The sequence below is a fragment of the Lacerta agilis genome, chromosome 5 (assembly GCF_009819535.1).
Source record: "Lacerta agilis isolate rLacAgi1 chromosome 5, rLacAgi1.pri, whole genome shotgun sequence".
NCBI classification, from domain to species: Eukaryota; Metazoa; Chordata; class Lepidosauria; order Squamata; family Lacertidae; genus Lacerta; species Lacerta agilis.
Window position 1 is genome coordinate 43,997,523 of NC_046316.1, and position 101,665 is coordinate 44,099,187.

The following is a 101,665-nucleotide window of genomic DNA, read 5'->3' on the forward strand; positions in this document are numbered from 1 at the left end:
TGCATTTCAATGTTTTAATTTTTTAATATGTTTTAATTTTTAATTATATTGCTTTAACAAGTTGGTGTCCGCTGCAATACAAATTTAAGAAACAAATAATGGTTCTGATGAAACCTAAGATGCTGTCAAGGAAGCATGCACAACATGAAACTAAGCTTTAATCTCCTCCTGCAACTCGCATTGCGGCGTTTTATTACAAGGTGGCTGCTGTGAGCAATGTTTTCCTGGAACACACTCGACTACTAGGTTGAACTCATTTTTCTTCTTCTTAGAAGATGCTGATACCATAATGGTCCTCAGTCCAAAGCTGTTGTTTGTTTTTCTTTTATAATGGCCACCCAGCATTTATGGCTTGTAAGTAGACTGAAATAAGATAAACCGCATAGGTAGCTGTGAAAGACTTAGCATGTCTAAACACTAGAAAAGCACCTTTTCAATTTGCACATAACGTTTTCCTGCTTTGCTAAGTGTTCTGGAATAGAATGCAACTGGTATCCATTCTAAACCATGCAGTTGTAGTAGCACTCCTCATAATCCACAGCTGCCAATTACTGTGCGCTGCCTTGCTGCCATCATAAAACTGTAATATGGGAAATTAAAAAAAACTAAGTTTGGTCTCTAAGGTGCTACTGGAAGGATTTTTTTTATTTTTTATTTTATTTTGACTATGGCAGACCAACACTGCTACCTACCTGTAACTGTAATATGGGAGTAACGGAGATCATGTATTTTATCTTTGTAAAGGCTGCTTGTCCCCAAACCCAGGACATGAATTTCACACTAGGAGATTTAATGGTTGTGCATCTGTCGGGACCTCTTGCAATCAATGCCATTTTTGATCACTTCCATCCCTGTGCTTCTCTTCCAGGACAAACCCCTCTAACATTACGAACCTTTCCATATCTTGTAAAGGCTGTCTGAAAGGACAGGGCTCTTTGCTAGAGAGATCTTTAAAAATGGCTGAATTGCTACTTCTGAGTGCTCTTTGTGCTGCATTTGCAGATAACTGAAGAGTAAGTTCAAGTATTTTTATCCTACTCTTCAGCTGTCATTTTTCTAAAACTAAAAAACTCATTGAATGCCTTACAAAGATCAGTCCCTGCTCTCAGGCTTTCAGATCTAAGATTCGCTACAAAAGGAAGTGAGATTGGAATTGGGAGAGAGCAACCAAAATTGCCCCTTTTAAATGGCTGCAGCAGCTGCTTTTATTGCTTTGTGGAGTACAGGTTACCTGCTTCCAGTCACTCCCAGTTTGGTTTCGCTCCCTCACCTGAGTCTTGATCAACTTAGATTGCCTTGCCGTCTCCATGAAGGGTTAACTCTTCCATGAGTTGTATTCTCTCAGAAAGCTCCTTGTCTAGAATTCCAAGTACTAATCTTTGAAGTGTTCATCTTTTTTTATTATCAGTGAACTCAACAGTATTCAGCCTGTTAATTCAAGGCCTTAAGAAATGACTGAACCATTTCCCCAGACTTCTAAGCTCATAAAAAAGTTCTTCCTATAAACTGCATTCCTCATGGGGATAATTCGGCCAGAACACCATCAGTCATACTCGTGGCCACTTTGGCAAAGGTAAAGGATTTATAAACACTGGGGGCATATATAGCACATTGGACTGAACTTCCCTGCACTATTCCTACCTCTTTGCGGAACTTTGCAGCTAGGAAAAAGCAACCTTCCCCCCCCCCCAATTCAGGCCATGCTGCAGGTTTATTAATGTCAAAGGCTTATGGCGCAGGGAACTCTGCCATTGCCTTCATAACTTGAGGATTCCATTGGTGGCTTGCACCATTATGGAAAGATTAGGGGACTCAATAGGTTTATTGTCTCTAACCAGAACAGATATAGAACCCATGGGTCCACCCAGATACAAGCCCAAGTCAAATTTAGTGAAAAACGTTTAACACTATCCACACAGTGGCAATACAATGCTGGCATGGCATGACTTTAAAAAACAAACAAACTACAAAACTGATAAATGGGAATGGCATGACATATCCAACATATATTCTTTAAACCCATTCAAACTGAATTTGCATCAAATTCTTTTGTCAAGAACTCTCCCTCTCCATGTGTGTCAAGAATTAGTGACCAAGTTACTGGATTTGTATCTGAAATAATGGCAGTGACTCAATTACTGAAATCAATTATGCTACTGTTAAAAAAAACATACGTTTGCTGTGATGCTATTATTTAGGTAATATGCTCCTTCCTTGTTGTTCTTGACAACTGAAAACCTTATTCTAAGCTTTTGTGAGCTTTTAGTGAAAGAGCTGTGCTGTTTTTATTGCAATTATCTGTATGTTTTTAATACATCGTATAGCTTCAATTATTTTAATGTTTTTCATTATTGTTCCCCTCCTCCATGTTTTTAGTTGCCTTGAGTCAGTCAGGAAAAATGGTGGGGTATAAATAAATGTATAAAACAAAACAAGAACAACTTCCTATAAAAAGGTCTTGAGTTTAGCACTTTGTTCTGCTTTTGTGATTTTGCAGGCCTTTTAGATTATTAAATTTTGTTTATATTTAAATTTTAACTATTTTGTTCTCATTGGTTCATGTAACTGCCTTGGGAATATGCTTGAAGGACAGTATAGAAATATCTACAATCAATCAATCTCATCACGGCAGACTAAATTTTTAACAATAACCTTATTGATTTCAAGAATGGAGTCATTCTTGCAGATACAAAACTTTAAAAAAGAAAGAAAGAAAAAGAATGATTGCTTGAAGACACACGCAAGTTGTATTGACTGTAGCAAAGGGTCTCAGATTGCCATCTTGGCTAACTCAGAATAAATTCTTCCAGCATGAGTTTATAAAAGTGTGTCTGTATGCATGCGTAAGGGAGAAAGCAAGAGAGTTCCTGTTTATATCTTGCACATGGGAAGTCAGTGTGGTTGACTCCCCTAATTTAATAAGTATTCTTGTTGCCTGATGTCAGCTGTGTGTCTGCAGCCAAAATTGAATCTGCAGGAGTATGCGGCTGGTGAGCTCATATAAAAGCTATGTAGGGACATTTATATTGGAGTGATGGCCATATTGCCAATAAAAGGGTAGTGTTCCGACTATAACCTTGTTGATTCTCAAAGTGAAACTAAAATGACAGGTCTATGGATGGACAAATGCACCAGCCATAAAGGGTGACTATATTTGTAACAGGTTGCTGTTGCGTTGCAATTCAAGGAACACTGCAAACCTCATCCAGTGGCCCATGCCATCTTTTTCAGCCACCACCAAGCTGACAGGTTGCAAATTACAGTGGTGCCTCGCAAGATGAAATTAATTCGTTCTGCAGAGTGCTGTCGTATAGCGAATTTTTCGTCTTGCGAAGCACCAACGGGGGAATAGCAGTTTGACGGGGGGGGGGGGGATCGGAATTTTTTTCGTCTTGCAAGGCAAGCCCATAGGAAAATTCGTCTTGCGAGACAGCCTTTCGCTAGCGAATGCCTTTCGTCTAGCGAGTTTTTCGTCTAGCGAGGCATTCGTCTAGCGAGGTACCACTGTACACCATAAACTTGTCTCCATCTACAGGTGCCCAAGATATAGAATATTACACCATCTAATTTTGCTCCAGGTTTTCATACATATGCTCCAAATACAGAGCTACATACCTTTGACTACTCGTCATTTCCCTGACAAAGGCCAATGTATGCTGAAGTAAGGTAGCTTTTAAGTGTGATGGGAGTACCCTTACAAGAGAAAATTGTACAGGTGCTCAACTGTTGCTGCACTGCTACTTCCATGCAAAGGACCTCCATTGTTATTTTCCACCAGCCTGAGCTTATTTTGAAACTGAGCTGTGTAAAAAAAGTGGTAAAAAATAGGTCATGGGGGATGTGATCAGGAAAGTATTAACTAGTAGGTAAAAGGACTTAATGTACACATGTGCACACCAGTTACTATGATATTCAAAAGACCTGTCCCTTCCCTCTTTATGTGTTTTAATGTAAACTCTTGGTCAAATAAAGAAATTAAGAGCAGGCATAGGCAAACTTGGCCCTCCAGATGTTTTGGGACTACAACTCCCATCATCCCTGACCACTGGTCCTGTTAGCTAGGGATGATGGGAGTTGTAGTCCCAAAACATCTGGAGGGCCGAGTTTGCCAGTGCCTGAATTAGAGGGTGGAAAGAATGTAAAGAGCTGTCTTGTGATGATTTGTAAGGCTTTCCTTGTGTCAGGAAAGCCTTACAAATGGATGCTTGCGGAACCAGTCACTACCTTTTATCTCATGGTTTGCCCATTTTGCAACCAAAATTTTAAATAACATTGCAGTTGGATTGTGACAGTTTCAAGTCATTTTGCACTTAAAACACTTTTCTCCTCACTTGCACCAGCTTTGTAGTTTAACTTAGATATGGTGCAGCTGAGATGATTGTTTGCAACTCTACCCTGAAGTGAACAGCAGCACTGCTTGCTTACATTGTGTTCTCTCTGCATTTTTTGTGTGAGTCGTCATCTGACTCTGCAGCTCTGAATACTTAGGGGGGGGGCCCTTCAGGCAATTCAGCTAGGTCTGGACGGAATGCATGTAAACTTGACAACTCACAGACTAATTCGAAAGCATGTGTAAGTTGGCATTTCCAAAGCTGGGATAAGGTATTGGATGAAATCTATTTTTAGAAATACGTAACAAAATGGTTTGTAAATACAGTCAGCATTTCCCATTTATAAAGCACACAGGTTCATCAGGTTTCTACATTATTATTTATTTCTTTTTTCCAATTAAAATATAGCACTGAAGTTCTTAACACATATAAATATCCCTACAATTTATTACCATGCTATTCAGGCATCATTACTTAAAGTGCCTAATATTGAAAACATTTCCTCCTCCCCACACCGAGTGCCTTTTAAATAGTCTCACTTGCTGATATTGACCCTACTTCCCCTACCACAGAGTGGTGCGAAAACAACTCTTTTACAAGATATTCTTCAGACGCATCCTCTGAGCAATATACAGAAAATAGATTAAATGGTTTATTTTTTCCTTATTGCCCCCACATCTCCCCCACCTGAGTGTTTACAGTGTCCCAAGCTGCTATGTTTATTAAAAAAAACCAATTGGTGCAAAGCTCCTGAAATGCATGCAAGTTAAATTTCACTTAACACACACTTTAACTTAAAACAGTCCGAGGACTTTAATTCCACCCCCCTTGTGGCTATGGTTCAGTCACATTTTCAGGTCTATTTGTTTCTTTGGCAAGGCCGGTGGCTACTTCCTCCTTAGATCCAGGTTGATTCACTTCTACTTTGATTTGCTCCTTGGCATTCTCACTACTTGCCTCCTTGGGAAGGTTCTCCATCGTAGGATCAGCACCCATTTTCCCCTGTGACAGTTGATTATTCTCAGGCAAAGGTGGCTGATGTCCGTCCCCTTCAACGGGCTCTGGGACATCATCTGCTTTCTGTTCTAGCCTTTCCAATATATTCTGAACTTTTCTTACACCGTCTCTCCTGGCCTGCCGGACGTCCACACGCCCCTCAGGGTCCACAGAGTCCAAAGCTAGCAGCAGTTTGGTCAAATCTTCTTCTATTATTAGGTATTTTTTGTCATTCTGCTTGCCTTGAAAGGAATCGACAGCCTGCTCCAGGGTCTGTGCTCTGTGCAGAATGGCTTCAACTTTCAAGACTCCAGGATGCTTCTGAAGCTCTTCTGAAGTCTTCTGTGGTTCAGGCTCTTGTGGGATAGGTTTTTCTTCGACGGGAGCAGCTTTAGGGGGGCAAGGAATTTTTTTATCCACATTTTCTGCTGCAGGAGGAGGTTTTTGTGAAGTTGGCTTAGCATCTGTATCTGTATGACTAACTTGAATGGGGATGAATGCAGCAGGGATTTCCGTTCCAGAGGAGCCAGTCTTCTTTTCAAATTTGTTATCAGGTGGTAGAGTTGGTGGCGATGCTTGTGTTGGCACTTGGGGCTGCGAGGCCTGAAGAATGAGAACAACATTGGTGGTGAACGGGAACCAAGAAAACAAGTAATGGGATCTCAGCTTTAAATACAATGACAGCACCGAGTCCAGCATTTCCAGATGTATGACGTTTAAATGTTCAGTCATACGTTGTATGTGTCTATATAGATGAGTCTACACTCAAGGTGCACCAATTTTTTTTAATACTGACAAATCCTCCCCAAAACAGACTACAGCCTGAGAAGAGACTTCTATGGATACAAAAGCTATGAAGAAAAATAGCAGAACATGAATAGACAGGAATGGGGGAGAAAATTGTGGATTTTTTTGTTTTGTTTTTTAAGGTGTGAAGGACAAATGTATGTATGCATGTGACAATCTAATAGTGAGGAACAAAATATGCCTTATTCAAAGCAATATTTTGAAACTCCCCACTTGAATTCAAGCTGTGGCTGTAACCGCAAGTTATTAATTAGGTGCTTTTTGAATTTGGAGGCTGCTTCTTTTGCCACACAATGACACAAAAAGTGCCAAGTTCTACCAATGGCTGGAAAAAGAAGAATCAGGAGTATGCTTAAGGGTTTGCAACTGCAGCATAACCTGTCCAGTGCCTGATGTCCTATAGCATATGGTGGTGGGTGTGGTTTGGGCCAAACAGGCCCATGACCTGGAGGCTCCTCAGCACTGCCCTACAGGGTAAAAAGTTCAAAGGCTAGTTACTGAGCTAGCTTAACTGAATTGCAGATAAAACCAACGAACGCTCAGTAATATGTCATTAACAGTAAGACTCTAGGAGGTTCCCTTCAACTGAGTGGAAATGGTTGCACAGTACAGTGTATACTATAATTTATGGACCCCTTCTCCCACAACCAACAGGATCTGGATAAGGTAACTATGTTAAACAGACAAAAGTTAAGATTATGGTTATAGCAGAGCCCGAATACAGTTTTACTTTTTAAAAAAATAAATAAATTGGGAGCTATAATTTTTCATCTGCTAGGAATTCATTAGCTGATTAGTTGTGTCAATGAATGGATATGGGCTTTTAGATTACCTTGCAAATTTCTAGCATGAGTAATGCAATCCAAACATAATCAGCAGTATAATTGCTAATTAAAATCAAAGAGGGACGAGTATAAGCTCACCACACCTACCTGAGGTCTAACTGACTGTATTCTTATGGAAGTCGGAGACTGGATTCTGCCTGGTGAACTTTCACGACTGGCTGAACCTCTCTGTGACACCCTGATTGGTGACTGAGCCCGTTGTGGCCTCTGATCCAGATCATCAACCTGAATTTTGCCATAAACCGGCTGGTGAGCTTGGTAATCACTCTGCTGAGCTGGATAATGTGTCTTCTGTGTTTGATGATGGACTTGTAATGGTTGCCTTGGAAAATTCCCCTCATGAATAACAGGGATAGGAATATATCCACGAGGAAGCTGGTGGCTTCCTGAACTGGGCCTGCCTGGTGATTGAGGGGAAAGGGTTGGTGACTCAGAACGTGCAGGTGATGGTGACTGCTGGAGAAAAAACAAACCAAAATTGTTATTCATATTATATTATCATATTAGCCATAAGTTTATTTTCCAAAAAAAGAGGTTAATGGATCTATGATACTGCAGTGGTAGTAGCCATATGTCATAGAGACTAGGCAGATTTACACACTACACTAGGCACTCCACAATGCCTGGAACAACAGGTTGAAGCATGCTTGGCAGCATGTTTTAATCTGAAGAAAGCTCCCTCTGGACTTTTCCCCTTGCCCCAGTCTGGATGCTGGAGAAATATGAAAACCAAATTAATTCCTTCTGTTAATTATAAATGGGAATTTATGAAAATTGAAATCTTGGAGCTGTAAAACTCATGAGTCACAGTTAGCAAAACAAATCCGACTCAGCAGACTTCACTGCTTCAAGGAAATGCAGAGTGAGCTTCTGTTGCTTTGAAGCATGCGCCAAACAGAGTGGCTGAGGGGGCCTATCAAGAGTGGTCACATATACAAGGCTACACGGCTCTGGATATACTGCACAAGCCTAAACCAGCACCTCTAATTTATGGTTATGTTATTGTGGTCAACTAAATGCTGGCTGGGTGAAGGCACCTTCAATGTTATCGCTGGCTTGTGCTGTAGCCAGAGTCAGATGGAGTGTTGGCATAGCATTGTCTATACCTTTCGAACAGTATGCTGCATTATGACTCCCTGCTGCATTTTACAAAACACCACTTTTTGGTTTTAAATTTAGTCAGACGTAACGAAAAGGAGATTAAAGCTTTGTAGTGATGGGCAGCTGTGCAGCTGTTATTTCTTTATAGTTTTAAATATAAATCATGAGTAAACATTCACAATTGAAAATCCCTTATAGTCTTATTTCAGGTTTATGTTCTCCTTTCCTGCAAGAGAAGCTTTAAACTTAATGCAACAGGTACAATCTCACATTTATTCTCACAGGTTTCCACTGCTTAGTGAATGCAAGCATGTCTATAGCTTCACTTTATGGAGCTCAAAGTGGTTCAGAGCTTACATACCAAGCAATTTAATTATATGTGAAATTCAGCTTGCAAATAATCTTCCTTTTCAATAGTATCTAGTTCTCTCTGGAAACAATCAAATGAATAGGTATTGCAATGGAATGCATCTCCTTCTAAACTGATCAGTATGCAAGAAAATAATGATGCCTTGAATGTTTATATATATGAAATTTATTTTATATACATGATGTTGGGGGGGGGGGGACAATATCTGTTGACTACCACAGCATATATGTGAAGTACACATACAAAATTAGTAATATTTGGGAGTAAAGGAAGAAAAGCCAATTATGTGTCGGCTATAACTCAACTCCACACTATAATTGAAATCCTAAACCGTGCAAATATTCTAATGCAAAACATACCACAGCAATTCTGTCAACTTACCTCAGATCTATGTGAGAGGGGTACTTGGACTGGTGCAGCTGTTGTTGTCTGTCCACAAGGTTTATCTGTTTGGGCAGCTTCTGCAAATCCCCTAGCTGGGGACTGTGAACGGACAAAGTTTCTTCTTAGAGGTGACGGGGCCCGCGCTGTGGGAGGAATGGTTTCTGCCTTGGCTCGCATGCTAGGCTGATAGCCAGGATAGTGCTGCTGTCTGTTCTCTGCACCTTCATGTATGACTGGAATGGGGATGTAACCAGCACGAAGCTTTGGGTATCCCATGTTTCCGTCTCTGACTTGGGACTGGTTTGGACTATTTTGAGATGGACCATTTGCTGATGACTGGTTTTCCTAGGCAAACAAACAGATCACACGGTACAGATTTAGGAGTTGGGATTTATACAGTTCATAACAACCTGTTAATAAGCAGTGTTGATCTACACACCAGAACGTTTCTTGTATGCCCACGGGAACTCCTTTGCCAAGTTGCATTCTAACTTGAAAAGGCATCTATAACTGCTAATACGTTTATAAGAACTCTAGGGAATCAAGTTCGTACTAAGACAAAATATATTTCAGTCTCTCGAAAAGATATCCTGACAGTTCAGGGTAAGTATTTTCAAACATACATCGCAATTAACACAGGTACTATCAACAGCGTGTTGTAAAGTTTTTTGTTGTTGTTAACTACGTTTTTATTCTATTGCCTTGTTTAGTTGATTAAGACATTACATTAACTACTGAAATATCTTCATGCATGTTTTTTTGGGTGGGGTGGGGTGGGAGAGATATTTTAAAAGATACCAGATTTACAGCCTAATCCTATACCTTCCAGTGGCTGATGCAGAGCATGGAAAGAGTTGTGTTGGGAAACTACCACAACATGCTGCATGAGACATGCGGTGGAGACCTTGACAGATTCACTCCATGTACCTTTTTGCTAGCTGGTGAAAGGCAGCACTAGTATTAGAACCTGTGGGTCCATAGTAAAGGCTGCAGCTCAGCGACAAGGCATGTGCTTTGCATGCAACAGGTTCCAGATTCAATCCCTGGCATCTCTGGGAAGAGCAGGGAAAGACTCTTACAAGAAACAAAGGAAAGCTGCTACCAGTCAGGTCACATACAGTACTGAGTTAGATGGACCAATACTGTAATTTGATTTAGCATAAAAGTTCCTAGAATAAATGCCGGGGTTCTCCCTGATCTCTCTGCCACATTCCCACCATCTCTTTTGTACACAGCATGTGCACAACATTAGCAACTCTTCCCTATTCTGAAACCGCAGTTCTTGAGCCTACTGCTGATTAAACACAAGAGACCAGAGCATGCTGGCATAATATGAAGGGGTCAACAACTCCACTCTGCAGGGTGAGGGTTCACATTCTCTTGGGCAAGTGAGACAAGAAAAGCCCAGCATTCCTTTCCAGTTTCAAGCTAGGGAGGCTCAGAAGCACAGCGCAACTACAAGGAAGACCTGTCACACCCAGCACCAAAACATGTCTCAGCCTTTCCCTCTGGCTCTGGAAAGGAAGCCTAGAGACTGTTGCAGCAGCAAAATGGTACACCACTCATCTCCAAGTTCAGAGCTGATGAAGGCTGCGGGAATCATCTCTGCAGTTACTCTGTGCTTTGGAAGGGGATAATCTCTGCCCCAGATTTCATGCAGAGGCACAGTGCAAGGTCAGGGATAAGGAGAGGGCCAAGGTCTTGGCAACCATAATTTTAGGCTTGGCAACAAATGCCAGCCAAAACTAGATCCCTTGGAACAGCTTTCCTGCTCTGTCAGGGCTGGAGTCTCTAAGTCCAATCCCATGATCCACACAGCATGTAGAATGGATTGTACAGAACAGAAGAGGTAGGGTTACCATTTATTAGGCCAACTTCTATAGTGATTTTCATGAATGCAAGATTCAGTTACATAAACACTCTTCAGGCATTTCACCAAGGGTTTTGTAGAAGGGAACATAAGCTTTAGTTTCAAAGCAATTGGCCCTAGACAAGAAGGCAATTGTCCGCATTGGCTGATGTGCTGTGATTTCATGGACTGTTCACAAATGTTCTGTTGGCAAAAACTCAGCCAGCGGAGCACAGCAGGGCAGCATAGCTCACAGTGGCTTCCTAATGCACATGTCACTGCTGGTAACCAAGAGGGGGAGGGGGAGGTGTCAGGGACTTCAGTGCAGTGTGGGCACAGCAGCAATTCTGATGCTACCGCAACTGTGCCCACACCATGCTAACCTGCCCACCACCTCTGTTATTGGCAGCAACCTCCACAATGGGAAGCCAGGTGAGCAATTCCACCCCTCTAGCCACTAGGAGTGAATCAGACCACACCTGGCGTACTGTGTCCAGTTCTAGGCACCACAATTTAAGGAGGATACTGGCAAGCTGGAACGTGTGCAATATGATAAAATGGTCTGGAAACCAAACCTTGTGGGGAACAGTTGAGGGAGTTGGGTATGTTTAGCCTGCCACGGATACTTCAGTTGAGATTCAGTTGACCCCTCAGGGTCACTTCCAACTCTACAATTCTGGGATTCCCAGAAACTGTGTGCTGAGATATAAGCCAGAAACAAGGATTGTAGAAATACTAAACACTATGAAGCTAAGTCAGGAGGAGGCTGGAAAGCAGCCCCTGATCATATGACCCCTGTGGATGCTATTACAGCTGCTGTCCAGGTTTTCTTAAAGTGAAAATACTTAGAATTTGCAAATGCTTGGTGTGTGCGCGCGCACATGTATGTGTATGTATTAATTTGCAAATACTCATTTCGGTAAATTGAAGCCATAGCTGTAACAATCATTTGTATTTAAGGGTCGGCTTTTAATTCTTGTAAACCAGGCTTCCTCAACCTCTGCCCTCCATTTGTTTTTGGCTTACAACTCCCATGATCCCTAGCTAGCAGGACCAGTGGTCAGGGATGATGGGAATTGTAGTCTCAAAACATCTGGCGGGCTGAGGTTGAGGAAGCCTGTTGTAAACTGAGGGGCAAGTTTGCATCAAATGCTTAATCTTCTGGACATCTGAAAAATGGCTGACAATAGCATTCCTTCTCCACAACAAAATTGGTAGCAGCACAGAAATATTCAAAACGCGTAAGTTGACAGGTAACAATGCAGAGACGTTGCCGGTATTGTTCTTTTCATTGCTATTTAAAGAATGTTAAAGAATGTTATTGATGGTGGATACAGATGGATATACTGAATATCAAGCAAGGGTTTATCAGCCGCAATAATGTGAGAGCGAAAGTGTGGGGGAAAGGAGAAAGGAAGTACAAGTAGGAAGATCAAAAGAAAAACCATTCAGAGAGAATGGAAGATACTTGTAATGCGATACTAAGACACTACACAGGATGGAAATGGAATTTTGTAGAAGAAATCCCCCCCCCCCCGGAACTCTAATGAAGCTCTTCCTGCAGTGGTCTTTCTATTTTGGGCTCACATTCTAGATGAATCTCCAAGTGTGAGATCAGATAACAAGTACTGCTGTTGCTCACAGGGTAGGTATCATTAAATAAGGGACAAACTACACGTGTCTCACAGGGTCTCCCCACCACTCACCCCACCTGGGTCTGGCTCTTATACCAGAAATATACCGGAAGGAAAGCAACCAGATGGCAAGTAGCTGTGACGATAACGTGGAGGAAGGTTCACAGCCCTTCAGCTATATATTTGTGCTTTAAATTGCATTTTTACTTCATTTTATGCATAACTGGAGCAGGCCTGAATTTAAAGAGATAAGTGCATCACAAGCACACAGGGTGTGATCCTATCTGAAGGCTTTTAGAAAATGAGACTGATAAACTTCTGATATTAATTCCAGAAAATGAGAATAAATTAGGAAAAGAGACATATGAGTGGATAGTTACTACACACAAAAGTTATCCCTCTTCCTGCTCACACAGACCTATATTCATCAGTGCACTGAAAGCTTAACAAGTGGAATAATCAGCTCTCTTTCAGCCAATAAGACTTTCTGTGCTTATCATATCTGGAAGCAATTCTTATTTGCCATCAGTTATCAGGCAAGAGCTATTCACCTATTTCACCTTCAAGGGCTAATTGTTTTGCAATCAAAAAGGAAAAAAAATGTGTTACAAAAGTATTTATAATATTGAAATGTTTTACGATATTTAATCTTACAATGTAGATGTTCCCCACTCTTCCCTACACACAGGGAGAATGAGGTTGAGAAACAATGACTTTCCCCAATCTCCTTCAGCAAACCTGAATAACTCAGGTTGCAATCCTATTTCGCAGGGTTTCTCAAACTTACGAGGTCCATGACCCCTTGATGAGCTTATAAAGTTGTCATCAACCCCCAACCCAAATTCATAGGAATGTATCTGAAACAATGTAAATAAATATCAATATATAATCCACATTAACCGCCATTCACCACTGCTAGGAATCATGAGATGTAAAAATAAACATGTTATTAAATACAGAGGTTCCTCAGTGGCAGGAGAAACGCACTCTGTACATGCCCATGCCCTTTATTTCTGAGGCTCATAGTTCCTAATGAAGCTTCTTGCACTATACCTCATGAAGTTCCTTTTTCGGGCCAGGTCCTTTTCAGTCCCCTTTTGGTGTCAGCTCCATGGGACTTATTTTTAAGTTTACATTTGTAGGATTGCACTATCCCCCCCATTCAAACTCATCATTGTCCTCAATAGATTCAAATTTAAGACTAGTTAATTTAACCACTACAGTATGATTTATTTAAAAATATCCTCACTTTTCACCACTTTGGGACTACCATAAATTGTCTAAATAATCAAAACTTTTTTTATTTATCCAGAAACAAAGTTGTTATTGGAATGTCTTCTTTGGCTCCAATGAATTCTTTAAAATTCTCTCTCCTGCGTTACCACTGGAACAAGTCAATGCCAGCTGCTTTTGGAGACCCACATATGTATACAGTGCTGTCAATCTTAGAAAAACTTGAATATGTAACGCAACTGGACCAACAAGTAAGGAGGACGGAAGTTAATTTGCTTGTACTATGTTTCTGCCTGGAGTTCAGGTTTATTGTGCAATTAAATACAGAGCAGCATAAACTTATACACCACTTAATATATTAATTCTTACAGCTGCTTACAAGACTTACAAGAGCACTGCACAGAGAATCTGGGATTCAAACTTAGTGCTATATTTCTGTATTTCACTCAACTCCTAAAAAAAACAGACGAACTATATTAATATATAAATATTTTTATTATGTTATTACCAAAAACGGTTATTTATATACCATTTCTTCCTCAACGTGTCTCAAAATATCAATAATTTTGATGGAATGTTTTGATTTGGGTATGTAAAAGCTGAAAGAAAGTCCTTATCCTGTTCCCTTTCTGAAATGGAATCAAATAGGTTAAGCTTTGTCATGTATAATATCCAATATTCTTTAGAACCAGTCATTTCATTTTCTTTGCTGTTTTAACTCTTACTATATAATTTAATTATAACTGCAATTTTTGTGGTTTGCATTTACTGTACCATCCACATGTTCCATTTCTGAAACAAAAGGTAGTACAGAGAAATAGAAGCAACATACAGTTATTTCTCCATAGCTTTTGCTACGATCTTCTAATAGGCTTGGAAATGTTTTCTTAAGATCTCAGAGGCGTGTACAAACTAGGAAAAATAGAATGTTCCATATTCTTATTTGCTTATTGGTCTTGTATTTTATTATTGTTGTTTCTGCATTGCATTGAATTTTATTTTTGTTTCTTACCTATGCTGCTAGTCTAAGTGAGTAAAAGAGCAGAAAACTAATGTTTATTTCATAAAATCTATATACTGCTTGATTGTAGAAAACCCTCAAAGCAGTTTAATATTAACAACAAAGTGGACATGAACGTGAAATAGGTATGTCTAGTTCCAGAGTTAGTAAAGGGGAGGGAATACAACTTGTTCTGCAAAGGAGAGACCCTCAGTTCCTTGCAAGTGGAATGGGTCTGAGAGTCACAATCTGCAATTTGGAGAGGAGAGTTCTTTCACTTGGAGAGAAGCTTCCTAATTCTGAGCTGCTTGCAGCAGACTTTACGGCCAAATCTGGCCTTGGTAATTAATTAGAATAAAGAAAGGCAAGTCTTCTCAATAGTGATTGAGTGTCAAAAAGTTTTAAAATTGTGCTAGCCAGAAAGGTTTTGTTTGAAATCTTTAATCGTTTCTAAAAATGCACCTTCATTCTGCTGTCCATGTTGCGGGAGGAGGAATTAAAAAATATTTTGGGATTTTCTGGTGCAAGTCTCAGTCTACTGAAACATTATTGTGGGGAATATTGTGGGGAAGAGAAGGAAGAAGAGACATTTTAAGTTGCGTATCGAGGACCTCAATCCACCCCCCATTGACTTGACACAGGAGACAGATTTTTGGTTTGGGTTTTTGGCAAATAATTTAGGGCCACAACTTTATTTAAATACAAATTCGGTGAGTGGTTGCGTAGGCATTGGTTCAGACTACTGTCACACCGGGACAGAGGCTGGCCTAAAACCAGCGATTGGGAGAATGCCGCTGAGGAGAGTTAAGGACGGGGGGACAGCAACGCGTCCCTCTTCCTCAATGGTCCCGGGGACTCGGCTTATGGCCCTAACCCCTACCGGGGGCATCGGACAAAGCATAAGAGTCGCCGGATTCCTTTAGCGGAATTCCCAGCATCACATGATTCTGGATGGGCAGCGCCCAATCCAGCAATCCACACAGGAACCAATGCCTAACCGCCAACCTTACAAGTTGTGACAAGTTGCTACTGCAGTAGGCAAAACCAAAAGGCACAGCCAATCGGCCAGATGGACAAATTCCTACTGGGCCCCTGCTACAAAGCAGACGACCCCATGACAGGCAGAGCAAAGTCAACGCAGAGGCCTAAGAAAAAAGGGGGGGCGGGACGGGTGATCAGCAGCCGAAGCCAAGAGAAGGAACGCCCTACGTGCTGAGGCTTAAATAGGACGCTAAGCTGTCCATCACAAGTTGCAACATTAACTTTTGCCCAGCAACTCCTAACTGACCATTTAGCTACTAAGGCCGGCTACCGGCCCCACCCCCACAGGAAGGGAATGTGTCTTGCCAGGTCCCGATCGCAACACGTGCTCTTACTCATGGTAGAACCCGATTTATCGTACCTTGGGCTTTTCACAAAAACTGGATTTTTGTGTTCTTTCAGTGTCAGGCAAAGATCCCCCCCCTCCGGACTTTCAGACACAGCTGTAGCCTCCAGTGATTGTTTTCATCTGGGTTTTCAGTTCTTGATACCATTTATGTACTGTATATTTATAATTACTGCATCTGCAAATCTAATTCTAATTATTATGCAAATCTCACTGGGAATTTTTACCTAAGAGTAAGATAAAACTATCTTAAATAAATCAAATGCAAAAATATCAAAAGGGTCTAAAATTAGATCTGCTAAAGCCAAGTGATCTAGAATGAATACGAACGGCCCAAGCATCTTATCTCTGCTTTGCTTCACCAGTGCTGTGAAGGGAGCGAGATTCTTAAATTACTAGGCACATGAGTGAGGAATGCAGACACACCTTAAACAATTCCCTAAGTACTGAGGTTAAGTACCAGCTACACTTACAATACATTAAGAAGTATTATATGATATCCAATCAACGGCTTTACACAAATCTCTCTGTAGGGCATTACATGACCGGGCATGCTTTAACCAGAAAGACAACTGCTACAGCAACATAAAAGAAGATATAAACCCAGTTCAAGGCTTTGCCTCCAACCCATGGAAGAACGGGGCTGTGCATGCTTGCTCTGCCTCCACAGCCCCTGCCAGCTTCATCCCCAACCTTCACATTTTTGGGCAGAATTCAGTTTCATTCACTTAGAATACAGTCATACCTCTGGTTGCGAACGGGATCCGTTCCGGAGCCCCATTCGCAACACGAGCAGCACGCAACCTGAAGCGCCGCGTCTGCGCATGTGCGCGGTGCGATTCGGCGCATGTGCAAACCGCCGGACCAGGAAGTAACCCGTTCCGGTACTTCCAGGTTCGGCACATTCGTATCCGGTGACGAACACAACCTGCAGCGATCGTATCTAGAGGTATGACTGTACTCAATGAGAATGGAAGCCTTGGCCACATAAGGTTTCCATTCCCATGCACAATTCTAAGCATGTTCAGCTGAACCAGTGAAGGCTTCCCCTTCCAACCTTCCTGCTTGAAGAATGAAGAAGAATGAAGGCCAGGGATGGAGCCAACAGGGCAGGGACACTGGAAGGTAGGGTTAATGCGTACAGCCTGCTTCTCCCTCTGAAAGTGTGCATAGGCTACACAGTAAGGTCTGGGAAATGACAGGCCTGCAGGCTCAACCCAGCCCCTCCTCCTTGTTCGGAGGTGTGGGACAGAGGCGAAGGGGTGTGCGAAGATAATTTTGTTCCTTGCATACTTTTCTTCCCCTCTTGACTTTCAAAACCACCGTGGGCTTTATTAGCCTTGCACTCTTCTGTCTGTCTCCCATTTGCTTTTCCTAAACTGAAACAGGCGGCAGGGGGGGCGGGGGCGGGGGACAGTAGAAAAATAGAACAGAGCACATGGAAGATATCTCTCTCTCTTTCTCTCATGCCCTTTTGATAGCTACCCGCAAACACACACATACCCCTTTTGCTTTTCCAGGGAGAGGGGCTATATACAAAGGCAAGGAGACAGAAGAGTGCATTTCAAGGAGGTCTCTACACCACCTTCTCTTGTGTGTGTGTGTGACTCTTACCCACTGCCCTTCCTCGCTGTTACACATAGGGAGGAGGGGTCAGAGGTCATTGTTACCAGTAGGCTGCTTATGGGAAGAGCTTGCTCCCACTCAGCAGAGAGGCCTGCTGGAAATATTAATTATAAACCAGGGAAGAGACAGACAAATCGTGCTAGGGGAATTACAAGAACTGTTTTGTCTAAAGCAGGGGTCAGCAAACTTTTTCAGCAGCAGGCCCTCAGACCATGTGGTGGGCCGGACTATATTTTTTTTGGGGGGGGGGGAATGAATGAATTCCTATGCCCCACAAATAACCCAGAGATGCATTTTAAATAAAAGAACACATTCTACTCATGTAAAAACACCAGGCAGACCCCATCCTATGTCCCACAAATAACCCAGAAATGCATTTTAAATAAAAGAACACATTCTACTCATGTAAAAAGACGCTGATTCCTGGACCGTCCGCGGACCGGATTTAGAAGGTGATTGGGCCGGTTCCAGCCCCCGGGCCTTAGTTTGCCTACCCATGGTCTAGGATATGGCTACTATTGAGAGGTTACCAAAAGGATAAATGAAGGAGGAGCAGTCAGCACAAAATTTTGCAACTGGGAAAGAAATATGCTGTTGCTACATCCTTCATATTACTTCCCAGGAAGAAGGCACAGTGTGCTTTAAAAATATAGTGTGGGTGTTACCTAAGCCAGACCCTTCAACAACAACATAATAGCTAAAGACGACAATCTTTACATACCTGCAGTTTGTTCAGGTTAGAGAATGAGTGCCTTTATTTCCTCAAGAGGATTTGGCAAGCATTTCTCCACAGCAGAGTGGAAGTTAGTTCCACTGGTGAGACAAATCTTGCTCAGTTTCCATGTATTCCTTATGTAGGCTAATGCTCCTATGATCTAGCTGTATTTTGAAATTCACAGGAAAGCTGCAACAGATGCAATGGTATTAGATTGTCATGATTTTTCATTTGAGAGCATGTGCAAGAGGAAGAAGAGCTATGTTTACTCCAGAATATGTAACACAATCTTAACTTGAGGGTACCTATAGTAGCCTGTCTCTTTTACAGGTCTTTATGATCTGTTTTGTCCAAGTTAGCTGGTGCTCTCTTAGTGCATTTTCCATTTACACTAGAACTATGAGATGCATTTAACACAGCACAACCCTGTGCACATTTAAAAATATGCAAGTTCCCCTTTGTCCAATGGAACTTATTCCTAGGTGTAGCCCAAGTCAATTAACAGTGTATGACAGGTGGTGGGGCAATTGCCAGCAAGAGTACTGTAGAATTATGGTAAATTTTATAATGCAGGTGCAGCACTCTCAAGAACAGAATGAGTGCACGCTATTCAGTACAAGCTATTCAGATGAAATTTGACCTGAAAACATACAGCTAGTGCAAACATACCTCTAAAGTTGAAAGATTTCTGATCCACCTCTTCCCAACACCCTACCAGCCTCTGGACCCATTTTGATTCTACCCCAACGCCTCATGTGCTAAACATGTGCATTTTTCCGGCTAGTATTTTGTCTACATAAACAAATAGGTCAGAGCAAAAGAACAGGTGGAAGAGGATAAGCACATGGAACTATCAGCTGATCCAGAAGCAGGAATGAAGATGGAATCACCACCTGCTTCCTTCTACATCCTCTCACAAAGACAGTAGCTAATCGCCTCAATTAAACTTGGTTTCGGTGGGTTTTGGGGTTTTTTTTTGCTTTTGGTCTCTTCCATCCTTGCCAAGTTACTATGTTCTCATTTATCAAAGTTATATAGAAGTGCTTTACACCGATAGAACTTTAAACTAACAGACTATTATTTCCCTTTCACTTACCTAATATGATCAAGACACTTCTGGTCTCCTGAGTCCTAGTACAATATAACCACCTATTTGGCAAGCAGATATGTGCTTGATTTCTATTGTCTCAATCATCACGTTTTAGTGCTGGCATATACAAGATCCAGGGTTCATTAGTGTTTGCCAAGTATACTTCCAAAAAGCAAAGCTGACTCATTTTTCAATTTAGTTCATATTTATTATCTCTGTTGGTTCATCATGCAGTGTATTTATGCACCTGTCTACTTTTGCTCTATCTTAATTTTATATCATGCTTTATACTTAACACTAATTAAGTGGGCTATGTAGTTGTTTGCAGTGTTTGGTACAACATGCTGGCAAGGAAAGAAAGTACCCAAGGCAATTCGGAAACTGCACGAATCTAGTGATACAGTTTTCTTTCTTGGTTTTTAATAACAGAAAATAAACTATTTGCCTGTGTATCAAGATGGGCCTTCGTTGGCAACAATGCCCTAGCTTGCTTAGAGTATACAAAGCCATTCACCCTACATGCCTATAAATGGATACTAGACTCAGGCTCCATCAGAAGGTGATGAAATAAATGCTGCATAAATTGAACTTGCATCATCGCTTCATCTCACCAGACCAGGGGTCTGCAACCTTTAAGACACAAAGAGCCACTTGGACCCGTTTCCAAAGGAAAAAAAAAACCTGGGAGCCGCAAAACCATTGCGACATTTAAAACAAATATAACGCTGCATATATTGTTTCTTACCTTAATGCAATAATAATAAATAACGTATAGGAGCCAATGCAAAGTATAATTAGTAAAAACAACAAGAATAAGTTCTTACTTTTTTGCATTGACCCAGGGGCGTACCCAGGATCAAAACTGGGGGGGGGGGGGGCAAGCCATGGTCCTTCAGGTTGTGACATTTCAGCACGGAAAGGCGAATGAAACCAAAATTTTAGGGAAATTATATATAATTATAGCAGTGCTTTATTACAGTAGTTATTACAATTATTTGCTTGGTTTTTTAAAATTTTTATTCTAGTTACATGTCTTATACCAGGGGTGGCCAATTCCCAAGAAACTGTGATCTACTTTCAGCAGTGATCTACCCCTGTTTTCTGGGGTTCAGCTCAAAGTTGTTTTGGGGGGGTGTGGTGGGTGGGAGAGAGGGCTTCCCCCTCTAAGATAGGTTGGCAAGCGAACTAAGAAAGAAAGAAAAAGGGGGGTGGGAATGGAAAAGTGGGGTGGAAAAATATAAATTGGGGGTGTGGTGGGTGGGAGAGAGGGCTTCCCCCTCTAAGATAGGTTGGCAAGCGAATTAATAAAGAAAGAAAAAGGGGGGTGGGAATGGAAAAGTGGGGTGGAAAAATATAAATTGGGGGTGTGGTGGGTGGGAGAGAGGGCTTCCCCCTCTAAGATAGGTTGGCAAGCGAACTAAGAAAGAAAGAAAAAGGGGGGTGGGAATGGAAAAGTGGGGTGGAAAAATATAAATTGGGGGTGGGGTGGGTGGGAGAGAGGGCTTCCCCCTCTAAGATAGGTTGGCAAGCGAATTAATAAAGAAAGAAAAAGGGGGGTGGGAATGGAAAAGTGGGGTGGAAAAATATAAATTGGGGGTGGGGTGGGGTGGGGAGAATATCTATTAAAAATATGTAGTAGTTTAAAAAATAAAAATAAAGGGGGGAAATCTTTTTCTTCTTTTTCCTTTTTTTGAAAACAAAAACAAAAGGGGAAGAGAAAAGAAAAAGGGGGGATAGAGGGAGAAAAGGGTAATAATAAAAATTCAAATAGAGTGGCTGCAGCAGCTGTGGGGGGTGTTTGTTTATTTTTCGTTTGTTTGTTTGTTTTAAAAATGGGATTTCTCCCCTTGGATTAAAAAAGGAGGGGAGGAAAAAAAAAGAGGGGGGGTGGGAGAGCAAGGCAAAAAGCCAAAAAGCAAAAAACAGTTTTTTGGGGGGGGGAATCGCGCCAGGCTCTGCAGCGCGCCGGCCTCGGGGCTCCGGGCCCCCGAGCCGCCCTTGGGGCCATCGTTGAGCATGTACACCGCCCGCAGCGAGCGCTGGCGAAGCACCGGTTGGCGGAGGTTTCAGAAGCAGCCCAGACGTTTTCGCCGCCGCCGCCCGGCCTTCCTGTTGCACAGCGGCGCAGGAAGGCTCCGAGTCCCGGCCGGGCCCCCGGGCGCCCCCCGGATCCCGCTGCCAAAGAGGCGCCGGACGGCGAGGCGGAGCAGCAAAGCCAGGCGGAGGCGGCAGCAGCACCATCCGGCGACCGACGCCGGGAAGGTCCCCCGCCCGCCCGCCTCTCCGGGGAGCAGGGAAGGCGCAACGGAGCCAAGCCCCACAAGGACACCCCAGCCGCCCGCCGGGCCCGACACTCCAAGGAGGGAAGCGGGCAGGCGCGGCGGGTCAGGAGGATGGCGCGGCGGGCGCAGCCCAGGCGGGCCAGGAGCACAGCGCAGTGCCCCCACCACTCCGCGCCACCTCCGCGCCCCAGGCAGCCGCCCCGGAGCCGAAGGAGGAGCGCCTGTTGCGCGCTCACAGTGGCGGGCCACGGCGGGGACTGCCCCGCTCCGCTCCGCCAACTGCGCTGCCGCCGTCGCACCAGGCCCCGCCCCCCGCGCCTCCCCCCGGCTGCCCCCTCCCTCCCTCTCTCTCTCTCCCCCCTGCAAACCGCCCCTCCATCGCTGGCAGGGCTGGCGCGTCTTCCCTCCGGCCGAGGAGTTCTCAGGCGCAGTGCCCCCACCACTCCGCGCCACCTCCGCACCCCAGGCAGCCGCCCCGGAGCCGCGGCAGGGCCGCGAAAGAGCCGCATGCGGCTCCAGAGCCGCAGGTTCCCTACCCCCGCACCAGACTAAAAGCAAGCAGTACAAAGAGCTTTTCCTTGCAGAAGATGAAGACAGAGTTTCTAGCAAGTTATTTGTTGCAGCACGAATGTGCCTCAGAGGCAGAGCAGTGAACCTGTACATGATTTCAATGCTCAGTGGGCCAAAATAAGGATACTGTAATGCCACAATGCAAAATAAACAAACAGAAATGTAGGCAAACTTATGTAGATTTCCAAGTGTAAATCATAGGTCCACAAGAGTTGCTAAATGGAATCAAGAGTCCTTCACCGCTGGCTTAAGTTGGAGACAGAATTATTAAGGAAGAGGGGTAGAAGTATGAAAGGTAGCTTAGAAGCTGGGCTGGAGCACTATTTCATAAGTGGAAGGAAATGTGATAGAAAATCTTTTGCCAAAAATCAGGAGGCTCTTCTTATAATATTTATATAATTAAAAGGTAAAGGGACCCCTGACCGCTAAGTCCAGTCGCGGATGATTCTGGGGTTGTAGCTCTCATCTAGCTTTACTGGCCGAGGGAGCCGGCGTTTGTCCGCAGACAGCTTCCGGGTCATGTGGCCAGCATGACAAAGCCGCTTCTGGTGAACCAGAACAGCACACAGAAACGCCGTTTACCTTCCTGCCGGAGCGGTATCTATTTATCTACTTGCACTTTGATGTGCTTTCAAACTGCTAGGTTGGCAGGAGCAGGGAGGGACCAAGCAACAGGAGCTTCAAACTGCGGGGATTCAAACCGCCGACCTTCTGATCGGCAAGCCCTAGGCTCAGTGGTTTAGACCACAGTGCCACCCACGTCCCTTATTTATATAATTAGACAGTATTATATACCAAGAAACATTCTTGTTTACCAATTGGTTTTACCAACCCTCTTCAGCCTACAAACAGACAGTTTAAGCTCTCCATAATGATGACCTAAAAATAACATTGACAGGTACAGTGGTACCTCGGGTTACAGACACTTCAGGTGCAGACTCCGCTAACCCAGAAATAGTACCTCGGGTTAAGAACTTTGCTTCAGGATGAGAACAGAAATCATGCAGCAGGAGGCCCCATTAGCTAAAGTGGTACCTTAGGTTAAGAACAGTTTCAGGTTAATAATGGACCTCCAGAACGATTTAAGTTCTTAACCCCAGGTACCACTGTATAGGTAACACTCATATTTGTCCCAAGCATGAAGCTGGTATACAAACAGAAATGGGGACAAGTGTGGCATGCTTTAAGGCTCAAAAGGCAGGACCTCAAGGGAGAAAACAGTCAAATAATGATTTGGAAGATGTGCCATTTGCTCCCTAGGAGTGTTCACCAAGACGGCCAGCTGGGAGCCACTTCCTTGCTCATTCAAATATGCATACATGTGTACGTGCGTGCATACACGCAAACACCCACCCACACACCTGTCAGTTTAAGAAGACCATGTTTGTGGCTTAGAAATGAAATTTAAAAATGCTTCCCATAGGCACCTGGTTGGCAACTATGTGAACTGGAAGCTGGACGAGATGGGCATTTGGTCAGATCCATCAGTAAAAAATTATTATTCTACTGGGTTAGTACCGGTAAATTTGACCCAAAAGAAAAATGGCTCAACAAAATCTCTTTCCTATCTTGTTTCAGACTCAAGATGGCAAGTGAGGAGGTTATATACTTCAAAATTAGTCATGAAGCAATCTAGAATGAACTAGCACCCATCTGCCCATCTTATTATGTACATAGTCTGTCTAACTTTGGCCCTAACGGCAGCCATGTTTGGAAGATCTGAGGCCACTTTACTGGCATGTGAAATTACTCCTAGCTCTGCTATTTTAAAGCATGAAATCACAATGCCAATCAAGGTTACCAGTTGCAAACAACATAATTTGAATGTTGGCAAATTCCAAAAACTATATTAGGCCATAGTCATATCTATGGCTTATAGTAATGCCTTCTCTGTTGACAAATTAACAGCACACCTTTAAATCAACACATTTAAACAATAATAATCAAGCTTAGGGAGAAAACCCTTATTTTTATTTTAGTTGGCATATTTACCAACTTTCCTCTCCTATGAAACATTATTTCCCAGTCATTGCTTCAAATGCTGCAATCATTTTTGCTACTTCTAAAAAATGTATAAATATTTATTCTAACCTCGCAAGAAGAAAAATACTTTTAACACTAACACTACAAATGCTACTTTTATTTATAGCTCACGTACAGTAACATTTCCCATTATTGCAACAGAGTAAAAAGCATCTTATAACTACTGAAGCATTTTTTAAAATAAAAATTTCACTCGACGTTTCCTAACATTTTGGTCTATAACTGAAACACTGTTTTTAGAGAAACAGCAAAACCACTTAAAAAACCACCAACTGTTTCTGTTCACAAGCCTTTGTTTTTTCAGTGCGAAAACATCCAAGTTGGCCTAATACACTGCCAGTCTAATTAAAGTGCTGATATGGCTATGCACTTTTAATATCATCTGCGATCTAGCATCTTGGCTATGGGAATGTAAGTTTCTCATTGCTGCTTTCCAATTGTGTACCGGTACCCCTGGAAAAGCAAGGGAACCTTTCCATGTATAGTATTAAATGCATATAGCACATCCAAGGAGTGCTGAGAATCTCAACACAGGAAAGATCTACTGTGTTCACACATTTTATAAAGCTATAGAAAGGCTGCTCAAATGGCCATCATACGGCAATGGGTGGCTGCACGAAGCTTCTGGAACATGTGGAAGGAGCTTATGAGGTGGATCACCCCATTATTATTAAGAGTCTCCATGCCAGCACTAACTGCTGCCAGGAATGTGCAGTGCTGCCATGGAGATTCTTCACACGCTAGGGTCAACCCAGGTGGTTAGCTGTTCCTACACATTACAGACTCCACCTGGGGGGGGGGGCGGCTGCGCAGCAACATTTTCAACCAGCTTTTACATAGCAGCAGTTCATTGGCCCCCAGTAAATGATACTTCAGTAGGCGAGAAATGCTGTACACCATGTCTCTACTTGTTACACAATTTAATTTCACATAAGTATGTTTAATCCCCATCATGGAAAGGGGAATATTTTGTTTCCTTTAAAGAAATATATTTTGAGTTCTCAGCTGCAACCCATTAACAGTGAATGATTACAATATTAATCAATCTGAAATTCACAAAATAAAAAAGAGGCATTAGACATTCACCCAAATTGCGCCTAGGGCATGGCCATCCAGGTTTTTACGGTTTTTGGGTGGAACCTGGCTATGGTATGTTGATTCAGCGTACCCAATTCCTGCATGACATACTGCAGGATGAGAGAAGTCTTATTGGCTGCACAAAGACCTAAACCACTTTCTTTTGGAAGGTACCGATTACCCAAATCTTTTAGGTTCAAAATTCCTAGGTGGACATGGCTTTTTTTTGTTTCCAGCTTCAAAGTAACCTGTATTTAGCGTCATGTAGTATGTTGAATGAGAAAATCCATAATTACTTTTCTTCTATGTGCTAAAATATTGGCTTGTTTTTAAGAACTTCAAATTCCATCATTACGTATACTGTATTAAGTTCAACATATGCAGTCTGTCTCCATGTTAAATCAGTTTGTTTCAACAAGCTGTGCCTCACTGACTGATTCATGCATGGTGAATCTAAATTGTAGGGTATTTTCTAATGAGGCAGAGCCCTGAAATTGGATCCAAATGTAGTCCAAGACATTCTGCTGCCTTGGCTGGGGGTGGGGGGAGAGAACAGTTGTACATCATTCTTCCCAATTTGTATGCCCTTATGTATAAGATACTTCCAGTCAATTATGAGATTATTTTTGGGGGGGGGGGGAGAATGATGTATATCATTTTCTTACGTCCATAATAAATCAGGATTGATTTATCTTGTACAGATTATGTATAATTCTCATTTATTCTTCTATTTACAATGCATTTGTAGAAATGGAGAAATTTTTGAAGAAAAATACAGTAGTGGAAATATATCTGCTTCTCATCACTGCTTTCAGACCACTAGAAGGCTGAAATTTGACACATACCGGTACATAGTACTTGTCTCTTCCTAGAAAAAAGGAAAACTGTACCCCAGCATGATCCAGATCATTTCTGGCCATTTAGAAAGCTGGAATTTGGTGTGCACGATATAGCCCATTACTAGGAAAAATTGTATAGGCAATATTTTTATATCTCTCCATCAAAACAGGATACAATCAACAACTAGGCCAGGATACAAGCACAGAGCAAGCTGCTGGCCTATGATTTGGGGGAGGAGGTCCTTTCAACAAGAACTGGAATTGTGCATCTATGAATGCAAAATATAAACTTCAAATGCTAGTATGAGATAATCTTAAAAAGTGACAAGGCAGGTTTTTGCAGTTAGCACTAGTTTCCTTTAAAAAAATAACCATGTAGGGTTAAGGAAATTGTACCAAATATATATTCAGTATTCATTTATAAGGAGTGTGTCTACTACAACCATTCCTCTGTGCCATGAGGAATTCTAACTCTCCTCCCTAACTTGTAGATTTAAACATACAGTATTTGTAAACCACACAAAGAAATTAGTTATATGGATGGTATACAAATGTAATAAATGAATACGTTGAAAACTTACCTGAAGCTGAATATAAGTTAACTAAGGAAGGTTTTCCTTCACTGTAGCATCATTTGGTTATGTATATAGACCTCCCCTTGCCCAGGGCATTTACAAAGTGGAGTTATCAGCTGTAGCCCTATCTGGAGAGGTTCGACCTGACCACAAGAATCCATGCCCTGGTCCAGGATTGAGAACCAGTACTTTAACATGGAGCTGCTTTTAAAGATTGCTGCTGCTAAAATCCTGACGGATGCTTGACAGTGAGCTTCCGGCCCCAATTTAAGGTGCTGGTTTTAATCATTAATATCCTAAACAGTTTGGGTCCAAGCTATTTGAGGGACCAGATGCACACATATTGTCCCTCCTTCTTTGCCTGCCACCTAAACTGGTGAGGTTGTCATGTACAATAGGGCTTTTTGTGGTGGTCCCATGTGCAGAGCTCATCTGAGGCCCGGGGCGGGAGTCCCCAGTTGGCTAGGAGGCCCAGGGCATTTTTGGCACAACAGCGTAAGTCTGGCAGGTTCCTAGCAGGAGCCCTGCGAAGGCTTAGCCCTTCAAGGCCCAGGGCAAGTGCCCCCCCCCGCATGCGCCTGGTTCCATGTCTCTGGAACTTCATACATGTTGACATTTGGAAGTCTAGCACACTCCACTCTTTTTGAAAAGCTGTGAAGACCTCTGTTTCATGTGACTTTTAGTTAGGCAATGTTATTCAGCTATGGGGATCTTTTACAAATTTTTAAATGAACTAATTATATAATTTGTTATTTGAATTGTTCTTCAAAGAGAGCTATTTTACTCTGGTTTAGCCTTCAAGGATATAATATTTTTAATCAAAAAGGCTGTTATAAATGTTTGCTTTAAAAAACCCCAATTAATTTAAAAGAAACTAACAGTAAAATAGTTTGAGTGTTAGTTTTCACTTTAGTGTGGCTGTTAGTTTTAAGCCCTCACATCACTTGCACTGCACCACTTTTTAATAGTAAAGCTGGAAGCTGCTTCCAGAACATCAAGAACTCTCTCTGACAGCTGAAGCAATGAAGTTTTCAGGACAAAAGCCAAGTACACTGTTCAGTAAAGACCACTCAAATCTATTTGACTGGCACTTTGGAGCTTTGCTCCGGCATGCTCAACAAGATCCCCAAAACTAAGCAAGTTGTACTTCTGACTAATGTGAATATGACTTCTCCAAGAGGTATGAAACTTATACCAATGTATGCCAATCACTGTTTTACTCTCTAAAAACATATGTGCAAAAATCCCTGCAAGTGCTAAGGAGGAAAACCCAGCAATTGTTTCCACTATGGTATTAACTTTCTAGTTCAGACAAGTCATTTGGTCATTGCATAACCAACAGATTAATGGCAATGGAACAAAAACATTGTTTTTTTACATAATCTTACACATCACAGGATGAATAGGACAGAGCCACAGAGGGGAAATTTTTGGTTTTTCTAAAGTGCATCCTTCTGCGGCTGTCAGGACATGTCTACTGCCAGATTTGGGAACCTTTCCATGATCAAGACTTTTTAAAATAACTAATAATAAAGGAAAAGAAATGGGGGAGAAAAAGAAATGGAAATCCCCTATACAAGGAATTTTAAAAGAACTGCTGTTCAGTGATTGAGGCGCACACCCCGATGAAGTAAATCAAAAGTTTTTACAGGCCGAGTTAGCCAACTTTAAATAAACACTGCGAGGACCGAGGTATCAAATGATATAACGCGCAAAAAAAAAGGACTGCAGTGCGTCAGAGACAAAAGCCAGCTCCTGGCCTCACTGCATTGCCATCTACTGGGGTGGGGGGGGGGAGAGGACAGGCTTTTCCTGGCACTGCCCCCACCCGCATTGCATTGCTCACGGAGCCTCGGGTAAGCGCGCCGCCGCTGTCCTTCAAGCGGTGCCATCCGGAGCTGCAGCTGAGCAAGGCTCCCCGGCGCCCTTCAGTGCCTGCGGCTCCCCAGCCGGTCTCACCCCCCTCCCGCCCCACCAACTCCCAATTCCACCGCCAAGAAAGAGCCGAGGGCCCCGAACAACATTCTTCCTGAGTCACCACAACAGAACGAGACACAGTCACGCACACAACGCAGGCCGCCATGCGCCACGTTCCGTGGAGAGGAAGGACTCTCCCCCTACAATAAACGCCCCATTCTGAGACCAAGAAGCGCCCCGTCTCCCGGTGCCTGAGAGAGACGTTTCCACACCCCCACAGAAGACACCTATACACCAACCATGACGGTTCTGCCATGTCCCGAGGAGTGTCCCCCACCCTCTCCAACAAAAAAAACTCGAGGCGCCAAAGGTCTCGCGCGCATCCACCTTCTCCACGCGCGCGCCCTTCGCCCCTCAGGTTTAACTCCGATAAAGTCGGGAGGGAGGGAGCCCCCTGCCCTGAATGGGGGGGGGGTCGCCACTCCCTCTCTGCCCGCCCCCCTCGCGAAAATTCTTCCCAAGTTCCCGCGCGCAAAAAAGAAGAAAAGAGAAACCAGCGGCACCTTGGGCAGCTGATCCCCCTGAGTCTCGGGTCGTTCCAAGTGGTGGTGCGGCTGTTGTGTATCCACGAAGAAAGGCCAGCCGGTCTGCGGATCCACCTTCACCTCCCAGCCCGGAGGCAGGGGCTCCCGCTCGCCCGCGCCGGGCTCCAGGTGGACCATGGCGGGGGGCTGAGCGGCCGTGCTCATGCTGCTGCTGCGCGCCGGACGGAGAGCGAGCGCGAGGGAGACGGGAAGCGCCGAAGAGAGAGCGAGGAGCAGCGCAGGCGCCCGCTGGGCCACGAGCTGGGAGAGTCAAGCGAGGCGGCCCCGGCCGGCTGGGCACCTTTATCGCTCGATGGCGAGGAGGGAGGGGACACCGAAGGGGGTGGAAGTGTCTGGAAATAGCCGCTCCGAGCCAAACAGGAGGAGGAGGAGTAGGAGGAGAGACGCAGGGCAGCTGCCCCGCTGGAAACTTCTGGGCGCCTCTCGCGCCTTCGGGTAGCCGGGCCAAGAGCTCCTCCTGGAGTCGCTCTCCCTCGCTGCTGCTGTCATTGCTCTATTCCTCGCGAAGGCGAGCGGCTGGCTTCGCTCCGCCTGCTGGGCGGCGGTTTCGGGCGACGCTCGCTTGAGCATGCTGATTCATTTACTGTAATTGGGCTCCTTCCGAGGTTGGAAAGCGGGTCGTCGCAGCCGCCAGGGGGATCGACCAACGCATTGCGCGCGCGAGCACCCGTCGTAGGGTTGAACTCCCGAGTTGGTTCAGTGATTCGGAGTAACTAACCAACGCGTTTTTTTTCCTTAACAGACACGGAAAGCCTGCCCCCTTGCTGTGCTTTATGAACACAGCCTGTAAGGTATGGCATGGTGGCCGAAAGATCCTAACGTGCAACAAGTGATCTTGTCTATGCGCTCGTAGTTTTATGCTGCATGCCAAGAACATTTCTTAAGGTCTCCGCTTCAAGCGCCAAACCTTTCAGTTCTTATTCTGTGGCGCTTTCAAAGGCGCAATTTGTTTACAGTCGTTGTCTCTCGATCATCCTTGGGGCAGCCTGGGAGGTAGGTCGCTGAGCACGGGTCTTACCCAGCAAGGCAATGTTTATGTTCCTGCATTGCGAAAAGTTCATAAATCCCTGTCACGCAGCACACTCCATATTGCCTGGCCCAGATTTGGGCAAGGAGCCATGATGGCTCTGACTCAGGAAAACAGCTGCAGCTCTTTAGTGAAGACCATGCCTTTCCTGTCTGCTTTAGTGAGAAAGCACGCTTGATTCCATCTCTAGAACAAACAAGCTACTTTCCCTCCCACACCCCAAGACTAGCTAGCAATATGAGAATGCTGACATCATAAATCCAATTAACTAATAGCTGTGGTTTCCCATTAGAACCTCAGGATGTTCGTTTCCAGGCAACCTTGCCCTACATTCTAGACCACAGATAAATAGAACAATTAGTTTCCATAACATTTTACATAATCACACATACTGATAATGAACTGCAGAAAGTCTGCAAGGGACCGCCATACAATAATTGCCTCTGATTGTTTACCTGGCCAGATACATTGAAGAGATGTAAAAACCCTGCAGTCTCTGGCTGTACAACAAAGGAATTTGGGAGGTGGAGAAATATCACATCTGAAAGTGAAAAATAATGATGAGCTTCACAACTTGGCATGGTCAGCTGGAAACTCAAGAAAACAAATACAGGTAAATGTTGACTAACTGTATAGCAGAGGCGGGGAATGTTTTTTCAGCCCAAGAACTCAAGGGCCCTCATTCGACCTAGTTAAGATCAGCACTGGACTCAGAAACAAACTGGCAATCAGTGCAGCTGGAGGAATAGAGGTTATATGTTTGGCATGCCTCCAGACAACAGTCCGAATCAACTGATGCTTCCAAATAGTGCTTTACAGCAACCCATGAGAAACATGCTACAGTAATCTATATGGGTGGCAATTAAGGCATGATCACTAATCATTCAAGCTGATACTTCTAAAACAAGCATGATGTTTAATACATATTGAAGCCAAGAAGTTGTAAAATGGGTTAGGGAAAACGAAGCAGGTTGCTGGGCAGATGCTGGCCGAAGCTAAGAGAAAAAGGGATTGTTGGTCTGTGGGGAAAAGGTGATATTAGGAGAAAGTAAAGTGGAGGTTGTCAGAGGAAGAAGGCTGAGGTGGTGATTTTGTGGAGCTTTGGAAACTGTTTAGGGCAAGAATTACAACTGGGAAGACTGAGGCGTGGCCAGAGAATGACCTGAGAGTACTTTTCTGCAAAGGAAGTAGTAGTTGGTGGCACTGGGTCGCAAGGAAGGGGGGAATCTAAGATTTGAGATGTCACAGCCAATAAAAAAAGAAGAGGGGGTAAAGGGACCAGGTCAGGCTTGAAACCAGAAGAAAGGTAAGGAAGAGAGAAGAGAAAGTAAGGCTTCTGTCAATTGAGGAGGGGTTAATACCTACCTGTCCCTTATCATGTGATGCTGGGAAGGAGAAACTGGGGCTTAAAAATTAAATACAAAGACTAATACAGGTCTGATTGGGGGTGTTATAAGCAGTGCTTTTTCTGGGGGTACTCGTGTACGCAGTACCAGCAGCTTCCCCCCCCCCCGCAAATGTTAAAAGTGTGGCACTTACTGTACAACTTCATGGTGAGTACTGACATACTTTTTCTTAAAAAGAAGCAGCATCACTGATTATAAGTGACACGGGTAGCGCTGTGGTTAAACCACAGAGCCTAGGGCTTGCTGATCAGAAGGTCGGCAGTTTGAATCCCCACGACGGGGTGAGCTCCCATCGCTCGGTCCCAGCTCCTGCCCACCTAGCAGTTCGAAAGCACGTCAAAGTGCAAGTAGATAAATAGGCACCGCTCCAGCGGGAAGGTAAAACAGCGTTTCCGTGAGCTGCTCTGGTTCACCAGAAGCGGCTTAGTCATGCTGGCCACATAACCCGGAAGCTGTACGCCGGCTCCCTCGGCCAGTAACGCGAGATGAACGCCGCAATCCCAGAGTCGGACACGACTGGACCTAATGGTCAGGGGTCCCTTTACCTTTACCTTTACTGCTGGTCAGGAGGATTTTTTCCTGAATGTCTGATAAAAGGCTTTGCAAAATATATTTTCATTCTGCCAGCCAGGGTTTGTTTGTTTGGGTGGTGGATAGTGGGAGGTTTTTATTTACCAGTATTTGTTGCTTTTTCTGGCAGGTGCCTCAGGCCACTGAAACTTCTTGATTAGGTATTGTGGGAAAATGGGGAAGTGAAGGAGTGAAAATTTAGGTGACCATACCCTGGCTTAATACCTCCAGAATGAGTTTTATGTGGTTTTGTTTACATTTATATTTGCAGACGAGAGGATGGCAAAGATACACAGTGAAAGGAGACAGAATTTTATGCTATGGATTTATTGCACCTCAGCTTGCTGCACTATTGCCATAGTTATACATGATAGTATTGAAAATTTAGTGGCTGATACCCATTCATAAGTAGATAACTCCTCAGAAGAGATTACCGGTATGTGGCTATCACTAATCAAAATTGTATTGTTTATACCAGAGCTTTCCAAACTTTTCATGTTGATGACACACTTTTTTACATGCATCATTTTGCAACATGCTAATTCAGTTTTTACTAGCAAACCAGAGGTTAAACTACCCCTTTCCAGCATCAAGAGGAGCAGGGAGTGTTCACACGACACACCTACACACTGCAGCCGACACACTAATGTGTCACGACACAGTTTGGAAAGCTCTGGTTTATAGAGTCTTCTGCTGGCAGGTTTGAAAGTCTCCTAATGGTTGTATGGGATTTTTAGTTTATTTCTTATGGTATAATGATGTCATGGGGGAATAACCCTGGTCTTAAGAATTGGTGGAACTTGAGCCAGACTCCTACTGAACTTTCCAAAAAGAACAAGAGTAATTTGGTGTTATGTAGGAGACCTTGTGGCTGAAACAAAATATTTTTAGTCTTTTCCTGAAATGTTTTTGTTACAGTCCATCTTTTTAAACTATGGTAGCATGCAGCCACATGCCAATCTTTTGCTCAGAAGTCTACAAGTCATTCCTCTACAAGTTTTGTTTTACAGAGAGGTAGATAAGGCATGCAATCCTATACTCAAGTTCCTCAAGGATTTGGCAGTTTTGCTGTGCCAGTGGGGTGCAAGATATGCTATTGCAATGAAGCATTATTCACTACATGTGCTATATCCAAACTAGAGTTCTAGGACTAAACTGGAGACTATAATAAATAACTCCATGATAATCATATGTGCTGTATTGTATGTAAATTGTGCCTTTGTTTGTATTGAGAAATTTGTAAATAACAAGGGATACTATGTGTATTTTAAAAAAAATCTCTGCAGCATTTGGTGAATTTCTTAGGGCTTTCTCTCCCTTGCAGTTCTACTGAGAATTTAATTTAAAAAATGCTTGTATAATCTCAGCCATGGAAGTGGTGTTATTAAGCACATAATGGACCAGAGAAAACTGAGCATTCAGCTGTGAATTCCATCTCCATTGATTTTTTTTTAGTGCTTAATGTGCTGTTACTACAGCTGTCTTTTGATGTAAACAAGGCAATATAGTGTGGCAGTGTCTCCCTCCCCCATCATACTGTCAGTGCTTGTTTTTTTCCTCTCTCAACCTTAATCATCAAAAGAACTGACTATGTTTCCAGTTTTGTTTTGTTTTTTAGATGCAAGGCATACAGACGAGGAAAATGAAGATAGAGAAGGAAAAATAAAATGTAAAAATACCTGGTATAGTCACTTTGCACAGCAAGTAGATTAGGCTTACATTAGCCAGTTACTTGGTCACTTGCCATGAGTAGAAATTACCTTTGTGAGATCAGGCAGCAAAACCTTTCAAAAGCTGGCTCATTTTAGCTACACATTACATGTAGGTACCTGTGGAGAGGTTGGCTAGTAACAATTCATTTTTTTATTAAAATTTTTGAAATTTTCCAATTAAAAGCACAAATGGTTAAACTTTTCATACTCTCCCCTCTCCCACTGAGGGGAGCAAAATATCCAACCCCCCCCTCTCACAGGAGTACATAAAATCATTTCGCGTTTAACCCCATACTTTACAAAAGTCATTGCTTAATCCCAACCCCCTTCCTGGGCCAGGTATTCATACATCTTACAATTTCATCTTTTAAATTGACTTCCTCGGGTCCTCCCCCCCCCCCCGGCTGACTTCAAGGCTAGTAACAATTCAAACACAATGAAGAGGCAAAGGCAATGAGGTTATTTGATTACCGGTAAATATTGTCAAAAACCTTTATTAAATATATACATGATCAAATTTGTAATTAAAGTTGTGGGGTATAAAGGGGGGAGAGCGCCATTCCCTACAGTTCCCTTATCTGAGGAATGTGACCTGGCTGGCTGTGCTGTGTGTGAGTGCGGGTTTTTGTGTCTGTCTGTTTTTCCTTCAAGTGCTGTGCCTATTAGATGACCTTGTGAAGGATGATTATTTTTTATAGGATCAAAATATGGTTTGAGAAGTAGGAATGCAGAACATGCCTACAAGCAACAGGAGAAGCGTGTTAATTTTCAGTAAAGCTGCATAAGAAATGCACATTTGTTTTGGCAAAAATTGTTATGGTAAAGGTCCTTAGAATCTTATTCACTATACAATTTTGAATTTGGCCCAAACTCAGTTTGCTGAAAAAAGTCAGCAGTGGTGCTAAAAACTGGACAGGTGTCTGCTTAGGTCATTCTGCAGGGGAATCATGTTCCACTAGTTTAACTAAACAAGACAGAGGATTATAATTCGTCGGTTATCATGTTTAACTGTTTGTAGAGAAACCTGAGACCCTTTTAGCAAACAAAACAAGTGTTTGCAAGATCCAGGAGTTTCCTCCCCCCCTTCTTTGTTTGCACGAAGGCAGCAAATTTTCTTGTCTATTAATAAACTTTACTGACTGTTTTTTGGCAGATCACATGTTGGTTAACTCCGTGGGACTGTGTCCAAAGAGTGTCTTGATTTATACCGTGATTAAGTAGGTACACCAGCATAGATCCAAGGTTTATGTTTGCATTTTAGGTGGTTTGGAACTGAAGTATTGTCAGGATGACATTTCTTTAAGCTGGCAAGAACACTGTGTTTATTTATGTTCCAGTAACTATCTTATGTGCAAAGGTCCTAGATAGTTCCTGATTAAGTTGTACTGCTAATCAAAGAGTTAGTTTAATGATGGGGTAGGGAGGGAAAGGTGCTGAAATAACAGACTTTTCTATAATACTTTTTGGGAGTGGGGAGGATGGAGAGATTAAATAAGAAAACATCCATCATTTTATCTTTGAATGTTCATAATTCTTTTGTTATGACCTGATGGATTAAAAGAAACCAAATGATGGCAAAGAGTTTGCCTGAGATTTTCATCAGCAAAGAATAAAAAATTGTTTTCAAGTTGCCAGAAAAGTAAACATTCTACATTTGTCACATGTCAATGTACATATTTGCAGGTTATGCAATGCTTGTATGCATGCACTCCACACATTTAAAATATTCAGGTGCCAATCCTTTTATTTTGGAGTTGGACCATTGGTGTGAGTGTCGGTCTCCATGACAAAATACACATTTGCTGCCAATACCACTGTTGGGGGAATAAAGCTGCTCCAGAGATAGCATGGTTGAGCATCTGAAGATGAACAATCCACTATGGATAAGGTAAAGTAGAGCATGACAGTTCTACATATGGCTGGGTGTCTGCTCAGTCTACTCATGAGGTTCTTCCTGCAGTGATGGATGGGGCAAAGATGTTAACAAAGGCTAGGCAAAATGCTCTGTTGAGGTGAGGACCCTTTTCAGCCTGAGGGCCACATTCCCTCATGGGCAACTTTCCAGGGGCTTCATACCATGGTGACTGTGACCAAAGGCAAAAGTCGGAAGTGTAACAGATGTGATTCTTGCTTTTGTACAGTAGACTACATTCAAGCCATGCAAAATGCAGAGGTTTCCACACAGATAATTCTCTCTCCAGGCAAGAAATATGCATTATCACAGTTCAGGGACACATTTCAGCCAGGCAAAAGTACTCGAGGAGGGAGTGCAGGTATGCCATATCCCTCACTGGCTTTGATTAGAAGAGGCCTGGCAGGCTACACTTGGTCCCCCCAGGTCTAAGGTTCCCCTGCCTCCACATGTTAGATACTAGATAGAAACCATCTGTGTTGTAAAAAGCATTAAAAATGTACAGAGATCTGCAGATAATTTTGCATTACATTAATTCTGTATTGCATTTGCATTCCATTACACTCATGATTATATTACACAGGCATCCAAGTTTTTTGTGTGTGTGCATAATATAGTCTCATAATCATGAGTCTCAAAGCAAGAGTGAAGTATCCCTGGGAGAAATTATCTGAGCCAGGATAATATTGCCCACTAGCATAACACAGTTCAGAATCTGAGTAGTTTATTCAGGTAAATGTGCTTTCAACCAGACATCTGCAGAAAAAGCAAAGCCTCCTTTTTATCCAAAACTACAGCTGCATAGCGATGCAGCACAAACAGTAGTGTGGTGGAGGCAGTTGACCACACATTTTTTACCCTAAAAACCAATGTCTTGCAATGCAATTTGTTTAAGCCACTTATTAGGACTTCTATATTCACCTTAAATCACATCCATGTTAAAAACTCAACGCAGAGCGAAAGAGATCCCACATAAATCATGGTTCAAGTTGCAGAAAAGCTCACTCTAGTGCTGCTGCAATATAAGATCCAGTAGGTGGTTGCAAAAGGGGAGGCTTTATCAGCAATGGCCTATTGATTATGGAATGGCCTCCCTGGAAAGGTTTGCCTTGAACCCACTTTAATTGTTAAAATTATTTTGATTATGACCTGAGAGACCCAGGTTCAGATGGGGTGAATTTAGGCCAACCACTATCTCTTAGGTTGCATACACATTGCTGGCTTAAAACGTACCAAGGTAATTTGCCCTCCCAACAGATGCATTCCAATTTACACTTCAGTTTTGCTGGGTGTGTTCTGTCACTGCTGTCTGTCCATGCCAGTGGCTGGGCGTAAATGGCTTCCTATGGCTTACATGTTCAAATCAGATTGAAGCTGGCTTCAGGGGAAATGCATCAAAACACAGTATTTCTCAAAAAACTACAGGATCAATGTGGATTGTGGCTATATCCATGTGTACACAGCTCCACAAACCAGCACTAGTAGCGTATGCAGCCTGAGTATACAACCTCAGTGTGAGGATGAAATGGGGAGAATCGTGTTCACCACCTTGAGTTCCTTAGCAGAGGCGGGATATATAACTTAACAACAAAATAATTCTAATGCCACGCAAATACCCTTTTATTTTCACAGCTTTGTATTTGCAGGCTTTTGAGATTATGCTGTGATTTGTACCTGGCTATTAATTTTTAAAGCTTTGTATTGTTTGATAGCAATATGTGCTGAGATGTTGCTCCGTGTTATTACAATATATTATATAGTTATAATATCTGTCGTTTTATATATTGTTTTACACAGTCGCCCAGAGAACCGAAGTTATTGGGCGACTGATAAATACAATTTTTTTTAAAATACAGTAATAACAATCTACAATTGACTATTTTTTAAAGCCCTCAAGACTCCAGAACTGTACAGTACTGTATCCAGTTCAGTGCAGAGCCCTCCTCTGCTTCATTCACTAGCACGCAAAAAGCGTCCTAATCGTACATCCCTCTTACGTGTAAAATAGAGACGCCGCCCCCTCCAGAAGCCCCGCCCGCCCTACCCAAACGGAACTCGGGGCGCGCGCGCTGGCCGCTCTAGCCGGTCTTTCTCTATGGTCGTGAGAGGAAAAAGCTAATCCGGAGAGGTGTTTTTGCTGCGCCTGCGTGTTACGCGGCTTCCTGAGTGGTTGGCGGCCGCGGCCATTTTGTGGATCTCTGGTTCCTCCTCTTCCCCCACCCCCACCCGCCTTCTCTCGGTCCTAGTTTTTTGCTTCTGCCGGGGGCCTGGACGTGAACGAGGGACCGCGGAGCTCTCGCGTTTCTTTACAAAAAAAAAAAACCCACCCTACTCCCTCCTTCTCGGTTGTCGGAGCCTACCGGTAGTCCCCTCCCTCCTCCGCGCGGTGTCCTGGGTCCGTCTGCGAGCGGCCCTCCTTCGCCGCGATGGAAGACGACGGGCAGCCCAAGACACTGTGAGTGGGGTTGGGGGGTGGATTGAGCACCTGGGCGCAGGTGGGCAGACCGGGGGCGGGCGGGCAGTGGGTGGTGGTGGAGGGCTCTGACAGGCGGGAACGTGCGCGGGTTGGCGCCTCTCTGGAGGGGCCGAAGAGGGTCGAGGGGGAGGGGAGTCGTGGCAACGAGCGGGTGGGGGGGGAATGGTAGGCAATTATGAGGTGATCGAGTAGGTCTCTTTAATGGGGAAGGAGTTGGTATGCTGAGGTCAAAGGGGGATTTGGGGGTCTTTGGGGAGTGGGGGGGGGGAAGATAAGCATGTTATTGAGGGGGAAGACAGTTAATTGGAGCCAGAGCTACAACACAAAATGGTTTTCTTTGCGACATTGCCGGAATTGTGGGGCTGGGGATTGCCCGGTGGAACCCCTTTCCCCACCTCGGGAAGGTTTTGGGAAACGTTTTCCGTTCTGTAGCTCCATAACTCATAGCCCTTGGTCCCTTGTCAGGGTAACGTCAGTCCTACGTGGATGTGGGTCCTGGGCCCTCCTGCCAAGGGTTCACGAATTCTCTTCTCGCCAAAAGGGAATTGGGAGAAGATGTAATTCGGAACAGAGCAAAACCCCTCACGCTCCACGAGGCGCGGGTCTCTTCTGTGCGATCCTGAACACTAGGGCTGTTGTAATCTTTTCAACAGGCTGGGTTTAACATATGTTGAGTTTGGAGTTCTGTGAGGCATGGGGGGGGGGGAGCCTTGGGTCAGTGAGGCTTCCGTGTCGGAAATCGTGGCCAGTAAAACATGAAGGGGAGAAAGGTCAGTAGGTAGAGAGGTGTGGATGCAGATATGGGTAATCAGATCCTCCCGAGACCTGTTGGGTGATGCATATTGGATAAAATATTGTGGGGGCAGCATTCTGAATTCAAGAGAATAAAGCTGAATAGTCAAGTGAAAGGGATGTCTTTATGATTCAAAAACCCTGAGTGAGGGATAAAATTTACGTTCCATGCAATATAAGGTTCTTTTTGTATTCATAAAACAGAGATAATGTGTCTTATGAACCGTATGCTCACTGTACTAGAAGGCATATTGCAAGCCAAACCCTCTTTTCCTCCTTTTTTGCAGAATAATTGTTCTAAACAAAATGTTTGCTGTACTGTATTTTGATTATGATCAAGTACTGTAAATGATTTTCGTTTTGGCTCTCATATCCCACCTCTGAAGTGTGAGAGGAGAGAGAAATGTGATAACCAGGCAACATTGGTAGTGGGGTTTCTTGAGCAATCAGTGTATAAATGAGGTCACCGCTTCTTTGTCTAATGCATGTAAACATGCTTAAAGCATTTTAATAATAATAATAATTTATTATTTGTACCCCGCCCATCTGGCTGGGTCTCCCCAGCCACATTTTAAGTAAGCTACTGATGAAGCAGAAGCCGTTTGTTCTGTGCTACTTAAATTTTGAGGTAGTAAGCTCCGGAGCTAGCAAGTTTAGTGCTGTTAGCTATGTTGGAAGCATCATGTTGTAGGGGAAGGAAGCAAGTAAATACAAATGAGCAGACTTACAGTATACCGGTACATAATTTGTATCTGACTGTTGAACATACTTGTGGAAATAGAGAACGTTGTTACCCTCTAATGTAAAAAATCTAGTTGCTCTTGAAAAAATGTTGGATGCTCTATGCAGTAATAATGGAAGGTAATGGACAACCTTCTATTTATTTTTTAAAATATCACAAGATCTCAGGGCAGTTCACAAGATAAAATACAAGATAAAATAAAAACCTAATTTGCAATCTTTCTCCAATCATTTAGCATTTTTTCTTTTAATATTTTAAAATAACTTTCTACCATGGTCACTGGGACAGTATATATTTTTTAAAGTTTGGAGTTCCTCAGGATTGTGATTATATCTTACATTGTACAAGTGTTTTTACAAGAAAATGGGCACATGTTCATCACTTCTATCCTGGACTATATCCTTGAAAGTGGAAGACTGCTCTAGTACTGATTTTGAGGCTAGCTTCAAAATGTTCTTTGTAATTAAACAGATTGTAGTTTTAATTTAAGTCACTGATGAGTTGGGTGTATAATCATTCTGTACGGAAATCATGACTCAGCTGCTGTGGTTCACTCAGAACAGTTTTTGCATGTCTGTCTTCCCATCCTTTTCCCAGTCCACAAAAGTTAAGAAGTCAATCAAACATTATTTACTTGGCCACTTTGTCTCCACTCTCATTGCATGCTTGAAACCAACTCTGGTTACTCTGAATCTTTAGAGAACAATCTTAACTTTAATTGAGAGCCTGAGTTCAGAATGTCACTTTTGTGGTATAGTGGAAGAGAGAAAGGACAGGATGTGCCAGGGTAGTGGGATACTAAATATAACTAGCATGCAGCTGACAAATGTCCACTGAGTTATCTTAAAAAAAGTTGAATAAATGTTTGAAGTGTCAGTATTAAGAGGGATTGTGTGCACACATGCTTGAGACTAGAGCATAACCAGATGCTTGGTATTTTTCTCTTCTTGGCAACAAGTTAATCAAGTTTTTATCAATGGGAACAAGCAAGAAGTTTGGCAAAACTAAATTTATGTAAAATTTTACCAAATTTACTTTGCAGGACTCCCAGTGATATAATTGATTTCGCCCCCGTACAGGAGTATTTCTGATAGATTGAAAAGCTGGAAATCAGAGCTGGAAAAGTACCCAGAACCCAACTGCAGTTGGTGTTATCGTCATCCTTTGAAAGCTTATTTGAAGTTAAGTTTCACTGAATTCAGTGGAATTTACTTGCGAGTAAAGCATGTTTAAACTGCACATTGTTAGAAAGCATACAGAGGTGCTTATTCACTCTCCCCTCTTGTAGCTGCCATACTTCTTGAAAGCCTGGATCAGCACTATAAGCTCTTACCAGTTTACTCTGTTTTCTGTGCCAAAAGAGTATGTGCACAGCTGCCAAAGTTTTGCACTTTTTCCTTTCTTAAGAAACTGGAGTACAACACTATGTTAGCTGTCTGCCTTTGGCTCACATTCTGTCTTCTGGCCTTAAGGAGAGAGAAAACGTGCAGCCATCCTTGTACTGTTTCACTGAACACTATAATGGCTATCAGTCCCAATTGAACAGCCTTGCAGAATAGTGATATATATAGCTGGTGTATGCACTGTGTTCAAATTCCATTCTGCTAGAAAGTTAGGATTTCCGTATGTGATGTAAGAGGAATAAAAAAAAGCAATGTGAATGAGTTCTTTTGTATTTAAAAATTGGCATGGTTTTTGTCAACTGCTCTGAAAGAATTCATGAACTATAATAGTTATGCTCTGAGCTATACTTTTGCAAGCCATGAATTTACTTTGCAATGCTTGTAGACAAATCATTGATCTTTTTTTGCCCTGTAAGGGAGAATTTCCGATGGATCCAAATTTCTGAGAAACAGGGCTGGAAAAATAGCAAGCATCTGGTTCTGTGGGTGAATAAAATTTGTGCCTGTGAATGATGTATTGAAATGTCTTGTCATCTTTTATAAAAGTTATTTAAAATAGAAAATTGCCATTTAATATTTGGTTGTCTTAGAGACAACCTTGGGCTTAGGACACTTCTGTGTAATGAATGTCCTAGGGTCAGGTAATCCAGAGTTCTTCAACCTCTGGTCTCCAGATGTTGTTGGATTACAAGTCCTATTCTCCCCACCCAGCTTTGCTGATGGTCAGGAATATTAGGAGCTGTAGTTGAGCAACATCTGGGGACACAAGTTTAAAGAAGGCTGCAATTCCTAGTGATCCTTCATGACTTACATACAAGTCATGGAGTCAGTTCCTAACAATACTGGACCAAAAAGTTAATGAACACTTTAAATGTATTGGCTCATATAGTAATCTAGGCAGGGATTTCTTGCCACAACAAGGGGCACACAAGGGTCCAAGATGCATAATGTCAAAGGTGACAGTGGAGAACAAGAAATTGTTCAGTAAATCAAATAAAAGTAAGATCTTTAAGAGCTGTCCATTACACGACAGCAGGAGGCATGAAAGAGGTTCTAGGGCTGGGGTAGATAACCTGTGAGCCCTCGGATGTTGGTGGCCCGATCAGCTCCAGCCATCATGACAAATTCAACAACATCTGGAGAACCATGGGCTAATCACCCCACTTCTTGGAGCTGGGATAATATCAGCATGACATTGAGATGAGAGCAGGTGAATAAATTCTTTTTTCTGTTTCCTAATTTAGTTTTAAAATTTATTTTCAATTTGTGTAATTTCCCATTGGTAAGATAGTACTGACCAGGGTAGGCAGGAGGTGGAGCTACATTTGCTGGTAGATCTCTGGCCGATTTGTAGTGGATTGGCAAGGATTTCTAGCTTTTCCGGTTTTTTTAATAATAGCAACAACAAAATGACCCCTCTTCTCTGTTGAAATGAAAAAGGTTTTGGATAACCAGAAGTGGATTTTTGTTTGGAAGGATTGTGAATTGTGTCCCATTCTAGTACTCAAAAGAAATTACTGTACTCTGAATTCTTTAATTCTAAGTTAATGAATTTGATCCAGACTAAATTCCAGACCAAATTGGTTGACTTTAAGCTCCCATTGCAATAATGTGATTCTACTTATTCGTGATTAACTTGTCCCATTGATTTCCATGGAATTTACTTTCAACTAATTTACAGAGCTGCTGGCCTGGAGGGAGTTTGAATTAGGCAGAGATGTCTCTCACCTGACTAAGCTGGTCCTCCATTGAATGAGTGGCTGGCTAGGAGGCCCACTGTCAGTACCTCCCACTGGCATGATGTTCTGAGGATGGAGGTGGAGCTGAACTGACTCAGCATACTGATCCAGTTTCATTGTCATTTCATAACCACATTGGACCACATAACTACACTAGACTGGAGCAGGTGGAGCAATCAATTTTAGATCATTCTGCCCACTTCCTTCCGTTGCAGCTGCCATGAGTGACAGGGCTTCAGGTGCAGCAGTGGCCCCACTGCTCTGTAAAGCCCTGTCAGCAGGGGGTGGGAGTTTGGATTGTGCCCCAGTCTGGATCCTGGCATATGTTTTTTGAACCAGGTTCTGGTTGGTGTACCTCGGGGTTCTAGTAAAAAAGAAGCCTGGAATCTGTCCACAGTGCAGACTTTCACTTTTAAGATTTATTAGCTGCTGTATACATGGTAAACTTGTTCTTCAAATGAAACATTTCCTAAACATCTTAGTAATTTTCACATTGTTTGCCAACAAATTCTGTTTGTTTTCTGCTGTAGAGGACAGTGTATTAAATGAATAATCTAGGATTCATTTTGCTGGTTATAAATTGTATACTTGTATAACAAGTAACATGTACCACTAGTACACAAAATTTATTATGCCAGTTACATAGAGTTATTTAGGTACAGTGTCTGAGCCTAACAATGTTCACTTCCAAGTGAGGTAACTGTGCATAGAATTGTAGCCTTAGTTAGTTATGTAGTTTGAATTATTTTTCCCTTCTACTAGATGGAGGATGTATAAATGTTTTATTTTACATGCAGCAACAGTACCTAGTATTGGAACCTATATATGTCAGAATATAAACTACTCCTGTTATCTATCTAGGTTTCTATACTATGCCTGTCAATGCAGCATAAGTGATGTCTCATGAATTAGGGAGACAGCCTATAGAGGTATAGTATTTGCCTTTATTTCATTATTTATGGTTTTGCCAAGTTAATTATGTATTCTTATAGGAGATGGCTTGAAAAATATTTTGTGCTTCAAATATTCTATTACAGCGTTCCTTAAGATTACAATATTCATTCAGAATAGACATTTCACCAGTTGTCAAATGTATTCTTTAAATTGTTTAAAAAAAAATCAAAACTGATATTGAGCTTCTATAGGCTGGCTTCATGTTACAAACTGTTTTTCTCAGTTGAAAGGGATTCATTCAAAAGCCAGTATGTGATTCATGGGTAAGGCTTGCAAATTAGTCTGCATTGAATAGCCTCCTTACATTTTCTGTTCGTTTTCCACATGCCTTCCATTTTCTTGTGTGCGTGTTTTTTGATTTTTTAAAAAAGTATTTAAAAGTATCAGGGAAGATATGTAAATACTTCATATATATTGCTTTCCCTCCTAAATGATCAAAATGTTTCTGCTATTTCTCAGGGTACTTCATAAGAACAATGGGAGCTGATATTATTGACCCTGTGTTACAAATAGTGCCCAATCGGGGGGGGGGGGGGCTCAGCTGATTGTAATTTGCTCAAGGCTGGTCACTGAAATCATACTGTAATTAGATTTAAGTCAGTGGCATTTATTTTACAGAACAGTTATGGGAAACATTTGGCCCTCCAGATACAACTCCCTGGCCACCGGTCATGCTTCCTGGGGCTGATGGGAGTTGTAGTTCAACAACATCTGAAGAGTCAAATATTTCTCACATCTGTTATAGAACTTCCTGTGGTGTTGCAAAGGATCTCCTCTTGGGCACCCATTCAAAGTATCTACCTGAAACACATCCCCCCCATAAGCTTTTTATTGGACATTGAGGCTAAAAGTTATATACAGATTGAAAGTTTGCATTGTATATATTAGCTGGACTACATAAGGGTAGTATTTTGAGTTAGGGCCCCTGACACCTTCAGAAGCTAGCCTTGCCTCTTGCAAGATTCCTGGGAGCGCTTGAGCTGATTTAGGATCACTCAGTTGTATGCAATCCCCACTACTGTCACAGGGCAGAATTGGGTCTGATCTGAGTCTGATTGCTTCACCTATTTGAGGCTGGTGTAAGCATGGAGTAGGGCTTCTGCCTGTTGCCTGCTTTCCACCCCAGCTGGCATGGGCTGCGGAACTGAGGATTACTAAAGACTGATGGTATGTGCACATAAAATACTGATGCTTCATGGATCATGAGAAAAACTCTTGTACTAGTTAGCAGAAGCAGTCACATTATAGTTGAGCTACATCAGCCTTGCTTGATACACATAATATAGTATTTGTACTACAACATTTTGACAACTGACAATAAGGCCAATAGTTTCTGGTTGTCATATTAAAGGCAGACTAGTTTTATGGAAAGGTTGTTTAATTTGGACCCAGAGAAATCTCAAATATTCAGCTATTATGACCTGCTGTAGACCTAATTCAGGGGATCTCTGAACTGTAGCTCAGTGCTTGAGAGTGGACTTCCTTACCCAATGTAGAGCACATTTTCTATTCCTGCTTTAATTGAGGTTAAGAGATATTTGAAACCAGTGTTAACCACCTCAGTAGCATTACCCACAGTTTTGCCAGGATCCATAACCTTCTTTCAACTTCTATTTGTGGTTAGCACTAACAATGACTAGTGCTGATGTATGTTTTAATGGCAATTAAGTTGGATGTGAGTGGAAAGTTGCTCTAGAGAAGGGGTGGAAGCCAACTCCTGATCACCTAACCTTGGCTAAGAGATCTCCAGTGACATACCTGCAGTAATATTCCGCACTGCATATTATGATGCTGCTGTTTTAGAAATAGATTCAAAGTGGTATTAAGAAAACTGTTTGACTTATTACTATGGATTTTTATTAGGAGCAATAGTAGCATACAGGTAGTAGAATAAGCTTATTTAGTGCTGCGTTAATGGCCAGTGGTTATGGAGAAAACCTTTTTTACCCTTGGGAAATGGCATGGGGCTTTTCAGCCCTTGGCAGCATTTCATTTATTATTTCTTTACATCATGCCTTTCCTCAAAGGAGGTCAAGGCAGCATACATAGTTCCCACTCCCTGAATTCTTTAGGTTGATATACGGTGACTTACCCATTGTCACCCATTGAGCTTCATGGCTGCGTGGGGATTTGAATCTCTCTTTGATCCTATGTCAGTACTTAACCCAGCCTTCCCAAACCTTGGACCATGGCGCTGTTGGACTGCAAGTGCCATCATCCCTGTCCTTCGGCCATGCTGGCTAGGGATGATGGGGGTTGTCATCTAACTCATCCCAGATTGGGAAAGGCTGCTTCAACCACTGTATTACACCACATTGCCTCTCAAATGAAGTTGAAATTTATTTTTAGAAACCTGTTTTATTTTAGTATATGAATCGCTTGATTGTAAATTGTCAGCACTTTTCTGCTCTAAAAGTATAGTTATTTCTAACAGAAGTGAAGGATTGTATCCACCTAAGACCTACTCAGAGGAGATCTTAGTCATAACTAACTATGTTCATTATTTTCAATGGGACTACATCCAAATTTTTCTGAGTAATGTTTTCCCCTTGGAAGGCACCCATACAGAACCAGCACACTATTTAAATTTCCTTGGGTTAAATAAAAAAAACTCTGATGCATGCAAGTACTTTTTGAAATGAAAATGGCACTCCTGTGCATGCACTAATTTCCATTTAAAAATTATTGTGCCAAATATTTTGAATTTGGGCCTTTAGAGGTCCATTTGTTGGATTCTGTGGAGGTATCTTTTGAAAAAGAAACTCAGGAAAGTATTGGTAGCTTCCATGATTCCTGCATATGCCCATCTCTGAAACTGTAGCCTAGTTTTCCTGTGCTCCACAAGAATTAAGGCAGGCATGGGAAACATGTATCTGGCCAGATGTTACTCAGCCCCAGCTCACATTATCTCTGACCATTGGCCATACTGGCTATGGTTGATTGGAATTGGAGTCCATCATCATCTGGAGGGCCACAGGTTCCTCAACTCTGTGTTAGGGTTTATGTAACAAAAAGCAACATAACTGATCAGCATACTTGTGATACTTCACTGACAACAATGTTAGTACTTACCAGTAATCGATGGACTACTTAATGGTGTGTTCATAAAGTTTATTAACAGGTGCTATATTTTCTGCTTATAAAATTGATAGCTGATATTTCAATAAATTGCACAGATTATTTTTTGAGATGAATGATGGGATTAACATTACCTTTTTTGTCTGTCTAGCTATGTAGGAAATCTTTCCAGAGATGTGACTGAAGTACTTATACTTCAGTTATTCAGCCAAATTGGACCCTGCAAAAGCTGTAAAATGATAACAGAGGTAAGACTCTTTCAGTCTAGTCTATGTCAGTATTGTTTCATTTTAAAATTCAAGTAATTATTGATCCTGCTACCTAAAACATTTCTATTAGGGCTGCAGCAGTTAGTGATGATTGATTAATTGAATCAAAAAATCTTTTGGAAATGTGCCTTTTAAACATGCACTACATCTTTAAAATATTATTTTTAAAATTTTTAGCACATAAAAGTGCAGAGGGAGGCACAATCTTCCCCTTTCTCCTGCTCAGGAGGAAATGCCTCTTTTAAGATGGTGTCCATTATCTATAAATTATATAGATTATCTATATAGGATGTTCTTTCCTGTGAAACAATTGTTGTATGCAAATGAATTCATTTTTAATCAATTAAAACATGCAATTAATAACTAAGATTTCTTTAATTGCATAATATTGCTCTGACAGAAGGAATTTAAAAGATTTAGGTAAATGATTTTCAGGTCTGGAAACAACGGATGTAAGTTATTGTATGCAATAATAGTTGCATCTGAAGTATGTATGCTAAACATTTTTATTTGAAATACTTGAGATACATGATATCTCTTGTACCATATTGATAAACACTACTATCCTTGTTTCATCAGGGTAATCAAAGTATGTTCCATCAGTTACAGTCATAACTTCACAAACAAAGCCAATATATTAAGCTTTGCCTGTTCTGGGATTCATTGTGTGACTCTGAGCAAGTTCAGGATCTGAGTGATGCTGTAAAAAGAAGAATAAGTCCAGGATTTTAAAGCATTATCATGCAAACACCTTTATAAATCAGATATACAGTACAGTGGAATTTTTTCGTCTGGCGGTTTTTTCGTCTAGCGAAGCGGCAATGACAGCCGCGCTCCGCTAAACGGAAAAAAAGACGAAAATTTTTCGTCTTGCGAAGCAGCCCCATTGACTTTTTCGTCTTGCGGGGCAGCTTCCGCTAGACGAATGCTGTTCGTCTAGCGAGGTTTTCGTCTAGCGAGGCATTTGTCTAGCGGGGCACCACTGTACAATATCCATTGTTGGTCCTAGATACTCTGCTGACCTTTCTTGCTGCCTGCTGTGCCCCCACCCCAATGCTTTTCACCACTGCTGAATATTTATCTTGTTTCACTAAAAGGCCACTTGAAAATAAAGAGGAATCAAAGTCAGGCTCTTTTTGGACCTAGAAAAGATAGGTGCTGCATGCCATTCCTATTTTACACCCTCATTTCTGGCTTTCATAGCTTCAGGAAAAGACTGTGCTTTTGACATGGCAACATACCTTACATTTTGATGAACCTTTTTATTGTTTCCCCCAAATAACCATTGCTAGATTGTTTGCTTTTAATAAGTACCTTGAAACTACGCTGGACATAATCCAGTAAAAAATACTGAAATCTCATTGAAAATAATAAAGAAATTAGTCTTGATCAACTTTTGCTAGTCCTATTGTGTGTCTGGGTATTCAGTGTCAGTGAGCTTACTGTTCCCCAGAGTGGACATTATTTTGAGTCCTACATTTGTTGGAGTTGCCCCAAGCAGAATTTTGGAATTACTTCCTGCTGTCTGTACTCTAGTTGTCAATTCCAGGGGCTGAGGTATTGCACATTTCCTATTGTTGGGGACATCTCCATTGACAAATCTCTCTGCAGGCATGACAGGGAGTCTGCAGTGGTGCAAGGGCCATCCTGCTGGCAGGTGTCTCTCTTTTCTACAATTTTAGGCCTTCTGGTGGTGGCAGATATGTGTGTGTGTGAGAGAGAGAGAGTCCATTTGACATTCAAAAACCAAATTACGGCTTCTGATTGGCTGCAGGAATCAGAAGCCGTGGAAGCCCCATCGGACGTTCAGGTTCCAAAAGAACGTTTGCAAACCGGAACAATCACTTCCGGTTTGCGGTGTTCAGGAGCCAAAACGTCCGAGTTCCAGGGCGTTCAGGATCCAAGGTACAACTGTATTTTACTGTGTTTTATATATACTGTAAGCTGCCCAGAGTAGCTGGGTATTATTATTATTATTCCCCTATCTGCAGATTGCTAGATTGCTAGGTTGGTATATTTTGCTGTAAGACCCCAAAGTTCAAACTTCTAGTCTGTATCTTGGTTCTGTTACCTTGTAAAAGTTGCAAATATTTGTTCGTCCACCCCCAAAAATCTGGACCCTGGGAATTATGGGTGCTTGAGGTGCTACATGTGCATAACCAACTCTGTCTCTTTAGCTGCAGGAAATTGACCCCAGATATCAGGCAGAATTTTTCCTTCCATAAATATCATGTCTGAGAATTCAGTTTTTAAAGATTATGTGAATGAATGATCAAAGGCTGCATAGCCCAATCTAATAAAGGCAATCTTTATGCCAAAACAGACATTTGTGCACAGGTTTTTTTCTGGATCTAGTCGTAAGTGTGCAAAAGTGTGATAAACACTGTGTGCATTAAGTGTCCTTCTGTTGGATAAGTGCTGCATTTATACCCACCACATAGGCTGTGCCAATTTTGACAGCACTACTGACCTGTGACTGCTATGCCTCCCTCCCCCTCAGCAGGTGATCAAGAATATTTCTGCTATCAGTACTATCTATTGGGAAGAGCAGCATTGTTATGTGCTGCTGTCTAGTTCAGGTTCACAGGGAAATGTTATATCTTAAACAGATAGTGTGAAACAAATGGACAACCATTCTTAAGGTTATTTTATAAGCGTGTGTAGTAATACTTCCTTTTCTAGCTTTAAGTAATATATTTTCCTGGATTTTCTTCTCAGCAACCCGATAGCAGAAGGGTCAACTCTTCTGTTGGATTTTCTGTTTTGCAGCATACAAGCAATGACCCTTATTGCTTTGTGGAATTTTATGAACACAGGGACGCAGCTGCTGCATTAGCTGCTATGAATGGGAGAAAAATTTTGGGAAAGGTACGTTGCAAAAAAAGAAAAAGAAAACAAAGAATGACACATAGCAAATGAAATGAATAGGTTAATTTATGATCCATGGCAAGCATTTTTGACCATGTTCTTACTTAGAAGTACCTTGAAAATTAACGTTGGTTGCTGTTATTATTGGAATAAGTCTATATCTTGATTGAATTTATGCATGTATTCTAAAATTATGTTTGTACTGATACTTTTCTTTTTTTCAGGAAGTAAAGGTTAACTGGGCAACAACACCAAGTAGCCAGAAAAAAGATACATCAAGTAAGTAATGCTTGTAACAATTCTACCAAAATCATCTATTAAAGTACAGTGGTACCTCTAGTTGGGGACACGATCCATTCCAGGGTGCCATTTGCACCCCGAAAAGTCCGCAACTAGAGCAGCGCTTCTGCACAAGCGCGGAGGGTGATAGAGTGCTTCTGTGCATGTGCAAAGCACGCAGAATGCTTCTGCGCACGCACGGCAAAACCTGGAAGTATACACTTTCGGGTTTGCCGTGTTTGCAAGCTGAAAAGACACAACATGAACCTAACGCAACACGAGGTATGACTGTAATAATAATAATAATAATATTTATTATTTGTACCCCGCCCATCTGGCTGGATTTCCCCAGCCACTCTGGGCGGCTTCCAACAGAAATCAAATACAAAAATATCAAACATTAAAAACTTCCCTAAAAAGGGCTGCCTTCAGGTTTTTTCTGAATGTCAGGTAGTTGTTTATTTCCCTGACCTGTGATGGGAGGGCGTTCCACAGGGCGGGCGCCACTACCGAGAAGGCCCTCTGCCTGGTTCCCTGTAGTTTTGCTTCTCGCAGTGAGGGAACCGACAGAAGGCCCTCGGCGCTGGATCTCAGTGTCCGGGCTGAATGATGGGGGTGGAGACGCTCCTTCAGGTATACAGGACCGAGGCCGTTTAGGGCTTTAAAGGTCAGCACCAACACTTTGAATTGTGCTCGGAAACGTACTGGGAGCCAATGCAGATCTCTCAGGACCGGTGTTATGTGGTCCCGGCGGCCACTCCCAGTCACCAGTCTAGCTGCCGCATTTTGGATTAATTGCAGTTTCCGGGTCACCTTCAAAGGTAGCCCCACATAGAGCGCATTGCAGTAGTCCAAGCGGGAGATAACCAGAGCATGCACCACCTTGGTGAGACAGTCCGCGGGCAGGTAGGGTCTCAGCCTGCGTACCAGGTGGAGCTGGTAGACAGCTGCCCTGGATACAGAATTAACCTGCGCTTCCATGGACAGCTGTGAGTCCAAAATGACTCCCAGGCTGCGCACCTGGTCCTTCAGGGGCACAGTTACCCCATTCAGGACCAGGGAATCCTCCACACCTGCCCTCCTCCTGTCCCCCCAAAACAGTACTTCTGTCTTGTCAGGATTCAACCTCAATCTGTTAGCCGCCATCCATCCTCCAACCGCCTCCAGGCACTCACACAGGACCTTCACGGCCTTCACTGGTTCTGATTTGAAAGAGAGGTAGCTGGGTATCATCTGCATACTGATGAACACCCAGCCCAAACCCCCTGATGATCTCTCCCAGCGGCTTCATATAGATATTAAAAAGCATGGGGAGAGGACAGAACCCTGAGGCACCCCACAAGTGAGAGCCCAGGGGTCTGAACACTCATCCCCCACCACCACTTTCTGAACACGGCCCAGGAGGAAGGAGCGGAACCACTGTATAACAGTGCCTCCAGCTCCCAACCCCTCTAGCCGGTCTAGAAGGATGTTATGGTCGATGGTGTCAAAGGCCACTGAGAGATCCAGCAGAACTAGGAAACAGCTCTCACCTTTGTCCCTAGCCCGCCGGAGATCATCGACCAGCGCGACCAAGGCGGTTTCAGTCCCATGGTGAGGCCTGAATCCCGATTGGAAGGGATCCAAATGGTCCGCTTCTTCCAGGCGTGCCTGGAGTTGTTCAGCAACCACCCGCTCAATCACCTTGCCCAAGAATGGTAGATTTGAGACTGGGCGATAGTTGGCCATATTGGCCGGGTCTAAAGATGTTTTTTTAAGAAGCGGTTTAATGACCGCCTCTTTCAGCGGGGCTGGGAAGGCTCCCTCACAGAGGGAAGCATTCACCACCCCACGCAGCCCATCGCCCAGCCCCTCCCGGCTAGCTTTTATAAGCCAGGATGGGCAAGGATCAAGGAGACAGGTGGTTGGTTTCACTCGTCCAAGCAGCCTGTCCACATCCTCGGAGGTAACAGACTGAAATTGATCCCACGCAACTGGACTAGACAGGACTCTGGCACTCTCCCGCCCTGGCCCTGCTCCCACGGTGGAGTCTATCTCTTTCCGAATCTGAGCGATTTTATCCGCAAAAAACTTTGCAAACGCATTGCAGGAGATCTTGGGGTCCCTACCAGGCCCCGATGACAAAGGTGGCTCCGATAGATTCCGAACCACCTGAAAGAGTCTCCTGCTGCTATTTTCCGCAGATGCAATAGAGGCGGTGAAGAAAGTCTTCTTTGCCGTCGCTATCGCCACTTGGTAGGCTCGACGTTGAGCTCTAACCTGTGTTCGGTCGGATTCAGAATGGGTTTTCTGCCACCGGCGCTCTAGCCGTCTCAACGATTGTTTCATCGCCCTCAGCTCCGGGGAAAACCACGGGGCTGTCCGGGCTCCATGCAACCGGAGAGGGCGCTTCGGAGCCAAACAGTCAATAGCCCTGGTTAGCTCCACATTCCAGCGGGCCACCAGGGAATCGGCTGAAAGGCCATCAACATGGGATAAAGTATCCCCTACCACTCTCTGGAAACCATTTGGATCCATTAAGTGGCGGGGGCGGACCATCCGAATTGGAGAGCTGAGCTTATGCACTTACTGCAGTTTGATTTTATATAGTAGCTGAATTACTTCGGTTTTATAATCTCCATAGATACTCTTTGGCTGAATAAGTTTAATTACAGGTTAAATGCAGATGTGACTTGTAAATTTAAACACAAGATTGTTTGAATTGCACCCCTGTTTACACTGAGAACTAAAGTGCTGGTTAAGAGAAATATATTTAATTGGTTTTTGCTTTCCCCCCAGATCACTTCCATGTGTTTGTGGGAGATTTAAGTCCAGAAATAACAACAGAAGACATCAAGTCAGCATTTGCTCCTTTTGGTAAAATATCGTAAGTATCCTAGTTTGTATCTTAATTCACTAATACAGAGCAAGTCATAATACATGATTGTATTTTCTTCTTCAAGTTAAATGTCTTTCACTTTGTTTCTTTAAAGTCTTCTTGATAATGGGCAGTGGGTGGGGTACAGTGATCTTGTGTGTTTCTTTGCATTCAATTATCCCCCCACAAAAATTAACAAGGTCTCTGCATCAAATCAATTGAAAGCTGCATGCTTTTAACACCTGGTATGTTTGGTGGTGAATGGGTTACATTGCTGGCAAGAAAACTGTGTTTTGGTTCTTGGAGTTTACATAAAGTTGTGTGTTAGATACATCAAAGTTTCTTACTCATCTGATAATTTTGTAGATAGTGTTGAACTGCAGGCAAGTTATATAAGGTAGTGTAGAAAGCAATAAAATCTAGTAGTGTACATTTATCATTTTGACAAGTAGTGGTGCTATATTTAGAATTCATGCATTTGGAAATTAAACCAAACGTTTTGGTAAGTTTAGCAGCTTTCGTTTGTAGTGGTGCACAAGTGTGCCCTTCTAAAACAACCTTTTATTTTTAGTCAGTAGAAATTGGGAATAGATTTCCAAATAACTATAGCTTTTTATTTGAAGATTTTAAACATTGCAAGCGTTCCTGTTAAGTGCTATAGCATGTCTGTCTCTTTTGTTGCATAATCTAGTTTCTTCAGAGGTTTTCTTCTATTGTTTTCTTTGTCCTTTTAACAACACCAAAACAAAACTTGAACATCTTGTGTTACTTTACAGGAATATATTTCTGCTTAAAAAAACAATCTTTTCTATATACACTCTGTACATATTTCCAATTGAAACGTAAATCTTATTTTGTCTATTTTGTTTACTTTGCTTTTTATCTCAATGTGGTAAGTAGTACTGTTTGCGAGCAAATATAAAAAAGGTTGAATACAGGTTGCTATTTCTCAATCTTTATTTATACCTGAGACCTGCAGTTTTTCTTAAGTCCAAGTCACAATTAAAAGTAATAGCATTCTGATTATTTTGCAGAATTGCTCATAAGAATGGACAGGATCTTGAAGCTAACTGCAAGGAACTGTGCACACTGGAACTCAGTTGTAGATTTTTCTCATTTCTATTTATTCTTATTATACATTATTTATATATACATATCTTAGTATTTACATTTTAACATTCTATATTCAGTGCAGTTCTATATTTCCAATCATTTTAACTTACTCACTAAAATTTATGTGTAAAATTTGTTTTTCGTACTGGTGTGCTTAGCATTGTTGTTAGTTTTATTCTCCTTTCTTAAATTTCTGAAAATGTCAATTTTTCAAAATTTACAGCTGCCCAAACTCCAAAATGATGGTAGAGAATTGACCAAGAAAAATAAAGAAATCTGTTAACAGGCCATGTATGCCTTTTAATTCCTATTTTTTTCCTCTTTTTCAATTTTTTAATATTTCATATTTTATATCACTAGGCAGAGGGCATTTATTTAGAAAATGCATGGTAAAAATAGTTAGAAATGTTAGAGTAATTTATAGAACAGTGAAGAGGACCCTAGCAGATAGAGTATTAGAAAAGGAAACTTTGTTCCTTTTTTAAAATTTCAAATCTGAACGTAGTTGTAGAAAGTGCAGGTTATATGGATAGGTTGCATGTTTATTACATGTTTTTTTTGTCCTACTGCTTTTTTTCTAACAGGCAAAGAAGCAATAGGGAGAGTTTAGGAATGGTTATAGTTATAGGGGTTATTGAGTTTATAATAGGGAAAATTATGCTCACAATACAGTGTGTGTGGTTCCTTTTAGTTTTTATTTTGAAAATATTTAATGTTTTCCTCATATAACTGTGCTTCTCTTCCCAGGGATGCACGGGTAGTTAAAGATATGGCAACAGGAAAATCTAAAGGATATGGCTTTGTATCGTTTTATAATAAATTGGTAAGCAATCAAAAACTTTGCCACTTGTTGACACTGTATGTGTTTGAGGTATTAATATAAAAAGGGCAACTTTCCAAATCCTTTAATTCTAGTACAGTAGTACCTCCGGTTGCGGATGGGATCCATTCCGGAGCTCCCAAGGTTTCCACAACCGGAGGTGCCTGTTCTGCACACACACACACGCATGATAGAGCACTACTGAGCATGCGTGCGCAGAGAAACCTGGAAATACACTTACGGGTTTGCCGCGTGCGTATCCCAATGGATACATAACAAGAGGGGCACATAAGTAGAGGTACCAGTGTAAAGAGACATGGCCCAACTTTCTTCTGCTATAAGGAATACTGTTCTGTGGAGGCAGAAATGCTCCATTCCATGAGTGGAATTTATATTTGCTTGGACCTGTGTGCACAAAATTTGAGTGCTCTGTCTATTAAGGAAGCAATTTAGCAATTCTGATACCCTTATCAGTGAATGATACCGAAGCATCTCCATTGGTATCTAGTGATTTTTAAAAAGTGTGTTAAGTAGCAACAGAGCACCCCTGTACAATACTTTTTCAGTAATCAGAGCTTCTTGGACTATGTATGTACAAAGTTTCAGATTTGCAGGTGTTTTGGTTCTGAAAACCGAATCTGTTTTGCTTCGTCAGGATGCAGAAAATGCAATTGTGCATATGGGTGGCCAGTGGTTAGGAGGTCGACAAATCAGAACTAACTGGGCAACACGGAAACCGCCTGCCCCTAAAAGTACACAAGAAGTAAGTGAATAAAGGAGGTCAGCTGGGGTGCATTGGTAAATGTGAATCATTTCATTGTTATGAAATGGAAAAATAACTGAAAAGCAGTTATTTAAAGTGTCATTTGTCTTTCAGATAACACAAAACAACTGAGATTTGAAGATGTAGTAAATCAGTCAAGCCCTAAAAACTGTACAGTCTACTGCGGAGGAATTGCCTCTGGATTAACAGGTAGGGATCGCAATTCTCTTTGTAACAAATTTATTGAAGCCATTGATCATAAATATTACTAACAGAAAATGTTTCTACCTTTAGATCAGTTGATGAGACAGACATTTTCACCTTTTGGACAGATTATGGAAACAAGAGCTTTTCCAGGAAAAGGCTACTCATTTGTGAGGTAGGACAATTATTACTATTTATTTGTGTCTTAAAGTAGTAAGGTATTTACAGGATAAAACATGAAAATGTTATCCAAAATCTACTGTCCTTAAAGAGAAAGGAAGAATTGAACCTTTAAAAGAAGATGTGGAGTTGCATTTAGAAGTAACTTGTTTTTGTCAAAAGAAGTGATAACATGTTGAATGGTGTGGGTGGTGCCCTTCATGTATTTTTTTAGAGTTTAGGACATCTATGTTGGAGGTTCTTGAACAGTTAAATCACTAAATCCCTGAATGCTGAGGATTCAGGTTCTACCTTATCTGCCATTGGACTTTTATTTTCTGTTGAAATTTAAGTTTGTAAGTTCATCTGGAAAGGGGCATGCCTGTTTTAATTGTGTTTGTTAAAGCACAATGTATATTAATAGCTATCATTTTTGCAAGCAAAGAAGTTTATTATTCTCACATCATTCTCTGTACTTTCATGCCGCAAAATACAGAGCAGCTTTTGCCGGCCTGGTGTCCATATAGTTTGGGCCACAGCACAGCTGGAATTTATGGGTTGGGAGCTGTTGTCTGAAACATCTGGTGGGCACCATGTTGGGGAATGCTTCTGTAGACAATAGTGTATGTTAACTGCACCGTTTCTGTGCATATGTTGGTAAAATCTGACTTCATGTTTTGTTTCATAGGTTTTCAACTCATGAAAGTGCAGCACATGCCATTGTTTCAGTAAACGGAACTACAATTGAAGGCCATGTTGTTAAATGCTATTGGGGTAAAGAATCGCCAGATATAAGTAAAAGCTTCCAACAGGTAATTGGATTGTTCGTATAGTGTTTCCTATAGCCTCTGCATGTATCTCTCTAAGTGATTGAAGTTAGTGCATGAAATCTAGATGTGACTGCACCATTTGCAAACTGTCCTATCGAAGTAGAAGGATGCAGTCCACTTGCCCCACAGTGTGTGTACTTTGCCCAGTTTGCTGAATGTGTATATAGGTCTTAAATTACTTGCCAATAAATTGCTAATTTTAGTTGATGGAGTCTGTGTCTATTTATATACTCAGTGTGCACTCTGTTGCTTCAAGTTTATTTAAATCTTAATCCTTTTTATAATCCCTAGGTGGATTACAGTCAGTGGGGGCATTGGAGTCAAGTGTATGGGAATCCACAGCAGTATGGACAGTATGTGGCCAATGGGTGGCAAGTGCCATCTTATGGAATGTATGGACAAGCATGGAATCAACAGGGATTTAGTGTGGAGTAAGTAATTCGTTTCACTAAAATTACTGTTGGCAGACACTTTTCTCAGACAGTTTAAACTCTGATCTGGAATATTTGCCTGTGCCTTACTTGGCATCACTGTTGTTCTTGGTTAAGGAAATTTACTGTCTCTAAACACCTCTCATACTTTATATTAGTGCTAATTTTCAACCTTGATGAAATGGGGGACATGAGGGTGATGTGTTTGTCTTCAGTACTAACTACTGTTGTTCTATGTCAGGGGTGGCCAACTCCCAAGAGACTGCGATCTACTCAGAGTTAAAAACTGGCAGTGATCTACCCCCCTTTTTAGGGTTCAGGTCAAAGTTTTTGAGTTTTTTCAGGGAGGAGGTAAAATGTTGAGCTTTTTTTTTTAGGGGAGTCACAGTTGTTCAGCTTCTTTGGGAGGAGCCAATGATACCTACCTGTTGGACGTGCCTGTTCTATGTAAATCAGCAGTTGTGAGGCTTGGGTTCACACACCCTGCAATTTTCATTTAAAAAATGAACTTTGGTTTGTTCAAACTATAGTTTGTCTATGAACCAGGAGGTAGGAAGAGAGCACAACAAACCTGACACTCACTGTTTTTTATTTGTTGTCATTAGATCTGAATGTATGCATAGTACTAAAGTCAGTATTTTTAAATTTAATTCTTTACAAAGAAAAACTATATTGATATAACCAAAATACCCTTTGAATTCCCAATTCACGTTACAACTTTTTAGCATCTCTCAGTTCTGGAATTTGAAAGTTGCAAAATAACAACACGTCTGATTTCCCCCAGTAAATAATTCATTCCTTTTTCTTTTCTTTTCTTATTTTAAAATCAAGTCAAACACCATCTGCAGCCTGGATGAGTGGATTTGGTGCCCAGCCTGCCCAGGGACAAGCAGCTCCTGTAATACCCAATCAGGCTGGATATGGTATGGCAAGTTACCAAACACAGTGAGCTGGGACTCTGTTTAGAAGTGTGATTTCAAGATAGGTTTCAATTTCCAGTGATTATTCTGAAGCCTGGAATATAGACATTGGCGGGGAGGGAGGAGAGAGAATATTTATTTTGAAAATTGAAAATGTTTGGAACCTTCTAGCACAGCATTTGCTTTGGTGAAGGACACAAATGTCTTCTAGTTATGCCTTTTTAAGTTTTGTGTTCATGATGGATATGAACATGTTTTCTTTATGTACAAAATTTAAAATAAAGTCAATAAAGACAGTTCTGACTACAAATGTTGGTATGTTAGGAAGAAATATTTAACAACCTGATTCTTAGATTACCATTCCATTTTTTTTTGTCTTCAGTGTTTTACATCACAGATTTTAAGAAAAATGACATTAAAGATGCTTTTAGTTGAACAGTAAATCCTGACGTTTTGGCTGTGGACCAAACATTACATCAAAGAAGACAGTGTTTTCTTCATTAACCACAAAACCATCATTAAGAAGACATACTCATGGAAATAGCTTTTTTTCCACAAATTATTTTTTCCCCATATGTTTGAAGAAACCGAAGTCTGGTATAAATATTTCAGTCTTTGCTGAAAAACAGTGCTATCTGCAATACTTGAGCAAACACTTGTTAACCACATTCAGGAGCATATTAAATCTTTTCAGATCTTGTTTGCTTGAAGTGAAAAAAAAAATTGCATTTCATTTTGGGGAAGCAGTTTTTCCCCAAAGTATGGTGCTTAAGCAGTCATACTTGTACTTTTACATAAAAGTTTGTACCTAACTGCAATGTTGCAAAAGCATGCTCAGAGATAGAAGTAGCAATGTAATTATTCAAAATAATACTTAATATGCTCTGCTGCTATATTTGCAGTGGATTGACAAGAATGTGAAAGACTGACACTTCCAAAGTTGGCTACTATGTAAAGTGACACAACTATACAAAGAGCCTTAATTCTTCAATACCTTTTGTCATTAGAAACCTGAATTATTTTGCTTTCTGTTACTCAGTATGTAAATATTTGGTTGAAAACCTTGTATACCTACTTGACGGTTCCTATAAGTTGTATAGTAACTGAGTGTTAAAAAAAATTGGGGATGTTTTTTAAATCTAGAAATATTTAGCCCAAGAATTTTTTTAACCAGATTGTTAAAATACCTTATTTTAGAAATTCCTCAATGTGCCATTTGGTTAACAGAAATGCAGTTGAAACAAGTATACTGAGCTGTGGCTTATTCTTAGTTAAAATGTTTTGGGTTTTTTTTATTTTGGGGTGGCTTGCATGTGACAAACCTGTACAGAGGCTGGGTTGTTTGTGCACCGAGTATTACTGGGATAAATCATGAAGTTGTTCAAATGGTATACTTGGGTTATTTCTCACTTATTTTGTGGATACACTGACACAACTGCCTCAATAAATTTTGAGTTGAAAACGAATGTAAGTTAGATACAATAACTGTGTGTGCTACCTACTACAGCTAGGGGGTGCAGATGTTTCATCTCTAAATGCGCTGAATGCACTGAAGCCCTCCACTTGGATAAATAGTCTGCTCCAGTGAATAAACAAAATAGACTTGCCTTTCAGTGGACACCAATTCTAGAAAAATACTAATCCTGAATAAGAAATGGATGTGACAAAAATCCCACATTACAGATTTAGAACAATTTGAAAATGCTTCATGTGTTCTCTGAGACTGTTAAGTGTTTTTTTTCTTCTGGGCAAACCAATCATCTTGTTACTTGGATAACAGTGAATAGGAGACTTTTTGCAGCTCAAGCAGTGGCTCGTCTAAATTGGTTTCAAGGGGTTTGTCAGCATTAGCACAGGGAAATCCCTAAACCCTGTGCTTTATCTGAAATATTCTTCAGGTGTTCTGAATTTCTGAATTGTGTTAAACCTGGGAAATAGGGCACAACTCTGTTGTTACAGACATACAAAGTCTAAGAAGATAGAATTACTTTTTTAGAAAAATGCTACTCCTGCTAAATAACATTTTGTTCAGCATTGAATCCATGCTGTAGCCGTGGCCGACAGTTGCTCCCCAAAGAGAATTATTATCCTCTGGTTTCTGTTTTACAACATGAATGTAACAGTAATCAGAAAAGTAATGAAATATAATGTCTTTCAGGAGTGATGGCATGTAGCTATAAATGTGTTTCCCAAGTCTGTATTTGTTTGCAATAGTATACTTCACTTGGTCTTATCTTAAGGGCCTTACCGTGGCAGTTTTAGCAAGGACCCGTACATGAATTGAAGATGCAGAAACCACTAAAAGTAAAAGTTCTAATTAACATACCAAGGTAGAACAGTTTTTTTATAGGGGAAACTTTTTTTTCCCTTACAAAATACTAATCGGTTTCCAATTTTAACTCCAGCCACAAGATACTTCATGGGGGGTTTTAGGCCAGAGAGATGTAATTTGTGAGTTTATTCTTTACCACTAATGGTTGTATTCTTAAATATTTCATCAGGGCACAGCTGAGGGGGGTTTTTTCTGGCACCCAAAAGTTTTGATACTAGCATTATACTATATTGGGAATCTAACCTACAGAGATCAACCACTGCCCACCTCACACCACTGGATGTGGAATCCTGATGAAGCACGATGCTAACCCACATGCATGCAAGTGACCTGAGCCAAGGGTTTTAATTGACGAATCCTTCAACAATTTTTCAATAAAGCAAAATCTGATTTATGCTGGCATTCTTAACGTTGCCCTATAACAAGGTAGCCTTTACAGAACCGCTTTCCAGTGGTTTTTGGGAGTCTACATATATTTTAGTAGCATTCTTAGTGTTTCACCTAATATGAAATGTAATTAATCTAGTATGTCTGCTGGAGTATTAGTTAGACAGAGATGGAAGCGTTTTGTTTTTTCTTGTGTGCATAGAACAATTATTTTCATCCTGTCCCTCTTCTGATTTTTAGACTACAGTTACCATCATCCTTGGCCCATTGGGCATGCTGGCTAGAGCTGATGTAAGTTGTAGTCCAACCACATTGTGTAAGGGCAACACAGGATCTCTACCCCTGCTTTAGCCTAAGATAAGAACCTTGCTCAAGAGATAGAATCTAAGCTGCACGTTTAACCTGATTCTTGAGGTAGGGCTTGCATGCATACCATGGGAGGAATTCAAGGTCATACCATGTCAAAATCGCTCAGCAAAAGGCTGTCTGAAAGAAGGTAGGTTTATGTTTGTAGGCCTTAGCACAGAATGGAAAAAAAAAAATCATTCTTGAATGTATCTTCATAGATACAGGAGAACAGATAAAACTTCTGAATTGTACTTAACACAACTTAGCTGATAAGTCTGTTCAAGTATTCTAGTACATTAATATTTGTGCCTACATTAAATGTTCACAGTTCCATGAACTTCTAGAGAGTCTATATCTATGCAGATTGATTGAAATTCTTTTTATACTGCTATTTTCTCACTTAAACTTTGGTACTTGGTATCCAGCATAGCTTTTGAAACATGGAAAATACTGAAGGAAATTCTGTCTAATCTGTAAACAACTGTCCAAAAAGCATATATACAAAAAAGCACAACCCTAAGTGATGTGTAATGAGCGATCTGGAATGAAAAAGGCATTGTTTATTTTTGGAAATAACAACAGCAACTAAACTCTTGCTTATCCCATACTGAACTACTTCCTCAATTTATGAAGAACTAATTCCTTGCTAGAACTAAAAAGGCTGCCATCTGATCCCATGCGCTTAAAGCAAAATTATGGCAGCTGACATAGTATTAATGTCGCCATGGGTCCTCCTACAGAGAACCTGTTTATTCAGCATTCATCCTGATTTGCTTGCACGAAGTTTATGCGGTGGTTGGTTTATGCCTGGTCTTTATGGATATTCATTCTAATTGATTCACACAAGGCAATCATGTGATCATCCATCCTGATTTGCTTATGGGGTATTTACACACCTTCCTGTCAGGGCATTTAGTAGAATTGTAGAGTTCATACCATACTTCTCATTGCATTTCCTGTCACGTTCAAAACTGCAAAAATTCCAGTGGGGATGGTTGTGCTAGGACACTTTAATCCACTTTAAGCATGCAAACTCAGTTCTGATTGCTTAAAGTTGCAGAACACTGCAATCAGCCTTGCAGAATACTGACAGCCTGGAGGCACCCTTGGATAAGTATTGGTAAGTTCTATAACTTTGTACTAAGACCCAAAGACCATGGCTTCTATTGAACTTGAGGTGAGAGAGCAGCTATGTTACATTACTTCAATTTCACTGGATAACTACAGTAAACAAAGGGGCATAATTTGTGCCTTGTAGCTGGTAGGGATAGAATTAGGAAGCATTTCTTTGCACCACAATCTGTGGAACGCATTACTACAATATTGTTGGAGCCACTATTTAAAGATACTTTGGGGGTGGGGATAGCATGGTAAATTGTTGGATATTACCCCATGTTAAATGTTATGGGACATACTTGTGAGCAGCAGGAGCTGAGGGAACAAATATTTCCGTCACACACACTGAGCTTTATAGAGGGATTAAGCAGGGCCACTTTGCTTTCAGGGCCCAAAACATGATCTAGTGTATTTGTCATTGCAAGGATGCCCAACTGAACTAATCTGGCAAAATTGGTATTTGGATGCAGGTTAAAGATTATGATCCAGGATTTAAGAACTGTGAACTTTGCTACATGGCACAGAAGGCACTTTAGATTTATGTCTATTGAATAACACTCCCTATTTTGTACCACATCACAAGTGTTTTTGAAATGGTGTGTTTACCAAAAAAAGAAGGGGGGAGTTTTTGACATGGCATTGAGGTCAGATGTTATGTTTGGTCCACTGGGGCTCATACCTGCTGAGCAGTGTTTGAATCCTGATCTAAATGTATTTAACCAATTTGCTGTTAATGCCCTTTATCAAGTAGTTACCGAATTCGGGACTATATGCATAGGATACTAGGTGCTCTATCTCCATATTTAAATATGTATGTGTTTTCCGCAGAACTATTCTGTGCCTCAAATAAAAAATGACCAAAGTGAAATACACTGAATTAATAAAACAATGAAAGATGCTGGAGTGCTTCACCAGGTTTATCCTAAGAGCGAACAATTAAACTCTCAAGGGAAGATCTGTGTTTTTAGATCTTCCAGATGTAGCAGCATGCTTTACCTCATTCTCCATACTCTTACCTCTTCTACCCTTGGGTATTGGCAGCAGGCTGTAAACTAGAAATAACTGCTAGTCAAATACTTCATGGTACTTCCTATAAGAAAGAAGGCGTAACCTGCTCCGTAAAATGATTATACATAACTATGGATTAGAATTTTTCTTCTACCATGCATATGGTAGTTTCAACAGTCTATACGGCTACTGCAAACTCCTGTGGAAGCCCTGTATGTATAGTGTCAATTAATTCCTGCACCTGAGAGTTAATTTACCTGTTGGCTTCAACCTTTATAGTGCAGATATTTAGAAGGGGTCTGTTAAACTGTCATATATTTAATGACTGAAAGCTTTGCAAAGAAGAGCCCAAGTTTGGCATGCTGGTTTTCAGTCATTCCCTTGTCCGTGCCTTTTCCAGGGGATAAGATCAAAATTAGACATTTCTGTGAAAATGCATTCTGCATACAGTACTTGCTTTTGCTGGGAGGGTTAAGCATAGGAGTGGGCAGCACTTTTCAGTGCCATCAGCTTTACTTAAAACCAAAACGGAGAAGAGGTACTAGTTCCTATATTTGCTGAGATAATGTTTGAAATGTAGCTACAAAGATACTGAAGAACAGAGAGCAAATGGAAACCGTTCTTGTGCCCGCTCCCAGCCACCCCATTCCTAAGGGCTGCTGCACCCAAACTTGCCATCACCAGGAGGCTGCTGTCTATGGGTCCCCGCAGCCACTGCTTCCGTCCAGTTTGTGTGCAGGGTATTCACAGCTCCTCCACGAAGGTAACCACTAAGGTGAACAAAGCCCGTGCTTAGGTGCTTCATTTCTCTTGGTGTATCGTAATTTGAAATTGTAACATGCCTCAGCTACAATTTGGTGACTTCTGTTTCCAAGGAAATAATATGCAGGTGTCCTATGCAACCAGTTGGTAAATTAGCTATGACCTTTCACATCATGTTGTGCATGCACTAATTGCGGAATAAGATGTCTGTCCTGTTCGCTCCAGAATTTTCTGCACTAGGGTCAGGGCCGTCTTTACCAAGGGGTGCGGGGCACCCAGGTGCCGAATTCTGGGGGGTGCCAGGCACCCGCTGCTGAAGCCGCCTAAGCGTATTGTATTGAGCTGCTATGCGGCAGCGGGGTCAGCGGCACCTTTGACACGGCTGGATCCCACGCCACCTGCTGCCGGAGGGGGAGTGACAGGAAAAGAGGGAGAGAGAGACAGAAAGAGAACGTGCCTATCTACCGGTAGTGATGGGAGCACGCACAGGCTCCAGAACCTTCCCAAGAGAACTTCTATATGCGCTTTTGCAAAGGCCCTCTCAGCTCCTCTAGAAATAAGGTTGCTCCCACAATGAAAGGCTGCCTGAGATGGCTCTCCCACGCATGCGCACAGTGCCCGCCCGTCTCTTCTTTCAGACACCTCCCTATGACCTAAGCACATGTGTGGAGTCTTTACACCAACTCCCAATGTGCTCTTGGTCTTTAGAAAAGCTGGTTTTAAACAAAACACACACACACACAAAACTCTTTGGAGCCGCACAGGCATGACCGCTATTTATCAAATGATAATAGTGACATAAGCATAATAAAAGTTAATTTGGGGCTAAACTAAATTTGGGAGCGCTGGCGGATCTTGCACCCCAGCAGCGCATATGCTAAAGACTAGAGTCTATGTGAGCTTCTCCCCACCCCCAAGTGTCAAACCTATCCTTTTTCAGGGATGCTGGAATATAAATTTGGTTGATGTTTATCAAAATTCCATGAAATCACAGTCGTTTAGCCAGTTGGTGCCACAGGCTTCCTGTATGTTTTACTTCCATGCTATGCTATGTGTACGCTTACCTACACTGAATGTGCAACAGGAAAAATACCTGGACTGCTACTGCCAAAAAAGTTATTGCTTTGGCAGACTCTGCAGACATGGACTTGCTCAGATTTCTTCCTGTGGGATTGTGATCTACACCAAAGCTTTAAAAATATGTGAAGTTGACAACATTTAAAGGATTGTGGTGTGTGGCGTTTTGTAGTAGTCTTCATCATCATCATCGTGATGGCTTTAATGATGTGTGCTGATCAGTATTGAATCAGTGGTATTTTTCCTCTGAAGAGTCTGTTGGTCTCATTCATTAATAGCAAAAAAAACAAACAAACAAAAAAAACCCTTGTGGAAGTGTCTCTTATTTAAACCAGATGTCTTCTGTATTTAGACACAAAATTGGACAGCAGATACTCTGACAGTCATTATGCTTTGACAGTCAATAGTTTGGGGGAGGGTAAGTCATTGTCACTTCCTGCTACTCCATGCCCAACACTTCCTTGGTGCTTTTTCCTCCCTTTCCAGCAGTGATCCTAACTTATTTTGATCCTCAGATTTGCAGAAAAGCAGAACACTGCACAAGCAAGCCACATTAATAAAAAGTGTACACAGATATTATGGAGCACTCTGAAAAGTGTGCTGTGAATTCAATTGTTTTCCTTTACTTGAGGTGTCTCTCTTACACACATTTTGATCCCTAGATTTGCGCAAAAAAAAAAAGCACAAGCAATTTACAATTGCGTGACTTTGCTTTTGCACACTTCCTGTTTGCATGCGTGCTCTGTCAGTATATAACCAGCATAAAAGAATCAACAAATTACAATGTGGGGACAAACACAAAAGGGGAACACCTGGTATGAACAGGGAAAGTGGAAATTGGCTCCTCATTTACAAATTCAAATACGTTCAGGTGTGGATTCCTCAGGTCTGATTGAATGTGGGGAAAGTGATAAGGTCTGATTTGAATGTGGGGAAAGTGGCTAGCAGCTGCATAATGCTCGAATGTGGACACGCCCCATGTCTTCTGCAATTTGTTCTCACTTTCTTCCCTTGCTTGTAAATCTCCGTGCAGTAAACTGATGAAGACAGATGTGGCTTTGGAATTCCAGTAGCTATGGAGCTGTTTATATTTATTTATGACACGTTCTATCTCATACTTCTATCTCAAATGGGAGACATTTAAAGTAGCTACCAAAACCAGACTAAAAGATATATACACTCGTATTACGGTATAGAGGGACGCGGGGGGCGCTGTGGGTTAACCACAGAGCCTAAGGCTTGCCAATCAGAAGGTCGGCAGTTCGAATCCCCGCAACGGGGTGAGGCTCCCGTTGCTTGGTCCCTGCTCTTGCCAACCTAGCAGTTCAAAAGCACATCAAAGTGCAAGTAGATAAATAGGTACCGCTCCAGTGGGAAGGTAAACGGCATTTCTGTGTGCTGCTCTGGTTTGCCGGAAGCAGCTTAGTCATGCTGGCCACATGACCCGGAAGTTGTACGCTGGGTCCCTCGGCCAATAAAGCGAAATGAGCACCGCAACCCCAGAGTCGTCCGCAACTGGACCTAATGTCACGAGTCCCTTTACCTTTATTACGGTATAAGCACTGGCTTGGACTTGCTGCTTGGTGTTGAAAGTCATTGCACCTCAGCAATTACAAGAATTTGCTTGATGCTGGAATTTGGGCAAATCGACAGGGGAGAGAGAGACTTTCTAAATAGAGATATTGCATTGAGAGATTATAGAACATTTTGTGTTCGTTATGTATATAAAAAGTCCCCTTTCTCCTTTTTCTCCTATTTAAAGGTTGCTAATGTTTTGACATGATTTGGCTTTGTTAGTTTCAGGTCTTTTAACAAAAATATGCTCTGGGCACGAATTCCTGACATTATGTTGTATTACAGTGCAGCAAGGCAATAAAGCATCTTTGTATTCATTACAGTTTTGGCAGACATTCATGGGGTGGTTTTTTGTTTTTTTTAAGCTTTCCAGGAAGATTCATGCTGGATATATATAAAGAGAACATGGATCCAAAAAGACTTTAAAAATATTTAGAGTAAGAGACCGTTCTCAGTTTACACACAGAAAATAATGATTGCTCTCTGCTGGCTTACTGCGTTATACAGTCCATCGTGTGGGTTCACAACGGTTGTCCATTAAGACAGCAGTTTGCATCCTGTGCACACTTAATGGGAGTAAGTCCCATGGCAAGACACATTTCTCAGTAACTATGCTTGGAACTGGGCTGCCTGTCTAGCTAACCAACAACGGCCTCCTGCATTCTATATAGGACAGAGAGGCATGTCTCAATGCAAAAGTATAAATAGGCATACATCTCACATAAGAAATGGCAACACGGAAAAGCTCATGGGAGACATTTCACCCTTTCAGGGCAGTCTACCTGAACTTAAGATGGACATATTTGCACAAAAGAACTTCCAATGGAGATTGCAGTGGGAAACCTCTGAATTTCAATATATCAGTACTGTGGAGCATCTACACATCAAGTCATCCATACGGCAAGAAGATGTTTCGAGGTCAATAGCACAAATCCTAAACTCTTTGCAAGCATCTAACCCTTATTAAGCTTCCTGCAACTGGATCACATGTTAGTACCACAGAGATGCACTAAATGGAATGCACTAAATGAAAGTAGGTGTAGGAATAAGTGTCATTCCATCCTTTCATCTTTTCAGTTAAATGCCCATTTCCCGTCATTGTAAAGTATGCTGGCAAATAGTAACATTTAATACCTTAAGGGCCAATGACATTTGTTCTGGCGTTGGCTTGGGACACCATGGTAAAGATTGCATAGGTGCCCAGACCCCTGTTCTCTGTGCACTCTGAACTTCATCTCTCTTGGTTCTTATCTTCAGGTGTGGATTGCTGTTCCCTGATTCTAGGTTCATCTCAAATATTTGTTTTTGTTTTAAATTGGGAAGCGGTCTACTGCTTTGCCTTCAGGGCTCTTCAAGTTTGCCAGTATAAAACAGTATTCTACTTGCTCCATATGTAACCTAGAGGATAAAAGGAGGGAAGCGTGGCTTGAATTGGTCTGAAACTGAAGCAAAACAAATCTAGGTCTCCCAATAAATAAATAAATAAATAAACCCGTCCAGTAGCACCTTAGAGACCAACTAAGTTTGTTCTGGGTATAAGCTTTTGTGTGCATGCACACTTCTTCAGCTTATACCCAGAGCAACCTTAGTTGGTCTCGTAAGATGCTACTGGACGATTTTAATTTTTTTTAAAAAAAATTATTATTTCAACTGCATCAGACCAACACGGCTACCTACCTGAATCTAGGTCTCCCAGTCTGTCATAGGGCTCTGCAAGGATCCTTCGTTCCAGATTCTTCCTCATATCATGATCCTGGCAGTCACTGCTCTCTTTCCCTACTTCTCTCTGCAGAACTGCTCAAGCCAGTAGGTTTGGCCTTCTTTCAGAAGTGGGTTGCAGGAATTCTTGCCATCTCAAGAGCTTTGCCTGGAGGCCTGCTTCTGCATAATGGAGCATATCAGGGCAGATGGAAAATTAAATACAGTAACGACTTCTGCTCTCTGTGTTTCCAGTTCTCTTAGGTCATATCATGAGGTTTCAGAATCCTCAGTGGAATTTGTTCCTGGAAGAGTTTATCTTATGAAGAAGATGATCATTTAATAAAGTCCCTCAGTGAATTAGGGACTTTCCCTGCATGTGAAGACAGGCGCTCCAACAGATTGAGAGGCAAGCAAGACCAATAGTGGGTCCAACAGTCAAGCAGGTGGTTTCTTCATGTCCTGTAGAGAGAGGTGAGGGATAGATGGGACTTGTCCACCTGGGAAGGTAGCCCATGTAGGAGGAGGAAAACTCTGATCCTAAACCTTCACTGCCTTGTGGAATATCTTCAGGAGAAGAAATGGCTAAGGGGTAAGCCCTACACAGATCCAGAGTGCAATCCTTAAGACAGTTGGATGGCACCTTGTACGCCTCCTTCTGGCAACTCCTGCAGCTAAGCTGGTGCCAAATATATTGCTTTCCTTTCCTTTGGACACATCAGCGAGGCCAAGAGGGCAGTCTTGTCCTCTGGGCAGGCCTGGACCTCCATACACACTGCGCAGGCTTGCGCCCCAAGGAGGTCACTTCAGTGCTGCTACCACAGTGGTTTTGACTTCACCCCCAGAGGCGCACTCCGTTAGTTTTGTTTTCTTACAGTACATTTGCACTTGTTCATTAGATACTTCTAAGTAAATTCCAGCCAAATGACAGAAGATTAAAGATTATGTATATAAATGTATACATAAGGGGACGACAGAGGATGAGATGGTTGGACAGTGTTCTCGAAGCTACTAACATGAGTTTGGCCAAACTGCGAGAGGCAGTGAAGGATAGGCGTGCCTGGCGTGCTCTGCTCCATGGGGTCACGAAGAGTCGGACACGACTGAACGACTGAACACAACAACAATATAAATATATATATGATCTAAACTTTTAAGTTTTGTAAAAGTCTTTTGAACAACATTCCTCAGCTGTGCTTCATATGCAAACACAGGAAATGCTTTTTATTCACAGCACATGGAGCCATTTCAACACAGACGAAAGAGGAATAAGTGAAAACTGACTTCACTTGCTCACATTTTGTCTCTCGTTGCCCTTTAAACAGCTTGACCTGCAAACATAAATGGCATTGTTTACAAGCTCCACTGCTTATTGTAAATGCATCTGTAGAATGAAAGTTATTGGATATATAGGAGCTGGATGTTCTTAAAATTTAGAATGGTTGCTTCCTCTGTACAAGCATGTCCAAGCACTCACTGCATTCATACACAACCCAAGGATTGGTTTGGGATCTTTTGCTGCTGCCCTTGTTATGAATATGTGTTAACCCTTTAACTTATGCCCACAATAATTTCTCACACCAAAGGAATAAAGAAAGCTTGGTTTATTATATGAAACAGAAGTGACACTTCAGAAGGCAAAATTACAATTTAAGCAGGCAGCAGCTCACAAAATACAAATACACCTTGATCTAAAGAGTAACAGAAATACTTAAGGTTTTTCAAATACATTTTTGCCACAGAAACCCACACTAGAGCCTGGCAGAAGAATATACCCTGTCCTTAAGCGCACATATGCTGGTCTTTGAGAGTGCTGGATACGTTCTGTTGAAGCTAGCAGAGTCAACTGCCTACTGGGAATCTGGAGTTTTAAATAATATATTTAGCTAATGCCTCCTGGTAGTGAAGTGGGGGAGGGGGGCTTTGAAATGAACAATTCCTGCCCCTTTCTCACCTTGCCCATCCTAGTGAGAAAATGACTAAAAACTGGCCACCCTGTTTGCTTAATGAAAGGGTGAAAGACTGTGATCATGAGCCATTTATTGAACCTGGCCATCTTTGTCTGCTCTCTGCCTTATTATGGTTGCACCATGACCTTGATGGCCCCCATTCAGGAGTTTGAATAGACTTTGCTAGCAACTTGATTTCACAAGGTTTGTGGAGCCCAGGATGTTCTCTCTGAATAAACCCAGGGCACATTTTTGAGATGAGGCTGGCATCAGGCTTGTACCAAGCAAGGTTCGTTCACGATGGAGAATCTCACGTCACATTGAAGTTATGTCAGCATTTATACTTATGCTATGATCTACAGAGATAAACCACAGAAATGAGTTCAGAATCACACACTCCTGTTCATAAAGCTAAAAATAAAACAAAACATACCAGCAAACACTCTCGTCGTCTTGCTCTCTAGCTACTAGATATTTCCTGGACAACATATTACTCAGGCACAAAATATCGCAGGTCTTGCTAAAGTTAGCCAGGATGGAAAGTTTAGCTCAGCAGTTTCAAAGTCTGCAGTGTTGAAAGAGAACTGAAAAAAGGAAGCAAGAGAGAAGTGAGAGAGAGAAAAGGACATTGCAAGTCAGAAAACTACTGCACACAAGGGTTCCGCCTGGAATGGAGAAGTACAATTTTTGCCCAGAATAACATAAATGAAATGTTGCGGGTGGAGAGCACAAGCCAGACATCTTTTGGTATCACTGTCCCTTTGTGATTTATTTTTTCAGTTCTGTTAGCCATTTGGACCTCATAAAAGTTGCCTGTAGTTGTTGAATGCAATGAATGTTATAAACTGGAAGAGAAGGATTTAGACAGAAAATTAAATTTGGGACAAAGTCATATTATCTCAAGAGTTCACACCAGCAGTTTCCAGGGATAGCAATCTCAGCTTAAGCTTCCTCATAGTGTTCTGGGAATGAAATAAGGAGGGGAGATAACCACGTATGCTAACTTGAAATCCTTGGAGAAAAAGGTGGGGTATTAATGCGCTTTAACAACAACAACTACTACAACAACATAGCAAATTATGTAATAGCCTTTGGGGCACTTGCACAAAAATACAAGTACTTCTACCATATTCAACATTGAAATGGGTATTTGAAATTCAAAGGGAAATTTTAGTACCAAATACCTGCTTTTAAAAGAGCTACCAGACAACTCATTGGGCTGATTCACATGTAATGCAATACCATGGTTTAGTCAATGTACAGGCTGAACAAATACAGTGAACAAATAAATAAATAAATAAATAAATAAATATCAGAATTATACCTGCAAGTTGTTCCTATAATTTCTGAGTAATGAATAATGTGCCTTTTGCTGTGGAACTTTGGGCAGTTTTTAAATCGAGTCTATTTCAATTCAATAATTTAAAGGGTTGGATTCAACATTTGCGCTAAGTGAGGCATGTGTGTGGAGAATGAGATCTGCTTGGGCAAGACTTTCCCATCTCCTCCTCCCCATCTGCACCTGCACCACCACCTCTGAAACCCTTTTTCTGGGTTTCCCCAATCCTACAGCCCAGGTTTAGGGGTGGAAGCAGGCGGGTGGGTGGGTGGAGTCGAGTGGCCTGTTGTATGAGTGGACCTCATTTCCCCACTCCTGCCTGTTAACTTCTTACACAGCTTTTCTGCCTGGTTGCCTAAAACTTGGAACTGATTTGTCCTCCCTACAGGCAGATCAGGGACACAGCTATACAGCTGCAAATAAAACGTTCTAAATGTGTTTTAAGTGCAATATACAATGTGACACTAGATGGCAATGGTGAGCCTTATGGAAAATTCAATATTTTTTCTTTCTTTCCAAAAGTGCTTTAAAAAAGCATTTTCAGAACTGTTTTTATATGTGTGTAGATTCCACCTAGGTTAAACCTCTGGCTGCAATCTGATACACATGTTCCCTTGCAGTATGTGCTATCAAACTTAGCAAATACAGTGGTGCTTCAGGTTACAGACGCTTCAGGTTACAGACCCCGCTAACCCAGAAATAGTACCTTGGGTTAAGAACTTTGCTTCAGGATGAGAACAGAAATCGTGTGGCAGCGGCGCCATGGCAGCAGGAGGCCCCATTAGCTAAAGTGGTACCTCAGGTTAAGAACAATTTCAGGTTAAGAACGGACCTCCAGAACAAATTAAGTTCTTAACCCGAGGTACCACTGTATGCACAGGATTGCACTGCAAGAGAGCAACTTTGTACGAGGTTGCTCATTAAAGATTTCTCCTGACCCACTTCCGGTTATTGTAGGAAGATGAAATTACTCATGTTTTAATGATACATATCTCCATAGGTAATATGGTAATTTGTAGCTCTGAACTCCTAACAGTTTCTCTGTTACTGGTGCTAATGTGGAATAATGTCTGATAATGGAACCAGTTGAATGCACGGGAAGTATGTCACAGGAAATCTTTAATGAACGCCCCTTGTATCAATAAAAATAATTTTGGAGGAGTGTGTAGATCACATTAGGGCACTGTTTACAAAGCACTGTTGCTCAACTGAAGCTGCCTGGAGGAATGAAAGTAAAATGGTTTGGCATAAAATATCCCATGGTTCTCGCCACATGTTTTGGCTCTCGTTTTACTACAAATGGACAAAGCAGGTGCATGGAACACTTCTAAGCGGGGGTTTTTTTTTTTAAATGTCATTATTTTTCTCCAGGTTTGCTGCTTTTAACTGTTTCTGGCTGCTATACCAGAGCAGGTCATAGAGAAGGGGCTCTTTTGGACTTCTTCTTCTTCCTCCTCTTCTTCTTCTTCAGCAATCACTCATAGCTGAGTAAGATTGTTTTCCATGAACATGGTCTTAACAGTGAGTCCGTAAATGACTGCAGAGGCCAATTCTGGATCCACATGTCCTTGCACAGTTGGGACATCGGTTTCCGGGCGGGAGTTGATCACGGTGAGGGTTTGCCAAACTTGCCTTCCTCTTAGCTCGTTTTTCCTTTTTGTCCTGAGCTTGTGCTTCTTCAAAGTGCATGACACCTTTGGTAAAGGCTGTTCTCCAGTTGGAGCTCTCGCAGGCCAGTGTTTACTGGGAAACGCTAGCTCTTTTGGTATAGTATGCCTATATTTTGTGAATACATGTTGTACAAATGATGGAAAAACTTCAATAAACTACAAAGCTTGCTATGTATACATTCCTCCGTCCCTGGGACCTATCAGTTACGAATTCCCTGGTCCAAAAGGGAATCCAAGTATGAGTCATTCTGTCATGCAGAATTGAAGCTTTTCCTTCCATTTTGAGTAGTTGCAAGAAAAGTGCCAATCTCATTCAATTTATTTAACAGTTACAATATTTGCTTTCTCATTATGGGTACATGCAGCTTGTGGGAGCTGATTATGTGCACCATATCTTTGCATTATCTGCAAAGAGTAGCGATTGGGGCCGGCAAGATACTGCCACTGTAAAATGTTCATAACTGCATTGCTTTGCTAGTCTTTTACAAGGCAGTTTCAATTTATTACAGATGGTTCCGATTTTTGCCCCCTAAGGCTATGCAGCCCAGCATTACTTGAAAATATAAACCTCTCTGAAGGCCATGCTCCTTCTGAAGAAATGTGCATGGAGAGAAGGAGGCTGCACACGTCAAATATGCTCTTGGGACTGTGGCTGTTATTGATGCGCCAGGCTTGCTCATGGCCACCACATGAACCCTTTACAATTGCACAACTTGGGAAGGAAGTCCCATCACTTTCCACCAGAGCTACTCCCAAGGGGGATTCTATTGCTTGGATAAAACTGAAGCTGCAGGGAAAGCCTGGATCTTGAGCTGAGTGGCCTCTGCCTCGGCTCTTTCCCTATTTCCAGGCCGCCCACGTGAAGAGCAGGCGACGCAAAAGCCGTATTCAGGACAGCCCCAGTTGGTTAGATCCCTGCGCATAATGATCCCTGCGTCGCAGGGGCGCCTGGACGAGATGACCCTCAGGATCCCTCCCGACACATTTTATCGAAGGGGCGAGCTCCGGCCTGCGCGCACGAAGATCTTTGCGGGGCCTAGGAGCACGCCTATCTGATAGCTCGCTGCTCCTTCCCGCCAAAAGGAAGGCGAGGCACAGCTGGCGCTCGCGGCCGTACCCCCCCCCCGCTCCTCATTCGCCGCCGAGACGAGAGCTGACGTGACGCGCGCCGTCAAGCAGAGCGCGCGCAAGGCGCTGCACAAGGCGCCTCCCAGGGAGGCCGGGCGAGCGCTAGCCGAGAGAGGGAGAGCGCGAGCGCCGCCGCCTCCTCCTCCTCCTGGACGTGGCGCCCGCCCCCCGGGCTCCTCCTCGCCGCGGCGCTGCCACGGCCGGCGAGAGATGTTCACCCGCGCGGTGAGCAGGCTCAGCAGGAAGCGGCCCCCGTCAGGTAAGGTCTCTCTCACGCGCGCAGCTGCTTTCCCGCCTCGGAGAGCAAGCAAGGGGGGTCGAGCTCAGGGCGGCCGCGGAGCGCGAGGGGGCACAAGCGCCGCGTGCTCGCCCTGAGGGGGTGGGACTGCTGCTGCCGCCGCCGCTGCTATCCGAACTCGCCTCGCTTTCCTGAGGGGGCAGCTCCACTTGGGCGGCTCTTTCTCCTCGGCTTCCCACACGGGAGGAAGCCTCTCGCGGTGGGTTTTGCTTCTCGGCCTCGAGAAAGAGAGCCGAAGGAGGGTAACTTTCTGCAAAGTAAAAGAAGAAGAGAGGAGGAGGAGGGCAGCAGCCCGAGGAAGCGTGCAGCCGAAAGAGGAAGGCGCGCCGCTGGGGTTTGGGCTGTCTGGCTAGCGGTTGCCAGGCGGCTTCATGTTAAAAGAGGAGAAGCGAGGGAAGGGAGCGAGGGACGAAGAGAACATTCGTTTCTCGTCCCTGTTGGCCGAAGAGCGGGATTGTCAGGACCCATCTGAAGAGCGGGGCATCTGGAAATGGGAGGTGGAAGAAGCTCCGCTTTGGCTTGCAGATGCGCCCGCCCGCCGGCTCTTGCTCGCGCCCGGGACTGTGAGTCAGACGACGGGCTGGCTTCGCTCCCGCTGCTGTTACTTTTGTAACCACCGAGGAGCTTCGAAAGGAGCCCGGCACCCAGGAGGAAAAGGTGGCGCCCGATGCCACTGGTCTGCACGTCCCTTTCAAGGGAAAATGCGTCTCATACGTTCAGCAATGAATAACAAGAAGAGACCCAAGTCAGCTGATTTGGACTTCCATTGGAGGCAGAAAGAAAGCTTTGAAATAAGAACGTATTTAGGGAAGGAGGGGTGGATGTCAGAATGAGCGAGACCTGCTCCATTCTCTCAGAAGTGAATTCCCACAAGCTTATTCATTAAGTCTGGGACATAATGGAAAACATTGCCTTACCAAAAAAAAAAAAAAAAAATGCAGATAAATCCAGTTTGTTGCTAAATGTTTAGACCTGTCTCCTTTGAGCAGCTCCCTAAAATCCAATACTTTATTTCCTGCCATCTTAAATCTGACTATGTTAACATGAAATAATGAACATTGTCTTTAAAAGTATTGATGGTGAAAGTTTTAGTTTGGGATTATGAAGTGTAGATCCTGATTACCAAAAAAGATTTGACTGATCCCCTCTTCTTCTTTTACACTGGTTCTGGAACAGATTGGTTCTTTTTTAGAGTTCCTGTTTAACAATGCTGTTTTGCATTGTTTCTAATCACATTTTAAAGTTTTTGAGGAGTCGCAGTCCCAAAGAACCTGCCTTGGATTTAAACCCCCGGTTGTACACAGTATTAACAGAAAACTATAACTATAACTCGTTTAATCTCACTGTAAACATGTGATACAGTGACAATAAAGTATTTCTATTCTATTCTTTTGAAAATCTTCCTTTGACAATGCTGACTGATTTATTGCTCATATTATGGATTATGAAATGAAATACTTTATTGTAACTTGTACAACTTGTATACAGTGAGATTACACGAGCATCCCCACTCAGCTCTCTTAGTCTTAATTCCCCTCGTTTACTGACACACACACACCTAACCCAAACGTCAGTTGCCCTTTTGTTATCTTTTCATTCAGTAGCCTAACAGCTAGAAGCTGTTCTTTACTCTGTTGGTGCAACTAATCATGCTTCTAGTTACAGGTAGGTAGCTGTGTTGGTCTGCCATAGTCGAAACAAAATAAAAAATAAAATAAATCCTTCCAGTAGCACCTTAAAGACCAACTAAGTTTGTTATTGGTATGAAAGGACACTTTCTATTGTGGACTAGTAGAAGAAGATCATCAAATGTTGGTTGATGTTGTTCTTTCGCAATACTCTGAGGAAGTGGAGTCTCTGTTGGGCTTTCCTAACCACCTGGGTTGTATTGATTTTCCAAGTAAGGTCTTCACTGAGATAAACTCCTACGAATTTAAAGGAAGAGACTCTTTCCACACAGCCCTCCCCAATGTACAGCGGGGCTAGTTCTCCTCTCTTCCTCCAAAAATCCAACACCATCTCCTTTGTCTTGCTGATATTAAGGTGCAAGTTGTTCCCTAGGCACCATGTAGATATTTTTTGGACCTCCCATCTATATGCTGATTTGTCTCCACCTGTTATTAAACCCATTATGGTAGTGTCATCTGCAAACTTAATAATTGCAGTAGACGGTTCAGATGATACACAATCACATGTATACAATGAATACAGGTAGGGACTTAGCACACATCCCTGTGGTGTGTCAGTGCTGATTTTTAAGGAATTGGATGTTACATGTCCAATCCTCAATGTTTGTGTCCAATCTATCAGAAAGTCTTTAATCCATTCACAGATGGTAGAAGAAAGTTTCATGTCAGTCAGCTTTTTAATAAGGATGTCCGGAAGGATGGTATTAAAAGCAGTTCTCGAAGCTACCAACATGAGCCTGACCAAACTGCGGGAGGGAGTGAAAGACAGGCATGCCTGGTGTGCTCTGGTCCATGGGGTCATGAAGAGTCGGACACGACTGAACGACTGAACAACATAATCAATAAACAACATCCTGACATAGTTCTCCGGTTTCTCTAGATGACTTGCTGCAAGATGAAAGGCGGTAGTTATTGCATCATCTGTGGACCTATGAGGCATAAAGTCCACTGATTTGTTTTTCTTACAATTTGAAAGGAGTTTCCCCAAATATTCAGCCTAAACTCAGTATTACAATTCTAGAAACATTCATCTGAAACTCATATAGAAATAGGACGCTTTCTATTAATGTCTTTGGATTAGGATCTTAAATCTATTCTTGCTCTTCATGAATTCCAACTTCTTCACAGCAGCTTTTTCAGATAGTGCTTATTTTCCCTCTAATGTTTTCCGTAGCTTAAATGCTGTATTCTCCTGTCTTTTCTCATATGTCCCCAATATTTTCCAAATACTTCCAAATCATTCCTACTTGTTGCTATTCCCTGAATCTTTTTTCCAGTTTACTGCTATCTTGAAATTTGATGTCTGAGTTTGATGTCCAATTAGTTTTATTTTATTTTTATCTGCTTTGAAAATAGACTGCCTCCTCTTATAATTTCATTGATTTGAAAAATTCTGATTAATTTATCTTAACCCAATAAATAGTCTGTATGAATAGTTGGGCTGCAAAGAGCAAACCAAACCAAAGCACTCTGAGAAGTTAGGGGTTGAGATGTGTCGTGTTATAATATTTGAATTCCGCTTTGTGAGAAAACCTAGCTTTAAACCTAGCTTTAAAAAAAGTTTGTTTTAAAAACATGAAATGTATCTTCAGAAGGCTCACAAATATGCTACATGTGCAGAATGTCTTTTAGGTTTCCTTCCTCATAGTTAAAAGTGGAAACCAATGATTCAAAAGAGGATGTTTGGGCTTGTAATTTGAGCAAACCCAGACATTCAAAACACAAGCTACTGTAGCTCAAATGTCCTTTAGAAACTACAGCTCCTAGAAGAAAATAGGCATTGGAACGTCTCAAGTGATTATTATCTACATGGAAAGTAAGAGGAATTTACCTCTTTAGTTGTACAGCTGTAAATGACTTTCACCATGGGTTATTAATTCCAAGCTGAAGTTTGCAAAGGAAAGGGTATTATTATCTTAGAGAAAGCTGCTTATTATCATTAACATTAACTGTTTGTCTATTTGCTTGCTTTTCAGCTTATTTTTTTGGGGGGAGGGGTAGAGATGTAAGTAATGAGAAAAGATAATTTAAGAGCCAGCTTGAAATAGCCAATAGAACTTTATGAAGTTCTGTATTCACTTTGTTAAGTTCTATGACTTACACCAGCTTCTACTTTGAAGAAGACAGCCTAGCAGATATCAGTGAGATTTACATCTAGATACATGTGCTGATTATTGCAGCCTCACTATGCACACTTACATGGAAGCAAGCACCATTGAACTTAATGGGTCTTATTTTGAAGTCAACCTGTAATTGTACTGGCTAAATAAAGAAAAAATCCTTTTGAGTTATAGTTAGGCAAGTGAGCTCAGTTATGAATACCACCTGTTTTAACTTGTGTCAGGTGCACAAATACTTTTGACAATCCTGTCCTATGTCTTGGATGCTTGCTTTCTCACATTTAAGATGAGCAACTGTACTTGTGTAATGTGCATTCATGTTGGTGATTATCATTTTGTAGTCAGCAAGAAAGGCATTCTCAGCTATCATATGTTTACTGGATGGGATCCTAATCATACAAACATATTGAACTATGGTTTTTTTTAGTGTAATTATTATTTGCACAGACATGGAGCCCATGTGTAGAGGATTCTGCACAGGGCTCAAAAGAGGATTACGCAGTTGCATGTGTGAGTGGACAATGGGTCATTATGGGGAATGGGAAGTCCGTATGTACACCCCTTATCCCCATCCAGTCCCCCATATGTCATGTAACTAAGTAGAAAAAGGGGAGAGGGCTGGAAGGGTAGATAAGAGGCATGCACATCTTTCCCGCTGCTGGCAGTGGTCTGTTGCCATAATATTTATATAGTCAAATACAAGGTAAATCTAAAACACAGTGACCCGATCTACTTAAACTAACTTGGGAGTAAGTAGCATTTATATCTATGTGGCTAACTTTTTATTAAATATGCATAGATTTGCACTGCATAAGTTCCAAGTAGTGAATCTTTTTCCCCTTCCCTACTCGGAGCATCATAACAATTAGATTTGTGTGAGTTGTTGGTGCTCGCAACCCCCCCCCCCCAAAAAAAACAGGATAGTTGTTTTCTGTAACCAGTGAAAGTTTTGGTGAAAAATTGTATTAGATAATTTGCTATCTAATTTGCATTTTTAGAGGAAGAAAATATTTTTTACAGTTAGTATCCTGTAACCAATGAATGTTCTAATGCAACTTTTTGTTAGATAATCTGCTAATTTGTTGCAGATTTCAAGGAGGAAAATTATTTTTTTAACAGTTAGTATTTAGCAGGGTAAGAGCTCAATTAAAAACCCAGCATCTGCCATTCTAGTAAAGGACAAAACAAACAAAGGCAGATCCAGCAAACGATTCATTCCAACAGTCGTTACTGCTGGGTCAATTTTTCCTACTAATCAGCTTCCCAGAAAAGAATAAACAGCTTCCTGAGATACATCAACCAAAGCAAGTAAGCACTCCCATCAGAAGATCAAAAGCTGAATCTAAATGAAAATATGAAGCACTTCCATATATCATTATTCTTGGCATTCAGTAACTCTTTAATAGCCAAACAAAGGAAATAATCAAATCTTAAAGGAGTACTTTGATCCTCTATCTGTCATCTAAAATGAGAGAAACTTTGAGAAGCACAAGCTCAAAGCAACTACACATATTCCTGTAGTCTGCTCCTATGAAATCTGTTTTGTTTTTGCCCAGAGTAGATGTATTCATCTGAATTTAGCATTGTTGTGTTCAGGCCCTGAGAACTTCTATACCTTAAAAAGTTGTCTCATTAACTTAATGACCTTTCTGGCACTATACTGCAGGGATGGAAGAAGCTGCGCTTTGTGGTTTGTTAGTGTTATTAATTTTATACCCCACCTTTACTGCCTCACCCCCTACCTCATTTTCTCCTCCTAACAACCCTGTGAGAGCTTAGGCTGAGAGATGGTGGCTGGCCCAAAGTCACCCAGTGAGCTTCGTGACTGGGTGAAGGTTTGAACCCTGGTCTCCCAGATCCTAGTCCAACACTTTCTCAACTTTGCATCCCCAGATATTGTTGGACTGAAGATCCCATCATCCCTGACCACAACCCCCATCATCTTTGACCACTGGTCTTACTAGCTAGGGATGATGGGAGAGGAATAGAGGGAGGGAGAAGGGAAATATGTCTGGGTGCAGCCACCTCCCCATCTTCTCACAATGTGTCAATGTCATTTTTTTCTCTGGTGGGAAAAACCCATCATGCTCACACGCAAAAATCCTGCATTTGCAGATTATTATTATTATTTGCTAAGCTCAGTAAAGAGGTCAGCACCTTCCCTGAACAGTGAAGCTTTAGCAGGCAGGCAGCTTCCTCAGCACATTGGACCCTTTCTTCTGTGTAATGATAAAAGGAATAATTAATCAACCTCATCTATGTATAGTCTACAGCAGCTTTCTGTAAGCATTTAAAAAAATCAATGACTTCAGCAACCAACAGGACTTGAAAAACACTCATTATAATTTCTTTGCAGTCTCCTCATACTCAAAGAGGTTCATAAAAGTTTTGACCATGATAACTTGGTTATTGTTTATTGCCACCTTGGTGTAGTGACTGTTGTGACAGATTATGACTGGAGACAGACAGACCCACACTCAGCCATGAAGTACACTGAGTGACCTGTAAGGTGGTAAGAACTCTTTGAAATCAAGATGTAAAAGGAACTGGCACTGTGCCACATATTACTTGTTCTGCATTTGTTAGAGATCGAACCTTTAATGTAGCAGCACCCAAACTTTGGAACTCCCTGCCTGCTGACCTCAGGCCAGCAACTTCACTCTACTCTTCTCAGCACCTGCTGAAAACATTTTTCTTTAGGCAAGCCCGTAAGGACGTGTAGAATGTCGACATGTGCTTTAATCTGTTTTTTAGTTTCTTGTTGATTTTAATTTTTTTTAAAAAAATATTTAAAATAGTTGCTTTAAGCCTTTTTTTACTGATAATTCTATTGTTTTATTCTTTTTGCTGAGGTTTTATTACAACCGAGCATCATCATAAATCTCGTGAAACAAACAAATAATTTAATAAATATGAGAGAGCAATATAGGGTATTAGTTGTGCATGTGAGATTCACCAAGCTGCAGCAACTACTGTAGGGGATGCTCACTTGTCAAGAATAGAGGGGAAATTGCAGGAAAATATGAACTACAGGGCAGCTGGAGGAGGAGAGGGCACAGAGAATGAAAAAACAGCTGGGTGTGGAGGGGGCCCTTCTCCCGTCCTTCAGACCCCTGGGAAACTCAACAAACCTGCTGCACCTGGAACTGGTGTGGAGTGTATAGCTGAATGGGACACAGCTGTGGGGAGCCTGAGGAAGTACCATACACCTGAGGAAGTACCATACACCTTGGTCCTGCCCATAAAGAGCAGGTCTGGAGTGAGAAACTATTATTATTATTATTATTATTATTATTATTATTATTATTTATTTATTTATTTGTACCCTGCCCATCTGGCTGTGTCCCCCCAGCCACTCTGGGCGGCTTCCAACAAATATTAAATATATTAAAATGTCACAGATTTAAAAACTTCCCTAAAAAGGGCTGCCTTCAGGTATTTTCTGAATGTCAAGTAGTTGCTTATCTCTTTGACCTCTGATGGGAGGGCGTTCCACAATGCGGGTGCCACTACCGAGAAGGTCTTCTGCCTGGTTCCCCGTAGCTTTGCTTCTCGCAGTGAGGGAACTGCCAGAAGGCCCTCGGCGTTGGATCTCAGTGTCTGGGCTGATCGATGGGGGTGGAGATGCTTCTTCAGGTATACAGGACCAAGGCTGTTTAGGGCAATGTCCACTGGTTCCAGGAACTCTTCTCATTGTGAGACTTTTGTGGGTCAGCTGAGAGTTTGTTTGGATCCTGGGTTGAAACCCGGAGACTGAGGGAAAATGAACTGAAATTTATTTTTATATATTAGTAACTTTGTATCAATGTAACCTTTTTAAATGTTATATTTTTGTAACATTTTGTTTAAGTTGTTCAGTTTTCTGTATACCTCTTAGAGATATTATTAATATATTAGGTGGTATAGAAATTAAATGATCAAATCAAAATGTGCAAACCGTGCATTTTAAAAATGTGTAGTGAGCAAAAAAAAAAAAAAAAAGTTTGTGTCCACTTTCTCCTTCCGCAGCTTCACCATTTGATTGCTGCCCAAATTCATGGCTTTAGGAAATGTAATGTATGAATAAAGGGAGGTGATCTCTTGTTGTAGGAATTTATTCTTCTCTAATGCCACTTATGCCATATCCAGTGCTAGGGCAGTAAAAATGTTTGCTCACATATGAATATCCTGCCAAAAACAGAAGCTAGTTTTAAGAAATAAATTATTATATTTTGGGAATGCAGACAAGTCTCTCCTTACAAGTGGATAACTTCCAGACAGTACTGGAGTCTGTGTAGAGTAGTTTATATCTGACTGTCAAGTCTCCACATGATTATGTATATCCCAAGTCTTCAGTGCTAACCAGCAATTGCTGTTCTTCATTCTATGGTGTTCCGAAAACTAAGGTAATTCATAGCATTGCCACCTTGGGTGGTGGTGGGTGCAATCCTGCCCCTGTGCCTTTAGCAGCAGCATGCCATGCAGAAATGTGGCTTGGGAAGCCTTTCCTAGCATGGATGTAAAGCAACGGGGAAAACTTTATTCCGCTTTATTTTTCCATGTCACACTGCTGTTACAGCATAGCAGGTAAAAATAAAAATCTGGCAAATAATTCAGTTGGAATAGCACAGTTGGTAAAGCACGAGACTCTTAATCTCAGGGTCATGGGTTCAAGCCCCATGCTGGGCAAAATATTCCTGCATTGCAAGGGATTGGAATTGGATTGGTCCCTTCCAACTCTACAACTTTACAATTCTTTGATACCAAAGTTTGCTGGTTGAGTAGCCGGCACCCTGCAGCACACTATGCCTTTTTCCATAAACGGAATAACAAATGAAATTGCATTATATGATCAGACTATAAGCCTCACTTGACCACTGTTGCAGGGTCTCAGGCAGAATTTCCCCACCCAGCCTTGCCACTTGAGATGCCTGAGAGTGAATACGAGGCCTTAGAATCACAGTAGGCTGCCTTTAAACAAACAGCACTGTTTTGTCCATCAAGCACACTGCTGTCTAGTTCAACGGGCAGGCAGATTTCCTGTGTCATGTCTGGTTTGATCTTGATTTGAGTTGTGTATTTAAGCAGAACTTTTTTCACTGAATCAGTAACCAGCAACAAAGAGATTCTAGTTTTAGAGAGTGGAAAGGCACTACTTTAGCAATAGGCTAACCTTGTCCCTGTTGGCAAGTACAGTCAAGACATCCACTCAACCTAATGGGATGCCTAGAGAGAGAAAGAGACGAAATCCCCACAGACTACAGCAGTACAGATGTAAGCTACAGCAATATAGTGTAGCGATCACTGTCAATCACACCTATCTGACAATCCCATTGCACCTCAACCACCACCACCCCACACACATCTAAAGTAAGGGAACCAAATGTTCATTTGTGGAACTGCATGAGAAAAAAGTTTTATGTAATTCCAGCCAGCTTTCCACTAAAGCAACTTATAGCTGCATCATGCACCTCCCTTCCCCTTCCCTAAAAAACAAAGCCTCTTTCCTCCCCACACCCCAGCACACACTTGCACATGGGTCTCAAGGTCTTAATTTTGGAAACGGTCTTGGCATTTTACCAAGCGTTGTCTCATAGGTTCGGTGTGTGTGATGTAAAGCAGATAGCAGCATTGACAGTTTTGCAGCAGAGCTTGGAGACAGTTTGTGGTACAGTTGTGAAATGAATGAACTTATTAAGATAGTAGTGTAATAAAAAAATAAAAAAGATAGTAGTGCTTGTTTTTTGTTTTAAACTTGCTTGTAAATTACTGGCTTACATGGCAATTTAACACATTTCAAAACTGCAGAACGGAAAAGGTGCTTTTTCCAGTTTGTCTATGCCTGTCCAGGGCCATTTTCTCACCTTCCTTTTGGGGAGGGGCTAATATAACTCAGCAGCAGAGCACATATTATGCACAAATAAGGTTCAGTCCCTAGCATCTCCACTGAAAAGCATCAGGTAGGCGTGCTATGGTCCATGGGGTCACGAAGAGTCGGACACGACTGAACAACAACAAAGCAGATGATGGAAAAGATCCCTGCCCGAAGCCCAACAGATTTGTCGCTTGTCAGAGTTGACAATACTGGGATAGAGGGACACATAATCTGATCTTGTATAAGGTGGCTTTCTGTGTTCTTATGATGCTACAGCATCTTGAAGGCCTTGAGCCAGGATGCTTGGGAGCATCAGGAAGCCTTTGATCCTGAACACAGAGGTCTGTGGGCTATTCAGGGATAAATGATACTGCACTGAAATAGAAGCACAGCATGAGCTTTCAACAGCTTTGGTTAAACAGTCCCAAAGCTGGCCCCCAGTGATAGAGAACACTTCAGTGCTTATAAGAGAGGGCAGAGATGTGGAAAAAAAATATTTCAATCAACTTTATTTCTAATTTTTCAGAAATAAACGACAGCGACAGCAAGCCAAGCAGCAGCCACCAAAGTTTAAATGGCACTACAAGATGGGCGACATCGCTAGAACTTTTACTGGAGGATCCAGAAGGCGTCAAGAGATTTAGGGTTGCTACCTTAATTACTACCACCTACATAGGCTTCCATACTGTTTCCAACAATATGGTGTAGACACAATGTAGAATTAAGTTGTATTCCTTCGTTTCAAAGAATTTAGATAATAATTGATTCTGAGGTTGGCTTGAGTAAAATTTAGTGAGAATAAAATACTTGAGGGTCATTGGCAAAAATTGTTAAGGTGATAACTTCTTTCTGGACTGATTTCCGTCTTGTTTGACAAGCATAGCTGTCAACTTTTCCCTTTTCTTGCGAGGAATCCTATTCGGAATAAGGGAATTTCCCTTAAAAAACGGGGAAAGTTGACAGCTATGTTGACAAGAGGTGTGTGAAGTGCCAAGTTCCGGTCTCTAAAATTGTGGCAGGAATCCTTTTTTTCTGCCTGAGTTCCTCTGCGGGTGACCTTTCAGGGGCCACACACTAGTTGAGGGTGGGGTAACAGATGTGACGCTTAGCTTCAGCCAGTAGATTGCAGTCTAGCCATGCTCAAATTAGAGATCTCTACATGCCCATCTCCCCATCCATGCAAGCTAGAGGGATTATTATAGTCCAAGGACACATTCTAGCCAGCCGAAAACATGAGCCTGGCCAGTGAGGCATACAGCATGGGGAGAGGGGGTGTGGCCTGGGGAGAATGATGAGGGCCAGATAGAGAAGCCTGGAGGGCTTCGTTTGGCTCATGGGTCTGAGGTTGCCCACCCCTTCCATCAGACCTTCCAGTTAAGATAATACAGGTTGAGTCTTTTAAAAGAGGCCCCATGGAACATGTGTACTCTGTATCCACAGGGCCTCTTTTAAAGGACTCACCCTGAAGTAAGAGAGGCTAGCAAAGTTATGATGATCTGGTTTTTTTTTATTATCTAACAGCTCTCTCTTTTCTTCAGGAGTTTTTAAAGAAAGAATTTAGTGAAGAAAATGTTTTGTTCTGGCTAGCATGTGAAGAGTTTAAGAAGATAAAAGATGAGAAAAAGGTATTGTCTTCGAAACCAATTTGACTGAAAGATTCCATTGTAGTCTTGAGGCATACAAAGCTATCAGGTATGCTTCGAAATCCTGTGAATATATGTAGAAAATAATACGACCTGTTTCTCTTGTGTTTCTCTTGAGGTATCATAACCTCATTGGGGGTGAGGTAAAAACATGATTGCAGATGAGGACAGAGTTTTATGGATGACATAGCTTATCGTTCTCCGATTCTTTTTAAGATCAAAGAAGTATATTCAATTCTTTTTACTTAATATATGTCTAAAAAGTCTGTAGGATTTCCTTTTGCTACATATTGAAGTGCATTTGTTGCTGTGGTTTCTTGGCGTGACATTCATTATTCCCCTTTCTCCTGCTTTAGCAAACCCACAGATGTACAATATTGAAAAATAAAACCCTTGCTTAGTAAATGTGACCTTCTGTTCACAGATGCAAGCGAAGGCAAATGAAATTTACATGACTTTCCTGTCAAGTAAAGCTTCTTTTCAAGTTAATGTTGAAGGGCAATCCCGTTTGGATGAGTCAATATTGGAAAAACCTCACCCTCTAATGTTTCAGAGACTTCAAGACCAGGTAAGGTTCAGGTGGCTAAGAAGAACACTGAACTAAAAGGGACACAAGGTCCTGCTAGCCAGGGATAATGGGAGTTGTAGTCCATAAACAGCTGGAGACCCAAGTTTGAGAAACACTGGTGTAGGTGCACCTCCACAGTGATTAATCTTCCCCACACAATTTGCCAAGCATTTTTTAAGGCACTTTATTGAAAGTTTATGGGAGAAGGCAAAGGCTTTGGGAGCCTGGAATTATTTTTGTGGCTCAGAAGCTGATATATGTCAAAAAGTGTATTTGGAACACCGGCAATGGCTCAGGACCCCAGGGGGAGGCCACCTCTTCCTATATGAACTAACTCGGACCCTGCAATCATCATTTGAGGCCCTTCTCCATGTGGCAACTCAACAGGAGGTCCAGAGAGTGGCAACATGAGAACAGTCCATTTCAGTGGTGGCTCCTCACTGAGGTTCACCTGGCAAGATCAGTACATATCTTTAGGTACCAGGGGAAAACATTTATTCTCTGCCAGGCCTTTGGCTTTTAATTACCTATGGCCTCCTTTAGTGAGTGTGAGGTTTATCCTGCCTTTAAAAAATACCGGTACTATTTGCTTTTAGGTTTTCCTCTGTTTTGTTTTATGCTGGCTTCAGTGTATATGCTTGTTTGTTTATACATTGTTATACATTTGAGTTACTTTTGCAAAAAAAGCAACTAATAAGTTTAATAATAAATAAATGAATAATAAAAGTTACCTAGTTTTGTTGGAAGTGCTAGATCTCACTAATGCTTATGGGGTGGGGGGGAATCATTCCAAAGCAATGATATCAGATGTTCTGTACCCATATGCATAAAGTGGTAAAGGATTCTTTAGGTTGTTTTTTCTCAGTCATGAGGACCAGAGACTTTATCTGTGTGTAATTTTTTTAAGTTTTAAAAAGCTTGAATTTGTATATTTTGTGCTAGGAAAAATTATGCTGTGCTGTACTGCAGTTTCACAGTCATACCAGTTTCTGCAAACAGATTAATCATGGAGGGAAAAGCAAGGCTCAGAACCCCAACCTAAGCATATTTACTCAGAGGTAAATAAACTTCCAAGTAAATATGCCTAGGATTGCAGTAAATAGGCTTATATGCCTAGCAACATTCATACTGTTTATCTACATAAATCTGTTTCATTTGCAGGGTCTGTCAAATGGTACTCATTACATTTAAAGCAACAGAGAAATACCGCAGGGTGCTTAGAGTCAGTGCTTTATATTGCTTTATATTGGTTATGAATAGTGTCCAGTATCTGACATAATGAATTATGAGAGTTATGAACATATTTCTCATGAACCATTTATTAGGACCAAAGGACCAGCTTTTATTGGCTGCATTTGGGTAATCATATCTCAGCTTACTAAGCCCAGATATAAATGAGCCTTAAGGCTGAGCTGCAGCAGTTCACTGCTTCCTTCAAGCAAGCTGGGGAACAATGCAGGAAGTTGTCCATTAACAATAGCGTTTTCCTCCCCCTGAACCAGGAAACTATGCTTAACAGCATCAAAATAGCATATTAAACCATGGTTTGAAGTTGGTATAATATCCTGAGTTGTTCCAAAGCTGTTAACCACAGTTTTACCTGTTTGGAAGCTATAGGGAGTATAAAGCCTTCCTAATTTTTTTCGCTGCTTGCACAAAGGGAAGGAACAAAGGGGTTATATATGCAGCCAAAATACACATTCCATATCTTGGTTTATTAAGCAAAGATATGATTCTTCAAGCTTATTTAGTGTTTCCCCCCAATCTTACTTCATCACGTTAAAAGAGTAAAGATATCTAGCCTACCTCATGCGCCTTGGACAAGTGCAGTAAATTTTTAGCCCTGATAAGCTCTGTTTAGAAAACTAAATTCCTAGCAATTCACAACACAACTCACCAAGGACAACATGGTGATTGCCCCTCCATGGTCCAGTTATGTCACTTCCCTTCTCTCCGACTCAAGTGAATGAACTGATAAGATGGAGCTCAGGCAGGCTTTAAGGTTTGTTTGTACAATTGTCCAAATTCAAAAGGCACAAAGATACAGGAAGCTGACACATCACTCATTTGAAGGGTGAGTAGGACTAATTATATTTGCCAATTTGAGCTAGGAGAGATTCTGCACTAAAAAGAAAGATGGCGGAGGGCATGCATGCTGAACTTGATTTACCAGCGAGTCATATTTGAGCAAATACTTCCCATTGTAACATTTCAAACTGTTAGCCTGAACTGTGAGAGGCAATGTGTGTGTGTGTGTGTGTGTGTGTGTGTGTGTGTAAAATAATTAAAAATGAAAGAATGCCTCTCCCTTTCCTTCATGGAGGTCCTAATGCAGGATAACATTTTAAATTTAGAACACCAAATTTTAAAATGTAGCAGTTCTTTGTAAGCTCATTTAGATGGTTATTAGAAATGCAAAGGTTGTGTTAACGGCTGCCAGGACAGCCTTTGGTTAACAATTCTCAATATGTGTAATGACCTGATTCTATTACATATGGATTGGGCCCCATCACCCCTTCTGCCACATCTTTTGCTGCAATGGTGAGTGGGAGGGCTGGATGCCTTGGTGGCTCCACAGAGCCCCCCTGTTGGTGGTAGAAGGTTTGAATTGCATCCTTAGTTTGTGCCAGCTTGAATTCTAGTTGCCTTTTATTTTTTAAAAAGGTAATCCCATGCAATAAAGTATCTTTTGTGAGGTGTGGGTACAAACCAATACCCAATCATATATAATTTAGTAAAGCAATTTTTAACAGTATCAGAGAGCACAGAGCTCAAAGCATTAAAAAAAATCAACAAATATATTTCTTAGTGCTACCTTATTACATTATTTGTTCAGGTCAATAAGGCAATTAGAAGCTGCAGTTACATCACCATTCCTTTTCCAAGCTGTGTTACAGAGTCCCAACACCAAACTTGTGTGCATTTAAAAAAAACAAAAAACAAGGAATCCATTGTTTACAAGTTACGTTCCCCGCTCCTGCTTTAAATGTGACCACACACCCCTCCAACTAGTATTGGAGAAATCCCCACCATTGCTCTCATATTTCAGATGCTGCCCTTCTCTGACCTGAAACTAGACTGTGATGCAATCCCACAGGTATATTTCTAGCATGCTCTGAAATCATTTCCTTCACCATTAACTCTGCTCCCTGATGAAACTGACAAGCTGAAAGTTTTACCAATGCTGTCAGTTGTGTGTGTTTTGAGTACTAGTGTGCATGATATTTCTGCTATACATATAGCACCCCTGGAAGGAGCCCCCTCCTGCCTAAACTTCTCCCATCATCATTGGAATGGCTGAGGTAATGTCTCTAGGGAAGACTGTATACTTTTTAATTGAAAAAAACGGCATAAGTTGTGTCAAATGTTATCACAACAACCCAAAATCACAGATGTGCAGTTCACAGCAGTAGACCAACTAGTTACCTAGTTGAGAGGGGTTTGAGGCCTGAACATTATATCCATGTCTTGATACGACAGTTTTCTTTCAACAGAAGTTTGTTACATTAGATGTCCATTGAAAAATGTGGTTTCATAGCAGAATCTGTTGTTGCACAAATCCTATCTTATGATCTCTGTCATATGATCTGTTGAACACTCTCTTTCCTTCCCTAATACAAACATTCAACCATGTTTGCCTGGTGTTTTGCTCAATGTATCCTGAGAACTTTGTATACAAAAAAGTGCAACAATGATGAACAACATATCCTCTAGTCCCTCAATATGATATCTTCATTTGGCAATCACTAAATGTGGTATACAAAAAGTGTTACACTGTTGAAGAATAATATAATACTCTGGTTCCTCAATATGATACCTTTATTTGGAAGTCACTGGATGTGGCAGATTAGAAAGGCTTCCTTTTGCTTAAACTAAATTACAGCTTCGAGGCATCTTAATGGTTTGAAAATAAGCAGCAGCACCAAGCTCCTTATCTGGTAATCATGATGTTTTAGCTGAAACACAAAAGATACATGTTAATTTAAAAGTTGTTGCTATATGGCTGAGTTGTGCTGAGTTCCTGCAGCTGTGGGATGTGGGTGGCGCTGTGGGTTAAACCACAGAGCCTAGGGCTTGCCGATCAGAAGGTCGGCGGTTCGAATCCCCATGACAGGGTGAGCTCCCATTGCTCGGTCTTTGCTCCTGCCTGCCTAGCAGTTCAAAAGCATGAAGTGCAAGTAGATAAATAGGTACCACTCCGGCGGGAAGGTAAACGGCGTTCCCGTGTGCTGCTCTGGTTCGCCAGAAGCGGCTTAGTCATGCTGGCCACATGACCTGGAAGCTGTACACCAGCTCCCTCCGCCAGTAAAGCGAGTTGAGCGCTGCAACCCCAGAGTCGTCCATGACTGGACCGAACGGTCAGGGGTCTCTTTACCTTTACCTGCAGCTGTGGGCTAAAAAAGAAAAGAAAAAGCTTGCAGTCTATTAGCCATATACAGTCATACCTCGGGTTATGATGGCTACGGGTTGCGTTTTTTAGGGTTCCAAATGCGACAAACCCGGAAGTATTTACTTCCGGGTTTCGCCGTGTGCGCACATGCAGAAGCGTTCTGCGCAGAAGCGCAATATCGCGCTTTGGCGCATGCGTGGTATCGCCGCTCAAGTTGCGGACTTTTCGGGGTGCGAATGGCACCTCAGAATGGATTGTGTCTGCAACCCGAGGTACCATTGTATATGGTGTTTTAGAAACAGACTTCATGAAACTTCTGTTTCCGTTTTCTGCCTATGAGATTTTGTTCCCAATTTGGATTGCGAATACAAAACACTCCTTAATAGTTCAGTGACTCTAAGCACTTTGCAATGAAATCCACCAGAACTACTCTGATTATTCTGCAGCTAGAGGGTTATATAGGCTTCTATTCCACATCCATTACTATTTCATTTCTCTCAGATTCTCCTTTTCCAAACTCAAATTCAGTTCTCCAATTTTCTGAAGCAATTTGCATCTCCCCTTTTTTAAAAAAGAGAATTCTTGTGAAAAGTCTTTAGCATTTAGTGCAATTTTCTCTCAGTAAACAGATTTTTGTATGCAGTGGTACATTGAATGCGTCAGACCTGGGTGATATCATTAACTGTGGACCATTCAGCAGGCTGCTGTGAGAGATTGATGAAGCACTTTGGGGGCAAAATCATTCAGATCCATGCTGAACTTGAGGCCATAAGAGGTCCCTGGAGTACCATGCAGTTCCAGCCTGTGGGATCAGTTTCAGTTATTGCAGCCTGGGGACATGAGCAGGACACTTGCAACATATGCACACAAAAGCTCATACCAAGAACAAACTTACCGTAGTTGGTCTCTAAGGTGCCACTGGAAGGAATTTTTTGTTTTGTTTTGTTTTGACCTCACTACATGAGGGACTTATGCCCAGCACCCTGAAAGAGGTGATGGTATGAACTTTCCTGAAGAGAAGTGTCTGTCTCTTTCATTAGTTTAAAATTAAAAGCATTCCTGAAATATACTGTTCCTGGCAACCTTGATGAATTGACGATGATTTTAATTCTACTGTTTTGCTATTTTCTTTGTCAGTCTGAGCTAGCAATATGATGCTGCCAGACCATTTATGGTATGGTTTTGCAGCATCTTAACAAGAAAATACAATAAGGTGTTATTATTGTTATGTCTCTCTTTTATTAGAAAATAAAAGAAAGTGATAAATAAATGACTGGTTTTAAATAAGCTTATGGGGCTCAAAAATGGCAAGCATGATAGGACATATGTGCTGGGCTTCAACGGCCCCCTTTTACAGCAGCAGGTGTTGGTAGAATATAGCTGCATGTGCACACAGAAAACACACGGTACTCCTGATGGTGTGACAAGTTAATTGCAAGTCAGTGGCCATTTCACTTGCAACAATGATTGGGTAGTACTTGGAGCCACCTGTCTGGAAACAGGCAAAGTTAGACTTACCTGTGGGTTGCAGCAACTTTGTCGGTTGCTCATAAGTTGTTGTTTGTTTGTTTGTTTGTTGTTTGTTGTTGTTGTTATATATAGTTATTTATACCCCGCCTTTTCCCCTGACCGGGCAATAAAATGATTACAATAAAAACAGCAGAGCACCAGACCTTCAATTAAAAGCAGTTCATTCCCAAAAGCCCATTGGAAGGACAGCAAGGAGGGAGCCAGTCTAGCTTCTCTAGGGAAGGAGTTCCAAAGTCTGGCAGTAGCTAGTTGGCTTACTGCACTACAGGGTGTTAGGAAGGCTGTGCCAAGATGGAACTTCCAGTGAGTGATCTAGGATAAAAGAATAGCTGGATACTGAGCCAAATCAAAATTCAGTTATTATTTATTTTTTAAATTTATATATTGCCCTATACCTGGAGGTCTCAGGGCTGTTCACAGAACAAAATCAGAATATAAAACCACAATATATATAATCAAAATAAAAACAACAACCCAATAACACCCCCCCCCCAAGAGCCACATTTTAAAAGGGCATAGGATGTCAATCAGATCAACCAAAGGCCTGATTAAAAAGGAATGTTTTTGCCTGGTGCCTAAAAGTGTATAATGAAGGTGGGAGCCACTGCAGAGAAGCCCCGTTCTCATGTTGCCACCCCCCCCCCGGATATCTGTAGGAGGAGGCACACAAAGAAGGGTCTCAGAAGATTATCTCAGGGTCCAGGTAGGTTCATATGGGAAGAGGCGGTCCTTGAGGTATTGCGGTCCTGAGCCGTTTAAGCCAGCACTTTGAATTAATGTATTTACTTAATAATAGTGTTTAGGAAGTCTCGTACTTAAAAAAAACACTAGTAAAACAAAGCTCTCATTTTTATTTTTGATTTTGCAGTAGTTACTTGGTTGCATTTTGGGTTATGCTGTTCTGGCTAAGTTCAGCAGTGGGATATTTTCTGCATAGGATGCAAGACAAATCATAATGTGACAGAGTGGTGTCCTGTCATTTATCTGACAGTGGCCAAATTGGATTGTTACAAAAAGGAATAGCAGTATATTGCGCCATACACAGTACTCAAGATGTATTTTTTTTAAAAATGTGATATTGCAATACTACTACTACTACTACTACTAATAATAATAATTTTATTATTTATACCCCACCCATCTGACTGAGTTTCCCCAGCCACTCTGGGTGGCTTACAACATATCTCAAATCATAATAAAAGCACCAGTCCTTTAAAACTTCCTTAAACAGGGTTGCCTATTGCATACTTTTAAGATATGTAGGTATCCAACAAATTCTAAATATATTTTATTTGGGATGGCTATTGTGAGGTAATAGTAACAACATATTCCCCTTAGTTTATAGTATAGCTGACACAGATTTGTTCTTTTCATTTAATATGTTGAATTATGGTCTAACAGTTTGGGGACTCATTGAAGATCTCTGTTGTACGACCTTCTTAGTTTCTGTATTTCAAGGCTTTGTTTCATCTAGATTGTTTTCCCTGCCCCCACCTTCAGATTTTCAGCCTCATGAAGTACGACAGCTACAGCCGCTTCTTGAAATCAGAAGTATTTCTTAAGCTGAAGCAGACCGAAGAACAGGAAGAGAATTTACCAGATGCTCAAACTGTAGCGAAAAGAGCTTCTAGAATTTACAACACATGATTGAAACAACAACAAACAATAGATCCCACTGAGACTACAATAAAAACCAAATGAGTTCTCAAGAATTGTCTATGAGGTTAACACAACTGCATTTCAAGCGTGGAAAACATAGAACCCTGTTAGGCGATGCTTAACGTTCGTTGCTTGAATGACATAACTGTTTTTGCATAATGGCTACTACCGAAACCCTTGGCCAAGGCAGTTATACTAAACCCCCTAAAAGGACTGAAGGACTCAAGAGTAATCTGTGAACAGAAAACTCGGTTATTTTTACCTTCTGGTTTTTATACCGTTCCTTGTGAATCATTGTTTTTTTAAAGTGGGGATGTAGCATAAAATTGTGATGAGTTTAAAAACACAGGTAGGATGAGGGAGAGGCAGTATACCTGTTTTTTAAACCACTCTTAGAGCCTGGTGTAAATAGACTTTCCACTTTTTAAGCTTTAACTGTTATTTGAGCGGGTTCAAATTCTGCCTAAATTTTGCTTACACTTTAGTAAAAGAAAATGAATTGAAATATTTTTTTTCCTGATACTGACAAGAATTGAGAAGCCTCAGTTAAGGGAAGCACAAAGGCAGAAGACTACATGTATTCATCTGAGGCATTAGTTTCAAACCATGCCTACCTTTTTTCCCTGGAACTGATCAAAATCATTGGGGGGGGGAATCATTTTCTCTATCTTTGTAATACAACACATGCTATTCACTCTAAAAGCTTCTTTCAGAATGGCTTTTGTAGGGTTTTCTGTGGCTTGGTTTTGAATCTATTTGTGCTAGGGAAAGATTGCCTATTTCTCCTGTGAACCCTTATTTTTTAGGGTTCTTACTTTTTCTCCCCCTTCTTTGTTCTGAAACTGAGACTCCCTAACTGAATTTCAAGAGTGTTACTAATTTTGTCAAACAACAACTAGCTTACTGTTGTAACAAACCTATGCCACAAATTATATTTTGTCTGCATTCAAAGTACCCTTAGACTTGGAGATTGGCCAGCAGCATCCTTCTGCATTAATCTACCCAGAAAGATGAAATGCAAAGCTAGTGCCTCACCCAGTGAGTGTATATTTCCAGCTCAACAGCAAGTATGAACTAGCTTTTAAGCCTTGTGTACTTGTTCCAAGGAATTCTGTCTCGGTTGCCAAAATTTGTTTCTTTTCTTTTGTACAGACATTCTAACCAGGTTTTATTTTCACCTGCTTTTGTACTAAACCTGTTTGCAAATTCTGCAGCAGCACACTCCCTTAGCAACCAAACAACCTCTCTCCAAATTGTGGAACCAGTTTGCACATCACATCACATCACATCACATATCATAGTTTAAAGCACGCCATGGTTTAATGTGAATGATCCATGCCATGGATTAATGTTAATGTTGGTGCATGCTGCTCACAAGGTGCTCCTGTCCTGCTGTGCCATCTAAACCAGGGCTCATGGTTTGTTTCCCACAAGTAAAACACAAGCCATAAGCCAAGGACAGACATTGGCTCCTGCTCATGGTTTGTTTGGATAGAAACTATCCACGAACCTGGGTTCAGATGACAAGACTGACTTTTTTGGGAGAAAGGAGCACCGTGGAAACATTTGAGTTATATGCACAAGCATGATGCTCATTCACATTAAACCATAGCTCAGTTTTAAACAGCAGCTTAATGTGATATGTGGACCATGCTGCAGACTCTGCTCATATTGGATTTCTCTCTACATGGGATTCCCCCCCCCTCAAAATTTGCAACTCCTGCGACCAGCTTGTCTGCAGTTAGAAAAATAGTATCATAAACGTTGGACGGACCAGCTGTCATCCTTTTGGCTGCTTAAGAAAGACCTGTGTGTCGTGTGGGAAGGCAGGAGTGAGGAAACGGAGGCAAGGGACCACTCACCATTCACTCCTGTGAAGAGACCATCAGTCAGCCCAAGAGGAGTCTGATTTTTTAAAAATGTATTATAACATTTATTTGGTTTATTATTTTTTATATTGTAAACTGCCTTGGGTGCCTTGGCAGAAAGGTAGTATATAAATGCAATAAATAAATAAATATAAATAAATGCCGTGTAATATGCATTACTCAATTATTCCTTACAACCCTATTATTTGTGTGTCCATATCTTCCTGCCTCACATCCCCGGAAGCAGAGTATCTAGCAAAGGATTCAGCATAACTCACCTGTGAGTAGTTTCACCCATGAATTTAATAATGATTGGCAACTCACCATGCAAACAGATGTTCATGAAAAGAGATGCTGCTATGCTTTGGAAGCATATTCCCCATGCTGCTGTGTGCACCTAATCCATTGGTTCTACTGGTTTGCAGAAGCATTGCCTGGCTAGCTATGTACAGAGATATTCGACTGGAACTTCTGACATCACATTCCCTGTTCTCTTCCTAGATCAGTCTTGCAGCATTTATCCCGCTTTAAAATACGGGAACAATTTTAAGCTCATCAAATTCTGCTTGAATGTACGTGTGCACGTTAAAAGAACAGCTGCTGAGATATAAAGCACATTATGGACAAATTCCATATTCTAGTACAGTACTCTGCTTTGATACACTACACAAATGATAATCAAGAGGTTTTATTGAGTTTCAGTTACAGGTGGGTAGCCGTGTTGGTCTGCCATAGTCAAAACAAAATCGAAAATTCTTTCTAGTAGCACCTTAGAGACCAACTGAGTTTGTTCCTGGTATGAGCTTTCGTGTGCATGCACACTTCTTCAGATACACTGAAAGGATCTGGTGACTTCTGTTTCAGTGTATCTGAAGAAGTGTGCATGCACACGAAAGCTCATACCAGGAACAAACTCAGTTGGTCTCTAAGGTGCTACTAGAAAGAATTTTCGATTTTGTTTTTATTGAGTTTGTCAGTCTTGAAAATAACCTTGTTTGGATTTGCCTGTTTCCTATGTGCAAATGTTGGCGATGCCAATGGAACGGTGAATATATATTTCTAGCTTATGTTGATATTTGAATTTGGCTGCATTTGGAAACTTTCCTCCTCCTCCTCCTCTATGATTGTGATGGTGAGCAAAGGTAAACTATTAAAAATTACATAGAAAATCTTGATTGGAAACTTCATTGAAATAGCTACCTTTTTAAGGCTGGTGTTGCATGTGGGAAGAAAAGCTTTTCTGGCGCAGTTCTTCCATGTGTTTACTTTTTTAAGACTCATTAGTTTGATGCCAAATGACTGCACTGCTGTTAATCACGAAGGAAGCAGATTGGCTGGCATACTTTGTTTACAAGTTCTGCCATGTGCAGCATTATTCTGGCTTACATTTTATTCATTATTTACTCTCCTCCCCCCATGTGTGGCCTTTATTGCTCAGTTTAACTTAAATATTTGAACATTCTGTTTACCTGGAAGCAAGTTGCGCCTTGTACAGAATTATTTTGGGCAGTGTTATGTGCCAGGAGGAGGTACATAGCTATACGTAGCTATGGGGGGGGGGTAGTGAACACCAGTGTATTCCCAAATACACATGTCACCTACAAATGAAAAACAGCAGCTATTATGTTCCTTTCCTCTTTAAACAGACACATATCTGACAGGGTTCTGAAGAAACTTGCAAAGAAATTCATCTGCTCATGTTCTCTTCCTTTAAGTCATCCTGTACCCAAGGGTAATGTTTATAGTAATAGTAATTGCTTCCCTACAAATACATCCACAATTCCTTCACAGATAATGTGCTTTATTTTGTGCTATTACTAAGAATTTGTGCAGGCTAGATTAGTTGCCATGAACCTTACAACCCTTGGTTGTTGTACGATGATTTTGCTCAAGGCTTGAACTTCCAGCATTGATTTAGAGGGAATAAAAGAGCAAAACTGTTTCTCCACGAAACACACTGAAACATCCTGTGAAAATGAGATGGGGGGAAGGAAGACCATGAAGCTCTGAATGGGTGCTGTGAAAGAATGGATGGAGAATCAGCAACTATTAATACCCGGCATGGAATGAGTATTTGCTCTCAAGCAGCAGCAGACACAACAGGTTTATTTAGAGATGATTATTTTCTGCTACCTTTGTGGTTGCGTGGATGAATGAGATGTGCAAGATTAGCCATGTTAAAATAGTATTTGCATGTGGAATGACTAGCCCTGTGGCTGCAGTTGTACACAGGCACATGTACTACTTTGGGGGAATTTGTTTTTAAGATTCATCCTGCTGTCCAATCATCAAACTGCTTAGTGCAATCTTAAAATCTGGATTTAGATGGCTGTTTCCATCGCGGAGTGTGTGGGAGGGTGTCCATGCACAATTATGGCATCTGAAATTTTTGTTTGCAAATGTGATTGCTTCAGAGCTAATTACATGTTCAGATCTTCGAGCCAGATATAGAAGGATGAGAGGGTATCAAATGCAAAGTCAAGGTGTCAAAGCTGCACAGAAGATTATTTATTTAGCCCAATACCTTTCAAGTCTTAAGAGCCTTTTTTTCAGGGGCAAATTATTTTAGTTCAAAGGATAACCAAAGCTCTCTTTCACATCATGAAAGTTTCTGAGTTGTCCCTGAGGAACAACCATAATATTTGAAATGGGTTCAATGACTCATTTTCTGTGCACCTTTGAAGTTCCAGTTCTATTCATTGGGGAGTAGGCTGCATGCAGAGACCCTTCTAATTCCCGGATCCAGCAAGTGTTAATATTTATGCAAGGATTCAAATTCCTGGAATAGCCAAACTAGCTTCCTCGTGAGGTGATAGCCTGGGTTATGGGCCATTAAGGGAACAAATGAAGTGGCTCTGTGCTAGATATCAAATGGATGGACACCCTCCCCCCTCAACTGCCTGGTTAATTTAAGGCCAGAGCTGAGAGTGAAGTTAAAAGGTGGAAGCAAAGCAGAAGGCTGGGAAGCCAGAAAGACAGAGTAATGCTTGATCTTTGTTTGAATCCAAGGTTGTGGATATGGGAAAGCAAGCTCCTCTTGGGCTGTTAATGCTGTGAACCTCCCCATCATAGGCTCAGGTCGTATACATGTGTAAACAAACCATATATAATAAACACACCCGAGTACCCTCTGTACCTCATTGTGAAGGAAACACGAACCCTGGGTATGTGCCTGGAACCCCCTGGAATCTTGCACCGCTCGGAGATTGGGGTGGTGTGCAAAAGTGATGTCTTATTCAAGTGACACTCCAGAATCACATTCGTGCCAACATATGAATATGTCTCCATAAGTTTCAATATCAAGCTGTGTAGTCTGTAATTAATCAGCAAAAACCTTCACTGATTAAGCTGCGGATTAAGACTTGGCAGCCATAAGTCAGAATGCTTGTGTGATTGCAGGTTGCTGTCAGCTAAGACAGCAAGCTCTTTATTTTAGCTAAAAATTGCAATGTCTGAATCACATTCTTTTGAAAATACATGGATGCAGAAAGGAATGCATTGCCAAATGGAACAGCACCCTCTACTGATTACTTCAAAAAACTAAATGGACATAAAATTTGACAGGTGACAATGTGGTACTACCGGTAATTTCTCAATTTTAACATAGTGTCTATTACATTTTCCTTTTATGCATGTTATATTCTAGGAGAACTGTCCTTAGAGTTGTACAAGAGACTAGTAGCTGTTATCCAAAGGACTAGGCACTATCTCTTTTTCAGAATATTCTCTGTTGCAAAAATATTGGCCAAATATGTCCCCCCCCATGAAAAAAAAATCCTCCCTTCTGACAGTTTCAGACTGTCATATTTGTGTTACAGACTTGGGAAGTTTTTATGATACATTTTACAAATCAATTTTTTTAAATAAGAATTTATTGGATTTTAACAATAAAAACATACAAAATACAAACACTACAAAAAACTACAAAACAATACAAAAATACAACAAAAAAAGAAAACTTACACACACTTATCTATCCTTATCCTCTTTATAATCATTATTTTGGGACTTCCTCGCATCCTCTCTTCTGTGTTCATTTCTAATCTTCTTTAGTAACTTTATGACATTGTAAAATCTTCTTTCTCACAACTAATCTTAATCTCACAAATCATAATCATCATATGCCTAAAATCTTGTTCCTAATAAAATAAACATTACACAACTCCAACTTCTTATATCCTCTCTTAACTTCTGATTACTGTAGCCTAAATCTCTTCTGATTCCAATTTCAGATATTAATTAATCACATCCTATCAAATAATTAAATGTTTCTTCCAGTTCTCATACACCGTTTCCCCCCTCTGGTTTCGGAGTTCCGTGGTCAGCCATTTTTATATCCCCTTTAAATAATCTTCCTTCACCCCATACCTTTCCTAACCATCCTAACCCTTCCCTTTTCCCTTCCCATCCCCCACAGGTCTCTCCCCCCAAAAGTCCACTCTTTCCAGCTCCTTCGTCTTCTTTTGTTATTTCCATCTTCCTCTTTTCCAGATTGTATCTTTCTTCTTGGTGGGTAACTGCTCTGACATAGCCATAAAGTATCTCTTCCTCATTCTCTGTTACATATTTCATTTTCCTTTGTTGCTGTCCTTGAACTCTTGGTCTCTCACTCCAAGAGCTCTCTATTCTGTCCAGTCCTTGGGCTCCAAGCCTCTCACACTTAAAGAGCCCATCTTGTTTTCCTAATTGTAAGTCCTTGTAAACCACCTCTTCTTCAGCAATTCCCTCCAGTTCTACAGCCTTTCCATCCAGTAAGTTCATAAAACAACTAGCAAAAACAGTTCCAATCCGGGCAGACTTCAGCCTCTGCTGGAAAGCTGTCAGTGTTGAGCCTTGCATCTCGGCTTTAAGGACACCGTGAGGTTTGAAAAACAGGAAATGGTGGGGTCTCAGTAACTTTCCTCATACGCATTACAATCCAGCCTAATGGCCTCCATTCACAGCCTGACCCAAACTCCTTAACCCAGAAGGTTAGCGGTGGTACATCTTTTAAATTGTAGTCCACAAGAAGAAATAAATCAAGTACTCAGTCTTGCCCTCAAACAGGGTTTTCTACGG

The 101,665-nt window shown here is 41.7% G+C and overlaps 3 protein-coding genes across 5 annotated transcripts; 2 read left to right on the forward strand and 1 right to left on the reverse strand.

Annotated features, from left to right (window-relative positions):
• Positions 1–4,691: 4,691 nt before the first annotated feature.
• On the reverse strand, positions 4,692–29,769 carry BAG3 (BAG cochaperone 3). Its single transcript, XM_033149520.1, is given in 6 exon segments — positions 4,692–5,930; positions 7,067–7,435; positions 8,832–9,170; positions 23,071–23,084; positions 29,245–29,293; positions 29,295–29,769. Coding segments are annotated over 6 exon segments (1,662 nt in total). The 5' UTR covers positions 29,421–29,769; the 3' UTR covers positions 4,692–5,165.
• An 8,452-nt stretch (positions 29,770–38,221) lies between these two features.
• On the forward strand, positions 38,222–60,071 carry TIAL1 (TIA1 cytotoxic granule associated RNA binding protein like 1). 2 transcript variants are annotated; one of them, XM_033149522.1, is made up of 13 exons: positions 38,222–38,358; positions 47,239–47,335; positions 50,075–50,224; positions 50,449–50,503; positions 53,282–53,369; positions 55,221–55,296; positions 55,949–56,060; positions 56,171–56,266; positions 56,351–56,435; positions 57,108–57,231; positions 57,541–57,680; positions 58,512–58,603; positions 58,983–60,071. In XM_033149522.1, exons 1-13 carry the CDS (start codon positions 38,330–38,332, stop codon positions 59,033–59,035), a joined length of 1,197 nt encoding a protein of 398 aa, XP_033005413.1. In that variant the 5' UTR covers positions 38,222–38,329; the 3' UTR covers positions 59,036–60,071. The 2 variants fall into 2 exon arrangements, with proteins under 2 accessions (XP_033005413.1, XP_033005414.1); XM_033149523.1 differs by having other exon boundaries at positions 50,126–50,224; positions 58,512–60,066.
• Positions 60,072–74,996: 14,925 nt separating this feature from the next.
• RGS10 (regulator of G protein signaling 10) lies at positions 74,997–94,733 on the forward strand. 2 transcript variants are annotated; one of them, XM_033149524.1, is made up of 5 exons: positions 74,997–75,248; positions 85,476–85,594; positions 86,488–86,574; positions 87,017–87,160; positions 94,581–94,733. In XM_033149524.1, the coding sequence occupies exons 1-5, from the start codon at positions 75,200–75,202 to the stop codon at positions 94,725–94,727; spliced, it is 546 nt and encodes a 181-aa protein (XP_033005415.1). In that variant the 5' UTR covers positions 74,997–75,199; the 3' UTR covers positions 94,728–94,733. The 2 variants fall into 2 exon arrangements, with proteins under 2 accessions (XP_033005415.1, XP_033005416.1); XM_033149525.1 differs by lacking the exon at positions 74,997–75,248 and adding an exon at positions 78,648–78,791.
• Positions 94,734–101,665: the final 6,932 nt, after the last annotated feature.

Coding starts and splice junctions, on each gene's coding strand:
- TIAL1 (XM_033149522.1), top strand. CDS start 38,330: ATGGAAGACGACGGGCAGCCCAAGACACT. Junction 53,370..55,220: donor GCTCCTTTTGGTAAAATATC/GTAAGTATCCTA, acceptor TTCTCTTCCCAG/GGATGCACGGGTAGTTAAAG. Junction 57,232..57,540: donor TAAGTAAAAGCTTCCAACAG/GTAATTGGATTG, acceptor TATAATCCCTAG/GTGGATTACAGTCAGTGGGG.
- RGS10 (XM_033149524.1), top strand. CDS start 75,200: ATGTTCACCCGCGCGGTGAGCAGGCTCAGCAGGAAGCGGCCCCCGTCA. Junction 75,249..85,475: donor CAGGAAGCGGCCCCCGTCAG/GTAAGGTCTCTC, acceptor CTAATTTTTCAG/AAATAAACGACAGCGACAGC. Junction 87,161..94,580: donor TTCAGAGACTTCAAGACCAG/GTAAGGTTCAGG, acceptor CCCCACCTTCAG/ATTTTCAGCCTCATGAAGTA.